General features: G+C 36.6%; 5 protein-coding genes and 7 pseudogenes across 6 annotated transcripts; 7 read left to right on the top strand and 5 right to left on the bottom strand.

The window, feature by feature from the left end:
* Positions 1-15,620: 15,620 nt before the first annotated feature.
* Positions 15,621-33,742, bottom strand: LOC146929530 (uncharacterized; annotated as a pseudogene).
* Positions 33,743-34,848: 1,106 nt separating this feature from the next.
* On the bottom strand, positions 34,849-40,495 carry LOC146929531 (uncharacterized; annotated as a pseudogene).
* A 2,900-nt stretch (positions 40,496-43,395) lies between these two features.
* On the bottom strand, positions 43,396-45,904 carry LOC146929532 (replication protein A 70 kDa DNA-binding subunit C-like; annotated as a pseudogene).
* A 2,073-nt stretch (positions 45,905-47,977) lies between these two features.
* LOC146929533 (protein THYLAKOID FORMATION1, chloroplastic-like) lies at positions 47,978-52,954 on the top strand. The gene is made up of 5 exons (XM_085701414.1): positions 47,978-48,312; positions 50,150-50,417; positions 51,121-51,337; positions 52,069-52,184; positions 52,694-52,954. Exons 1-5 carry the CDS (start codon positions 48,108-48,110, stop codon positions 52,755-52,757), a joined length of 870 nt encoding a protein of 289 aa, XP_085557540.1. The 5' UTR covers positions 47,978-48,107; the 3' UTR covers positions 52,758-52,954.
* A 201-nt stretch (positions 52,955-53,155) lies between these two features.
* On the bottom strand, positions 53,156-55,016 carry LOC146929534 (uncharacterized). The gene has a single exon (XM_085701412.1). It carries the CDS (start codon positions 54,539-54,541, stop codon positions 53,498-53,500), a length of 1,044 nt encoding a protein of 347 aa, XP_085557538.1. The 5' UTR covers positions 54,542-55,016; the 3' UTR covers positions 53,156-53,497.
* Positions 55,017-56,409: 1,393 nt separating this feature from the next.
* On the bottom strand, positions 56,410-62,791 carry LOC146929535 (diacylglycerol kinase 5-like). Its single transcript, XM_085701415.1, has 13 exons — positions 62,739-62,791; positions 62,235-62,441; positions 61,441-61,563; positions 61,191-61,319; positions 60,766-60,851; positions 60,446-60,569; positions 60,102-60,150; positions 59,536-59,618; positions 59,302-59,369; positions 58,592-58,666; positions 57,736-57,823; positions 57,323-57,439; positions 56,410-56,937 (listed from the first exon to the last, which is right to left on the bottom strand). Exons 2-13 carry the CDS (start codon positions 62,427-62,429, stop codon positions 56,620-56,622), a joined length of 1,455 nt encoding a protein of 484 aa, XP_085557541.1. The 5' UTR covers positions 62,430-62,441; positions 62,739-62,791; the 3' UTR covers positions 56,410-56,619.
* Positions 62,792-68,417: 5,626 nt separating this feature from the next.
* Positions 68,418-69,277, top strand: LOC146929536 (kunitz type trypsin inhibitor 104 pseudogene; annotated as a pseudogene).
* Positions 69,278-70,049: 772 nt separating this feature from the next.
* LOC146929537 (kunitz type trypsin inhibitor 104 pseudogene) lies at positions 70,050-70,652 on the top strand (annotated as a pseudogene).
* A 5,216-nt stretch (positions 70,653-75,868) lies between these two features.
* Positions 75,869-77,353, top strand: LOC146929538 (uncharacterized). Its single transcript, XM_085707348.1, has one exon. The coding sequence runs from the start codon at positions 75,869-75,871 to the stop codon at positions 77,351-77,353; it is 1,485 nt and encodes a 494-aa protein (XP_085563474.1).
* A 7,611-nt stretch (positions 77,354-84,964) lies between these two features.
* On the top strand, positions 84,965-86,449 carry LOC146929539 (uncharacterized). Its single transcript, XM_085707349.1, has one exon. It carries the CDS (start codon positions 84,965-84,967, stop codon positions 86,447-86,449), a length of 1,485 nt encoding a protein of 494 aa, XP_085563475.1.
* Positions 86,450-99,219: 12,770 nt separating this feature from the next.
* LOC146929540 (kunitz type trypsin inhibitor 104 pseudogene) lies at positions 99,220-100,024 on the top strand (annotated as a pseudogene). The gene has a single exon (XR_015008275.1). The product of XR_015008275.1 is annotated as a kunitz type trypsin inhibitor 104 pseudogene (transcript).
* A 23,013-nt stretch (positions 100,025-123,037) lies between these two features.
* On the top strand, positions 123,038-123,658 carry LOC146929541 (kunitz type trypsin inhibitor 104 pseudogene; annotated as a pseudogene).
* The last annotated feature ends 20,521 nt before the right edge of the window (positions 123,659-144,179 follow it).

The raw sequence follows: 144,179 nt of genomic DNA on the forward strand, positions 1-144,179 counted from the left end.
TACAAACTTAACATCAACCTTCTGCGCCTCCCTAATACTCTTCAGGAAATCATTATCAATTTTCAGCATTCCCAGCTTAACACTCCGAGACGACATGTCACAAACTAAGCTCAAATCTCTAAACTGTTCAAACAATTCAAACTCTTTAACCATCATAGCGGACATATGCAAAGTCTTCCTACTTAAGGCATCTGCAACAACATTAGATTTACCCGGATGATAATTCAAGCCAAAGTCATAATCTTTCAACAATTCTAGCCACCTTCGTTGTCTCATATTCAATTCTTTCTGATCAAACAGATACTTCAAGCTCTTGTGATCACTAAACACCTCAAATCTCGAACCATACAAGTAATGTCTCCAAATCTTAAGCATAAATACAACTGCAGCTAATTCAAGACCATGAGTAGGGTAATTTCGTTCATGGATTCTCAACTGTCTTGATGCATAAGCAACCACTTTACCATCTTGCATAAGCACACCGCCTAAGCTCAACTTGGACGCATCACAATACACCACAAAAGGTTCATCAGGTTTCGGCAAAATCAAAACTGGAGCCGTCGTCAATCGCTTCTTCAATTCATTAAAACTGTTCTCACAATGTATATCCCACACAAAGGTTTTACCTTTACACGTCAACTGCGTTAACGGAAGTGCTAACTTAGAAAATCCTTCTATGAATCTTCGGTAGTAACCTACTAGTCCCAAAAAGCTTCTAATCTCTGTAACTGACTTAGGAGTCTCCCATTGTGATACTGCTTCAACTTTAGATGGATCGACTGCAATACCACTACCAGAAATAACATGGCCGAGAAAACTTACCTCGTTCAACCAGAATTCACACTTAGACAATTTAGCATACAACTTCTTCTCTTTCAGCACTTGCAAGACAATCTTCAAAGGTTCCGCATGTTCTTCTTCCGTCTTAGAGTAAATCAGAATATCATCGATGAACACAACCACGAAGCGATCCAAAAATGCCTGAAAAATGCGATTCATATACTCCATAAACACGCCAGGCGCATTACTCACACCAAAAGGCATCACCTTATATTCGTAATGTCCATATCGCGTCCTAAAGGCCGTCTTCTGCATATCTTCATCTCTTACTTTAATCTGGTGATAACCCGACCTCAAGTCAATCTTGCTGAACACACGTGCACCCACTAACTGATCCATCAAGTCATCAATTCTAGGAAGTGGATATCTATTCTTTATAGTTACTTTGTTCAACTGTCGATAGTCAATACATAACCTCATACTACCATCTTTCTTCTTAACCAACAATACCGGCGCTCCCCAAGGTGAAACACTCGGTCTTATAAACTTCTTGTCAAGTAAATCTTCCAACTGTTTCTTCAGCTCAGCCAACTCAGAAGCGGACATATGGTAAGGTGTCATAGACACAGGCTTCGTTCCCGGAATAAGATCAATAGAAAATTCAACCTCTCTCTCCGGTGGCAGACACTTCCTGATGTGCCGGTAAGATCAAACAACAATCTCTTCAGGAAAACTTCGGGAAATCCTCACACAATTTGCAACTTATCACTCACTGCTTGATTCTCAATAGATAGTGACTCCATCAACGAAAACATCAAAATTCCATCACGTGCTAACTGCTTCAGCTGCTTAGTAGACAAAAACTCTGCTCCACTGTCTTCTTCGGCTGAAGAAGAGTACACTGACTTACTAAAACAATTAATACGAACATGATTGTACTCCAACCAGTTCATACCAGGTATTGGTTCTCTACATAACAATCAACAATAAGTACAACTTAAATACAGTACAAAACTGTAAAACGACACAACGCGACTCAACTACTTGGCCGGACGGACCGACCTGCTCTGATACCAATTGTAACACCCCGTTTTTCCCAACTTAAAAATTTCATCATAAATCAGAGTAATTTAATCACAAACGGAATGTCACATACTTAAATCATAAAATGGATAATAATAATTATCTTTCAAATTCAACTTCAAAATCTAAAATCATGCAGCGGAAAATAGTTCAGCATACTAAGATCTTGGCACGCAGGCCTCATCAAAATCTCATGAGTCTTAGTTCAATATTTATTTCAAAAGGTTCATAAAAGACACGTAAGGAATAGAAGTAAAATCAAGCCCCCACCCCGTTACGTATCAGAGCACCTAGACACGAGTGAGGAGTCCACTCACGAACACTTCTAGTCTTTATTACCTGCAAGTTACCCATACGAAGGGCAACATTTTCAAGCAGAAGGGGTGAGATTTCACAGTCAATAAATTAAGCATATAATTCATTAAAATGCATTTAGCAACATAAAACATTATTAACATATCAAACATTTATCACTTAGCATATTATCACTTCATAATCAAATACCATCATCATATATCATCATCATTAAACATCATGTTCAACTTAACACTTGACTCGACAACACGACTCAACTTGACCATGCAACTCTTATCAACTTAACAACTTAATCCATCGTGAAACCTCTTGATATGCAAATGCATGTGGTACCATTCAACAACGTAAATGAGCGTAATTAGGCTCTTCAACATATGAGCATAAAGCTGCCGGGCTTAAAGCCCCCAACGTAGTTTGAGCACAAAGGCTGTCGGGCCTAAAGCCCCTAACTTTAATGAGCACAAAGGCTGTCGGGCCTAAAGCCCCCAACTTTAATGAGTATGCAATGGACTCAATCTCTCCTACAACTTAGACCACAACGTGAACATCTCTTATGACTCCATAAATATGGACAACTTCTTACAACCTACAACTTAGACCAACATATAGAACCTCATGACATTAATAACCAACATTTAGGACAACATCTTGGATAGACTCATACAGCTTAATTCAGTAAGTGACATCAACATGGCAGCACAGAAACAACATCACAATATAACAGTATCAATGATAATCAACAACATCTTAAACGTCTTATATAATCCACATAATTCTCATATAACAATATCACATCATGGCAAAAGAAACTACTACTATAACCCTTAATTACAATCCCTCTCATTAAGGTTATTGATTTGGGGTCTTACTATACATCTTAGGACCCCTTTAGAGACATAAAAAATAGGTCAAAAATAGTCTAAGTCAACACTTCATCATGGCACGTTGAGGTACCATCGTGGCACGTTTGGACAGCCTAAAAATAGTTTCGTTTCTGGAAAAATCGTGGCACGTTGGGCTTCCATCGTGGCACGTTCATAGTTCGACAGACAACATCAGATTTTCTACCTTTCATGTTTTCATGCGTAAAACTTAACCCGTTAATCCGTTTTCGATGCCGTTTTCGCCTACGCGCTCCTGACACTAAGCTCTATCATATTCTACAGAAAAAATTCAGGTTTAAAACACTCAAAAAAAATCGTTTTCCGAAACCTCAATTAGTCATTTATTTGCAAAAATGCTTAACATCAATATTTCACACGACAATCCCGAATTCATCTACCCAATTCCAAAATACTGATTAGAACATTGGTATAGGATTAATCTATGAACTGTAAAACATCTATACATAGTTTTAACAAAATTTTATACTATCAATAATCTATAACAACCTCAAAACCCTAATTTCTCAATTCTCACAAAAACTCAACATAATCATGTTTAATTCATTCTTCAGAATCATACCCTTAATTATATTGAAAGTTAGTCTCACGCTTACCTGGTAATTGCAGAAATCGCAGCCCTCTCTCTCTTGTTCTCCTCTTCTGACTTTTTCTCCCTTTTTCTCCAAAAACGTACGTACTGTTTTTCTAACTTATGTCTGTCTATTTATCTCTTCATATTACTCTTCTCACTACTAAATTTTACTCATCTCACAACACAGCCACATTTTTAATATTTTTATTTTATTTCTCATATCTTATTTTATTTAATAATAAAATAAGTCATACCAACATAACAACTTCACAACAACATATACCCCACATAATTTATTTATAAATCATATAAACTACTCAACTTCATGAATCATAAAATTCACACATATCAATCATGAAAATCACTTAAATCATAAATCATATAAATATATATAAATATATTTCTAAATAATCAAATAATTAAGACGGGCGTTACAACTCTCCCCAACTTATAGAATTTTCGTCCTCGAAAATTTACCTCAAGCAAACAACTCTGGATAAGACTCCATCATCTTACTCTCTAGCTCCCACGTCAAGCTTTCACCAGTTACTCCACTCCAAACAACTCTCACTAGAGGTATCTCCTTGCCTCTCAACGTTTTCACCTTGCGATCATCAATCCTCAAAGGTAAGGTCTCCACCGTAAGGTTGTCTCTAACTTGCACATCATCTCTCTGAATCACATGGGACGGGTCTGGAACATACTTCCTCAGCTGCGACACAAGAAACACATCATGCAAATTTGATAAATGCGGTGGTAAAACCACTCGGTACGCCACTGTCCCGACTCTTTCCGATATCTGATACGGACCAATAAACTTCGGAGTCAACTTCTTTGACTTCAATGCACGACCAACACCGGTCGTTGGGGCAACCCTCAAGAACACATGGTCTCCCCTTGAAACTCAAGGTCTTTCCTACGCTTATCATGGTAACTCTTTTGTCGACTCTATGACGCTTTCATCTTTTCTTGAATCATTTTCACCTTCTCAGTAGTCTGTTGAACAATTTCTGGTCCTAAAACCACACTTTCACCTGTCTCAAACCAACACAACGGAGTCCTACACCTCCGACCATACAAAGCCTCGAAAGGTGTCATCCCAATACATGAATGATAGTTGTTATTATAAGTGAACTCTATCAACGGGAGATGACTATCCCAAGTTCCACCTTGCTCAAGTACACATACTCTCAACAAATCTTCGAGTGACTGAATCGTTCTTTCCGACTGACCATCTGTTTGGGGATGATAAGCTGAACTCAATCTCAACTTAGAGCCTATAGCCTCTTGTAAACTCTTCCAAAATCTAGAAGTAAATCTTGGATCTCTATCTGACACAATGCTTGAAGGAACACCATGTAACTTCACAATATCTCGAATATAAATTTCTGCCAACTGAGCTACAGGAAAACTAATATTGATCGGAATGAAGTGTGCCGACTTTGTCAATCTATCAACAATCACCCAAATGGCGTCATTCCCTCTAGGTGTATTCGGCAAACTCGTCACAAAATCCATGAATATACTATCCCATTTCCATTCTGGTACATCTAACGGTGTCATCAATCCAGCAGGTTTCTGATGTTCTACCTTTGACTTCTGACAAATCAAACAAGAGCACACAAATTGTGCTACATCACGTTTCAATCCAGACCACCAAAACAACTTCTTTAAGTCCTGATACATCTTTGTAGCTCCTGGATGAATACTTAAACTACTCCTATGACTCTCTTCAAGAATCATCTTCTTTATCTCATCATTATCTGGAATACATATCCTACCTCGAAACCTCAACACACCTTAATCATCTACCTTAAAGTCACTATCTCCAGTTTGATCACTAGCAACCAACAAGTCTACAAACTTAACATCAACCTTCTGCGCCTCCCTAATACTCTTCAGGAAATCATTATCAATTTTCAGCATTCCCAGCTTAACACTCCGAGACGACATGTCACAAACTAAGCTCAAATCTCTAAACTGTTCAAACAATTCAAACTCTTTAACCATCATAGCGGACATATTCAAAGTCTTCCTACTTAAGGCATCTGCAACAACATTAGATTTACCCGGATGATAATTCAAGCCAAAGTCATAATCTTTCAACAATTCTAGCCACCTTCGTTGTCTCATATTCAATTCTTTCTGATCAAACAGATACTTCAAGCTCTTGTGATCACTAAACACCTCAAATCTCGAACCATACAAGTAATGTCTCCAAATCTTAAGCATAAATACAACTGCAGCTAATTCAAGACCATGAGTAGGGTAATTTCGTTCATGGATTCTCAACTGTCTTGATGCATAAGCAACCACTTTACCATCTTGCATAAGCACACCGCCTAAGCTCAACTTGGACGCATCACAATACACCACAAAAGGTTCATCAGGTTTCGGCAAAATCAAAACTGGAGCCGTCGTCAATCGCTTCTTCAATTCATTAAAACTGTTCTCACAATGTATATCCCACACAAAGGTTTTACCTTTACACGTCAACTGCGTTAACGGAAGTGCTAACTTAGAAAATCCTTCTATGAATCTTCGGTAGTAACCTACTAGTCCCAAAAAGCTTCTAATCTCTGTAACTGACTTAGGAGTCTCCCATTGTGATACTGCTTCAACTTTAGATGGATCGACTGCAATACCACTACCAGAAATAACATGGCCGAGAAAACTTACCTCGTTCAACCAGAATTCACACTTAGACAATTTAGCATACAACTTCTTCTCTTTCAGCACTTGCAAGACAATCTTCAAAGGTTCCGCATGTTCTTCTTCCGTCTTAGAGTAAATCAGAATATCATCGATGAACACAACCACGAAGCGATCCAAAAATGCCTGAAAAATGCGATTCATATACTCCATAAACACGCCAGGCGCATTACTCACACCAAAAGGCATCACCTTATATTCGTAATGTCCATATCGCGTCCTAAAGGCCGTCTTCTGCATATCTTCATCTCTTACTTTAATCTGGTGATAACCCGACCTCAAGTCAATCTTGCTGATCACACGTGCACCCACTAACTGATCCATCAAGTCATCAATTCTAGGAAGTGGATATCTATTCTTTATAGTTACTTTGTTCAACTGTCGATAGTCAATACATAACCTCATACTACCATCTTTCTTCTTAACCAACAATATCGGCGCTCCCCAAGGTGAAACACTCGGTCTTATAAACTTCTTGTCAAGTAAATCTTCCAACTGTTTCTTCAGCTCAGCCAACTCAGAAGCGGACATATGGTAAGGTGTCATAGACACAGGCTTCGTTCCCGGAATAAGATCAATAGAAAATTCAACCTCTCTCTCCGGTGGCAGACACTTCCTGATGTGCCGGTAAGATCAAACAACAATCTCTTCAGGAAAACTTCGGGAAATCCTCACACAATTTGCAACTTATCACTCACTGCTTGATTCTCAATAGATAGTGACTCCATCAACGAAAACATCAAAATTCCATCACGTGCTAACTACTTCAGCTGCTTAGTAGACAAAAACTCTGCTCCACTGTCTTCTTCGGCTGAAGAAGAGTACACTGACTTACTAAAACAATTAATACGAACATGATTGTACTCCAACCAGTTCATACCAGGTATTGGTTCTCTACATAACAATCAACAATAAGTACAACTTAAATACAGTACAAAACTGTAAAACGACACAACGCGACTCAACTACTTGGCCGGACGGACCGACCTGCTCTGATACCAATTGTAACACCCCGTTTTTCCCAACTTAAAAATTTCATCATAAATCAGAGTAATTTAATCACAAACGGAATGTCACATACTTAAATCATAAAATGGATAATAATAATTATCTTTCAAATTCAACTTCAAAATCTAAAATCATGCAGCGGAAAATAGTTCAGCATACTAAGATCTTGGCACGCAGGCCTCATCAAAATCTCATGAGTCTTAGTTCAATATTTATTTCAAAAGGTTCATAAAAGACACGTAAGGAATAGAAGTAAAATCAAGCCCCCACCCCGTTACGTATCAGAGCACCTAGACACGAGTGAGGAGTCCACTCACGAACACTTCTAGTCTTTATTACCTGCAAGTTACCCATACGAAGGGCAACATTTTCAAGCAGAAGGGGTGAGATTTCACAGTCAATAAATTAAGCATATAATTCATTAAAATGCATTTAGCAACATAAAACATTATTAACATATCAAACATTTATCACTTAGCATATTATCACTTCATAATCAAATACCATCATCATATATCATCATCATTAAACATCATGTTCAACTTAACACTTGACTCGACAACACGACTCAACTTGACCATGCAACTCTTATCAACTTAACAACTTAATCCATCGTGAAACCTCTTGATATGCAAATGCACGTGGTACCATTCAACAACGTAAATAAGCGTAATTAGGCTCTTCAACATATGAGCATAAAGCTGTCGGGCTTAAAGCCCCCAACGTAGTTTGAGCACAAAGGCTGTCGGGCCTAAAGCCCCTAACTTTAATGAGCACAAAGGCTGTCGGGCCTAAAGCCCCCAACTTTAATGAGTATGCAATGGACTCAATCTCTCCTACAACTTAGACCACAACGTGAACATCTCTTATGACTCCATAAATATGGACAACTTCTTACAACCTACAACTTAGACCAACATATAGAACCTCATGACATTAATAACCAACATTTAGGACAACATCTTGGATAGACTCATACAGCTTAATTCAGTAAGTGACATCAACATGGCAGCACAGAAACAACATCACAATATAACAGTATCAATGATAATCAACAACATCTTAAACGTCTTATATAATCCACATAATACTCATATAACAATATCACATCATGGCAAAAGAAACTACTACTATAACCCTTAATTACAATCCCTCTCATTAAGGTTATTGATTTGGGGTCTTACTATACATCTTAGGACCCCTTTAGAGACATAAAAAATAGGTCAAAAATAGTCTAAGTCAACACTTCATCATGGCACGTTGAGGTACCATCGTGGCACGTTTGGACAGCCTAAAAATAGTTTCGTTTCTGGAAAAATCGTGGCACGTTGGGCTTCCATCGTGGCACGTTCATAGTTCGACAGACAACATCAGATTTTCTACCTTTCATGTTTTCATGCGTAAAACTTAACCCGTTAATCCGTTTTCGATGCCGTTTTCGCCTACGCGCTCCTGACACTAAGCTCTATCATATTCTACAGAAAAAATTCAGGTTTAAAACACTCAAAAAAAATCGTTTTCCGAAACCTCAATTAGTCATTTATTTGCAAAAATGCTTAACATCAATATTTCACACGACAATCCCGAATTCATCTACCCAATTCCAAAATACTGATTAGAACATTGGTATAGGATTAATCTATGAACTGTAAAACATCTATACATAGTTTTAACAAAATTTTATACTATCAATAATCTATAACAACCTCAAAACCCTAATTTCTCAATTCTCACAAAAACTCAACATAATCATGTTTAATTCATTCTTCAGAATCATACCCTTAATTATATTGAAAGTTAGTCTCACGCTTACCTGGTAATTGCAGAAATCGCAGCCCTCTCTCTCTTGTTCTCCTCTTCTGACTTTTTCTCCCTTTTTCTCCAAAAACGTACGTACTGTTTTTCTAACTTATGTCTGTCTATTTATCTCTTCATATTACTCTTCTCACTACTAAATTTTACTCATCTCACAACACAGCCACATTTTTAATATTTTTATTTTATTTCTCATATCTTATTTTATTTAATAATAAAATAAGTCATACCAACATAACAACTTCACAACAACATATACCCCACATAATTTATTTATAAATCATATAAACTACTCAACTTCATGAATCATAAAATTCACACATATCAATCATGAAAATCACTTAAATCATAAATCATATAAATATATATAAATATATTTCTAAATAATCAAATAATTAAGACGGGCGTTACAACTCTCCCCAACTTATAGAATTTTCGTCCTCGAAAATTTACCTCAAGCAAACAACTCTGGATAAGACTCCATCATCTTACTCTCTAGCTCCCACGTCAAGCTTTCACCAGTTACTCCACTCCAAACAACTCTCACTAGAGGTATCTCCTTGCCTCTCAACGTTTTCACCTTGCGATCATCAATCCTCAAAGGTAAGGTCTCCACCGTAAGGTTGTCTCTAACTTGCACATCATCTCTCTGAATCACATGGGACAGGTCTGGAACATACTTCCTCAGCTGCGACACAGGAAACACATCATGCAAATTTGATAAATGCGGTGGTAAACCCACTCGGTACGCCACCGTCCCGACTCTTTCCGATATCTGATACGGACCAATAAACTTCGGAGTCAACTTCTTTGACTTCAATGCACGACCAACACCGGTCGTTGGGGCAACCCTCAAGAACACATGGTCTCCCCTTGAAACTCAAGGTCTTTCCTACGCTTATCATGGTAACTCTTTTGTCGACTCTATGACGCTTTCATCTTTTTTTGAATCATTTTCACCTTCTCAGTAGTCTGTTGAACAATTTCTGGTCCTAAAACCACACTTTCACCTGTCTCAAACCAACACAACGAAGTCCTACACCTCCGACCATACAAAGCCTCAAAAGGTGCCATCCCAATACATGAATGATAGCTGTTATTATAAGTGAACTCTATCAACGGGAGATGACTATCCCAAGTTCCACCTTGCTCAAGTACACATACTCTCAACAAATCTTCGAGTGACTGAATCGTTCTTTTCGACTGACCATCTGTTTGGGGATGATAAGCCAAACTCAATCTCAACTTAGAGCCTAAAGCCTCTTGTAAACTCTTCCAAAATCTAGAAGTAAATCTTGGATCTCTATCTGACACAATGCTTGAAGGAACACCATGTAACTTCACAATATCTCGAATATAAATTTCTGCCAACTGAGCTACAGGAAAACTAATATTGATCGGAATGAAGTGTGCCGACTTTGTCAATCTATCAACAATCACCCAAATGGCGTCATTCCCTCTAGGTGTATTCGGCAAACTCGTCACAAAATCCATGAATATACTATCCCATTTCCATTCTGGTACATCTAACGGTGTCATCAATCCAGCAGGTTTCTGATGTTCTACCTTTGACTTCTGACAAATCAAACAAGAGCACACAAATTGTGCTACATCACGTTTCAATCCAGACCACCAAAACAACTTCTTTAAGTCCTGATACATCTTTGTAGCTCCTGGATGAATACTTAAACTACTCCTATGACTCTCTTCAAGAATCATCTTCTTTATCTCATCATTATCTGGAATACATATCCTACCTCGAAACCTCAACACACCTTAATCATCTACCTTAAAGTCACTATCTCCAGTTTGATCACTAGCAACCAACAAGTCTACAAACTTAACATCAACCTTCTGCGCCTCCCTAATACTCTTCAGGAAATCATTATCAATTTTCAGCATTCCCAGCTTAACACTCCGAGACGACATGTCACAAACTAAGCTCAAATCTCTAAACTGTTCAAACAATTCAAACTCTTTAACCATCATAGCGGACATATTCAAAGTCTTCCTACTTAAGGCATCTGCAACAACATTAGATTTACCCGGATGATAATTCAAGCCAAAGTCATAATCTTTCAACAATTCTAGCCACCTTCGTTGTCTCATATTCAATTCTTTCTGATCAAACAGATACTTCAAGCTCTTGTGATCACTAAACACCTCAAATCTCGAACCATACAAGTAATGTCTCCAAATCTTAAGCATAAATACAACTGCAGCTAATTCAAGACCATGAGTAGGGTAATTTCGTTCATGGATTCTCAACTGTCTTGATGCATAAGCAACCACTTTACCATCTTGCATAAGCACACCGCCTAAGCTCAACTTGGACGCATCACAATACACCACAAAAGGTTCATCAGGTTTCGGCAAAATCAAAACTGGAGCCGTCGTCAATCGCTTCTTCAATTCATTAAAACTGTTCTCACAATGTATATCCCACACAAAGGTTTTACCTTTACACGTCAACTGCGTTAACGGAAGTGCTAACTTAGAAAATCCTTCTATGAATCTTCGGTAGTAACCTACTAGTCCCAAAAAGCTTCTAATCTCTGTAACTGACTTAGGAGTCTCCCATTGTGATACTGCTTCAACTTTAGATGGATCGACTGCAATACCACTACCAGAAATAACATGGCCGAGAAAACTTACCTCGTTCAACCAGAATTCACACTTAGACAATTTAGCATACAACTTCTTCTCTTTCAGCACTTGCAAGACAATCTTCAAAGGTTCCGCATGTTCTTCTTCCGTCTTAGAGTAAATCAGAATATCATCGATGAACACAACCACGAAGCGATCCAAAAATGCCTGAAAAATGCGATTCATATACTCCATAAACACGCCAGGCGCATTACTCACACCAAAAGGCATCACCTTATATTCGTAATGTCCATATCGCGTCCTAAAGGCCGTCTTCTGCATATCTTCATCTCTTACTTTAATCTGGTGATAACCCGACCTCAAGTCAATCTTGCTGAACACACGTGCACCCACTAACTGATCCATCAAGTCATCAATTCTAGGAAGTGGATATCTATTCTTTATAGTTACTTTGTTCAACTGTCGATAGTCAATACATAACCTCATACTACCATCTTTCTTCTTAACCAACAATACCGGCGCTCCCCAAGGTGAAACACTCGGTCTTATAAACTTCTTGTCAAGTAAATCTTCCAACTGTTTCTTCAGCTCAGCCAACTCAGAAGCGGACATATGGTAAGGTGTCATAGACACAGGCTTCGTTCCCGGAATAAGATCAATAGAAAATTCAACCTCTCTCCGGTGGCAGACACTTCCTGATGTGCCGGTAAGATCAAACAACAATCTCTTCAGGAAAACTTCGGGAAATCCTCACACAATTTGCAACTTATCACTCACTGCTTGATTCTCAATAGATAGTGACTCCATCAACGAAAACATCAAAATTCCATCACGTGCTAACTGCTTCAGCTGCTTAGTAGACAAAAACTCTGCTCCACTGTCTTCTTCGGCTGAAGAAGAGTACACTGACTTACTAAAACAATTAATACGAACATGATTGTACTCCAACCAGTTCATACCAGGTATTGGTTCTCTACATAACAATCAACAATAAGTACAACTTAAATACAGTACAAAACTGTAAAACGACACAACGCGACTCAACTACTTGGCCGGACGGACCGACCTGCTCTGATACCAATTGTAACACCCCGTTTTTCCCAACTTAAAAATTTCATCATAAATCAGAGTAATTTAATCACAAACGGAATGTCACATACTTAAATCATAAAATGGATAATAATAATTATCTTTCAAATTCAACTTCAAAATCTAAAATCATGCAGCGGAAAATAGTTCAGCATACTAAGATCTTGGCACGCAGGCCTCATCAAAATCTCATGAGTCTTAGTTCAATATTTATTTCAAAAGGTTCATAAAAGACACGTAAGGAATAGAAGTAAAATCAAGCCCCCACCCCGTTACGTATCAGAGCACCTAGACACGAGTGAGGAGTCCACTCACGAACACTTCTAGTCTTTATTACCTGCAAGTTACCCATACGAAGGGCAACATTTTCAAGCAGAAGGGGTGAGATTTCACAGTCAATAAATTAAGCATATAATTCATTAAAATGCATTTAGCAACATAAAACATTATTAACATATCAAACATTTATCACTTAGCATATTATCACTTCATAATCAAATACCATCATCATATATCATCATCATTAAACATCATGTTCAACTTAACACTTGACTCGACAACACGACTCAACTTGACCATGCAACTCTTATCAACTTAACAACTTAACAACTTAATCCATCGTGAAACCTCTTGATATGCAAATGCATGTGGTACCATTCAACAACGTAAATGAGCGTAATTAGGCTCTTCAACATATGAGCATAAAGTTGTCGGGCTTAAAGCCCCCAACGTAGTTTGAGCACAAAGGCTTTCGGGCCTAAAGCCCCCAACTTTAATGAGCACAAAGGCTGTCGGGCCTAAAGCCCCCAACTTTAATGAGTATGCAATGGACTCAATCTCTCCTACAACTTAGACCACAACGTGAACATCTCTTATGACTCCATAAATATGGACAACTTCTTACAACTTACAACTTAGACCAACATATAGAACCTCATGACATTAATAACCAACATTTAGGACAACATCTTGGATAGACTCATACAGCTTAATTCAGTAAGTGACATCAACATGGCAGCACAGAAACAACATCACAATATAACAGTATCAATGATAATCAACAACATCTTAAACGTCTTATATAATCCACATAATACTCATATAACAATATCACATCATGGCAGAAGAAACTACTACTATAACCCTTAATTACAATCCCTCTCATTAAGGTTATTGATTTGGGGTCTTACTATACATCTTAGGACCCCTTTAGAGGCATAAAAATAGGTCAAAAATAGTCTAAGTCAACACTTCATCGTGGCACGTTTGGACAGCCTAAAAATAGTTTCGTTTCTGGTAAAATCGTGGCACGTTGGGCTTCCATCGTGGCACGTTCATAGTTCGACAGACAACATCAGATTGTCTACCTTTCATGTTTTCATGCGTAAAACTTAAACCGTTAATCCATTTTCGATGCCGTTTTCGCCTACGCGCTCCTGACACTAAGCTCTATCATATTCTACAGAAAAAAATTCAGGTTTAAAACACTCAAAAAAAATCGTTTTCCAAAACCTCAATTAGTCACTTATTTGCAAAAACACTTAACATCAATATTTCACACGACAATCCCGAATTCATCTACCCAATTCCAAAATACTGATTAGAACATTGGTATAGGATTAATCTATGAACTGTAAAACATCTATACATAGTTTTAACAAAATTTTATACTATCAATAATCTATAACAACCTCAAAACCCTAATTTCTCAATTCTCACAAAAACTCAACCTAATCATGTTTAATTCATTCTTCAGAATCATACCCTTAATTATATTGAAAGTTAGTCTCACCCTTACCTTGTAATTGCAAAAATCGCAGCCCTCTCTCTCTTGTTCTCCTCTTCTGACTTTTTCTCCCTTTTTCTCCAAAAACGTACGTACTGTTTTTCTAACTTATGTCTGTCTATTTATCTCTTCATATTACTCTTCTCACTACTAAATTTTACTCATCTCACAACACAGCCACATTTTTAATATTTTTATTTTATTTCTCATATCTTATTTTATTTAATAATAAAATAAGTCATATCAACATAACAACTTCACAACAACATATACCCCACATAATTTATTTATAAATCATATAAACTACTCAACTTCATGAATCATAAAATTCACACATATCAATCATGAAAATCACTTAAATCATAAATCATATAAATCATATAAATATATATAAATATATTTCTAAATAATCAAATAATTAAGACGGGCGTTACAGTTCGTATCTCTTCAATGTTAACAATAACAAAAGGTAACCATATAATAATAAGTAGAATTATGTAAATAAGCAAAGACTTAGACATCCCAAATATATAACTAAAATTTGAAAGAATTACGTCAAAAAAAACGAAGATGGGGTACAAATAGAAAAAATCTTGTACCCTCTTCACTGTTACCGTTACTATTGCTGACATAGTTATCGTTGAATTTACTATTCACGATCATTGGAATTGTTTGAACCATTAATCAAACTCCGTACAATTATTGTACAAAACTTTAAAAAAATTTAAAATTATAATTGGAAGTTGGAAAATAAATAATTACAAATACAATTTACCACGGGATTAAATATTAACAATGGAATACTTCCTTGTTATTACACATAAACATTAATTAACATCAAACACGTACTACTTATTATACATAGACATTGAGAGCATAAATTACATAACAATACACTATTATACAAACACGAAGTTATTCATATGCGTCAACAACGGACACATCCAAATCAAATTCTCTGGAAAACCTCCTTATAAACAACGTTCAGCATTGATAACGAAGGTTCTTCATTATCATCAACCATCAGTATCTTTAAACCTTGTCTACGCGTAACCCTGGAGACAGCAACATACAACTGGCCATGGGAGAACACAGTGTTGGAACAAAATGTGTTTAACAATGAACCTTAAAGAGTTTTGATGATAACAAGGTATTAAAAATTGTAAATTGGACTAGCTAATATTTGTTCAAGTGTACAGGACCACAGTTAAAAAGTTACATCATTAATTGATTCTGAATGAGCAAATAAAGAGCAAAAGAAAATGAAGCTTAGATGATTCTGAAGGCAAAGCGCTCCTGAAGTCAAGCTGCTCCTGAAGAAATAGCGCTCCTGAAGTAAAGCTGCTCCTGAAGAATAGTGCTTCTGAAGACAAGAGGTCCAGAAGCCACATCATCAGAAGCTGAAGAAGCTGCACCATCAGAAGCTGCAGAAGCTGCTTCATCAGAAGCTGCATCATCAGAAGTCATTTCACCAGAAGCTGAAGATCAACTGGATTTGCAAAAGATTCAAAGATTGAAGAATCTACATTGCAAAAGCTGTCTATTGGATTCGAAAACATAGCAGAAAATTAGTGGAACATTGCAACGGTCATTTCAAAGGCGTTTGAAGGCATGTGCTTACAATTTGGACGAAAGCGTTGACATTGTACTTTGTACGAATTGTACAACCACGTTCTCCACTACTCTGTTTTGTGTCCACGCTTCAAGACAAGAAAACAGCTCCAGAATACGGTCTCGCCTGCATATATGTTCCTTTGAATAAGGAATGGATTTCAAATTGGTTCTTCATAGGACAACAACCAAATCAGGAAAAATATCATTGGTGAAAGATCAAGCTTCAACTAACGACTCTTTGGTGTGCTGGCAATTTCACAACGTCTCTTTCACACCTCTATATAAAGGAGTGAAGACCTAGAGTTTTGGTAATGCAAGAACGCTGAACGAAAGACTCACAAGATTTTCACAAGTACCAAACCTCTGCTGAAATTGTTCTGCATTCACTTAGAATTTCTGTGTCTCAAAGTCATATCTTAGAAATTCTTAAGTCCATTGAGTCTGTATCTGATTTGTATTGTGAGCACCTCTGATTGTATATCAAGTGTTCAACCTTAAACAATTTTCTGTGTAATTTTGTTTAGTTAGGAAGTCTCTTGCAGTTGTGCTTGAGCAGGAAGTCTCTTGATTGTGTTCTTGAGCAAAGGAAGTCTCTTGCTTGTGTGCTTGAGCACAGGAAGTCTCTTGATTGTGTTCTTGAGCAAAGGAAGTCTCTTGCTTGTGTGCTTGAGCATTGGAAGTCTCTTGCTTGTGTGCTTGAGCATTTGTAATCAGATATTACTCATAGTGAAATCTCCTTGGAAGTGCAAGGGGGACTGGACTACTTCCGGATTGTGGAAGGAACCAGTATAATTGCTTTGTGTCGTTCTTCTTCTCTCTCTCTGTTTTATTCCGCTGCATTTAGATTCTGATTATCACTTCAGAAGCTGTCTCGCTTAGCTTCTGATCAGTGTGTTCAGTTTTTAGGAGAAACGAAGAATTTTTCTAAAACACAATTCAACCCCCCTTCTTGTGTTTTTCTCACCTTCAATTGGTATCTAGAGCCTTGGTCTGTTGTGTAACACTTAACCGTGCAACAGTCAAAGATCTGAGAAAAACATGTCTACTCCTCCTCCTACTGGTCCTAGTGATACTAGCTATAAACATGTCTCACATGATTATAGTGATAGTAAGAAAACCAGTGTTGGAAAAGTTCCAAAGTTCAATGGAGATGCTGAAGAGTTCTCTTGGTGGAAGACCAACTTTTACAGTTACATCATGAGCCTAGATGAAGAATTATGGGATATTCTGGAAGATGGTGTTGGTGATTTAGTCCTTGATGAAGAAGGAGCTGCTGTGGATAGAAAGAAACATACTCCAGAACTGAGGAAACTTTACAAGAAGCATCATATTATCAGAGGAGCCCTTGTCACTGCCATACCCAAAGCAGAATACATGAAGATGAGTGACAAATCCACTGCTAAAGCTATGTTTGCTTCTCTCTGTTCAAATTATGAAGGGAGCAAGAAGGTCAAAGAAGCAAAGGCTCTCCTGCTTGTACATCAGTATGAGTTATTCAAGATGAAGGATGATGAAACTATTGAGGAAATGTACTCAAGGTTTCAAACCTTAGTTTCTGGGCTACAGATTCTAAAGAAGAGCTATGTTGCTTCTGATCATGTAAGCAAGATACTCAGAAGCTTACCTGCCAGATGGAGACCAAAAGTGACTGCCATTGAGGAAGCTAAAGATTTAAACACTTTAAGTGTCGAAGATCTTGTTAGTTCTCTCAAAGTTCATGAGTTAAGTCTTAATGAACATGAGTCTACTAAGAAGAGTAAATCAATAGCTCTTCCATCCAAAGGCAAGTCATCAAAAGCTCTCAAAGTGGTTGAATCTGAAGAGGAAGAACAGTCAAGTTCAGATTCTGAACCAGATGCTGCTGAAATGGCCATGCTCTCAAACAGACTTCAATATCTGGCCAAGAAGAACAGAAAGTTTCTCTCCAGAAGGGGTAACTCCAGAAGCTCAAAGAAAGAAGATCAGAAGGGATGCTTCAACTGTAAGAAGCCTGGACACTTCATTGCTGAATGCCCTGATCTTCAAAGAGAAAAGTCAAAGGACAAGTCAAAAAGGTCTACATTCAAACCAAGCAAACTCAAGAAGCAGATTAAGCAGAGTTTAATGGCAACCTGGGATGATTTGGCTAGTGAATCTGGATCTGATAAAGAGGAAGCTGATGAAGATGCAAAGGTAGCTGTTGGGTTGGTAGCAACAGCAACTTCAGAAGCTGGATCAGATTCAGACTCAGAAGATGAAAACGAGGTATATTCCAAAATTCCCAGAAATGAACTTGTTGAGTCACTTAAAGAACTTCTTACACATTTTGAAGTAAGAACCAATGAGTTGAAGGATTTAAAAGAAAAATATGCTGATTTGGTACAACATCAAAAATCAACTCTATTGGATCTGAAAGCTTCTGAACAAGGACTTAGGGGCTTTGACTTCATGTGTAAAACATATGAAGATCAGCTCAGGTTCTTATGTCAGAAGCTACAAGAAAAGTGTAATGAAAAACCTTTAAGTAACCATGAAATTGCTCTTGAAGATTTTATTATATCTGGCATTGACAGAAGCAGAGTGGCTTCTATGATTTATAGCATTTACAAGAACAATGGCAGAGGAATTGGTTTTCCAGAAGTGAAACTTGAGAAAACCAATCTAAAATCTTGTTGTGAATGCATCAAGGAAGGTCTGAAAACATTCTTTGTACCAGAAGGGGCTGAGTTGGAAACTGTTGTTCAATCAGAACCTGAAGCTTCTAGTCCTAAGGCTAAGATTACTTCAACGCCAAAGAACTCTAAGTCAAAGGCTATGATCAAATCTGATTCCAAGACTTCAAAGGTCAGGATCCTGAAAAGATCAGAACCTATTCCTCAGAGTCTGGTGAAACCAAAATCTGGGGTTCTGAAGTCTAAGTTTCAAAAGAAGATAGTTACTGCTTCTGAAGTACCAAAACCTAAGGTGATGGTTAATCAGAAGCAACCCAACTCACAGCACAAGGTACAAGAAGTGAAGAGTAAAGCCTTAAGTACTAACCTTCCAGGACCCATAGAACAATGGGTACCTAAATCTAAAAATGTCAATGATGCAGGTATGTCTAAGAGCAGTGCCAAAGCAAAGATCATGGTACCTAGACAGCGGTTGCTCAAGACACATGACAGGAGACAAGTCCATGTTCCTCAGCCTAACAATGAAAGAGGGAGGAAATGTGAAATTTGGAGGCAACCAGTCAGGCAAGATCATAGGTACAGGAACTATTGGTAATTCCTCTACCTCAATTAATAATGTATGGTTGGTAGATGGTCTTGAACATAACCTTTTGAGCATTAGTCAATTTTGTGATAATGGTTATGATGTGCTTTTTGAAAAACCCAACTGTACAGTAATCAACAAGAAAGACAAATCCATTGTGTTCAAGGGAAAGAGAGTTGACAATGTCTATAAAATCAATTTTTCTGAACTGGCTGATCAGAAGGTGGTTTGCCTACTATCAGTGAATGATAAGAAATGGATGTGGCACAGAAGGTTGGGACATGCTAACTTGAGGTTAATCTCTAAGCTTAGTAAGTTACAACTTGTGAAAGGGCTACCAGACATTGACTATCATTCAGATGCACTCTGTGGTGCATGTAAGAGAGGGAAAATTGTGAAATCATCTTTTAAAACCAAAGACATTGTTTCAACCTCAAGACCTTTAGAATTACTCCATATTGATTTATTTGGACCAGTGAGTACTGCATCCCTATATGGAAGTAGATATGGATTAGTCATTGTTGATGATTACAGCAGATGGACTTGGGTGAAATTCATAAAGAGTAAAGATGTTGCGTGTGATGTATTCAGTAGCTTCTGCACTCAAATTCAATCTGAAAAAGAATCAAAAATTTTGAAAGTCAGAAGTGATCATGGTGGAGAATTTGAAAATGAGCCATTTGAAGCTTTTTGTGAAAAACATGGAATTTTCCATGAGTTCTCTTCTCCTAGAACACCACAACAAAATGGGGTTGTAGAGAGAAAGAATAGAACTTTACAAGAAATGGCCAGAACCATGATTCATGAAAACAATTTACCAAAACATTTTTGGGCTGAAGCAGTGAATACAGCATGCTATGTTCAAAATAGGATCTATATTAGACCTATTTTGGAGAAAACAGCATATGAACTCTTTAAAGGAAGAAAACCCAATATCTCTTACTTTCATCAATTTGGATGTACATGTTACATTCTGAACAACAAGCTCTACCTAAAGAAATTTGATGCCAAGGCCCAAAGGGGAATCTTTTTAGGTTACTCTGAAAGGTCAAAGGCATACAGAGTGTATAATTCAGAAACACTTTGTGTTGAAGAATCTATGCACGTTAAATTTGATGACAAGGAGCTTGAAGATAAAACTTCAAAGCAAGGTGAAAGTTCTGCAGAGATACAGGTTCCTGAAGCTACTCCAGAACCTGATCAGATAGCTGAATCTGAAGATAGTCCAGAAGCTGAACCCACATCAGAAGCACAAGATGAAGCTGCTTCTGATGAAGCACAAGATGGCTCACATCAAGCAGATCCTCCCAGAAACACATTCAAACACAAGTCTTCACATCCTGAGGAGCTAATCATTGGAAACAAAGATAGTCCAAGAAGAACAAGATCACATTTCAGACAAGAGGAGTCAATGATTGGACTAATCTCAATGATTGAACCTACAACAGTTGATGAAGCACTTTCAGATGATGGATGGATCCTCGCTATGCAAGAAGAGTTGAATCAATTTCAAAGAAATGATGTGTGGGATCTGGTACCCAAACCTCAGCACAAGAACATTATTGGAACAAAATGGGTATTCAGAAACAAGCTGAATGAGCAAGGTGAAGTAACAAGAAACAAAGCCAGGCTTGTTGCACAAGGGTATAGTCAACAAGAAGGCATTGATTACACTGAAACGTTTGCTCCAGTTGCAAGATTGGAAGCAATCAGGTTACTTCTTTCCTATGCAGTTAATCATGGCATAATATTATATCAAATGGATGTCAAGAGTGCATTTCTAAATGGTGTCATAGAAGAAGAAGTGTATGTCAAGCAACCTCCTGGATTTGAGGATATTAAATATCCTGACCATGTTTTTAAACTGAAGAAATCACTATATGGCTTGAAACAAGCTCCCAGAGCTTGGTATGATAGACTAAGTAATTTCTTAATCAAAAATGATTTTAAAAAAGGACAGGTTGATACTACACTCTTCAGAAGGACCCTTGAGAAAGATATTCTTGTTGTGCAAATATATGTTGATGATATAATATTTGGTTCTACTAATGCATCTCTTTGCAAGGAATTTTCTGAGTTAATGCAGGATGAATTTGAAATGAGCATGATGGGAGAGCTGAAGTTCTTCCTGGGCATTCAAATCAATCAATGCAAAGATGGAGTCTATGTTCATCAATCAAAGTACACAAAGGAGCTTCTGAAGAAGTTCAAACTTGAAGATTGTAAAGTGATGAACACTCCAATGCACCCTACGTGCACCTTAAGCAAAGAAGATGAAGGAGCTAAAGTAGATCAGAAGCTGTATAGAGGTATGATTGGTTCTTTGTTATACCTCACTGCATCTAGGCCAGATATTTTATTCAGTGTATGCTTGTGTGCAAGATTCCAATCAGATCCTAGAGAATCTCATATGACTGCTGTCAAGAGAATCTTCAGGTATTTGAAAGGAACAACTAATCTTGGACTCCTTTATATGAAATCCTTAGATTATAAGCTAATTGGATTCTGTGATGCTGATTATGCTGGTGATAGGATTGAAAGAAAGTCAACCAGTGGCAATTGTCAATTTCTGGGTGATAATCTTATATCCTGGGCTAGCAAAAGACAAACAACTATTGTTATGTCTACAGCAGAAGCAGAATACATTTCAGCTGCAAGTTGTTGTACACAACTACTCTGGATGAAACATCAGTTGGAAGATTATCAGATAACTGCTAACAGTATTCCCATTTATTGTGATAATACTGCTGCTATTTGTTTGTCTAAAAATCCAATTTTGCATTCAAGAGCGAAGCACATTGAAATCAAACACCATTTTATCAGAGATTATGTTCAAAAAGGAATTTTAGATATACAATTCATTGATACTGAAAATCAATGGGCTGATATATTTACTAAGCCTTTAACTGTTGAAAGATTTGATTTTATAAAGAAAAATTTGAACATGCACTTTGTATCTGATTAAATGCTTGCTTGCTCCTGAATAGGATTTTAGGTTCTGAAGTTAGTTCAGAAGCGGTAGTCCATCAGAAGCTCTTTATTGAGGTTCTGAGGAAAACTCGCTTCTGATGATGACGTCAGCATCTGAAGTCCAGAAGCTGGATTTGTTGCTTCTGAATAGTTGAATTAGTGGAAACGTTGGAAGTTACCTTTTAAAAAGTAACTTCTGGCCCATTTAACTTGGTAGTTACTCTGTGAACTTCTTACGTGGCCTGTATGTGTTGGTGTATAACTAAAAGGGCAATGATGATTTAATAGCTTTGAAAGTACTTTTCACGCGCCCCCAATTTTGTCATTAATGTTATGTTTGTTTGTCTCTTTTGAATTGCAATCGTTTTACTTTTAACACTTTGACAATTCACACACTACTCACTCACAACAAACACATTTGCTCTCAAACCTCTTGCGAAGTAAGCGCATTCTCTCAAACTTAGAACCCTAAAATCTTCATCTTCTTCAAATTTTCGTCAATCATCAAATGGCATCATCAAGCTCAATAGTTTCAGAATCTACATCAAACAAGCAAAGCGTATCAGAATCTGGGTCCATCTACAAAGAGAAGACTATGGATATTCCATGAAAATCCTTAATCGTCCAAGTAGAATCACCAGTGGACTTCACTTCACTCAAGAAGTACGAAGTGGACATGGAAGGCTACGTAGAAACTCAGAAACTGTCTGGCTACTTCAACATGCTAAATGGGCCAACATATGTGAACTTGGTCAAAGATTTCTGGTTAAGGGCTGAAATTGTCAATAGAAAGCCTGTGAAGGCAGCAGATAAACCAGCTGGGTCGAAGAAAGGAAAGAAGGAGATTGTGTTGAATCCCACTTCCTTCAGTAGCCTTGAGATAAGGTCTGAAGTGATGGTATTCCCGTAATCATCACAGAGGAGATAGTTGCTAAAGCTTGTAGAATGGATGCAGAAGGAAGGTTTCAAGAAATTGTTAAGAAGGATGATGTCCTGCTGCAAAACTACTACAACACTCTTCTGGGTGGTAACAAAGATGCTAAGCCTTCTGAAATGGAGATTCACAATAGAATGTTGGTGAAATTCAGCAACGATTGCTTCTTTCAAAGAGCAGGTGGGTCTGATCAACCCAACAACCAACAGAAGCTAGCAATCTATTTCATGACCAATCTGGAAAAGATAAACTTTCCAAGATATGTATTGGATCATCTCTGCTGGGCTATTAATGAAAGCACAGTCAAAGGAAGGAAACAAGTGCCCTATGGAAGATTGCTCTCTGAGATCTTTTATCAAGGGAAAGTGCTGGATTTGTTGAGAAGAACAAGGGATGCTTCTGATAAATGCTTCGAAGTTTCTACTGCAGAGAAGACTATCAGTAGCAAGACTTTGCATTCAATGCACTTTTTCAAGACAGCTCCTAAAGATGAGAAATGGTTGGAGTTGACCACAGAAGAATCTGAGATTATCAGGGACTTTCCTTCCATAGTTAAGGAAAGTAATCCTGAACACTTAGCTAGATTAGTAGCTGAGTACGTCTTGGAGGAAGATGCGAAGTCTCAGGAGGAAGCTGCTCTTGCTAAAGGGAAAGGCAAGAAGGCCAAAGCAGTTGCTGTGTCAGAAGCTGCTGTTTCTGATGCTGCTCCTACTAAAGGAAAGAGGGCCAGAACTAGTACTGAGTCAGAAGCTGCTATAGCTAAACCTGTTTCTATCAAGGACAAAGGAAAGATGCAGAAGGTTGGTGCTGCCTCTATTCCTCAGAAAAGAAGAAAAGGTAAGGCAGATTTGGTAATCACCCAAGAGCAGCTGGAGGAAGCTCTTGAAGAAATGGAGAAAGAAGAGGCTGATCCCAAGCTGAAGAAGAAGAAGGCTCCCCTTCAACTTGTGAGTCCTATGGTTGAGATGACTCCAATAAGGAAAAGGATGGCAGATGAACGTGCTTCTGATCTTATTTCAGACAAAAAGGATCTAAAAGCACAATACACTCATCAAAGAGATGAAAAGCTCAAGGCCTTGGGTATGGAAGATTGTGATAGGTACTTCAAAGAGAAATTGGCTGAAGTAAGAGCCATTGCTGGTAAATCTTCTGAAGACAATGAGGATGAAGAAATGATGATATTTATGGAGAATGCTCCAGAAGAGGGAACTTCAGAAGTAGTTCCTCAAGCTGCTAGTCCACAGAAGATCTCTTCTGAAGCTGGTCCTGTAGTTCAGGAAATCCAGATTCCAGTCACCTCTATCCCCATTTCACCTTCTTCACCATCAGTACCTGAACCAATAGAAGACACTTCTGTCTTAGACAATCTTGCTCTCCACTACTCAGGTGAGTTACCCATAGACAAATCTACTTCAGAAAAGGCCTCTAAAGCAACTCCAGAAGCAGCTGCTTCTGAAAATGTTGTTTCAGAAAACCCCCATCAACAAACACCTGAACCACATAAACCCACAACACCCCCACAATCACCAACAGCTACCATTGACCCCCAACTCAACACTCAAACATCAACTTCACCACAACAACCACCAACTGAAATTGAACACTCCCTAGAACCAACTCCCATGGATGTTGACAACTCTCTAGTCAATGTTCAAGCCTCAACCTCTACCACACACATTGCTTCTGACCAGCCTTCATCTTCAAACACACAAACACACTTTACCATTCCAGTTCCTAACCCTGTTCAAGATTTGGAAATCAGTGATTCTGATCTTGAAATCCTTGAACAACCACCCTCAAACATCCTGGAATCTGGATATATTAATTCTGAGCTTCTCACAATCCTGAGTCAGATGCATAATCTTGTGGATCAACGAAGGACAATTGATCTCACAAGTGCATATGAAGACTCCTAGGCATCTCTTCAGAACCGGGCAACTGAGCTAATTGAAAGCATAAGGGCTAAGTGCATCAGAAGCAAGGAAGCTTCTGTCAGGAAGTTAATGGAGCATCTGAATCAGAGTCTCAGAGTAAGAAGTTCTACACTGCTCCTGGCAAACCAGCCTTTCTTCTCAGAAACGGCCTACTTGACCAGAGAAGCAAGGTTGTGTAAGCTTCTGAAGAAACAGATGGCACAACAGCAGCAAGAAGCTAGAGAAAGGGAACAGGCTCTTCTCCAGAGGCAACAACAGCTTGAAGAACTGTTGCAGAAGAAGATTGAAGAAATGGAGAAGATGAAGAAACAACAACAAACCAACCCTTAGTTGCACACATTTGTGTTTTTTTTGTTGTTGTTTGTTTTAAATTCTTAGTCCTTGTTTCTGAAACCATCTTGTTTTATTTCTCTATGCTTCTGAATGCTTACTGCTTCTGACTGCTTACTGCTTCTGATAATTGGATATTCATGTTCATATATTTTGATCTGATTTATTTAATTAATTTCTTGTATACTCTCTTTTGTTTGAGTTTTTCTCAAATCTTTTTGTCTTTTATGCTTATTTGTTTATTTCATTTTTTTTGATAATGACAAAAGGGGGAGTATATGAGACAAGTATTTAAAGGCTCTGAGCCCCATTAATGGCATTTGAAATTTTTGAAAAACTTCTATCATTGTGACCTTCAATTGGTATAAGCTATGAACGAACTAAGAAGTATCAAAATTCAAGTAAAATTAATTGAACCATTCTTCTTTTCTATAAGCTAATTCTTTCATTGATTCATTTTTTTTTTTAAAAAGCTCTGATATTTTTATTATGCGAAAAATGAATTTAATTAACCTGGATAGAACTTAGGGGGAGCTTACAAACCTCACCTTAAAGACTATCAGACTCAGGGGGAGTTTGAGCTTACAAACCTCAGACTCTGAGCTTACAAACCTCAGAACCCCAAAGTCAACTTGTTAATTAGATTAACAACAATTGATCAATTTTAAATACTTTTGTTTGTCATCATCAAAAAGGGGGAGATTGTTGGAACAAAATGTGTTTAACAATGAACCTTAAAGAGTTTTGATGATAACAAGGTATTAAAAATTGTAAATTGGACTAGCTAATATTTGTTCAAGTGTACAGGACCACAGTTAAAAAGTTACATCATTAATTGGTTCTGAATGAGCAAATAAAGAGCAAAAGAAAATGAAGCTTAGATGATTCTGAAGGCAAAGCGCTCCTGAAGTCAAGCTGCTCCTGAAGAAATAGCGCTCCTGAAGTAAAGCTGCTCCTGAAGAATAGTGCTTCTGAAGACAAGAGGTCCAGAAGCCACATCATCAGAAGCTGAAGAAGCTGCACCATCAGAAGCTGCAGAAGCTGCTTCATCAGAAGCTGCATCATCAGAAGTCATTTCACCAGAAGCTGAATATCAACTGGATTTGCAAAAGATTCAAAGATTGAAGAATCTACATTGCAAAAGCTGTCTATTGGATTCGAAAACATAGCAGAAAATTAGTGGAACATTGCAACGGTCATTTCAAAGGCGTTTGAAGGCATGTGCTTACAATTTGGACGAAAGCGTTGACATTGTACTTTGTACGAATTGTACAACCACGTTCTCCACTACTCTGTTTTGTGTCCACGCTTCAAGACAAGAAAACAGCTCCAGAATACGGTCTCGCCTGCATATATGTTCCTTTGGATAAGGAATGGATTTCAAATTGGTTCTTCATAGGACAACAACCAAATCAGGCAAAAGATCATTGGTGAAAGATCAAGCTTCAACTAACGACTCTTTGGTGTGCTGGCAATTTCACAACGTCTCTTTCACACCTCTATATAAAGGAGTGAAGACCTAGAGTTTTGGTAATGCAAGAACGCTGAACGAAAGACTCACAAGATTTTCACAAGTACCAAACCTCTGCTGAAATTGTTCTGCATTCACTTAGAATTTCTGTGTCTCAAAGTCATATCTTAGAAATTCTTAAGTCCATTGAGTCTGTATCTGATTTGTATTGTGAGCACCTCTGATTGTATATCAAGTGTTCAACCTTAAACAATTTTCTGTGTAATTTTGTTTAGTTAGGAAGTCTCTTGCAGTTGTGCTTGAGCAGGAAGTCTCTTGATTGTGTTCTTGAGCAAAGGAAGTCTCTTGCTTGTGTGCTTGAGCACAGGAAGTCTCTTGATTGTGTTCTTGAGCAAAGGAAGTCTCTTGCTTGTGTGCTTGAGCATTGGAAGTCTCTTGCTTGTGTGCTTGAGCATTTGTAATCAGATATTACTCATAGTGAAATCTCCTTGGAAGTGCAAGGGGGACTGGACTACTTCCGGATTGTGGAAGGAACCAGTATAATTGCTTTGTGTCGTTCTTCTTCTCTCTCTCTGTTTTATTCCGCTGCATTTAGATTCTGATTATCACTTCAGAAGCTGTCTCGCTTAGCTTCTGATCAGTGTGTTCAGTTTTTAGGAGAAACGAAGAATTTTTCTAAAACACAATTCAACCCCCCTTCTTGTGTTTTTCTCACCTTCACACAGGCCTAGGCAAATAAAGCCCAACATTCGACAAAGTCTGCCCTTGACTTTTGTTGATTGTCATTGCAAAACACACAACCATTGGAAATTGCCTCCTTTGAAAAGTTATAGCTACATTCGCATCAGACGGTATCAAATTCATACGTGGAATGAACACGCGTTCACCACGATGATGACCATTAAGTATCTCAGCATTTAAAACATTCTTACCCAGCCCAATAATAGTCAATCGTGTACCATTGCAAAGACCTGATGCAACATCTATATTCCTAAGTAACATCACAAGCACCCCTACTTTGATACATAACCTATGATTAGGGATTCCGGAACATTTAATCCCATTTAAGAACTCAGTCGTTATCCACCGACGATCAATACCAACATCTTCATCAACCTTACAAATGGTGTCGCAATTGAGATGCTCCTTGCCTTCACCAGGAATCAAAGACATAACATAATCATTGACCTTTTCAACCAAATCCGAAGTGGGTGCCAATATTGCTCGATCTTGAAAGAAATCAGCATTATGTAAATTACACAACAATGACGAATAGGTAACAGAAACAATATCGGACACATGATTCCCAGTATGTTCAATGCAAAGATCATATGGAATATCAATCACAACCTCACCATCGTTGTCGATACCCAGCTTTCCATCACCAATAGTAAGAATCCACTCAGCAAATTTTCAAAGCGATTCGTCCTCTGACGCAACATTTGAATACTGTAGTCTCATATTGATAGTTAGCTTCAACACTTTGCAAAAACGCCACAATGGAGAAGAGTTGATAGTTGCATGTACAATATCAGCTCGACTTCCTCTGGGAACAACAGGCAAAATCTGCTGAAAATCACCACCAAAAACAATTGTTTTGCCACCAATGGGAAGATCTTCTGACCCACAAATAACACTACTCATAACATCTCGCAATGTCCTGTCGAATGCCTCGAAAGCCCATCTATTTACCATAGGAGCTTCATCCCAAATGATCAACGTTGTCATAGTCAACAATGAAGCTTTCTTGCTATTTTTTTCAATACGACAACATGATTCTTCAGAAATATCCAATGGAATAGCAAACTGTGAATGAGCAGTTCTACCGCCAGGAAGAAGTATCGATTCTATTCCACTTGAAGCAACATTCAAGACAATCTTACCTTCGGATCGAAAACGAAATGACAATGATTTTCACAGGTAAGTCTTGCCAGTTCCCCCGTAACCATCAACGAAGAACATTTGACCGATATTATCATCAACAGCACGAACAATCTACTCATAGGCTGCCAATTGCTCAACATTCAAGGAAGAAAAACACAGGTTGTGTTGCACTAACATGTCATCACAATCATACGACAATTCATTAACCAACAACAAATTATCAAATTTATCGTATGTGGACGAAGTTATCCTTGGCATGCATTCATAGTCTGCCAACGACTTTCCGTTAGGATGAAGAAATTCATCAATTTCCTTCAAACAAAGCTCCTTCAACTCGTCAGGGGTAATCACCATATCTGCAAAAATAAAATCACAATGTAAAACCGAACATGAAAAACATAGCTAATGCAAATTGTTGAAAATTAACGTGTATGTTGGAAAGGACGATTTACCAACCAGGTAAATTCATCGAACGACGTCTTTCATATAAAACTCCATTGGAAAAAGTCTCCCAAGTAGCTTCCCAAACCTTCAGAGGATCGCTCATAGCAGTAGACAAAAGCAAATTTGCGAAAATCTTACGAAGTGTTCGCCCAGAAGCTAAAAAGGCAACCTCGTGGATAGCATCAATAAATTCACGATCATCCGCTAACAAACCCAAAGCACCGCATGCTTCACGATATGTGTCAAAAACGTGCCCCTCAACTGTTCTAATATCCTCATAGCTTGTACAACCAACTTGGACATTAAGCAGCAGTCGCATGTAATCAACTCTCGGGTACTTTGGGGGATAAAGGTCAATCTCCCCACTGATTGACCCTGCTGATGCGGTTGCCACCTGCGAACTTTGGCATCATATGTGAACATACTTGGAAATTGGACGTAGGTTAAGGACCGACCCATTGTATACTCCCGGTTGGCATCCATCCATGCAAGAAACATAGTACTCTTGCTTCTATGTTGGTTTAAAACAGCACCCAAATCAAAATAATCATTGAAGACCACATGCTGATCACCAGGCATATGAAAAGTCAAACGTTGTACAGATGGCCAACGACTATGGATAGGAAAGGCAAAAATCCTCCAGATCGACTCCGACGGAGACAAACATCTACAATCGTAGTACTGTTGAATACACTCATCATCTCCTTGTTGTAATGCCACAGTTACCCAGTCAACTCCCTTTGTGATGTATTTAAACAAATACTTGATGCAGTTCGACTTGTTGCAATACTCAATGTTGATATGTGATTGATATTTCATTATTAGCTTAGGATTGTATGGCACAACGCTGTGATTATCAAGCACAACATCGTTCTTGACAACAGTAACACCCATGTCACGGCGTCTATAGACGGGATAACCAGCATCCTCAAAAGATGTACGACCAACAAACTTCTTAGGATAAAACTTTGAACACCGACGATCACTCATGCAGGGGGAATGAGGTCTAGCAAAACCACATGGTCCATGGATCATGAAAGTTGTCACAGCTGCATATAATTTGGGGAACCTATTTGGATCAGGCAACTCCGCACAAATAACATAATTTATAGACTCGGCAGACTCGAGCTTATCATGTGGATCTAGCCATAGAAGGATATGAGCATGTGGCAACCCTCTCTTCTAGAACTCAATAGTATACAGACCTGTATGATATTCAAAGAATTTCATAAATAATAACGCATGTTGGGCAAAATTTCAAACGAATTTCTTAAATAAAATTAGGTACTAAAAAATAACTCACTTCTGATGACTCTTCCAAAAAATTTACCCTCTTTAAAATCGTTCATCATTTCCTCCAACTTGAGCTGGAAAACTCTGCAACTAATATCAGACCTGTAAGGTGCTTGATTACCACTTCGAGTAAGATGACGTCGTATCTCAATCCACTTTGGATTGCATGTAAATGTAAGAAAAAGATCAGGATAGCCATATCTCTTGCATATAGCCATAGCATCCTGGCAATTATTAAACATGTACCTCTTACCCCCAGTGAAAGATGCAGGTAAGACAACTCGAGACCCTAACGAAGAAGCTTCAATATCACCACGACTAACAGCCTCTTCAATACCAGCTAAAAACCCAGATCGAATACTGCCCTGATTACTCCGAAGCCAAGACAACCGCTGACTCTCAAGCATGGAATATGCATCAACAATAAACTGCTGGAAAAGACGCTTACCATAAAATAAAACAGAATTCTCTACAGCCCTTTCCTGCAACCTGAAAGCAATGAATTCGCGAAGAGATACACGTCGACGCTTATTTACTAAGGTCGAAGCCGTGAGCGAATTCAACCCAATATTTTCTTGATATTGATCTTCACCAAATGGAAATAACAATGGGTACTGCAACAGAATATACTTCGCATGAGTCTCATGTATCCTCTGAAGATTCCCATCCCTTTCACGGACAACCATGTCCCGACCATCCTCTGAGTTATCAAAATCACCAACTATCAGTACAACAACTTCACCAATTTCAGGTACATTGTAGGTTCGTGGATCATAATTTCTATTACGAAACAAACGCAACTGAACAGGAACATTATGATACACTTCTCGAAAATCACGAACCATTCTAAAACACTTGACCAAAGTATTGGTGTCGTCCATTACACGTAATATATCATTTATCAAGGACGTATCAAGTAATTGCTCGTTAGTAATGGAACTGCAATTGAAATATAAAAATATATTACAACACATAACTACAGTATAAACTAAATATAACAGAAATATGACAAACTAAAATAGTACTTGAAATGTGATAAACGATTAGAAACTTCATTCTGGGTATCATATATATACAGCTGTGCAAACTTAGGTCGGCTACCATCATCAGGAACCAAGCTACCGATCCGATGATAATTCTGACCTGATATAACAAACTGGGGTGGACCACGACCATCGTTCCCACCAAACTCAATTTTCCCACCAAGTGATGTAAAAGCAAACATATTAGGCTTAAATACGATTTTCTTCCCTGTAATTTGGGCGTGTTTTGATTTTCGTCCCTGTAAAAAAAAAGTTTGAATTACGTCCCTGTAAAAAAAAATTTGTTTTAAAATCGTCCCTGACCCCACTTTTTTGCTGATGTGGCATGTTTCCAGGCCACGTGGCAGTTGCTGACTGTGCAACTTTGGCCACGTGGCAGCCACGCAATTTTTTTTATTAAAAAAAATAAAAAAAAATTGAAAATTATTTTTTTAATATTAAAAAAAATAAAAAAATTCCGAAAAATAAAATAAAATTCGAAAATATTCGAAAATTAAATTTTTTTGTAATTCGAAAATTATATATTAAATTTTTTTTCGAAAATACTTAAAATTATATAAATTTTTTCATATTTTAATTTTCAAACAATTATGTCTAGATTTAAAAAAAAAGTAATTTCCAATTTTTTTCTTCATATTTTCAAAAAAATTAAAAATTATATAATTGAAAAAAATTTGGAATTTGTTTTACGATTTTTTTATTTGTTTCAATTTTTTTAATTTAAAAAAACTATTTTCAGAATTTTTAAAAAATAAATCAATTTTTTAAATTTTTAATGATGTGGCCTGTCACGTCAGCGCCATGTGGCCAAAGTTGCACAGTCAGCAACTGCCACGTGGCCAAAACCTTGCCACATCATCAAAAAAAATGGGGCCAGGGACCTTTTTCAAATAATTATTTTTTACAGGGACGTAATTCAATTTTTTTTTTTTACAGGGACGAAAATCAAAACTCGCCTATATTACAGGGACGAAAATCGTATTTAAGCCAACATATTATTGTATGATCTAATATTTGATAAGAAATGACTGCTTCTTCGATCTAGCCCCGTAAAAAGATTACGAATTAAAGGAGGTGGTTCAAGCATATAGGGTATAGTAATTTTTCCTTTCATACAACACATTGAAATCTTGGGGAAGTGAGATGCTAGATATTTTTCTGCCCTCTCACCATACCATACCAACGCACCACAATCGAGGCAAATTGTATCAGGGTCTCCAATATCGGCATACTCTATAATATAAAATGTACATGAAGAAATTAAAAAGAAGTTACTACGCTACTAATACAACGAATAAAGAGCTGCAAAAAGGAAGGAGGCAATTCAAGTATCCAAAAAAAAAATCAGTACACACTATAATAAAATACCTTGATTTTCACCACCTGTGAACAAATTCAAGTTACTGGCCTGATAATCAACATGTTCACAATTGATTCCATGCATGGATCCACCAACACCTTGTTTAGCAAATTATAATTAAAAACAATGAGACCCAAAAATGATGTAAAAATAAAAAAGAACCCAACTAAAAAAAAAGAAAAGTCACCAAATTCACAAAAAAAATTAGCATCCCCACCTGACGTATGAGAAAACAACGATAATGGACCTTGTGAATCATCCGGAAGACCAAATCTCCCACGCCTATACACTGTCAATATGGTCCAAAACAAAAGCACAACTTCATACGAATGTAACATATAACCTAACTCTAAGACTAAATCTAATCTAATCTAATTACAAAACAACTACAACAAATAAACAGAGATACAAATGTAAAAATTATACTAACAGCCATTTCTGGTGACAACAGCTGGATACAATGACCGCCTTCCATCCCTTTTCAGCCTTAAAACCTCCTTCCTTCTAGCTCTTCTGACTCTGGCAGCGTCTGAGGAATTAAATGGATCACTACTCTCCATTGATACACACAAGGTTCCTATGAATGGAAAACTTGAACTACACAAAGAATAAAACTATACCAACTTATATACTGGTAAAGAACATAAGAAAGTTGCTGTCAAACAATACAATAATAAAAATAATGACTGAATTATTCTAGTCTGTTCACAAATAATGTATACCATGGGGCCCTCGACATTATTTTTGGCTATCTTACAAAATGCATGTAAGCCATCCACATGAAACGACTAAAATACAATTATGAAAAAGCTTACATCCAAAATTATTGCAAGGATATACTCATGTGCAAACAAACGCAGATTTCCTATTAACGTACGTGAAGCCAAAAAAATTATACTCTATACACGTAAAAACAAACAACATTACTCAACCTACGTACATATGCTTTATAAAGTACAAAATTTGCATATCTTTGGCACTCATTCGTTAACCTATAGCCACAAGTTTGGCACTATCATACACACATCACATGACAAAAAATATCTTTTTAAGAGAATCAATTTTACGTGGAAAATATAGAATACTTAATTTAAAGATACAACACACTATCAAGCTGATGAGAACTAAGTGAAAGCCACAAAAACCACTCATACATCAGCAACTAAAAGGCAATCCCTTAATAGACCAAATGGCACAGTATAATATTAAGACTAATCAGGCATCAAATTCATGGTATGTCCATTGGATAAAGCAAAAAAAATAATTGAGCCATTGTAAATGCACATGGAAATTAGAACAACAAAAATAGTAAATCACAATTCTTAATCACCAAAAGATCAGATCTTCAAACAACAAACTTACATCATCTTAGATGAAAATAACAATTACATAAACACCAATATCACACACACATACCTACACAACATGATATGGAGTCATTCAACACCATACCATATGAATACCCAAAATACATTAAAACAATCATCACTACCCTCTAATATTAAACATCTAGTGCAACCCCATATGGTCACAAATTATACAAAAGTACAGGGTCTTTAACACAGCAAAACAGAGGTCAACGACAAACGCACATAGGCGCATCAAAATACATACTGCAGACCGGTCATTATACATTGCTAATCACACTGAACAACTATATCATGCACTAAACACCGGGAGCATCACCGGATAGCTTATCAAACACGCTGAGCAGTTTACGCCTAGCCATGAGTCTAACGGACTTCCTGCTTGCAGCCACAACATTAGATGAACTAGGGGACTTGCATATCTTCTTCAATCCGCGTCTCCTATACACAATCCTCTCAAGAGGGCACACACGTCTCACAGCAGGTGGTGCGCGCAATGCAAGCACTGGAGCTGGACCTTTCTCCTCGAATGATGGCTGGAACATGGACTACACCACAATAGCATGTAAAACCAGTTAATCAACGATAAGAGTTCGAAACAACAACACAAAAAGATCACACAAACCTTGTTAGGAGTATAATCCCTTCCTTCATCGTAGTATGATCTGATAAGTCCGCTATCATTAGATACACGAAAAACATCAAAGCCATAGCCAGGAAGGAACCTTGTAGCTGGATTTTTTTTAACTATGAACATGCACCTTCTCCCACTCAACTTTTCTAGTTGACCACGTGTCAGAGGCATCTTCCGAACCTGAAACAAAAACAAAAGTCTCTTCAATTAAAACATTAAAAACCATTGCGTTTGTGATGCAATACACCAACTAACACTAACCATAAAAGAGAACTTCAAAGAAGATACTCCAAGAAGAATATGGTCCAGTATATGAAACATTGCAGCACCACTTTCATCCTCGACAGATATTTCAAACCTAAACCTAACAAATTAAAAACCACACATGCAGTTAAATTAAATTAATAAGTGCATGATGCAAATTAAATAACCATCTGAACAATACTCCAAACTCCATACTTTGGTGTGACGTTGAAGGAAGTACGGTGACATACATCACAAAGGTAAAATCAAAACTCATTCCCCATGAAACTGTTGCATTCACAAACTGGATAAAACCATTGATCCACTCTAACAAATCCACAAATACGCCCACATACAACAAAGTAACCAATTTAGGTGTGGCCAACAACTCTTTGATAGTTTTCTTAGGGTACATCTTGCAAAAAGACAGAGACACATCCTCACTCATTCTCATATTTGGTTAGAGTTTCATAATAGGGGATTTTGGATCAGCAGTTAGCAATCTATATTAAAAAATAAACGATCAAATAGTTAGCGACAATCACGCTATACCTGAACACCAGAAAATAAACACATGGCATAAAATATAAAACTACCTATCCTGAAACTGGGTTACTTCTCGTATGGTTGGATTAAAATCAAGTTTTGTAATATCCTTCTCGCCACACACAACAGGAGTTCCTTACATACATGACAAATTCAATAACTTAATAGAAGTGAAAAACATATAAATTCTATATAACACAAAAATACGTATGAGAAAAAAAATACCATTTTCACCAATAACTCTGGCAAATTGCATCACAACAATAGGTAACCTAAGGTAGACCTTCTTAAGCATATCATGGAATTGTCCAATGTACTTACCAGTCAGTGCACACTCGAACTTAGACCTATACAACATTAATTTAAAAAAAGAATTATCATATGATGCATTCAAAAAAACAATGTAATTTCATTCAAAAAAATTCTTACCTTTCATCAGTTAGCTCAAACTTTAAAACACTACTGAGACAATTAGTTGAGTCAGGAAATACTCATGATGCATGGCAGTCAATAATCCTATGACATCTAAAAAAACAAACGTTGCAGCTCATAGATTAGTAACTCTAAACTTCATTATAAATCTCAAAACACCAAATATAAAAAATCATTTCTGCTCACTAACCAACTGCATGCTTGTAGCCACGAGTCTTCTTCAACAGATCAGGTGAAGAAATCAGCGATAAGCGGCATTCCGGGATAGCATAACATCTAGTTGCAAGCAGCTCAGTATCAGGATGAAAAACGATGCGGTATGGGCCAGAAGTTGACATGAAATCCTCCAAGTTTGGCAACACACTGAACGTGGTAATGACATAGACACAGTTTTCCACCAACATTGGCCTAAAATGTTCAACACAATATGCAGGCACAGTAGCATGCATACGACACCTCTACACAACACACATGGTTTAACTCATGAGATACAAAAATACAGCAATTAACGCTATGGAATAGGCACACTGCATAGAACAAAACACTGTAAGTATATTTTATACCTCAACATCCATCAACAATAACTCAGTTGAGTTTACCCTACCAGGAATGAGTGTACTCTCCACATCCCATGCACGCAACACTCTCACAATTATGGACCAATTAGTTCTATTGGGCTCAAGTGCAACCAAACGTGATTAGGCAAAGATCATATTCAACAATTTGTTTTTTTAGAGTTTTTAGATAAGGTAAATGGACGAATAAATAACTACTTGGCTAAATCCTCTATGGAAACTATACTTAGAACGTGCCTTTGTAAATAAGAACCTCAAGTACGACTCTTATAAGTGAACATATGTTTTTTATATATAGAAGGCCAACCTTTTGTGTTCCACCACTTTCCATACAAAAAACAAAAACCACTACAAAATAAACAATGAAATAAAGAGATAGAAGAAGTGGACATCGATGGTCCCACGTGGCACCCACAAACCCTGAATAATAGCAGAGCAATGAGTGTAAGAGTGGGGTTCAAAGTTGAAATTTTAACTCACTGTGAAAAAGGCTACTGTAAAAATAACGTGCAAGATAGTGTAGTTAATCCACAAAAGTTTGTGCACCAAACCACTGTAACAACAGTGCATGTTGTACATATCCATCCCAAATTTGGAAAATGAATATGCATAAAAAACAATAGCATTTGGGGAAACGCCATTCCATGAATTACATCGCTCCATGAAAATAACGCCACACCCAAAAAAACCAATGTCATGCTTAATTCTTTTAGACGCATAAATTCTCCAATTTTTTTAAAACAATTTAAATTCATCATCAGTTTTTTCAACCAGTCATCAATATTCCTTTTCTTCTAATAATATAATGACTATATTTAATTTATTAATATTAATATTCATCCAAACATACCAGCAAGTTGGATCCAATCAAATTGTATTCACATTCCTAATGAAATTCATGGCGTGTATAAGTCTTAATATCAATGCTAGAAGTGACAATAGTGAACACAACCAATTAGCAAGAGCAATCATGATAAATTCAGAAGAAAAAAAACCAATCAGATGTCACCTCACACCACTTACTTTGGAAAGATGTAGAAACTATTGTAAAGGATGACCTAAGAAAGATGACATCAAATATAATATTAAATGAAGAAACCCACTTGGGTTGGCCTGGTGGTATTGGCTTGGGTCTTGGGAGTGTGCTCCTCCGCAAGGTCTCAGGTTCGATTCTCTCCGGTGCCAATTTGGGTGGGCTATTTAGCTTCTTCAAAAAAAAAAAATTAAATGAAGAGATGTCACCAATGGCACCAAAAACCAATGACACAAAAGACATTGTCATACATACCAATATATATGTCCATCGTCGATATCTTCAATTATCTATTAGAGAAAAATTACGGAATATAAATATTTTACAAACATTCATTGAGATGAATCAAATAACATATTATACAATAAATTGATTTCATATAATTTTTTTTTTACGTGTGATCAACTGACATACCAAGTTAAACTCGCATATAACACACACATATCCAATGCAACAAAAAAATTTAAACTGAAGGAATAACGTAGTAAGGAAGGAGGCTGGAGTGATATTTGCTTCTAAATTAATGTGCCAGAACTTGGTTAAAAAAATAAATTTCTATAAAGAAGCAATAATGAAGCTGGGAGTAGACTCATAAGGTAAGGAAGATAGATACTAATTTCCCTCTAACCTACATCAACAGTAAATATAGACTCATTAGTCATTCAAACATATATTTTAATTGCTAAAAGAAGTTATTATATAATAATATATTGTACGTCTCTTTCTTGTAATAATACACCTATATGACATGTAGTGGGTACAAAAGACTGTACATACTTTCATTAAACTGTTCATGAATAATAAAGAACATGACATTTATGGATCAAATGATGTGTATATTTTTTTTAATATATTAAATAGTTATTTAGTTGGGTTTTTTTTTAAAGATAATTGGGTTATAATTACAGGTTACATATCATTTACATGATAACCATATTGTTAATACATAAATTAAGGATATAACTTTCCTACAGACGAAAGAAAAAATTGCAATAAAAAAAACTGAATAAATAAGGGCCTATTTTTGTGTCTCATTGATCATACCTAACACCAATAAAACATTCACAAATAATGTACCATTAATGGGAGAAATTTTCTAATAACACAAGACCACTGAGGCCACATTTTATTCCAAACTATATCCACAACAAACACATTAGCTATTACATATTTAGTAACATACATGGATACAACCACGCCAACACACCAAAACGGCCACACTCAACTGACATGCCATGAGGTTAGGCAATAATATCACACATTCATTCCCAAGCTACAAAAGACGAATAAAAAAAGGAAATTAACGACAAATTGGCCAGTGAATAGATCATTATTTGCCCAAATAAGGAAGAAACCCCTCTGATCTTTCAATCAATGGAGACCTTGGACACTTTGGAGGAACTCTGACCATAGCACACCACATCATCATCATGGACAGCAGAAATCTTCCTCTTATTTCCATTGCTTGCCACAAAATTTATCTCATTTGTCCAGGGGATCATAGGCGACACTGGTTCAGCCTTCTCAAGGTCATGGCCATCACAAACAAATAACTCATTAGGAATACCATAGTGAAGGTTGACTTTTCCACATGAAGTTTCCTGAAGAAAAAAAAACACAACCAATAATAAAATACAGGACGTCACAATAAGAATCTCAATTAACAATCCTTACATTAAAAACGCACAACACTATACATGCCAATTTTATATATATATATATATATATATATATATATATATATATATATATATATATATATATATATATGGGACACATTGAACTCCAAAATCCTAAACAAATAAACATCCTCAAATCAATTATGTATTGCCAAAAATTTAATCACGCAAAAACATAAACAAATATCAAATCCAACTTACATGACATATTAAATCACGCTGGTAATGATTGATAAAATACTCAACTAAGAAAGGATCAGTGCAAACGTCCAACACTTCATAAACAAACGACAATGGAACATCAGGGTCAATCTTTTTTTTTGTAGCTTGAAAATAAGGCGATCACCAAAATAATTCTCCATTTCATCCGGAAAGATTGATGAGCCTTCGTTCTACATCAAATATTTCAAGCAAAAAATGTTAGCCAATATTGCTAATACGTATGCAAAAAACAACTAATGCAACATATGTCCAACAACCATTGAATCAAGCAAGCTATATGTCTGAAAAGCCAGCTTTCTAACAATGTCATCGAAAAGCACAAAAATACCACTTCAACACCAACTTCACCAGCCTTGATTTGAAGCCTAAACCTACATCGTATCCATTATACAAAACATAAAAATAAATACAGGGAGAAACAACAAAATTTTATGTACACAAAGAAAAGCATTGTGTCACTTTTGGCAATTATTTTACACTAAACCTGGGTTCTAACACAGTCGCTTCATCAGGATACCACATATCAACCCCCTCAACCACATCAAAAAAACACGCAACTACAACACCAACACCCTCATCCATTGAGGATACAAAATCCTGGAAGTTTTTTAATTTGTGCTCTCCAATAAAACTTTTCAAATTACTTGCCATAGCAGTTCGCATGTTTACATGGCGCTCTTTAGAAAACACCATTTGAATGTTCCAGCTAGAAAACTAAAGTTTAATCTTTGAATACAATGGCAAGCACAAGTCACATATATATAGCTTAGAGAACACATAGGGTCACATAATGCATGATAGATCACGTACATGCACCAATAAAAATTCAAATAGTTCAATAATTAAACATGGAGGGAAAATGAACAATATACTATTTGGAAAGTAGAACAATAATTCCAAGACAAAAACTGCAAAAAACAACAAACATTTGGACCACACCAGTACAGTGAAAGTACAATTCTATAGTTCAATGCAAACCCAAAAAAGAAAAAATTAAAGAGAAATTGGACCATTCGAAACCTTGATATCTCAAAAGAGAGATACACATCAATTATCAATTATTATCACACCAATATACAAATAAAATTTAAAACACCGTCTGAGTAACTTGTTTTATTTTTTAGAATGACACTTGGCTCTTGAAACAAATAGGCTTAAATGCTCATTTGGTCCCTTAACTTGATTTCAAGTATCGGTTTGGTCCCATAAGTAATAAAATGTCTATTTAGGTCCCTTAACTTTATTTAAATTATCAGTTTGGTCCCTTCTGTTAATTTCATGCAAACAAACGTTAAAATTTGGTCTCTTAACTTATTTAAGTAGTATGAGTTTGATCTCTTAACTTATTTAATTAGTATTAGTTTGATCCCTAAATTTAACTCAGATACAAATTAATAAATGTGGTACTATTAAATAATTCTTGTATGTTAATCAATTATTAATTGAATAAATTTTTCCTGTTGTCTGCCTTTTTTGATGGCGATGAATCCACCAAATGGAGATTGTCATTAATTATAGTAACATGTGTAAGGACAAAATAGATGTGCCTTTGTTCTGATTTTCATAAAAAATGACTGAAGACAAAACTAACAAATCATGCATATGGAATTGATATAAGGAGGTGATGACGCGTCAAAAAATCCAGGAGAAAATGCAACATAAACACAATATAACCAAATTAAATAGTTAAGATACAATACACAAAATTACAAAGCCACATGACAATTATACAAACTAAAAGTTCAGCTACCAGCACACAAAGTTACAACCCACAACAGTTGTCCATCGATGTAAACTGCAAAAATAAAGAAAAATTAAATGACGACATGTTGTGGAGACTGGTTCCCCAGAAAGCATGATGACAAGGACACACACATCAAGCTCTGATTATAACTAAAACATGGAATCCTCAGAAGGCAGTCCAAGTAGATGCTGAAAAACAAAAACACACAGCAAACGTTAGGACACAACGCAAACAAATATTCAAAAGCAAGAACTTAAGAACAATCCACCATAGCAGACTAAACCAGGTATAACCCATTAACAACACAAACAAATATCAAACCATAAATTCAACATAAACTTGAACAACTCGTCAAGTAAAAGTAGAATTTCGTAAGATCTGACTTCAAACTAACACATCCAAGCAACATCATTGCTAAAAATGTTTCATCAAAATTTATTCAACAATCAAAGTAACAAAAATGAAGATAATGCAAAAAGCAAACAAAGTGCAAAAGCAAACATAAAATGCTATAGTGAAATTAACGAAAACGATAACTTACACGATGAAGGAATAGTTGAATCAGAGTAGAAAACGTCAAAACACACCAATAGCTTTAAGATCGCGACCAGTACACCGATAGAAGTGTTTAATTTGATGAACAAAACCCTAAAACAACATACAAATGAAAAAACACATTCACCACTACCCATTAGATCTTGACCCGAGCAACCCATCCATGTCTGTACGGGCCCAAACCCATTATACAACCCAAAGATAATCCAAACAAAAAAGAACATTAAGTACATCTAAATTAAAAATACACCCAATACTAAATTATTAAAGGTTAATAGAAAACACTACAAAAATAATAAAAACGACCGCATCAAGAACAATTTCTAGGACTAATTCTTAATTAATGTCCCTACCAAAACAACATGTTATAGCACATGCCAACCCTAATAAGGGCAAAACGCCAAATATATATATCCCTAGGTAAATAAACCCGATTTCTTCAATATTGATTACAATTATGAAAAATAAGATAATGACAAGTATAGTGATGCAAATGAGAAGAGACTTGGTCATTGTGAAAACGTGATTGTAAGGGATGGAGTGGAAGCATAGAGGAGAGAAATGAGCATATTTATAGAAAGATTATACTAAAATTCAATACTGTTACGCATACTGTTATCATTATTATTGACGTTACCGTTTAATACACTATACATGACCGTTGATCATTGAAAAACTCACCCTAAGAATACCCTACATGGAGACCTAGCTAATTTCCAAAACTATAGCCATCTGATGCATGCCAAAATATCTAAGGCATAAAGCTGATATCTATAAAACCAATGGTCGGCATAATTTACGAAAAGCATGTATATTTTAATTTTAATATATTACCATGGATCTTACAAAGGAAATAAGCAGATAGTGGACATTTAGATACATTGCCAACTAACACAACACAAAGTTGAATTAACATAAACCAAAAGAAAACCACATCAGTGACACATAAATAACAACAAACTCGTTTGATGGAGCATGGATATATTTGTTTTCATATTTTACATTTATACAACATCGAATAGTATCAATGTTAACATCCATATGCAACCACCATTATCAAGCAACATACATCCAATAATTATACAATACACAACATTGGTTCACCACATGCATGAAACAATTTATTGTTATAGTACAGGCCTCATAGACACTACCAACAAAGAATAACACACACAGAATAAGATCACTTTGAACGCTTCCTACTCTTAGCACATCTGTGACTCTCATTGCCAGATTCTTCATCAAACATCTTGCCCAGATTACGCTTTGGAATAGCCAACTCATCCTTATCAGCAAGTGTATCGTCATCATCACTGGCAGGAGTACCAATAAAATCAGACAATAAATGACCAGCTCCAACATTGTTTGAATCCTGCGTAGAATCCCCCAAAGTAACAACATCATCAGCTCCAACAATGTTCGTATCCTAGGTATCATCCCCCAAAGTGAGAACACAAGCAGAAGATACATGAGAGGAAGTACCATGCTCAAAAGCAGTCCCATCAACCAAATCACAACCAGCATCCAAAGTTGTCTGAGGGGATTCTTCAATAATCAATTTTCCCTTTGCAATAGACTGTTATGAAAAAATCACAAATGTCTCAACACATATGGATACACACACATTAGCAAGTTACATTAATATTCAACAACACAAAAAAACAGTAACCTTTGTGGGTGTATAATCAAATCCATCCAAAGCAAATTTGGCAATAATGGTATGGTCACCACAAACCCTTTTCACCCTATAGGAACCATTAAAAAACCCAGTAGCCATAGTAGGTTTCTCCACCTTGAAAAGAAAACGTTTACCTTTTAAGCATGACAATCTCAGGAGGATAAGAACCAGCACTATCAGCCTACAAATCACACATACAAAACCATTAAGCCCCAGCACATATCATTCCAATTATATAAACCAAGTTCATTTTCCAAATAAAATACTTCCCACAAACCTTGGAATTGGAGACCAACACAGAACACTGTTTTTCAATGAGATGATGGGCATCATTGTCAAACAAAACAAACACAGAATCACCAGTGCCATCATCAACCCTTAATTTTATCCTATACCTAAACAAAAAATAAAAATAAACACTTACATTTGACAACATTTATAAATTATACCGTGGTAAATAACAAAATACATTTCATTACCTAGGAACCATATGTATAACATGCTTGTCACACCCTTTGCAATAGTATGCACCAGAATCAACAACAACACTCCTATGACACTCGCAAGCAGGATACCACCACTCTTCTCCCTCCACAAAGCCACTCACAAGAGCACTCACAACAAACAAACCATCTTCATCAGAATCAAACAACTGTGCTATAGTTTTTTCGGATACATACAGAGGAAATCCTCCTCAAGAGAAGGCTTTGACTGACCACCAAGCACACCAACAGATGGAGGAGATTGGATACCATAGCTAATCAGTCTACAATCAAAATACAACAATTACACATACAAATATGTGTATCAAAATCTAAAATGCAACACCAAAAAAAACAACACAAATCATGCTTCATACCTGTCCCTGAAAGCAACAACCTCAGGGACATCAGGATTAACTAAAAGCCTTGTAGTATTCTTAACATTCTGCAAGGTAACCTTCTCTGCATTAAATAACAATCCACATAAACTACACATTGCAAACGAAGAACAATATCAACAAATTAAACCCACACATAAAACACACCTCTAAAAATTTTCACTTTAGCAAATTGCACGACAACAACGGGTAATCCATCAACCCCTTTAGACATGAGTCTATTCCACGATGCAGCATAATCACCAAACAAAGCGCATTCAATCTTGCCACTGGGGACATAGAGACCTCAGACAATATATACAAAAAATAAGATACAAAAACTCCATGTCAAACATCAATATATAATCACCTATGGTCAGTTATCTCAAAGACAACCATCCTAGTGATATTACCATCCCTCACATACTCTCTCTCTTCAGACACAGCAGTAACCAATCCTATAACATCTACATCACAAACACCAGTTTCAAAACCAAGGGAAAAAAACAAAAACAATGAATATGACTGCATCACAAATTCAAGACATGAAAATGTTAAGGAATGTAATGTAAATTTTGAAAACAAATATGCATACCAACTAAGAAATCATACTCCACCGTACGAATGGAAACATCCACAATGGATGTGAAAGATAACCCATACATTGGAATCAATGAGCTTGTGCATGGTTGTAATTTGGTAGTCATCTGAAAAACTATCTTGTATGGATGCATAGCTGCACGATATGACCCAGAACTGGGGGCAACAGAGAAGAATGATATCTTGTACACCTCACCTTCCTTCAACCTCCGGCCAAACACATAAATGAGCTGTTTTCTAACAGTTGCCTGAACCTTACAACCCTGGACAATCAAACACCACAAAACTGTTAGGTAAAAAAACCATTAAATAAAATATTACATAGAAGGGTCATTGACGAATACCATTTCATCTAAGAGAACCATCTCAAGTGAATTAGCTTGATCAGGCTTCAAGAAGGTTGGAACCTCCCAAAGACGAACCACTCTAACCTTGATCCTCCATGCCAGTCGACCAGGAACAATCTCAGACACTGAATCAAGTGACTTATCCATGCTAACTTCCAAGCTTGTCAAGTTATCAAAGGAATGAAGATGAGTTTGGGAATGCAATCAAACCAAACACACAAACCAATTATATAGAGTGTCGGAAGCAAACACCACAACAACAAAACAAAATTACAATCAGCACTAAAATACAAACCCACAACAGTAAAAAAAAAATCTAACCCCACCACCAACGAATAATGGAATTGTACGGAAGAATTACCGGGAAATCCGTCCAAGCAGAAACCCTTTATCTGAAAAATCCAAATTAAATTCCTGCACAATCCGTATCAACACCAGGATCTAGCAATAAACCCATGCAAAAAGTCTTCCAACAACAGCTTTGAAATAATCCATCAGATAACGACAGAGAAGATGAAAAATAACAAGCCCTTTATCTGAAAAATCCAAATTAAATTCCTGCACAATCCGTATGAACAACATGATCTAGCAATAAACCCATGCAACAAGTCTTCCAACAACAGCTTTTAAATAATTCCTCAGATAACGCCGGAGAAGATGAAAAATAACGACCCACCACAAAGTTGGATCTTACGAATTTAAACCCTCCTACAGTTTGGGTACTCACAGAACAGTGAAGCTCGCTATGTTAAGATTATAGATATGATGTCTGCATGGTTACAGAGGTGGCCTTGAGGGTGAGCTGGAGGGACAATAATCGAGAGCACCATTTTTTTTAGAAGCATCAAAATTATTATTTTTAATTAGTAGGTAGTATTATTTAGATATATTTATTTTTAATATGTTTTGATTAATTCTATTGAAAATATAATTTTAAAGAATCTTAATTATGAATGAATCTTGTGCAGCATAAGATGTAAGAAGAAAAATATTTAAATAATTAAAAAGGCACAATTTCATCTTTTCGTCTAGGGCACTAAATATTTTAAGACCGGCCTGCATGATTAATCTTGGTCATTATAGCAATATTAATGTGTGAGCTGCATCAACACATTAAAGGCAGCCATTGTCATAGCCAAATTTTTTGTTTCAGCCATTACATGTGTTTCCTGCATCGTGTGTTTTTTTTTTTCCACATTTATATTTTAAAATTCGGATGTGCAAACTTCATGAAAAAGGTATTTAGCCACCGTCACCGATTCACTGTGGCTAATTTTTCCCCTTTCTAAAGTGATTTATGGAGAAAAACATTTTTGTCTTTAATCTTCGATGAGTATAATATGAGTGTAATCATGCAACTCAGCTCCACCTTGCTTGTTTAGGTGAAATAGCCAACAAATACCTTGCACGGCTCCTTCATGTCTTGATATATGATTTATTGCGGGTTTTAGAAATAAAACAAAACATAAAAAAAAAGTGATGTGTGGATTCATTTAAGTACTAAAAAATAGATGTTTCTATTATAGATAATAGATGCTTTAAGATTCGAATTCATAATTTTTAACTTTTTAATTCTTTTAATCTTTTAATTCATTTTTTGTAGTAGAAACAAAATTAATACGTTTCATTAATAATTATAGAGTACAAATCATGTGGTACAATACAATTGATATGGAGATTGGGAACTAGGATGAGATAAGGATGCCCTAACTATGCAATGTGCAATCCTATTTACTTGTCTTCGAATAAACGACATTACAAAGTTAAAATAACATTGTGGAAACCGAATGAAATAGCCGTGTTGGGATTTGTAAGAGCTTATTAATAATATATATAACTTTAGTTATATTTTTGGTCAAAATAAAAAGTTTAGTTATGTAGGAGTTTTTTTTTTTATTTTTACAAAAGTTACTTAAGAGAGTTAAAAGATGAACACTCTCTATTTCGTTCTATATGTATTGAACTTTTAAGGGAATGTTGAAGAGTGCTCATAAGACATTCATTTGGATGCAATTTTTTTTGGTCAAATGAGTGTTTGGGGTTTGAACCCCAGTCCTGCATATAACATGCAATATCCCTATCAACTGAGATAAGCTCACGAGAATGTTTTAGATGCAATTTTATTCAATTATATTATTATTATCATTAGCATGGGCACACATGTAACACTGCCATTGGCTGGGTAGAAAAATTGACAAAAATTTCAACATGACACGAAATGGATAAGCTTTTGATTTTGATTTTCCATGTAATCCACATAAACCTCACTTTCCTAATGACAACACTCATACACACTCAGTCACATAAGCAACTCTCCCTCTGAATTTTCATTCATTTTTTCTCCCTAAATAAATCTCATTCTATTCTATGCCGGAAAATTTCTGATTCCGGCCACCACCGTCTAAATTCCGATGGCCGCCGTAACTTCTTCTTTCTCATTCTCAACACTCACTCAATCTTCTCAGAGGAAATTAACAACACTTTCTTCCACTCGCTTCTTTGGTTCCGATTCAGATGCGGGTCAGTTTCGTCTGAGCATATCGTTACGCTATGCTGGAGTTCGAACTTCGAATTCAGGTTTCAAAATGGTTGTTCGGTGTTCCTCTTCTGTGTCAGGTTTGAAATAAAAAATGAATTTTTATTTTTTATTTTTATGATTTATGCATTTCTTTTCATTTTTTTGAGAATTTGAGGATTGGTTTTTTATTCATATTTTGTCTTTAGAATTTGATGTTTTAATTTGAAGTATATGGTTGTGAAATTTTCGTTTCAATTTAGAGTGGAATGGGTTGGATTATATAGAATTTATTTTATGAGGATCACGTGTTTGATGCTTGGTTTGACTTAAAATTAAGAACTGGCACATTGACGCGGAACATTCTCAATTGAACTTTGTTGTTGGACTTCTTGCAACCTGCAAAACACTTTGATTATGTTTGGTTATGAAGTGACAAAAATTGTTTTCGATTGAATTCATTCTGTAAAATTGGTAAAAGTGATTTATGTTTGGATACATTCTTGTAAAAGTGAGTTGAACTATAAATTTGTATGTAAAAATCAATTCTAGAATCAAAAGCTACAAGTCATAGCTTCAACAAGTAGAATCAATTCAGGAGGCAAAATCATTTCCACTCGAAAGCAACCAAACATGTCAGAATCAATTTTTGCCCCTCTACAAGTGGAACCAAACATACACATAATACATAAGATTATTTTATTTGTTTGATTGTGCATGAGTTTTTCCAATGATCTTTGAATCCAAGTTGCTCCCTTTTATGCTTGAGCTTTGCGGTAGATATTAGTGTTATTAATCTCGGATAACGGAGGGTAGCAACCGACAGCAAGAACACTTAGTGAGATAACAGATAGTAGCCCTTTATTTTATAATTTTTACTGTATACATAAAATCTGAATTAGCATGCTCTATATTATAAACACTGATGCTCCAAAATACAAGACAGCACCAATATGGACTGCACATAAGTAATAGTTAATGTGGCTAAATAAGGAGACAACACAGACATAAAGCCAACACTCTTGAAAATAGAACACACACATCTCAGGAGAAAATACATTTCGTTTTCTCTGAAATTTTATCTCTGCATTTACTTTACTTGATATTTTTAGATTGGCGCCCAAAATGCATAAAAGGGACTTGCTATTTGTGGAGTGGAACTCCTTTTGTTTGCCACATTTTAAGATGTTCCAATAAAATACACTGGCCTATATAGGGCAAGGAAAATAACTTTCTTCAGCAGAAAAGCTTATAAAAGCGGCTTTTTAATGTACACAAATTATTGCAATTGATAGCATTGAAGTTGTTCTTGAACTATCTTTTATGTGCTAGCTCAACAGTAAGAGTTTGGCCTTGTAACCTCAAGGTACCGAGTTCAAACAACCTCGGGGACGGTTGTAAAATGGCCTTTGTCACTTTAATTAATTAATAAAAAAATTCCCCCTTGCCCAACTTTTTGTTTAAAAATGTTGTGCTTGAACTACTTTAAAAATTAGATGTATAACCTTATTCTACAGTTTCACTGTTATCAGTGTATGCAATTGCTTTTAGTCTTGCGTAGAATGTAAGCAACATATTTTCTGACCTCAAAATTCTGTGGATTGATACCAACTTTTGTTGTGTCCCTGAGAAATTTTCCTGTAAATATCAATCTGAAATCTTTGATTCTCTTTCATACATGACAGTGTGTGGTTTAAATATAATCAGCAGGTGATGCGGTTTTAAAAATAAAACGTTCTTAGAAATATGTGTGTGTGTGTATGCTTCTATGTGTAAGTGATCATTTCCTTTTATCAAGATAATACTATGTTGTGAATAGTTCTGAATTCGGTTCCTAAATTGCAAATTCATACTTCCAAAAGGGAAAAGAAATAAAAAATAGAAAATAAACCTTGTTATCAATACTTAGTCATGGATGTCTACATACTTGATCTGCAGACCCTCCAACTGTTTCTGAGACAAAGTTAAATTTTCTCAAGGCATATAAGCGACCAATACCTAGTATCTACAACTCTGTGCTACAGGAGCTCATTGTCCAGCAACATTTGATGAGATACAAGAAGTCATACCGTTATGATCCTGTATTTGCTCTTGGCTTTGTCACTGTATATGACCAACTCATGGAAGGGTATCCTAGTGATGAGGATAGAGATGCCATCTTCCAAGCATACATTAACGCATTGAAGGAAGATCCAGCCCAATACAGGTTAGAACGAGTGTTTGTATGTCTGTGTGTGGTTTTTGTTTTTAAGTGGTTCCTACACCATATGTTCAACTCAATGATTGAAATATAATGGCTGTAAGTCTAGACTGTGTTAAATCATATCACCAAGAATCTAATGCCGGATTTGGGGGACAATTGCGAGCTTTCCAAACATGATTTTGGAACCCCAAATCCCGTTCAAGCAGAGCTACAAATTGTATTATCTGTCTGCTACATGATTTCGTCATTTGTGAATCACTTTTGGTTTGCTATACTATATAGTTACTTGTACTAGTTGCTCAAAATATTTTTTAGAGTTAGAGGAAGATGGTAGAATTAAATCACTTCCTCCTGCTTAAATTATTAGTTCTTGTTGATTCTTCTATAGTTTTTGATAATGTTGTAATTGGAAGTATAGTACTAACAGATCATGAAAGCATCATTAATGTCCTCGATGATTATTGTTAAATGAAAAACATAATCTAATTTTTTGTACGTATGTCGACAAAATAGTGGAGCGAATTAATTTTCCAGATACAAATTTGCATCTCATGAAACATCAATTAAGTTAAAAGACTCATGTAGCATTAGTGCAAGTATCAATGTCTTTGGATTTTTATGTTATATCCTAGATTTGATTTTGAATAAATGTCACTTACGAATTCTTTGGCTTACATCAAAAGATCTTTAACATTGACCTGTGCAGAGTAGATGCACAGAAGTTAGAAGAATGGGCTCGTGCTCAAAATGCAACTTCCCTGATTGAGTTTTCATCTAGAGAAGGAGAAGTTGAGGGGACTTTAAAGGATATTGCAGAAAGAGCGGGTGGAAATGGGGATTTCAGTTATAGTCGTTTCTTTGCAGTAGGCCTTTTTCGTCTTCTTGAGTTAGCAAATGCAATGGAACCAACAATTTTGGAAAAGGTTACCCAATTCATTTAAGTTGTCATGATATATTGATCCCAACTTAGTCCAATACTTATTTTGTTTTTACAATTCGAAGTTTAATCTATCAAGTCAAGTTGTGTTCACCAGTTCTAGAAAACTAATCATTCACGACATTCCAATTCCTATTGCCAACTTATTTCGTTAGCTGAAGTGATCAAATTGCTTTGATATCTTGATCTTTCTTCTCCATGTTCAGGCTTCATTAGAGGGGTTGCTCCCATAATTTCCTTTATTTACATAGAAAAATTGATTTCACTATTTTACTTCTGCTGAAACTATTGCATTACTTGGTAACTTTGAAGGAGAATGCTGCATTCATCGGTAATAAACATTTAGGATGGACAAAAATTGCTGGTAAAGGTTCTCCATGTTCAGGCTTCATTAGAGGGGTTGCTCCCATAATTTCCTTTATTTACATAGAAAATTGATTTCACTATTTTACTTCTGCTGAAACTATTGCATTACTTGGTAACTTTGAAGGAGAATGCTGCATTCATTGGTAATAAACATTTAGGATGGACAAAAATTGCTGGTAAAGGTTAAAACTACTAATATTGAGTATCATCAGATGATATGACTATCATCAGACTATGGCATTGCATAAGATTCTCTGAATGTCAAGATTGTGAAAGTGTCTATTCTACCACTAATAATTTTTGTGTGTGGCTGGGATTATTTATCAATTAACATCTGTGTCAATTCAACAGCTTTGTTCGGCTTTGAATATCAACAAAAAAAGTGTTGATCGAGATTTGGACGTGTATCGCAATCTGCTTTCTAAGTTGGTACAAGCTAAAGAGCTGCTCAAGGAATACATTGACAGGTAAACATAAACCTTGCAATGCTATTAAGTTGTTCTCACTTCTCGGGTTTTCACCTATGATATATATTTGAATGTAAAATTTGTTGAATTTATTTTTTCCATATGCTACATTTAGTCTTCAGTGTCAAATCTACAAAGTCATTAGCCCTTGAAGTTCAAGATTGAATCTATATTCTAATCGTCCTTTTCATAAAATTGAGATCACAAACTTTCAAGTAACATACTAGTAAGAATGTTTGATTTGACTTCTAATTGAAAATTAAGCTGGTTACCTATTTACTAAGTTTTTCAGTTCAGGGTTTAGGAAAAGCATTATTTTCTAAATAACCTTTTTCAGAAAATATAATAGTACAAACGCGCTAGTGATATACTGAGAACTTGGCATTAGTTTAAGTTTAACTGCTTCAAAATCATTTGATACCTTAACCTAAATTTTCGACATGTTATGATTATAACTTGCTTGGTTTTGCGGCTGGATTTTGATTCTTTCGAATGATCTCTTACTTCAGGGAGAAGAAGAAAATAGAAGAAAGGGCTGAACCACAAAAGGCTAATGAGGCCATTTCAAAATGATTGGGACAAGAGAAGTTTTCTAACATGATCACCAGATAAAAATTTGGTTTCCTCGACTCACCTTTTGTTCGTTCTGGGAAACTGATATCAGAATGGGGCACTTTCATGATATTGGTTTTGCATAATGTATTTATTGTATCTTTTGTTGTATCAAGTTATACTCAATTAATTCACACGTTCAGTACAATTTTACATAATTCATTTGTTCGGTCGCGTACCTGAATAATGAATTGGATTTTCTACAGCCGGTTACGCCATACAACCCGCTGTCGAGGATCAGGTTCTATTCTGATAGCTGAAATTATGCACTTGTCTCATAAAGATTTCTCAACAGAAGTTTATCACAACATCTTTTCACCACAGCTTCTCAACGTGCAAAGGGTTTATTTGAACAGGAATGTTTGCAAAAGTGCAAATTTGCACGAGTAGAAGACAAGTAATCATTTTAGTTTTATAAGATAAACAACAAATAAAGCATGACAAAACTAAAACAATATTTTAGGCAAACAAAAAGAAATCATGAAAGAGATAATGCTCTAAAAATTCCCAACAATAGAGAAAAATAGAAATCTGGAAATTTAAAAACTTGAAATCAAATAAAACGCTAAAACAACTTGAAATCTAGCTGTGTCTTTGAATAACCAAGCAAAAAGCTTTAAAACTACAAAGCATTAAAATGGCACTGACATTAATGTTAAGTGTTAATGCTAAATATCTTTAAAATTTATCTTTCCATTGGATCAAATCATCCAAATTTCATTGCCCTCTTCACTTTGAGATGGAAAAGAAATATCTTTCGAGGCAAGCTGACCAACACCATCATCTGGTTGATTTACCCAATCATGTGGTTGGCTAAGTTGCATTGTTGATGAACTAGGAAGAAAATTACCAAGATAACTTGCATTGCCCTCTTCATTTTGAGATGAAAAAGAAAGATCTTTCCATGCAAACTGATCAGGTTGACTAGCCTGATTCAAAACACCACCATCTAGTTGATTTAACCAATCGTCAAAATCAGGCTGACTAAGTTGCTTTGTAGATGAACTAGGAGGCAAATCACCAAGATTAGTGAAATCAATCATCTCACTAATATCATGAGGTTGGTTTGTTGATGAATTATGAGGCAAATCAACATGATTGGTCAAATCCACCATCTCATTGATGTGTTGTTGCATTTGAGGGATGCTATTGCTATGCATGGCGTTAACTTGGCTTGAATGTGAGGAAACAACACTCTCTTGAACCATATTTTGCATGAGAGCATTGTTTTGCAAGAAACTAGTTTCACTATGTTGCATATTTTTCAACATGCTGATTTTGTGATCACAAGCTTGGATCTTATCATTTACAGTAGCAATGAAGTCTCTGAGTTGATTTTCTTCCATATTAAGGAAATCTGAATGCCAAGTTGGATACTTCTTCTTAAGGGTATCTTTCCTCACTTTGGTTATCTTAGCTTCAACCTTTTTTTTCTTAATTTCAAAGTATTTGTGGACATCAAATATTTCAGGAGTTTCCTCAATCTTCTTATGCTCATATTCTTGAAGCATGGAGTTTACAATTGTAGGGTCTTCTGGCCATGTCATTGGTCCCACATTATTACCATCATCATCATACACAATCAAACAAGCTCTTGCTCCAGTCTTGCTAACAAATTTAGAAAGTTTCCTTGCTAATCCATTTTTTCTTTCTTTGAAAGCTATTTTGCGAGATTTCTCATTTTGAATGTATTTCATTGGTATTTTTTTACGACCCATTCTACAAATTTCAAACAAAAAATACATCAGTTAATAGAACTAGTCAAAAAATTTAAACATGTCCTCATGTTATATAATTAAATCCACATAACAATTTTTACAATATTGTTAATATAAATAACAATAATAATGCCCCTTGCCAAAATATTTAATGACCGAACTTTCCTAACTAAAGATCATATGAACATAACAACACAACATATTTACAAAAATTAACAATAAAACAAAAGTTATTTCTCTAACTAAGCTAGCACCTGTGAATCCTATAAAAAGAAGACAATACTAAAAGAATTATAACTAATTAATACTTGTAGTTTTTATAAAAAGAAGACTATGCAAAAAGTATTATAAACCAATTAATACTTGTAATTTTTGTAAAGTTAAAATATAAGAAAACCGTAAGAAAAATTGTTGAAATTTGAGTTTCGATATCAATTTGAAATTCCACATTAAGAAAAGTAAAAGAAAAAATAAAGGACCATAACGAAAATAAAAAAATAAAAAAAAAGTCTTAGAAGAATTATCAGATTTAATAGCATTGGTGTTCATCAACTACTGCAAAAGTTTGATGTTTAAACCTTGTGGCTTTGTCCAAAATATGAGCAGTATCAATCAGGGGAATTTTCCTGTAAATATCAATATGAAATTCTTCGATACTCTTTTGATTAAGAAAAATAAAAGAACAAAAATAAAGGACTATGAAGAAAAGTAAAAAGAATTAGAAGAATTATAATAGATAAAAAAAGAGAAAAACACATTAAAACAAAATCAAGAAAAAACATGTGGAGAGAAGAGAAAAACAAACACCATCAAAGAAACAAACACAAGAACACATTAAAACAAAATCAAAGAAAAAAACAATTGTATAGATATAAGTTATAAGAGCAATGTGTTTTACGTTAACTTTGGTCGATTTATCAATACTCAAATTATGTGAGTGATTTTGTGTTGTAATATTTAACAACAAAAGGAGTGATGTTAGAGCTTAACAAAGGGATTTATTTATAGATAAGGGTTATAGCCTTGGATATAAATTGTTAACAAATAAAAATTATAGATCCTTTATTTTCGTTTCAATAAATAAATCTTGTTAATAAATAAATAAAGGACCATAACTAATTTTTGTATAAATAAATCTTGTCTATCCTTTTGAAAGATTTATTTTTATTTTATTCTTTTGATAAAAAAAAATTTAGTTTTATTTTACTATTAGGAAAATTATATCTATATAAAAAACAAATCGAGATATTGATATTTGGATTTAAAATTTGTAAAAATAATAATATATGTAATGTAATTCTCTCTCTCTCTCTCTCTCTCTCTCTCTCTCTCTCTCTCTCTCTCTCTATATATATATATATATATATATATATATATATATTATATAGAATAAAAGAATAAATTAGCATTTTGAAAATTGAAATTGTAAAAGTCATATTTATTATTTATTTTTTGGTGAAAAACGCCCAAAACAAGTCAAATAATTGTCTTCTAAAATACTCCATCCGTTTCAAAATGAGTGTCGTTTTAGGTGTTTACACACATATTAAGAAATGCAATGATTAAAAGAAAGAGAATGATTATTTTACCAAATTATCCTTATTAACTATTGGTTAGTTTTAAAAGTAATACTTTGGAAGTAGTGTGCAGAGTATTAATTGGAGAGTACAATTGAAAAGAAAAAGTTATTATTGCATTGAAAACTGAAAGTGACATTCATTTTGAAACAATTTTTTTATCTAAAGCGATACTCATTTTGAAACGGAGGGAGTAATAAATAACAATTTACTCTCAAAACCTTCCTTCAAAAAAAAAAAAAAATTTACTCTCTAAACCTAAAATTTATTATACTTAAATTTATCTATTAAAAAAATGGACACACAAGCTCGAGAGGCTGCCAAACCTGAATCATAGTACCAGGGTCGTTAGAGTTACTTGAAATCTAAGCAAGGATAGTTGAGGGGGAAATATTGGGGTATCCTATACAAATTTTACAGTCATAACAACACTGCAAGAATTGAGCAAATTGGTTGTAATGATGATAGAATCAAAGCAACTACAAATATTAGGGATTCTAAATGTATAACTCTTAACGAATTATCGAACTAACTAAGTTGAGAAATATCAACATCATCTGGGATTCTAAATGTATCCGCTGCACCAAACTTCCGATATTCCTCTGCTCCAGTGTCCTCTTCATCACTGTCATCTTCTTCATTGTCATGGTGTGGTGATGAAGGATCATAGACGCTTTTAGACTTGCATATATGAGTGGCAAGCATGTTAACCTGACCAAGGTGAGAAATCTCTACCACGACGGTATCATCATCAGCTGGAAGAGGTTGTTTCCAAGGTTCTCCATCAATCCTCATGAATGTATGATCTGCTCCACCTTTGCAAAACTCAAACCGGATTCTATGTGCCTAATGAAACAGGGGAGAAGGATAAATGCTACACCATAGTTTTATTTTCATGTCATAAATCAAAAGAAGGAAAAGACAAAAGAGTAACGGACTACAGAATTGACAAAAAAACAAGGGCTGCTACACAGCTCAGGAGAAACATGCAATTCATCATATAAATCGAGATTCATGCGGCAATTCATGTCCAAAATAGATAGTGATTTGCATAGATTGGACCAATTTTGTTTGAATCGAGATAAGACTAACATGTATCGCATAACAACGATAACTATGGCACATATTCTTTTGACTTTGTCTTTTAAAAGGGAAATAGGCTGCAGTCTCATAATAAAAATTACACGAGCAACTGTGAACCCTATGTTTCATTGCATCATATCATGCATACCTGAGCAAGACGAGTTCCATGTCCTTTTGGAGCAAGCAAAACAAGACCATGCCATGCATTTCTAAAACCAACGATTTCAAGAAGGCCATCATCCACATATGGCGGTGTCAAATCTCTCTGTATAATTAAAAATAAAAATAACCTCAAAACTAATAATAACAGGAAAATTAAAAATAACTAGCCTAACAGTATTAGACATTTACTAGTGATTTAGTACTTAACTAATCTCATTCTCAAACTAACAGGAAAAATGTTTTACAAAATAAGTATATATTTAGAATTAGCATATGAATTTTCTGACAATCCTGGTCTGTATGGTAATTGTTGGGATAGATACATTTCCATTACAGATCAGGTTCAAATGCCAGTGCCAGAAAGGAGAGGAAACAAAAGAATTAGGATTTGACTATTACATCACGTTGCTTCTTCCTGCTGGGTGTACCCCATGGATTAAATCCACCAGAAAAGCTTGGCAAGTTAAGACATACAATTGACCTGATGCTGTACATAAAATACAATGGAAAGAGTCATCATACATGTTATCAACAAGTAAACTGAGGAAAAGGCAATAGGCAGCAGACAAAAGAGCAGGAGAACTAACAACGTAAGTTGAGTTTCGGTGCAAAAATATTTGATCTTTGTCTATGAAGCATGGACTCCGACACGGACACCTGACACGACACTGACACGGACACGTCGACACCGCTAGTGTAAAAAATATAGGACACCTACACCGCTACATATATGTTAATTTATTTAAAGACGGTCTAAAATTAAAATTAAAATACATGTATATCTAACTTGATCAATTTATTGCATCAGAAAAAGTTATATTACAAGATAGGTATTTGACCTTTATTTATTCATATACCATCAAAAACGTTAAAAACGACATAATCAACTCTAATGTCTATAACCCCTAATTGATCAACATTTCTCAAAATATATGTAACTCTTGTATCTATGGTGTGGGAAGCAAGAGAGAAAAAAAAATTGTTTTAAATATTTTGTCTGAGTTGTCCGACACGGCTCGTATGAGTGTTATATAGGTGTCGGACACTGATCGTAGGAGTGTCGAAGTAAAGAAAAAAACAATTATTTAGGACACCGGTTCGACACGTGTCGTACGAGTGTCATAGGAGTGTCCGTGGCTCCGTGCTTCATAGATCTTTGTCAAGTTAGCAATGCTGGGTTTTTTTTTTCTTTCCACTAACCTGTATATTTTTTAATGTTTTAATAAAGATATAGATAGTATATGAAATGGTTTACCTGGGAGGTATGTTTAGGTCTTGCCATTGACCAGGTTTTTGCATGATCTTTACTTTTGTAAGTTGTGCCATGTTCCTGCATTAAAGAATCAAATTATATTTACCTATGTATGCAAATGACAATGCAATATACAAGAAAATCATTAAGTTTCATTTTCTGTTGTTATCATCTCACTAGCTACAACTGTATTACCAAATAAACTTGGTCTTTTAGGTAAATACAGAGAATGCTCTAGATATATTGACAACAATATTTTTAATGCTTCCTTGTTCCAATCATTAACCACCGAGTCTCTGACCAGCATTTACCAGAACCCGTACCAAGTATCAAATTGAAAAATAAGCCCAATTTAAGAACATGAAACTTTTGGTTTTGACATAATCCAATGTTGATATTCTATTCCCTAAGGATTCATCACCAACTATAGATTTTTGATGGCGAAGCCGCATTGGCCAGTGCCCATAATAATGCAAGCAATTTTAGAGGAGCTAACAAGTTCCCAGATGGGCATGTGCAGAAAATCAATGTAACTTCTTAAAATCAAATTAACGTGTCTATACGGGGTGGGGATAAGTCTAGGAAAGGAAACAGTTACAGGGGTAAATATTTATGCATTTACATAAAATTTAAGGCGGAAAAAAACAATGTAAAATTTGAGAGAAAAATATGCAAGTCTTTGTGCTTTCAATGACAGATCTTAGTGAACTGACCTGGAAGAAGGATGCTTTAAACCGGCAAAAAACCAACCTTGCGTGCATCCAAGCTTAGCATACGTACTCTAAAATGTCAATTGAAATTAGGAACACAATATCAGGTCTAAAAAGTTGATGAATGAGAATACATTTTCTTTTCAAACAATTATCTAGATTTTCTATTTAAGAGTCAGAGTCAAACAAGGCTATCAACCATATGCACACATAATTACTGAAGAAACAACTGCATACCTGATTCACCAATTGGTTTTTGAATTTTTCAGGATTCATCTTTCGTTCAGAATGAAATGCATAAGATACTTGAGCATCCATTCCTATCATAAGCAATAACTGATATTTTATTTTTAAAAATTAGGTGGACTGAAAAACGAAATTCCCCCAATATAATCTAAGGTCTAAACTATTCTAAGAAAAGATAAAAATAATCAAGCAAAATAAGGGAAACAGTAATGAAGTCGATAATCATAAATTTCAAAATTTAATTTAATAGGAGACTTATATATTATGATCATAGATTGTTTTCCTCATTACTTACATCTAAATTTTTCAGCTTATATTAAAAAGAGAAAGTTTTAATGATAAGTGTTATTTATACTGGATCATACATGGTCAACATTTCATATTACCTAACATGTAAGAAATCAAAAGATTGGAACCAGACCAAATTTAAATGATATAACAAAGCGCCGACAAAATGAATTAATTCTTCCATAATGAAAAACACATTTATATGGTCCCACAATTCACAACATAAAGTTCAGGTTCAGAAGAAGTGAGGACTAACTATTCTTACTTACCCATGCTGAAGTAATTCCAAAATCCGCCGCGAAAGGTGTGGCAACCTTCCTGAGAAACAGTTAGAAACAAAGAGAAAGTAAGTTGAATAGGAAAGAAGACAACATTCTAAAAACAAAAATTAAAATAAAACAAACCTAGGAAAATAAGTACTGTCCCCCCAGTTTTAATATCCACAAACTCAAATATAAAAAATAAATAAGGAAAGTGATTAAAATCTACAAAACATTTTGTTTTACTAGTTTACAGTGTCCCCCTAGCAATTAAGCTTCTATTCTTGATAGTGAAAAACAGATATTGACAAATCTAGTTAATTTTCAATATAGTTACTGATATGATTTCTTACCCTATTAAGTTCATCCGCTTCAGATACACGATGGAAGGCATGCAAAGAATGTGGCAACTCAAGTGGCGCAATTGGATCACAGGAACCTTCTTTTGGAGCTCTCATCCTCATAAGAATATGCCAGCTGAAGCATTAAGAACCAAAAACAAATATCAAACATTTGTAGAAGAAATATATGTAGTAGCCCAATAACCATAGGTCCGTAGCTCAAGTGGCAGTTTGCATCAAGTCAGGTAGTTATCAAAATTAAGACATGTAGGTAGAAGAACAAGAAAACTATCCTAGTTATACGATTAAAGAATAGGCTCAGAACTCATTACTTGTCTATTTTCATTTCCTTTGCCTTCATGACCTGATCTAAAAATGCCACAACTGAGCGTTGATCTGTCCCTGGGTTCTTCTTCCCCTGTAAAGAAGCAAAACGTGTTTCAACATTTATCATCAAAATCAGAGTTACATCCGAAAACTTCAGGAACAAATTTAAACGCATTTTAGAATCACAAATCTTTATATATACAGGGAAAGTGGTTGGAAATTTGAAACCTAGTAAATGGTAAACATACAAGAATTTCAGCAATAAACAAACCATAATAATATGCTCCCTCTCATAAAACAAGAAGGGGCACCGGGCCCAATAAAAGCTCATTATGTGAAAACTATAAATCTTAAATCTCATTATCAAGACAGTAGCAGAAAAAGCGTAATATCTTAAATCTAGTTTCCAAATAAAACTGCAGTTTCCTACCCAACCAAATGCAAAAGGTAGATTGTTCCCTGTGCCCAAGGGAACAGTAGCTATTGCCGGAGGATGAGATAATTTGAGATCACAAACAACTCCAAGTAGCCAGCCTGCTGTTCCGTCGCCCCCTGCAACCTAAAGCATTTATTTCAAACTATCAGAAACTCAGATCAAAAAAAGACCTTACCAACTAAATTTGCTTTGTTTGCTTGCAAAAATGGCACAATACCCATCAAAATTTTGTATCACAACTCACAATTAACTTCAACCTCTCCATGATCTTCATAGCAAATTCATCACCCCGTTTCTTGAGGCTTTCCAAATTAGCATAGACTGTTCTCAGGGCCTTATCAGGAGCAGTTTCCCCCAAATCAAAGACCTGAAATTTACATTTCCACCACTCAGCCCACTTACGAAATTTGCATAAATGAATCTCCATTTTAATCTTTGAAATTGTAAGCATAGACAATTTGATTCTAAAAGCAACAAAATTTCAAAATAATTCATGAAATTAAAAATTATCGATCATTGACTTCTTTATGGGATCAGTTTAGTCACTGCAATTGTCTTGAAGTACTAGTGCAATCGAGAACTTTTTCTTTCATGAACCAAATTTACCAAACTCATACAATTTCATGGATTCAATCCGCGATTATCAGCAAACTCATAAAAATGAAGATTGCGGAAATGAAAACACTGAGTACATTATGGGTCTGTCTAGATCGACTTACTTATTTTTATCTACTTACACCAGCAATCATTAGACTACTCGAAGATGTTCATAAACTGTTTTCAGCTTATTTGTGTAAGCTCTCCATGACAACTTATATTAAAACAGTTTGACTATTTGCGAGAGGTTCATAAGTTGTTTTCAGCTTATTTGCATAAGTTCATCAGCATAGTTTATGAAAACAGCTAATATTAAAACTTAAAACCGATTGACTTTACTTTATCTTTCGTTATAAAAATAACTTATACATAAGCACTTATATGATAAACGCTAAATAAATTTGTTATATCGAAACCGGGACTATATACATAAAAAAATACCTGTTTTTCATTAAGAAGTGTACGATATGTTTGTAAGAGGTCCCCTCCAAGCTGACCACCACTCTTGGAGTTAACAAAAACCAAGACAGGACACTTAGGCACAAGCAGACCACATTCCTCAATTTTCTCAACCTTGGACTCTGGGTCAAGAATGTAATCCGGAATCTTAAAGTTGTTCAAGAACTCATCAGCCATTATTGCATGCAGCTGCACAAACTCAAAAACAGAGATCACCAATTTTAATTCTTCAACAAATTTGTTTTAAATATTGCAGTAGTCTTTGTAACACCGACACTTCTGATTGAATGCGTGTTTGTGTCTGACGCGACAAGCAATGTGATTACATTAAATTATGTCATTTTTTAAAATTATTATCGGTGTCGACGTGTCCGAGTACATGCTCATAAAAATATAAGAGAATTTGTAAAATGGAGAAATATAGAAATGTTATGAAACTAAACTATGGTTAATTAATGATGGCGATGGATGAGTATGTGTGTGTACCTGAAGATGGAATGAGATTGAAGTAGAGAAAGTTGACTTTAATTTGGATCTGTAATTGAAATTGATTTGTTGATTAATTAATCAATGGAAAGGGTAAAGTTCAGTTCATGTGGAAGGAATTACGAGGTATCTTCTGTAGCATTGGGATTCGGGATCTGAGTGGGGACAGGACTGGGGAGGAGGGATGGGACCCAAAACGACATAGTAGTTGTAGTTTAGTTTCTTATTAAAAATAAAAAAATCATTTTAGGTGCACCAATGATATCCTCCAAAATAAAAAAACAAAGGTTTGAATTTATTTATAGAGAAATGTTAACTTGTGTTCTTAGGATATAAGTTAAAAAATTAAATTTAGAAGCTTTTTCCATTGAAATTGTGTATTTCATGTCTAAAAGGTTTCAAAAGTTGTTTATTTAATGAGCAATGATATATCTCTAGAAAAATAACATCAAGAATTCTTCAAAAATAGAGAACAATCAATCACAATGCACTATTTGCCACAATTCAAGGAGGTGTGGCTGAAAAATAGGAAGTGGACAAATAAATCATGTAATTAAAACTTGCCAGTTGTATCTTAAAAAATTCTTGATGCTATTTTTCTAGAGAAATAACATTTTTCTTATTTAATGTAGGGTTAATATTGCTTTTGGTCCTTATAATATTAGCGAATTCCGGTTTTAGTCCCTATAGAAGATTTTTTTTAGATATTGTCCTTGTAATTTCATATTCCTCCACTTTTGGTCCCTTATTTAACCACGTCAGCAGAATCTGCATAAATTACGTCCATGTAATTTCAGATTCCTCCCACTTTTAGTCTCCGTAATTTTATATTCTTCCACTTTTGGTCCCTCATTTCATGTGCCATGTATGTAGATTCTTTTGACGTGGTGAAATGAGAGATCAAAAGTGGAAGAATTTGAAATTACTGGGACAAAATCTAATTTTTTTTACGAGGAATAAAACCGGAATTTGTTAATATTACAAGGCAAAAGGGTATTAACCTAAAATATAAAACATAATTTTTTAAAGGAAATGCTAACCTACTACTAGTTAAGAAAGCAAATATAATAATATTGTACACAAATTTGTACACAGAAACACCCCCCCCCCCCCCCACCCCCCCCAACCGACCAACGCCTTAGATTTGCATACGAAATAGAAAAAATATATATATATATATTATAATATAGGCTTTGTATAAGTACAAAAAAAAAAAAAGGTATGGGCTGGGCTGATGTAGCAATAGCTACACCCAGCCTCACTCAGATCCGCCCATGGTTGTGTTGATCTGAGCATAAACTCAACTTTACGGTTGTGCTACCGAAGTTCCAGTGCACGTGGAGGTCCATGCAAGGGTTGTTTTGTGTTGATTCAGTTCTTAGGAATATGATATTGCTTTTCCATTGTAATTTGCCTTTTGATAAACTTTTAACGAGTGTACTAAAAATACATCGAATTAAGAAAATTTATAAAATTCATCTCCACATATATTGTTTCAATTCCTACTCGGCAAAAGTTTCAATTCCTACTCGGTAAAAGAATTAATATTAAGGATGTGTTAAAAAGGGGTTGCACCGGGCAATTGGTTTGATATTAACACGTAAACTAAAAACAGATTAATTATAAAAGTTGGTCATGAATTTATAGGAAATATGCATGATCAGATCTTTCGAATCCTTTGTCCTCGTTGTTCAGTAAATTACACTTATCTTCTACAATTATTTTCATAGTTTTACGACAAATTAACAAAATGGTTATGATCAATCCCTTTGAATCAGAACTCTCTTCTAAAGCTACAACACCCTAATTTCGTAGGTGAGTCCGTAACCATTGAAGGTTTTATACGAACGTTAATTTCAATGTCATAACCTAACCATCATCTATTCCTATATTGATCCGTTAGATTAACCAGAATTATTAGATCCAATTCAATAGCTAGTGTCCGTAGTCAATTGATGTTTGAAATCATTTTATATATGATAAATATATAAAAAATAACATTAAGGACAAATAATTTTGAATAAAACAAGAATTATAATTGCATTAGAATAGAGTTTCACAATTACATGTTTCAAACAACTTAAGACAGATTCATCTAAAGCCTAATCAATGAAACTTAGCTGCTCATGGCTAATGCATAAATAACTAGATTAAAAGAAAACAACATTACATGAATTTGGGACCGACAATGAGTTGGATGACAAGTAGCCACCACGAAATGTGTCTTCAATCTCCCAAAAATTCGAACCATTGTTTTAGAAACATGTTTGGCTTTTATAGATTGGGTTTTGCCACACACAAATCGTTTCACGATTCCTTATTGATTTCTTCATTCATCACAATTTAATACAAAAATCTTGCAACGATTTTTCGAATCGTGTCACGATTATCCTGAAATTTTCAACTTCCTTCTTTAACGCTTCTCTGATCTTGGCACGAAATCCTTGGATCGTGCCACAAATTTTTGTGAATTGAAATGCTCAAAATTGCCTCCAAATTGTGTTACAATTTGCTACTTCCTTCTTCCACATTTTCTGTCTTTTCTAGCTTCAAAACAACTTAAAAACACTGGAACTATATAAAAAATGCATAAAAACTACTCCCTCCATTTTAAAATGAGTGTCGCTTTAGGCTTTGACACACAGATTAAGAAATGGAATGAAATAATCATTGGATATAATGCTTTTACTAAACTGTCCTTACTTTATTAGAAAAAGACAAACTTAAAGTTGCATTGTAAATTGTGTGAGAGAAAAGTTTGAGAGGGTAAAGTTGGAAGAAAAAATTAAAGTTGTATTGGAAATGTAAAACGACGTTCATTTTGAAACAAATTTTTTTGGCTAAAGTGATACTCATTTTGAAACAGAGGGAGTAATAGAAAAACATCGTATGACAGCATGCCATCACCTTTCACCTATATAACCGTCTTTGAAGGAAGATTACTCATAAAGAGAGATTCTTCATCCTATAAAATTATGAACCCAAATTTAATTTAAGAATTTATGAAAGATGATTTCCACCTATGCACAGGATTAAATAACTACTAGGAATTTGATATTTAGTGACTGAAAAATTTTGGTCACCCTAAGACTGAATTTGAGACCAAAAAAATTAGTTTTCTTAACAAAAATTAGTGCGTAGCTGAAATGCTGGAAAACACACTTTAGTGACCAAATTGGCAACTGAAAACTTCAATTTTAGTTCCCATAACAGCCGATTGAGAATTTGTTACGATATGCTAGATCGAAGATATGATAAAGATGATGATGTATGTGGAGTAGAGACGGAGTCATGATTTTTATAGAGGATATGCTAGATTAATGTGATTTTTAGTTTTTTGTCTATGACAATTTACAACCTTTCCATTTTAAATGTGAAGTGTTTATTGAATTTATGAATTCTACTGTTGGAAGATTTATATAATTATAACTTTTCAGCCAAAGCAAGCCTGCGCATTCCTGAATCTATAATTTCCCTACTCTATACTGTTGCAAGTACTTTATGATCATAATCATATTTCGTGCTCTATTCCTTATAACTTAATAAGGCTTATATATACAATTGAAAAACCTTAACTTAGTCTGAAAAGTTTTGATTCTATTAAATTTCTACTGCAAGTAAAAATCTTAAGAGTTTGTGATTCATTGTTACTAAACAAGTTGCACAATATGAAAATGGCATGAAGAACACTAGCCATTGTTCGCAATTCTCCACGCCTGCCTTCCTCCTCAGCTGCGGCTGCCTTTGCTGCACCTGTCAATCTTCATCTGTCATGCTGAACATACGTATCACACTCATTTCTAGTTTAAGCTCATTATTGTTGTGATGTTTGCTCTTCCTGCTAAGCTGTTGCACATTTGTTTATTTGTGACATATGGCTAAAAGTTTGAGTCTTTCACAATGCTATTGCCGTTAGTTTGTGTAGGTTTTTTGATTGCACACTTTACCTTAATTTTTTAATTATTTCATTTCTATTTTCTAACTCATGTACAATTTTAATCATTTCCTTTCATAAGTATTAGTATTATTTTCTTTAAAACTTTGTGATTGTATCATATATGAAGATGAATTCCAAGACTTTAATTTGAAATTGCATTACATGACTTTCTCTTGTGGGCTTCATTAATGGGATTCTTGATGCTTGTTGGTTGGCATACTTGCAATTAGACTATCAAACAAAGAGGAAAATTCAAGGTGGCTTAGAATTGTATTCTATGTTTATGCAATTTTGCAGAGAAGTATATTTAAAGTTATATTAATGTAGTATAGACAAGATGATTGATTTTGGTTCCTTATGCCGCAACTGGCGTGGTTTTTGGTGAATTAAGACTTGGAAGCAATATATTTGCCGTTCTTAGTTGCATGCAATTGCAAAGGCTGGACAAAGTTCAAAGAATTGAATATGTTTTAACAACCATGCAAGTTTTCCAATAAGAAAACAAATCGTTATTTTGTATCAATATTTTTCCATGACAATTCTTAGCACATATAGTTTCTAAAATTGGTCTCTCAGCATCTATAAATTCAGCCGCTAAATCGTTACAATAGATTAGCCACCAATGGTATGTAACAACCGGATTAAATCGATCTCTAAGTGATTTAGTGACCGATTTTCATACTTTAGTAACCGAAATTTCGATCGATAAAAGCAGTTTTTTCTAGTAGTGCCTGTTGCAGGTGTCGCGTGTGAAAGTTAATTGACAACTCAATTTTCATTCAATGGAAATAGAAAGAATAGGATGAACGTATATGGCCATTCAAAAAAAAAAAGGATGAACGTATATGACGTTGCGAAACATAAAGGACCTAAACAAATAAAAAAAAAAAATGATCAATAAGCATATTTGGTAAAAGATAAATGGGTAAAAAAAAAAGACTTTTTTACATTTACGTTCTTCAATTTAAATTATAGCAATTAGTGGTCTATGTTACCCTTGAAGAATTATGAGTAATTTATCCAAACAATCAATAAAAATTGGCCACATGAGTAAATCTGCAAATGATATACCCACATACTAATTTTGACAAATTTTTAGATACCTTATAAATTAATATGAAAATGTGAGAAGACATTGAATGATTGGATCAATGGTATATATTCAACTTAACACTATAGATTCCATTATGTTCACCACTAATTTTTAGTTGCAAATTTGCTGATGTGATTAATTTTTATTAGTTGTTAGATAAGCTACGTATAATTTTGTAAGTGTAATCTAAAAAAAAGTCCTTAATTAAATTTAGTTAACGATATCATTTTGGACAAAAGGGTGGTAGAGTACGTGCCCAAACAAAAATGGGAATAAAAGTGTTTTGGTCTCTACTTGCACAGTTTTGGTCCTACACGCAGTTCATTTCGACGATTGAAACTATGCAAATTTTCACCATTTTCCTTTTACTCTTTTCCACCCTTACAAAGTTGCCCGATCCAAAGAAGAACACAAATCAAGTCTTTATCCTTGACACGCCACCTATCCTCAATAAGGTTAGTTATTTTTTGTTTTAATGCTCTATTAGATCCTGAAGGTACAACTAACAATTGAAAAAAAGAATCACGTATTAATTAATTGGATTTTTATTCATATACTCATGCATTGCATGCATGGTACGTAATAAGATCAGTCCTATAAATACCTTGCCCAACAACGAACAAGAAAAACACAACCACTAAATCCTCTTATACTTATTCATAGCCTTTGAGTTTGAGCAAACAAGTTTATAATCAATTAACAACCATGTCAACTAGATCCCTCACCATATTCATACTAGCTCATGTGTGGCTTTTGATGGCAACAACATCAATAGCCCAGTTTGTCATCGACACAACTGGCGAACCCGTTGAGGACGATGAGGAATACTTCATCAGGCCTGCTATCGGAGGCAATGGAGGAGGTTCCACTTTGGTCACTGGAAATGGGCCATGCCCTTTGCATGTTGGTCTTGACAACACTGAAGGGACACTTGGAGTGGCTGTGAAGTTCACTCCTTTTGCTCCTCATCATGATGATGACAATGTTAGGCTTAACAGAGACTTGAGAGTTACATTCCTAACATCCACAAGTTGTGGGCAGTCAACAGACTGGAGATTAGGTGAGAAAGATGCTACAAGTGGAAGGAGATTGATTGTCACTGGAAGAGATAATGGTGCAGGGTCGCAACAAGGTAACTTTTTTAGGATTGTGCAGACCCAAACTAGTGGCAACTATAACATTCAATGGTGCCCTACAGAGGTGTGCCCTAGTTGTAAGAATCAATGTGGAACTGTTGGTCTTATTCGTGAGAATGGAAAGATTTTGTTGGCCCTCGATGGTGGTGCCCTTCCAGTCGTGTTCCAGAAAGAATGACTATTAGTGTGTTGGTGAAGTTTGTTTTTTAATGTAATAATGTTTCCTTGTTGCTCACCTTTAAGTATAAACCTAATGTCAATAAATAAACGTGGAGCTATTGTTCATTTCAATTGAACCTAAGAGAGAATGAGATATGTATTCTGTTCGATTGATATTCAAATATATATATATAATAAAGCTCCGAATGTTTATCTTCTTTGTTTACCACACGTTTGTTCATTTGTTCAATTATTTATACTTATTTAAGTTTGTATCTTAGAAATCTTAAATATTTTGTTCATTTGTTCAATTTACAATACCATTGTTAAATCAAGTTTAAGAACAAATTTACTTGTTTACAGTTGTAAACATTTAGAAATTCTCTCGCCTGCGTGCTTGAGCAGATAAGTCTCTTGGTGAAACTTTAAGCAACTAGAAAGTCTCTTGGAGTTGTCCTCGAGCAAGGAAGTCTTTAGGAGTTGCCCTAGAGCAAAGAGAAGTCTCTTGGAAGAGTCTTTGAGCAGAGTACGTGCCGAAACAAAGAATGGGAATAAAAGTGTTTTGGTATCTACTTGCACAGTTTTGGTCCTATACGCAGTTCATTTCGACGATTGAAACTATGAAAATTTTCACCATTTTCCTTTTCCTCTTTACCACCCTTACAAAGTTGCCCGATCCAAAGAAGAACACAAATCAAGTCTTTATCCTTGACACGCCACCTATCCTCAATAAGGTTAGTTATTTTTTGTTTTAATGCTTTATTAGATCCTGAAGGTACAACTAACAATTGAAAAAAAGAATCACGTATTAATTAATTGGATTATTTATTTATATACTCATCAATCATTTTATGCATTGCATGCATGGTACGTAATAAGATCAGTCGTATAAATACCTTGCCCAACAACGAACAAGAAAATCACAAAACCACTACATCCTCTTATACTTATTCATAGCCTTTGAGTTTGAGCAAACAAGTTTATAATCAATTAACAACCATGTCAACTAGATCCCTCATGTGTGGCTTTTGATGGCAACAACATCAATATCCCAGTTTGTCATCGACACAAGTGGTGAACCCGTTGAGGACGATGAGGAATACTTCATCAGGCCTGCTATCGGACACAATGGAGGAGGTTCCACTTTGGTCACTGGAAATGGGCCATGCCCTTTGCATGTTGGTCTTGACAACACTGAAGGGACACTTGGAGTGGCTGTGAAGTTCACTCCTTTTGCTCCTCATCATGATGATGACAATGTTAGGCTTAACAGAGACTTGAGAGTTACATTCCTAACATCCACAAGTTGTGGACAGTCAACAGACTGGAGATTAGGTGAGAAAGATGCTACAAGTGGAAGGAGATTGATTGTCACTGGAAGAGATAATGGTGCAGGATCACAACAAGGTAACTTTTTTAGGATTGTGCAGACCCAAACTAGTGGCAACTATAACATTCAATGGTGCCCTACAGAGGTGTGCCCTAGTTGTAAGAATCAATGTGGAACTGTTGGTCTTATTCGTGAGAATGGAAAGATTTTGTTGGCCCTCGATGGTGGTGCCCTTCCAGTCGTGTTCCAGAAAGAATGACTATTAGTGTGTTGGTGAAGCTTGTTTTTTAATGTAATAATGTTTCCTCGTTGCTCACCTTTAAGTATAAACCTAATGTCAATAAATAAACGGGGAGCAATTGTTCATTTCAATTGAACCTAAGAGAGAGATTGAGACATGTATTTTGTTCGATTGATATTCAAATATATATAATAAAGCTCCGAATGTTTATGTATCTTCTTTGTTTACCACACGTTTGTTCATTTGTTCATTTATTTATATCTTATTTAAGTTTATATCTTAGAAATCTTAAAGATTATGTTCATTTGTTCAATTTACACTACTATTGTTAAATCAAGTGTAAGAACAAATTTACTTGTTTACAGTTGTAAACATTTAGAAATTCTCTCGCCTGCGTGCTTGAGCAAATAAGTCTCTTGGTGAAACTTTGAGCAACTAGAAAGTCTCTTGGAGTTGTCCTCAAGCAAGGAAGTCTTTAGGAGTTGCCCTAGAGCAAAGAGAAGTCTCTTGGAGTTGTCCTAGAGCAAGAAGTCTTTAGGTAGTGTCCTAGAGCAGGAAGTGTCTTACAGTTGTGCTTGAGCATTGAGAAATCTCTTGGAAGAGTCCTTGAGCAATTTGTAATTTAGAGTGATAGTGAAACCCTTGGAAGTGCAAGGGGACTGGACTACTCCTTTGTTGTGCGAGGAACCAATATAAAATTGCTTTGTGTCTGCTTTCTCTATTTGTCTCTTTAGTTTTGTGTTCTGTATTTAATCCGCTGCATTCAGACCATGAGTCAAAATCTACATACCTCAGATTCTGATAAGGTTTTAACACATAGAAAAAGAAACTGCAAAAGCAGATGTTGGGTGACTTCTACTTAATTATTTAGTTTGCAGCTATGCTATCATTTGGCCATTTGGTAATGTGGCTCTGACTAACTGTTGTGATGTTTTCTCTTCTGACTTAGCTGTTGCACCTTTGTTTATTTGTAACATATACTTGAGTCTTTTTCAATCCTAATGCAGTTAGTGTAGGTTTACTGATTGCACACTTGATCTCCATTTTGTAATTATTTCATTTCTATTCTCTAACTTATGTACAAGTTTAATCATTTTTAGGCCCGACCTTGAGGGGGTGCAAATAGCTCAACAGAGCTGGGCCTCCCTCAGCTATGGGCCTCAAAAAAAAATTAATACCTACTGTCATACCCCAATTTTTGACCTAAGGATCGTACATTCATACACCGACACGCGTCATTTGACCCTGACTAAGTCTCTGACTTTTCAGTGAAAAATTCGGCAGAGAGGTATTTTAAAATACCTCATTTTTTAATTCCGAGTCGGACCCTCTTCTCTCCATTATTTTTCATTTTTTATATAGTCGTTATTTCCATCTTTTAAACTTTTTTTTTAATTAATTAATTTTAATTTCATTTTCCTTTAATTATTATTTCTTTTAATTCTTTTATCATTTTCTTTTATTCATTAATTGGAAGATAAACCAAAAATGTACGTACGTAATTATCTTTCTTTATGTCACTTTATTTATTTTTACCATTAAGTGTTAAGTCCCAAAAATAGTCCAAGTTCACAACACAGATGTCACGCGCCTGTCTCATCCCATCTCAATCCTCATCTGCTACAAGTTTACAGGAACAGAAATGCGCATTCCTCCTGATCAAAAGCACAAGTTTCTACTTCCTTTAACAAACCCTGTGATCCTAAACCCAGCATTATAAAACCAGCATCTGCATAACACATTGAGGGGCGCCAATTTGTCACGCATAAATCCAGCAAACAATTCACCAACGTCAAAAAAACCAACGCTCAAATCAAAATCGCCCCAACACCCATCAAACCATTTTTCTAAAGAACCATTCTCAATCATATACCAGGAACCAATTTTCAATCTCAAAAACAAAACCGTTTCAAGCTGTTACAGTAACACAAAACCAATCGGCCTCACCCATACTCATTCACGGCATCAAAATCCCAAATCACAACCCAATTCATCAACAACTATCAACAAATCGACAACACAAACTGTAATCGCAAATCACGAATCCAAAACCGTCATTCACAAAGTCACGCGACACAACAGATTGAAGTTCCAACCATCGACACACACACACACAGAAACCGTACACGATTCCGCCGTCGTCGTCGCATGCAACATAAGCCAATCGATCCAAAACCGTCATCTCAAGCCACAACAATCAAACCCACCACATCCTACCAATCAAGCACACGCACAGCAGCAAGAAAAAGGGGACGAAACCAGTCACAACACGAAGCCGCAAACCGACCGCCGCAAAAGCAGACGTCGACGGAAGCACAACGCAAATCCTTGGTCGAGACACCCAACACACCGGTCCAAGGTCAAGCACAAACCGTCGAAACCAATCCAAACCATAGCAAAAGCGGTAACACTCCTTTTCCTTAATTCATTTGATTCTGTTTATTTGTTTTTTTGTTGGGTTCTTTGTTAAAAAAAAAATTGAGAAAAGAAAGAAAAGAAGAATCAAAAAGAAGTAGAAAAGATAAGAGAAAGAATTGTGAAAAAACATTTGAGAGAAGATAGGAGAGAGAACGAGAACATAGAGGATGGAGTAGAGAGAGAACCGACAGAAAGAAAGGATGATAGAGAGAGAGAAAGAACCTTTGAAAATGAATGTAAATGGGTCTCACAACCCTTATATATTTCCCTCAAACCGGTTCGACCCAACATCCAAACCAGTTCAAGACCCTATTTATACTACTGGGTCGACCCATCTGCAGACCCAAACCCTTTTAGTGAACCGACCCGGTTCGGTTGTCTTTAAGCCCAATCTGTCCTTTTTGATTTTTACACACTGCTTGCACCCCCTGCATTCATCTTTATTGCTGCATCTTGTTTAATTTTCTCATGCATTTTTTCCATTAATTTTATTTCTATTTGTCACATTTCATTTTTTATTAGCATTTTAATCATCTCCACTCATTTTCCAGTACGTAAAATCATTCATGCATTTTTAGTTTAGGTTTATGCATATCTAACTTTTTGCTATTTATTTTTTGTACGCTAGGCTTGAATGTAAGTAGCTCATGCATATTTTTAGTTTAGTTTTAGTATTTCATATTTTAAGTTAATTTGTAGTTTATTGCACTTAATTTAGAATATATATTAGGCCATTGTAAAAAGCATTCATGCATTTTTTAGTCTAGTTTATCATGCATTTTAATTTATTTTTATATCATTGCTTGAAATTAGAATGTATTAATTAGGCATTATGTAATTTATCTACTTCTCTTCATCTTGTATAGAATTTAGAATGTAAATACAGGCTTAATGTAATTTATTTATTTTCTCGCAGACCGTAGCATGTATAATAGGTTTTTATGTAATAGTTTAGGTGCATGTGTGCGTGCGTGTGTGTATGTCTCTTACTTTGTTTCTAGATTAGGTTAAAGGTTTTCGTGGTGATCCAACGTCACCACAAAATACTTACGCTTTTATTTTTTATGCTCCGTTAGTTTAAATTCAAAGAACAAAAACATGCAAATAAACCAAAAATCACAAAAATATTTTTCTTAAATAAACCTTGATCTTAAATCAAGTGACGTCTTTTTATTTTCTTTCTTAATCAAATATCAAATCAATCTTAATCTTACTTTGAGTCATTTTTTCTTTAATATTAAAAAACACAAACAAATACCCATTTGCCACTTTGGCTTTCTTTCATTTTAAAACCTTTTTTTCAAACCAATAAAAAACACACAACCAATCAAACGTCAGTTTTTTAACCCCGAACTACGAGGTTTTGATCCCTCACGGGTACGTAGGCAGAGGACACTCGTCCTTCCAAATCAATAAAATGTAGATAAACTAGGTCTCCTTTTCTTTTATCATTTCAAACTTTTTTTCAAAAAAGCAAGCAAGTTATAGCACACTAAGTAAATAAAACCAAGAGGTTCCCGTAGAGTACTACGGACATAAAGGGTGCTAACACCTTCCCTTTATGTAACTAACCCCCGAACCCTGAATCTTTTCAAAATGGGGTAGTTTGAACTTTTTTTTCCCCTTTTCTTTAAAAATTAAATGTTCGGTCGTGAAATAAATTAGTGAGTCAATAAGCTAATCAAATAGCCTTGATCTCCAAAAATGACGCGACAGAAATGGCGACTTCACTGGGGAAACCTCCTAAGAGGGTTGAGCCTAACTTGGTCTTATTTAATTTTTGTGCTATAACTTGCTTAATAAAAATAAAAATAAAAGATGGAAATACGTGTATATCTGTTCATCCTTCTTCTTTCTTCTTTCTAACGTGAGTGGTGAGATAAGTCCTACACCCGGACTTGAGAGAAATTTAAGATAGGACGGTGGTATAATCATAGTGCCTTGCCAAGAGTGAATTTTGGTTTGTGACACATGTGATAACCCCACTCAACTTAGGGATCTTGGAAGTATACTATGTTGGCATGAGTATTCGTGTTTGGCATGTTATTTTCAAGTGACTGTCGAAAGTTGAGGACCTTTAGTTACCTTTAACCCCTCTTGGCCTTTTAGGACGTGGTGCGGTGGCTAATCATGAGTAATCTTGGTTTAGTTGACACGCGATACCACACTCAGACGAGACTTTCTTACGAATATTATTGGAACGGAAGTATTTCCGTAACCTGATAATGTTCGGAAGTGGTTGATAACTCTGGGAACTTGGTAGAACCCGTGATACAGGTACGTTTGAAAACCATAGTCCTTACCAATGGCGTTGTTACCCTTGACTCCAACATTATGGACTTAACCTAACCACCATGTATTCTATGTACTTTAAGCATAAACATGCATACATGCATAAAAACGTTTTTTTCTCATTAATATCAAAGGGACTTAGATAAATCTTTGTAAACATCAGAGGTATAGACCTTGTAAAGAGGAATACCAAGAAATGCAATTTTAAAAATTTTAAATTAGACCTTAGCTTTGTCGGGGACTTTGTCTTTGGCATTGCTTTTGAGGGAACTGTTTTCAACATTTCAAATTTATCAAATGAAACAATATTCCTTATGATGTTTACAATTACTTTGACAAGTCCTTCGAAAAAATGTGTCTATTTTTTACATAAGCATCATGCATCATTTTGCATTTCATAGTCTCAATTCCGAGTCTCACAAATTTTTCTCTTCCATAAAAGGTCAACCCACCTCGAAAGTGTCATGGCGTCCTCGTCTGAAATCAACTCGCATGTACAACACTCGAGCAATCATAAAGAAAAGATGGATTTTCTCGAGCAAGAAAATCAATTGCTTCGGGAAGAAATTGCAGCCATGCAGACCAAGATGGACGAAATGACTGAATTGATGAAGACACTGACGGTTGCTCAAGCACGTCCTCCTGCTCCTCCTATCAGGACTCAAGCCGAAACTGTTTCTATTGGCCCTGAATGGATGTTTTGTGCCGATACTCCGGAGTACTCTGCTCCACAATGTTCCGTGCCCTGGTTCCCGCCTCTTACTGCTGGTGAAATACTCCGTCCCATTGCTTGTGAAGCTCAGATGCCTACCCATCAATATGTAGCTCATGTTCCTCCACCTCCTATGAGAGCTCCTCCAGTCACTATGACCTATTCAGCACCTGTGATGCATACCATTCCACAAGAAGAAGAGCCCATCTACCATTCAGGGGATGTGGAAGCCTATGATAGAGTGAATGACTTGCAGCAAAAATATGATGAAATTCAGCGAGATGTGAGAGCCCTCCACAGGAAGAAAGTATTTGGGAAGACTGCTTATGATCTTTGTTTGGTGCCAAATGTTCAATTACCCCACAAGTTCAAGGTACCGGACTTCGAGAAGTATAAGGGAAAATCCTGTCCTGAGGAACATCTAACAATGTATGTGAGAAGAATGTCTGCCTATTCCAAGGATGATTCAGTCCTTATCTATTTCTTCCATGAAAGTTTGGCTAGTCCTGCCTCAAAATGGTACATAAATCTAGATAAAACAAATATCCAAACTTTTCAAGATCTGTGTGATGCTTTTGTGGAGCAATACAGTTACAATGTGGATATGGCCCCAGATCGAAGTGATCTACAAGCTATGACTCAGGGAGACAAAGAAACGTTCAAAGAGTATGCCCAGCGGTGGAGGGATACTGCTGCCCAAGTCAGCCCGCGCATAGAAGAGAAGGAGATGACCAAGCTCTTTTTTAAAACTCTCAGTCAGTTCTATTACGTGAATATGGTCGGAAGTACCCCCAGGGACTTTGCTGAGATGGTTGCTACGGGTGTACGACTAGAAGAAGGAGTCCGAGAAGGACGATTGATCAATGAAAGTGTCCCCGCTAGTAGTTCGAAAAAGAAAGAGCAGGAGGTTAGTATGGTGAAAGGGCGGCCTCAGCAAAAATATTCGGCCTATCAACATGTGGCCGCTATTACACCCGTTCCCAATGCCGATCAACAACCGTATCAACATCAACAACCTCAACAACAGGCTCCAAGGACACGATTTGATCCGATTCCCATGAAGTATGCTGAGTTGCTCCCATCTTTGCTCGAAGGGAATTATGTCCAGACCAGGCCGCCTCCTCCGATGCCTAGAAAATTGCCAGCAGGTTTTAGAGCCGATCTCTCATGTGACTTCCATCAAGGGGCACCGGGTCACGATGTTGAGCGTTGTTATGCCTTGAGGAATGCAGTTCAAGATTTAGTCGAAGCCAAGGTCCTATCCTTCACAGACTTGAATCAAAATGTGCAAAGCTAATATGATACTGAACCACGGGACCTCATTCTGAAGTGGTGGTGCATAGTTTTAGTGACGTATGGAGTGATTTGCCGCTTTCAGTGTCGTTGTGTTTGTTCCTTCAGCTATTTCCTTTGTTCAAATAATGTGGTGTTTATTGATTTTCGTTTTTCAAAAAATATCCTTTCGTCCCGCCCGAGATGAAAGTGAACTTGTGTAGGGCTTTTGCTTCATATATTTCCCATCATTAATAAAAAGGTCGCTTTGATCCCGACTTTGTTTTTATTTTGAGCTTTTTTCTGGAAAAAATGGTAATACAAAAAACCAAAAAAAATTATTTTTCCTTTAATCATTTCCACGTATCTGCATAATCATAATGTTTATATCAATAATCAAATCATGCATTAATAAACCCGTTGAACACATTAACCATGTACTCTCTTCCAACCGTGAGTTCCCTTTGTCCGAAGCTGAAGAAGGAGAATGAAGAGATCCCCGGCGAGATCTCTCACATACTGGGGCATCCTAGCCATTGAAGCTGCAAACAAAATATCAAGGAGATTGTCCAGAAGACGACATTCAATTACAAAGACTGGCTCGGCGTGCTACCATTCGCTTTGCTCAAATATCGTACTTCAGTACACGTTTCAACAGGGGCAGCCCCCCTCCTTCCCCAATATGCAACATGGAGGTCGTGCTTTCCGTGAAGGTCGAAGTCCCGTCAATAGGAGTTCTGCTAAAGTCCAAGCTTGATCGAATTTAAACACATGACGACCTTGTGCAAACATATCAAAAGAGGTTTGAAACAAGCTTCTAACAAAAAGGTTCGTCCCATGAATTTCAAGAAGGAGACTTCATGCCTAAAAAGGTAATACTTTTCAATCAGACTCCAGGGGCAAGTGGATGCTTAACTATGAAGGCCCATATACAATGACTTTTGCAACTACGGATGGTGACAAACTCACGCGTCCCATGAATGCTAGTGCAGTCAAGGAATACTCTGTCAAAAAAAAAATAAAAGCTCGATAAGTCGCAAATCATAAAAAGCGGCTTAGGTAAAAATGAGCGTCTCGGTGGATTGAAAACCCGAAAGGGCGGTCCAGGCAAAAATTAGAGACAAAAAAAAAATGATGATTATCCTGATAGATTGAAAACCCGAAAAGGGCGATCTATGCAAAAGTTAAGGATCATGACAAGTAACTGCATCAGTCGGCACAGTCCACTTGGGGCATCCATTCGTCAAAAGAACCTCCGATTTGAAGCATCTGCAGATCAAAGACTCGGAACTGGGGCATTCAAAGTTGTCAGGGAGTGTGACGGTTATTGTGTTCAATGTACCTTCCCATATATTTACCATTTTCCAAATTTTTCAAAGATCCGTGGGGCCACGCCATTGGCAGGCCACCACTCAATTCATCAAATTTGAGCCTGTGCCATTTATTTGGAATTCTCATTTATTCTATTTGCAAAATTTCTTCTATTTTTGATGGCAATACTTGAAGCAAAAATTTTCAAAATACAAAAACCTTCTTTTACATCTTTTGAAAAGTGTGAACAACAAACGCACTCTCTTTGAACTTGTGACTAGTTGAAGCGTACATCAACATCACCCTCGAAAACGGTCACATTCCGAAAGAGAAACATGGCTAAGCACAATGAAGAGGACCTCTGCTTCAAGCAAGATGCTTTCACAGTCAAAAAAAAAAAACAAACAAACAAAAAGAAATACAAAAATAAATGCTCGCTAAGTTGAAAACCTGAAAAGGCGGCTTAGGCAATAGAGAGCGTCCCGGTGGACTGAAAACCCGAAAGGACAGCCCAGGCAAAAATTAGGGGCACAAAAAAAGGAATATATTCCCGGTGGACTGAAAACCCGAAAAGGCGGTCCAGGCAAAAGTTAGGGATTTTCAAAACAAAAAAAAAAAATATACAAAAAAAAAAAACATGACTGTTGAAGCATGCCAGAGGAAAGGCACTCCGCGCTGATTTACAAATGGTGACTTCTTCCAGACTTTTGGTTAAACAATGGGCTTTCTCCCCAAGATTCATCGGTTGCTATTCACCAGTTGCTACCTTGTGCCAGGTTTCACACCGTCAACGGCTCGATTGGTTCACAATAATATCATCTCCAAGGAAGTTTGTCGAGTGTTTGTACTGCGATGTCAATCCGCCTCCCGTCTTACCTGTCGTGTCATGTCTCATCGAGTTCACCGGTCATATACAGTTCGTACAGTCATACAAATTACGTTCAGACATTTATACATTCATACATTAATACTTTCACATATTCATACACAACATATACACAATATCAATTCATACATGGTTGCATCAGTCACCTAGTGTTTGGTCATATCTTTTCGTTTCAGTCTTCAATTGTTTCAAGCTGCCAGTCCTAAACAACGGACCGCTTGAGTTTACTTTTTGTCTTGTTTCAAGCTGCCAGTTCCAAACAACGGACCGCTTGAGTTTACCTTTCATCATGTTTCAAACGATCAGTTCCAACTAATGAACAGTTCGAGGTCACATTTTATTTTCACAAAAGTGACGTCCCCTGCTTTGTCAGAAAACGAGATGTCACTCAATCTTTATCTTCTCAAGTATCTCATTCCCCGCATGGTCGGATTACGGAATATCAAACGTGTCTTTCCCCGGTTTGACGGATTACGGAATATCAAATCATCATTCCCCGTTTTGTCGGATTACGGAATATCAAGTGTTTCATTCCCCGGTTTAACGGATTACGGAATATCAAATCACCATTCCCCGGTTTAACGGATTACGGAATATCAAATCATCATTCCCCGTTTTGTCGGATTACGGAATATCAAGTGTTTCATTCCCCGGTTTAACGGATTACGGAATATCAATTATCATTCCCCGTTTTGTCGGATTACGGAATATCAAGTGTTTCATTCCCCGGTTTAACGGATTACGGAATATCAAATCATCATTCCCCGTTTTTTCGGATCACGGAATATCAAGTGTTTCATTCCCCGGTTTGTCGGATTACGGAAGGACAAAGTCATCATTCCCCGTTTTATCGGATGACGGAATGTCAACAGTGTCATCTCCTGGTATGTCGGATGACGAGACGCCACTCAATTTCTGTTCTCTCAAGTGTCGTTCCCCGTTTTGTCGGATGACAGAATGACAAAAGTATCATCCTTAGTGTGTCTGGCTCAGAGATGTCACCAATCAAATTTAACTTCAAGTGTCAGTTTCTACAAACCATCAGTTTACAAATACATTTCAAAATTCCCAGTGTCTGTTCAAGATTTTGTTTCCTTTCATTTGTCTTCATATCATCAACACGATAGTAGACAATTATTTTCCCCAGTGAAACTACATTCCCGCTAGCGGAGTCGGATCCCATTCTTCAACGAATTTGGGTATCCCGTTTTTGTTTCTCGTCTCAGTCAAGTCATATTTGTCGTCCTGCATTCATACTAGCATTTCACGAGCATTCATAGCATCTTAGGTCCAAAATTGGTGTACTTTGTATTTAAGTCTCTTCGGTCCGATCGAATCAAAGATTCCATCTTCAAATCTCCGGACGAAGAAACTTAAATAGGGGCATCTGTCATACCCCAATTTTTGACCTAAGGATCGTACATTCATACACCGACACGTGTCATTTGACCCTGACTAAGTCTCTGACTTTTCAGTGAAAAATTCGGCAGAGAGGTATTTTAAAATACCTCATTTTTTAATTCCGAGTCGGACCCTCTTCTCTCCATTATTTTTCATTTTTTATATAGTCGTTATTTCCATCTTTTAAACTTTTTTTTAATTAATTAATTTTAATTTCATTTTCCTTTAATTATTATTTCTTTTAATTCTTTTATCATTTTCTTTTATTCATTAATTGGAAGATAAACCAAAAATGTACGTACGTAATTATCTTTCTTTATGTCACTTTATTTATTTTTACCATTAAGTGTTAAGTCCCAAAAATAGTCCAAGTTCACAACACAGATGTCACGCGCCTGTCTCATCCCATCTCAATCCTCATCTGCTACAAGTTTACAGGAACAGAAATGCGCATTCCTCCTGATCAAAAGCACAAGTTTCTACTTCCTTTAACAAACCCTGTGATCCTAAACCCAGCATTATAAAACCAGCATCTGCATAACACATTGAGGGGCGCCAATTTGTCACGCATAAATCCAGCAAACAATTCACCAACGTCAAAAAAACCAACGCTCAAATCAAAATCGCCCCAACACCCATCAAACCATTTTTCTAAAGAACCATTCTCAATCATATACCAGGAACCAATTTTCAATCTCAAAAACAAAACCGTTTCAAGCTGTTACAGTAACACAAAACCAATCGGCCTCACCCATACTCATTCACGGCATCAAAATCCCAAATCACAACCCAATTCATCAACAACTATCAACAAATCGACAACACAAACTGTAATCGCAAATCACGAATCCAAAACCGTCATTCACAAAGTCACGCGACACAACAGATTGAAGTTCCAACCATCGACACACACACACACAGAAACCGTACACGATTCCGCCGTCGTCGTCGCATGCAACATAAGCCAATCGATCCAAAACCGTCATCTCAAGCCACAACAATCAAACCCACCACATCCTACCAATCAAGCACACGCACAGCAGCAAGAAAAAGGGGACGAAACCAGTCACAACACGAAGCCGCAAACCGACCGCCGCAAAAGCAGACGTCGACGGAAGCACAACGCAAATCCTTGGTCGAGACACCCAACACACCGGTCCAAGGTCAAGCACAAACCGTCGAAACCAATCCAAACCATAGCAAAAGCGGTAACACTCCTTTTCCTTAATTCATTTGATTCTGTTTATTTGTTTTTTTGTTGGGTTCTTTGTTAAAAAAAAAATTGAGAAAAGAAAGAAAAGAAGAATCAAAAAGAAGTAGAAAAGATAAGAGAAAGAATTGTGAAAAAACATTTGAGAGAAGATAGGAGAGAGAACGAGAACATAGAGGATGGAGTAGAGAGAGAACCGACAGAAAGAAAGGATGATAGAGAGAGAGAAAGAACCTTTGAAAATGAATGTAAATGGGTCTCACAACCCTTATATATTTCCCTCAAACCGGTTCGACCCAACATCCAAACCAGTTCAAGACCCTATTTATACTACTGGGTCGACCCATCTGCAGACCCAAACCCTTTTAGTGAACCGACCCGGTTCGGTTGTCTTTAAGCCCAATCTGTCCTTTTTGATTTTTACACACTGCTTGCACCCCCTGCATTCATCTTTATTGCTGCATCTTGTTTAATTTTCTCATGCATTTTTTCCATTAATTTTATTTCTATTTGTCACATTTCATTTTTTATTAGCATTTTAATCATCTCCACTCATTTTCCAATACGTAAAATCATTCATGCATTTTTAGTTTAGGTTTATGCATATCTAACTTTTTGCTATTTATTTTTTGTACGCTAGGCTTGAATGTAAGTAGCTCATGCATATTTTTAGTTTAGTTTTAGTATTTCATATTTTAAGTTAATTTGTAGTTTATTGCACTTAATTTAGAATATATATTAGGCCATTGTAAAAAGCATTCATGCATTTTTTAGTCTAGTTTATCATGCATTTTAATTTATTTTTATATCATTGCTTGAAATTAGAATGTATTAATTAGGCATTATGTAATTTATCTACTTCTCTTCATCTTGTATAGAATTTAGAATGTAAATACAGGCTTAATGTAATTTATTTATTTTCTCGCAGACCGTAGCATGTATAATAGGTTTTTATGTAATAGTTTAGGTGCATGTGTGCGTGCGTGTGTGTATGTCTCTTACTTTGTTTCTAGATTAGGTTAAAGGTTTTCGTGGTGATCCAACGTCACCACGAAATACTTACGCTTTTATTTTTTATGCTCCGTTAGTTTAAATTCAAAGAACAAAAACATGCAAATAAACCAAAAATCACAAAAATATTTTTCTTAAATAAACCTTGATCTTAAATCAAGTGACGTCTTTTTATTTTCTTTCTTAATCAAATATCAAATCAATCTTAATCTTACTTTGAGTCATTTTTTCTTTAATATTAAAAAACACAAACAAATACCCATTTGCCACTTTGGCTTTCTTTCATTTTAAAACCTTTTTTTCAAACCAATAAAAAACACACAACCAATCAAACGTCAGTTTTTTAACCCCGAACTACGAGGTTTTGATCCCTCACGGGTACGTAGGCAGAGGACACTCGTCCTTCCAAATCAATAAAATGTAGATAAACTAGGTCTCCTTTTCTTTTATCATTTCAAACTTTTTTTCAAAAAAGCAAGCAAGTTATAGCACACTAAGTAAATAAAACCAAGAGGTTCCCGTAGAGTACTACGGACATAAAGGGTGCTAACACCTTCCCTTTATGTAACTAACCCCCGAACCCTGAATCTTTTCAAAATGGGGTAGTTTGAACTTTTTTTTCCCCTTTTCTTTAAAAATTAAATGTTCGGTCGTGAAATAAATTAGTGAGTCAATAAGCTAATCAAATAGCCTTGATCTCCAAAAATGACGCGACAGAAATGGCGACTTCACTGGGGAAACCCCCTAAGAGGGTTGAGCCTAACTTGGTCTTATTTAATTTTTGTGCTATAACTTGCTTAATAAAAATAAAAATAAAAGATGGAAATACGTGTATATCTGTTCATCCTTCTTCTTTCTTCTTTCTAACGTGAGTGGTGAGATAAGTCCTACACCCGGACTTGAGAGAAATTTAAGATAGGACGGTGGTATAATCATAGTGCCTTGCCAAGAGTGAATTTTGGTTTGTGACACATGTGATAACCCCACTCAACTTAGGGATCTTGGAAGTATACTATGTTGGCATGAGTATTCGTGTTTGGCATGTTATTTTCAAGTGACTGTCGAAAGTTGAGGACCTTTAGTTACCTTTAACCCCTCTTGGCCTTTTAGGACGTGGTGCGGTGGCTAATCATGAGTAATCTTGGTTTAGTTGACACGCGATACCACACTCAGACGAGACTTTCTTACGAATATTATTGGAACGGAAGTATTTCCGTAACCTGATAATGTTCGGAAGTGGTTGATAACTCTGGGAACTTGGTAGAACCCGTGATACAGGTACGTTTGAAAACCATAGTCCTTACCAATGGCGTTGTTACCCTTGACTCCAACATTATGGACTTAACCTAACCACCATGTATTCTATGTACTTTAAGCATAAACATGCATACATGCATAAAAACTTTTTTTTCTCATTAATATCAAAGGGACTTAGATAAATCTTTGTAAACATCAGAGGTATAGACCTTGTAAAGAGGAATACCAAGAAATGCAATTTTAAAAATTTTAAATTAGACCTTAGCTTTGTCGGGGACTTTGTCTTTGGCATTGCTTTTGAGGGAACTGTTTTCAACATTTCAAATTTATCAAATGAAACAATATTCCTTATGATGTTTACAATTACTTTGACAAGTCCTTCGAAAAAATGTGTCTATTTTTTGCATAAGCATCATGCATCATTTTGCATTTCATAGTCTCAATTCCGAGTCTCACAAATTTTTCTCTTCCATAAAAGGTCAACCCACCTCGAAAGTGTCATGGCGTCCTCGTCTGAAATCAACTCGCATGTACAACACTCGAGCAATCATAAAGAAAAGATGGATTTTCTCGAGCAAGAAAATCAATTGCTTCGGGAAGAAATTGCAGCCATGCAGACCAAGATGGACGAAATGACTGAATTGATGAAGACACTGACGGTTGCTCAAGCACGTCCTCCTGCTCCTCCTATCAGGACTCAAGCCGAAACTGTTTCTATTGGCCCTGAATGGATGTTTTGTGCCGATACTCCGGAGTACTCTGCTCCACAACGTTCCGTGCCCTGGTTCCCGCCTCTTACTGCTGGCGAAATACTCCGTCCCATTGCTTGTGAAGCTCAGATGCCTACCCATCAATATGTAGCTCATGTTCCTCCACCTCCTATGAGAGCTCCTCCAGTCACTATGACCTATTCAGCACCTGTGATGCATACCATTCCACAAGAAGAAGAGCCCATCTACCATTCAGGGGATGTGGAAGCCTATGATAGAGTGAATGACTTGCAGCAAAAATATGATGAAATTCAGCGAGATGTGAGAGCCCTCCACAGGAAGAAAGTATTTGGGAAGACTGCTTATGATCTTTGTTTGGTGCCAAATGTTCACATACCCCACAAGTTCAAGGTACCGGACTTCGAGAAGTATAAGGGAAAATCCTGTCCTGAGGAACATCTAACAATGTATGTGAGAAGAATGTCTGCCTATTCCAAGGATGATTCAGTCCTTATCTATTTCTTCCATGAAAGTTTGGCTAGTCCTGCCTCAAAATGGTACATAAATCTAGATAAAACAAATATCCAAACTTTTCAAGATCTGTGTGATGCTTTTGTGGAGCAATACAGTTACAATGTGGATATGGCCCCAGATCGAAGTGATCTACAAGCTATGACTCAGGGAGACAAAGAAACGTTCAAAGAGTATGCCCAGCGGTGGAGGGATACTGCTGCCCAAGTCAGCCCGCGCATAGAAGAGAAGGAGATGACCAAGCTCTTTTTTAAAACTCTCAGTCAGTTCTATTACGTGAATATGGTCGGAAGTACCCCCAGGGACTTTGCTGAGATGGTTGCTACGGGTGTACGACTAGAAGAAGGAGTCCGAGAAGGACGATTGATCAATGAAAGTGTCCCCGCTAGTAGTTCGAAAAAGAAAGAGCAGGAGGTTAGTATGGTGAAAGGGCGGCCTCAGCAAAAATATTCGGCCTATCAACATGTGGCCGCTATTACACCCGTTCCCAATGCCGATCAACAACCGTATCAACATCAACAACCTCAACAACAGGCTCCAAGGACACGATTTGATCCGATTCCCATGAAGTATGCTGAGTTGCTCCCATCTTTGCTCGAAGGGAATTATGTCCAGACCAGGCCGCCTCCTCCGATGCCTAGAAAATTGCCAGCAGGTTTTAGAGCCGATCTCTCATGTGACTTCCATCAAGGGGCACCGGGTCACGATGTTGAGCGTTGTTATGCCTTGAGGAATGCAGTTCAAGATTTAGTCGAAGCCAAGGTCCTATCCTTCACAGACTTGAATCAAAATGTGCAAAGCTAATATGATACTGAACCACGGGACCTCATTCTGAAGTGGTGGTGCATAGTTTTAGTGACGTATGGAGTGATTTGCCGCTTTCAGTGTCGTTGTGTTTGTTCCTTCAGCTATTTCCTTTGTTCAAATAATGTGGTGTTTATTGATTTTCGTTTTTCAAAAAATATCCTTTCGTCCCGCCCGAGATGAAAGTGAACTTGTGTAGGGCTTTTGCTTCATATATTTCCCATCATTAATAAAAAGGTCGCTTTGATCCCGACTTTGTTTTTATTTTGAGCTTTTTTCTGGAAAAAATGGTAATACAAAAAACCAAAAAAAATTATTTTTCCTTTAATCATTTCCACGTATCTGCATAATCATAATGTTTATATCAATAATCAAATCATGCATTAATAAACCCGTTGAACACATTAACCATGTACTCTCTTCCAACCGTGAGTTCCCTTTGTCCGAAGCTGAAGAAGGAGAATGAAGAGATCCCCGGCGAGATCTCTCACATACTGGGGCATCCTAGCCATTGAAGCTGCAAACAAAATATCAAGGAGATTGTCCAGAAGACAACATTCAATTACAAAGACTGGCTCGGCGTGCTACCATTCGCTTTGCTCAAATATCGTACTTCAGTACACGTTTCAACAGGGGCAGCCCCCCTCCTTCCCCAATATGCAACATGGAGGTCGTGCTTTCCGTGAAGGTCGAAGTCCCGTCAATAGGAGTTCTGCTAAAGTCCAAGCTTGATCGAATTTAAACACATGACGACCTTGTGCAAACATATCAAAAGAGGTTTGAAACAAGCTTCTAACAAAAAGGTTCGTCCCATGAATTTCAAGAAGGAGACTTCATGCCTAAAAAGGTAATACTTTTCAATCAGACTCCAGGGGCAAGTGGATGCTTAACTATGAAGGCCCATATACAATGACTTTTGCAACTACGGATGGTGACAAACTCACGCGTCCCATGAATGCTAGTGCAGTCAAGGAATACTCTGTCAAAAAAAAAATAAAAGCTCGATAAGTCGCAAATCATAAAAAGCGGCTTAGGTAAAAATGAGCGTCTCGGTGGATTGAAAACCCGAAAGGGCGGTCCAGGCAAAAATTAGAGACAAAAAAAAATGATGATTATCCTGATAGATTGAAAACCCGAAAAGGGCGATCTATGCAAAAGTTAAGGATCATGACAAGTAACTGCATCAGTCGGCACAGTCCACTTGGGGCATCCAGTCGTCAAAAGAACCTCCGATTTGAAGCATCTGCAGATCAAAGACTCGGAACTGGGGCATTCAAAGTTGTCAGGGAGTGTGACGGTTATTGTGTTCAATGTACCTTCCCATATATTTACCATTTTCCAAATTTTTCAAAGATCCGTGGGGCCACGCCATTGGCAGGCCACCACTCAATTCATCAAATTTGAGCCTGTGCCATTTATTTGGAATTCTCATTTATTCTATTTGCAAAATTTCTTCTATTTTTGATGGCAATACTTGAAGCAAAAATTTTCAAAATACAAAAACCTTTTTTTACATCTTTTGAAAAGTGTGAACAACAAACGCACTCTCTTTGAACTTGTGACTAGTTGAAGCGTACATCAACATCACCCTCGAAAACGGTCACATTCCGAAAGAGAAACATGGCTAAGCACAATGAAGAGGACCTCTGCTTCAAGCAAGATGCTTTCACAGTCAAAAAAAAAAAAACAAACAAACAAAAAGAAATACAAAAATAAATGCTCGCTAAGTTGAAAACCTGAAAAGGCGGCTTAGGCAATAGAGAGCGTCCCGGTGGACTGAAAACCCGAAAGGACAGCCCAGGCAAAAATTAGGGGCACAAAAAAAGGAATATATTCCCGGTGGACTGAAAACCCGAAAGGGCGGTCCAGGCAAAAGTTAGGGATTTTCAAAACAAAAAAAAATATACAAAAAAAAAAAACATGACTGTTGAAGCATGCCAGAGGAAAGGCACTCCGCGCTGATTTACAAATGGTGACTTCTTCCAGACTTTTGGTTAAACAATGGGCTTTCTCCCCAAGATTCATCGGTTGCTATTCACCAGTTGCTACCTTGTGCCAGGTTTCACACCGTCAACGGCTCGATTGGTTCACAATAATATCATCTCCAAGGAAGTTTGTCGAGTGTTTGTACTGCGATGTCAATCCGCCTCCCGTCTTACCTGTCGTGTCATGTCTCATCGAGTTCACCGGTCATATACAGTTCGTACAGTCATACAAATTACGTTCAGACATTTATACATTCATACATTAATACTTTCACATATTCATACACAACATATACACAATATCAATTCATACATGGTTGCATCAGTCACCTAGTGTTTGGTCATATCTTTTCGTTTCAGTCTTCAATTGTTTCAAGCTGCCAGTCCTAAACAACGGACCGCTTGAGTTTACTTTTTGTCTTGTTTCAAGCTGCCAGTTCCAAACAACGGACCGCTTGAGTTTACCTTTCATCATGTTTCAAACGATCAGTTCCAACTAATGAACAGTTCGAGGTCACATTTTATTTTCACAAAAGTGACGTCCCCTGCTTTGTCAGAAAACGAGATGTCACTCAATCTTTATCTTCTCAAGTATCTCATTCCCCGCATGGTCGGATTACGGAATATCAAACGTGTCTTTCCCCGGTTTGACGGATTACGGAATATCAAATCATCATTCCCCGTTTTGTCGGATTACGGAATATCAAGTGTTTCATTCCCCGATTTAACGGATTACGGAATATCAAATCACCATTCCCCGGTTTAACGGATTACGGAATATCAAATCATCATTCCCCGTTTTGTCGGATTACGGAATATCAAGTGTTTCATTCCCCGGTTTAACGGATTACGGAATATCAATTATCATTCCCCGTTTTGTCGGATTACGGAATATCAAGTGTTTCATTCCCCGGTTTAACGGATTACGGAATATCAAATCATCATTCCCCGTTTTTTCGGATCACGGAATATCAAGTGTTTCATTCCCCGGTTTGTCGGATTACGGAAGGTCAAAGTCATCATTCCCCGTTTTATCGGATGACGGAATGTCAACAGTGTCATCTCCTGGTATGTCGGATGACGAGACGCCACTCAATTTCTGTTCTCTCAAGTGTCGTTCCCCGTTTTGTCGGATGACAGAATGACAAAAGTATCATCCTTAGTGTGTCTGGCTCAGAGATGTCACCAATCAAATTTAACTTCAAGTGTCAGTTTCTACAAACCATCAGTTTACAAATACATTTCAAAATTCCCAGTGTCTGTTCAAGATTTTGTTTCCTTTCATTTGTCTTCATATCATCAACACGATAGTAGACAATTATTTTCCCCAGTGAAACTACATTCCCGCTAGCGGAGTCGGATCCCATTCTTCAACGAATTTGGGTATCCCGTTTTTGTTTCTCGTCTCAGTCAAGTCATATTTGTCGTCCTGCATTCATACTAGCATTTCACGAGCATTCATAGCATCTTAGGTCCAAAATTGGTGTACTTTGTATTTAAGTCTCTTCGGTCCGATCGAATCAAAGATTCCATCTTCAAATCTCCGGACGAAGAAACTTAAATAGGGGCATCTGTCATACCCCAATTTTTGACCTAAGGATCGTACATTCATACACCGACACGCGTCATTTGACCCTGACTAAGTCTCTGACTTTTCAGTGAAAAATTCGGCAGAGAGGTATTTTAAAATACCTCATTTTTTAATTCCGAGTCGGACCCTCTTCTCTCCATTATTTTTCATTTTTTATATAGTCGTTATTTCCATCTTTTAAACTTTTTTTTTAATTAATTAATTTTAATTTCATTTTCCTTTAATTATTATTTCTTTTAATTCTTTTATCATTTTCTTTTATTCATTAATTGGAAGATAAACCAAAAATGTACGTACGTAATTATCTTTCTTTATGTCACTTTATTTATTTTTACCATTAAGTGTTAAGTCCCAAAAATAGTCCAAGTTCACAACACAGATGTCACGCGCCTGTCTCATCCCATCTCAATCCTCATCTGCTACAAGTTTACAGGAACAGAAATGCGCATTCCTCCTGATCAAAAGCACAAGTTTCTACTTCCTTTAACAAACCCTGTGATCCTAAACCCAGCATTATAAAACCAGCATCTGCATAACACATTGAGGGGCGCCAATTTGTCACGCATAAATCCAGCAAACAATTCACCAACGTCAAAAAAACCAACGCTCAAATCAAAATCGCCCCAACACCCATCAAACCATTTTTCTAAAGAACCATTCTCAATCATATACCAGGAACCAATTTTCAATCTCAAAAACAAAACCGTTTCAAGCTGTTACAGTAACACAAAACCAATCGGCCTCACCCATACTCATTCACGGCATCAAAATCCCAAATCACAACCCAATTCATCAACAACTATCAACAAATCGACAACACAAACTGTAATCGCAAATCACGAATCCAAAACCGTCATTCACAAAGTCACGCGACACAACAGATTGAAGTTCCAACCATCGACACACACACACACAGAAACCGTACACGATTCCACCGTCGCCGTCGCATGCAACATAAGCCAATCGATCCAAAACCGTCATCTCATGCCACAACAATCAAACCCACCACATCCTACCAATCAAGCACACGCACAACAGCAAGAAAAAGGGGACGAAACCAGTCACAACACGAAGCCGCAAACCGACCGCCGCAAAAGCAGACGTCGACGGAAGCACAACGCAAATCCTTGGTCGAGACACCCAACACACCGGTCCAAGGTCAAGCACAAACCGTCGAAACCAATCCAAACCATAGCAAAAGCGGTAACACTCCTTTTCCTTAATTCATTTGATTCTGTTTATTTGTTTTTTTGTTGGGTTCTTTGTTAAAAAAAAAATTGAGAAAAGAAAGAAAAGAAGAATCAAAAAGAAGTAGAAAAGATAAGAGAAAGAATTGTGAAAAAACATTTGAGAGAAGATAGGAGAGAGAACGAGAACATAGAGGATGGAGTAGAGAGAGAACCGACAGAAAGAAAGGATGATAGAGAGAGAGAAAGAACCTTTGAAAATGAATGTAAATGGGTCTCACAACCCTTATATATTTCCCTCAAACCGGTTCGACCCAACATCCAAACCAGTTCAAGACCCTATTTATACTACTGGGTCGACCCATCTGCAGACCCAAACCCTTTTAGTGAACCGACCCGGTTCGGTTGTCTTTAAGCCCAATCTGTCCTTTTTGATTTTTACACACTGCTTGCACCCCCTGCATTCATCTTTATTGCTGCATCTTGTTTAATTTTCTCATGCATTTTTTCCATTAATTTTATTTCTATTTGTCACATTTCATTTTTTATTAGCATTTTAATCATCTCCACTCATTTTCCAATACGTAAAATCATTCATGCATTTTTAGTTTAGGTTTATGCATATCTAACTTTTTGCTATTTATTTTTTGTACGCTAGGCTTGAATGTAAGTAGCTCATGCATATTTTTAGTTTAGTTTTAGTATTTCATATTTTAAGTTAATTTGTAGTTTATTGCACTTAATTTAGAATATATATTAGGCCATTGTAAAAAGCATTCATGCATTTTTTAGTCTAGTTTATCATGCATTTTAATTTATTTTTATATCATTGCTTGAAATTAGAATGTATTAATTAGGCATTATGTAATTTATCTACTTCTCTTCATCTTGTATAGAATTTAGAATGTAAATACAGGCTTAATGTAATTTATTTATTTTCTCGCAGACCGTAGCATGTATAATAGGTTTTTATGTAATAGTTTAGGTGCATGTGTGCGTGCGTGTGTGTATGTCTCTTACTTTGTTTCTAGATTAGGTTAAAGGTTTTCGTGGTGATCCAACGTCACCACGAAATACTTACGCTTTTATTTTTTATGCTCCGTTAGTTTAAATTCAAAGAACAAAAACATGCAAATAAACCAAAAATCACAAAAATATTTTTCTTAAATAAACCTTGATCTTAAATCAAGTGACGTCTTTTTATTTTCTTTCTTAATCAAATATCAAATCAATCTTAATCTTACTTTGAGTCATTTTTTCTTTAATATTAAAAAACACAAACAAATACCCATTTGCCACTTTGGCTTTCTTTCATTTTAAAACCTTTTTTTCAAACCAATAAAAAACACACAACCAATCAAACGTCAGTTTTTTAACCCCGAACTACGAGGTTTTGATCCCTCACGGGTACGTAGGCAGAGGACACTCGTCCTTCCAAATCAATAAAATGTAGATAAACTAGGTCTCCTTTTCTTTTATCATTTCAAACTTTTTTTCAAAAAAGCAAGCAAGTTATAGCACACTAAGTAAATAAAACCAAGAGGTTCCCGTAGAGTACTACGGACATAAAGGGTGCTAACACCTTCCCTTTATGTAACTAACCCCCGAACCCTGAATCTTTTCAAAATGGGGTAGTTTGAACTTTTTTTTCCCCTTTTCTTTAAAAATTAAATGTTCGGTCGTGAAATAAATTAGTGAGTCAATAAGCTAATCAAATAGCCTTGATCTCCAAAAATGACGCGACACCTACTAGTACTACTGCCCTCCAATTTTTTTTTTAATACCCCCCGCCATTTTCTGTCCCCTTGTTTTAGCCTTTTAGGCCTATTAGAATTAGGTCCTCTTGCTTTTGGTGTTAGGTGGGGGTTCCTCATGTATACGGTAGTCATTTTCACCTTTGGGTGTACCGCATATATACGACACCTTATATTTATCTTTTAAAAAATATAAATAGAACATTGCTCTTTTAAAAAAAAAAACATTTTGATTTTATCACTAGCCTCTTTTCATTCCTAGAGCCGAGCCTCCGAATTCTTAGGGACGGCCCTGATCATTTTGTTTGGTAAGAATTATATTATTTTCTTTAAAGCATGATTGTATCATATATAAAGATGAGTCAAAGACTAATTTGATATTGCATTACATGGCTTTCTCTTGTGGGCTTCATTAATACTCCATCCGTTTCAAAATGAGTGTCGTTTTAGGTGTTTACACACATATTAAGAAATGCAATGATTAAAAGAAAGAGAATGGTTATTTTACCAAATTATCCTTATTAACTATTGGTTAGTTTTAAAAGTAATACTTTGGAAGTAGTGTGCAGGGTATTAATTGGAGGGTACAATTGAAAAGAAAAAGTTATTATTGCATTGGAAACTGAAAGTGACATTCATTTTGAAACAATTTTTTTTGGCTAAAGCGACACTCACTTTGAAACGGAGGGAGTAGGATTCTTGATGCTTGTTGGTATACTTGCAATTATACTATCAAACAAAGAGGAAAATCCGAGGTGGCTTAGCATTGTATTAAATGTTCATGCAATTTTGTAGACAAGTATATTTGAAGTTATATTCATGCAGTATAGCCAAGAGGATTAATTTTAGCATCTTATGCTGCAACTGGCCTTATTTTTAGTGGATTTAGACTTGGAAGCAACTAATTTGCTATTCTTAGTTGCAATCAATTGTAAGGGCTGGACAAAGTTCAAAGAATATTTTTTAAGAAGAAAACCAATCCTTACTTTGTATCAATATTTTTCAGGACATTTCTTAAGTTTGTTGTATTTTTTTTTAATGGCAAAATATATTATATATATAAGGGGATTAGATCCCAAGAATTACATCAAAAAGAAAAAATAAAAACACCAAAAAACCCCCAAAGAAAAACCACCAGCACCCTCAAACATGCCGAAACCCCTAACAACAGCTCCTCAAAGAACCAACACCACAAACAGAGATCAATTAAGCACCCGATAATGATTTTGCTCCAAACGTTCAGCTTCGACCACCACTCAAGTTCCGGTCTATCGGAGAAGACATCCCAAAAGCCTAAAAGGACCCGAGTCACAAAACTAGCTCCTGACCTCAAATCAAAAGTGATCGGCCCACTAGACTCCCGACACAAATCATTAAGACACCCCTCAACTCACGAACTACCAGAGCAGACACCTTAACCTGTCCAAAAACTCGGCCCACCAATAACCAGATGCCAAATTCTAAAGACAGAGAAAGGTGGAACAATAGCGCAAAGCGAACCAGCTCGAACACAAACAAATAAAAAACAAGCCACAAAATCAACCTGCAACACCACTCCCTGAACAACACATATGAGCACCGTTACAGCGCCACCCACCAGCAACCCAGCGAAAACAAAACACCTACACCGGAGGGAGACAAGACAACCCAACCCTCCAAAATGAGCAATTGAACCTGAATAGATTGACGCACAACCCAACCCTCGGCAAGACAGCCACAAACCACCATGATCCTTACGACGACGAACGATCCGGGAGTCGCGAAGAAGGAGGATTAATCATGAAGGACCTGCAATCGCTGGCAACAGAGCAGCCGTGAAGGCTTAAGGTGCGACAGACGACTACTCCTTCAACACGAAGCATCTGCGCACTGGCTTTTTCGAGCAACAACAACCAGGCAACCAAATCCTGAACAGGAGGCCGCCTGCGGCAGGGCTTCGATGACACAAAACGACAATATAGACAAAACACAACCCCGACAACCCACGAAAACCGGCTCTGAGAAGAAAGTGAACCACCAAAAGGCTGAGGGAGATCTAAATAGCCTCGACCCTAGTCCCTTGATAGAACACAACACCTAAAACACAAACACAATCAAAACAGAAAAAATAGCTAGGCACAGAGAAGATCCGGAGCTCCTAAACATGACAACCGGCAGACACGAACTAAAATCAAAAACACAACACCTAAAACCACCCTAGGCTAAGAACAACAACAAAAACAATAATAACAAGAGATAAAAATAACACAAAACAAACAACAAAAAACAGATCAGCCTCCAAGAACAAAACATGACGGAAGCTCACTCATTCACCACCGGTGTGGATAAAAAGCAGATCAAATCTAAGAAATTGGGTCTGAATCCAAGCAATCAGAACCACATACCACCAAATCGGAAGAATCTGAGGCCAACCCAATCATTACGTCCCAAAAACGACAGCGAACCAGAGGAACGACGACGGAAAAGAGTTGAACGAGTGGATCTTCTGCCACCAGAAGGAAATAGAGAAACTGCGACGGAAAGGAGTGGCGGTGCGGAGGAAGGAGACCCTCGTCGCACGACCAACTGTTGAAGCTACATTTAGACGGATGGTTTGGATTTGGGGTGAGAGGAAGTGATGTTCAGTATTGGCTTAGAGATAAGGTGAAGGAAGCTGTAGATCTGGACTTCTACGACGAAGGCTCTGCGCTTCGCTTCTCACGATGGTGCGTGTTCTCTGTTTGCACCACAATGAGAGTGATTATAATAATTAAACCAGTCTCAAATTAGTGTTTAAACTAGTCCCTAAAATTTGTCTTTAGGTCGGCTGCTATAAATTAAACCGTTAATTTGATTAAACTGATTTCTAAGTGATTTAGCAATCAATTTTTCTACTTTAGTGATCGAAATTTTGATATCTAAAACTATTTTTCTGGTACTAATGCGAAACATAAAGGGTCAAAACAATTCTTCAAAAAATAAAGGGTCAAAACAAATAAAAAAAGATAAATGACCAAAAGGACTATTAGGTAAAAAGATATTGGGAAAATATGATATTTTAACCTTTTTACTTCATGTTTAAGTTCTTTAATCTAAATTATATTACTTAATTAATGGTCTAAGATACCTTTAAAGAATTATGGGCAATTTATCAAACAAGCGATAAAAATTGGCCACATGACTAAATATACAAATGATATCCAACAACCTTTTTCATAAGTCTTTTTGGCGTGTGGAATGAACTATGTGAGCTCTCTATTTATAGAAAAAATTCACAACTAATATGTGAGAAACTTTGGCAATGAGTAATTCAAATATTGTTACAAGACCTCTTTTATCTCTCTACAAAACAACAGCCGCCGACCCCTCCCTCCCTCTTTAATTCAAAGCTATTTTGTCACGATGTAGTGTGTTTGTGCGGTGGTGCGACGAGCGGTGAGGCCCTCCTCATCACCCTTCCGCCAAATATTCGGTGGCGGCATCTCCTGTAGGTTTGGTTGTGTTTCTAGTCGGTTAAGTCTTACCTTCTGAAGGTCCAAGCTTTAACTCACCTCCCAACCTTCTCTGGTCGTCCTTGTGTCATCATTGATCTAGGGTTTATAAAGGGACGTGTTGTGGTGATGCATCCAGGTTTCTGGATGGGATGGTGATGTTACTTTCCAGATCCGCCCCTCCGCAGGTTTGGAGTTGTTGATATATGTCCAGGTTGCTTCCCATGCTGTATGCGGACAATGTGGTTAATTTGTTTTGTTTCCGGACTCATCGCAGCTTTGCAGGGTTTCTCCGCTATTGTGCGTGCTTATGGGTTTGTTTGGCTTAAAAAAGCATTGATGTCTGCTGTGATTGTTGTAAAGGGGTTGTTGGAATGTAAATTTGACCATGTTGGCGGTGGATTCGTTCACCGTATTGAAAAGTGAAGACTCCACTTTGATGTTTCGAGTGGTGGGTTCGAGTGTTACCGTGTTGGCGGTGTGGTACTCAAATTCGTTGATTGACCATCCCTTGATCTGGATTTAAATTGGTGTTAAGTTGCTTTTTGTTGAATTTGGCTAGAAATGGTCGTGAAGCTTACAGTCGCAGCATAGTGGGGGCGTGAGGTTCTCTATCCGTGTTAGCGGTCGAATCTCTCACCTTCACGAAGTTTGGTACTATATAACTTAGGGGAGGGAGGTTTCAAAATCCTCATCATTCTATCTATTTGATGTTGGACTGTTTGGCTCGAAAGAGATGTTATGCTTGTTGTTGTTGCAAGGAGTTGTTGGTTCTTAGATTCATTCCATGTTGACGGTTGGTCCATACACCGCACTTTAGACATCCACTAGTGTCATTTTATTCTTTCTTATCACCTGATTGGGTTGATATACACTTTGTGTGGATTCACTGGGTTAGGTTTAGGTCCCCCTAGTTTTTTTGTATCCCTTTTTTACCTTTTTATTAATAATATATATGAGCACTGACAAGGACTGGAATCTACAAGACATCAATGTCTTCTATATATATTCCTTTTTTATGTCATTGTGCTCTTGACTTATAAAAAAGAGTAATTCAATATTACTTTGGGAACTATAATTCCCATATTAAATCTAGTTCAAAATATCTCAAATTGAGTACAAAAATATATCATATTTTCAATACCAAAATATATTTCCGATCAATTACCAAAATATATTAGATTGCATACCAAAATATTTCAGATTATGGACCAAAATATCTCAGATTGCGTTCCAAAATATTTTAGGAAAACTTGGGGACTAAGAAAACACTTTCTAACTATGATTAATACATCTGTTTCTATCCTGCACTATAATTGTTTCTCTTTGGAATTTAGTTCGGGAGTGGATTGGAATCTATACAGCTGATCCGTATCACATACATGACCACTTTGTTCAGTTTGTTCACTCCTCAGGTGGGTTGCGAGTGTGCCGATCTTTTATGCAGCTTATTTGGCTATCTTGCGCTTCGGTTACGTATAAGAGAAATAATAGATTATTTAAGCATAAGGAAAACTTCATACACCAATTGTTGGAAAAAGTTAAGTTACATTAATTTTGATGGATGAAGACTACTCATGTTAATTTTAGTTTAAGCTTTCATATTTGGTGGTCGAAAACAATTGTTTGTTTGGGTATTGACTAATCTAGTTTCGTAAGCTTTGATTGAGACTTGTTTATGGTGTAAACTTTTGAGGTCGCTTTTGACACGCCTTGTGCTAAAGTTGATTCTCCTTAATATATTTTATTTTTACTTGTTGAAAAAAAAACAATGATTAAACTAATTATTTAATTTAACATTTTCAAATAATGAAATATATAATTATATATTTTCTACTAGTACTTTTTTCAATTAACACTACACTACGAATGTGTGATCCATCTGATATAGGACTTCCACTTTTTTCAATTAACACTACACTAGTTCTACTTAATATTGTGTTTAGTCTTCTAACTGTCAATTTTCACACATGTTCCAAGATAACCTAACTTAAAATGGAGACCGAGAGTGTGGATGAAAAACTTTTGAAAGTTAAAAGTCAAAGGAAAATTCTAAAAGGGCTAAAACGAAAAGATATAATATTTATAGGGACGGAAAATATATTTAACCCAATTTTTTTAGGGTAAACTAGAAAATTAATTATTACTACTCTGATTTTTTTTAAAAGAAAAATTTCACTTTTTGAATTCATTAAATAAATCGTGTATCTAATTTATATTGAAAAAATTTCTTAAAAAAAATTTATATTAAAAACTATACATTATTCATTAAATCAACCTAAAAATTGATATTTCTCTTTATAGTAGAGATGTACCGGCCGAAATTGGAAGTGGATAAAAGTGTTTTGGTTTCTAGCTACTTCTACAAGTTTTGGTCTTATACGCATCATTTCGACGATTGAAACGAGAAAATATTTCACCATTTTCATATTTCTTTTTTCCATCCTTACAAAATTCCCCGATCCAAAGGAAGAACACAAGTTAAGTCTTTTTCCTTGACACGCCACCTATCCTCAATAAGGTTGATTAATTTTTGTCTTAATGCTGTATTAGATCCTGAAGATACAACTAACAATTGAAAAAAAGAATCATGTATTAATTAATTGGTTTTTTATTCATATACTCGTCAATCATTTTATGCATTGCATGCATGCATGGTAACAAGATCAGTCCTATAAATACCTTGCCCAACAACGAACAAGAAAAACACAACCACTAAATCCTCTTATACTTATTCATAGCCTTTGAGTTTGAGCAAACAAGTTTATAATCAATTAACAACCATGTCAACCAGATCCCTCGCCATATTCATACTAGCTCATGTGTGGCTTTTGATGGCAAAAACATCAATATCCCAGTTTGTCATCGACACAAGTGGTGAACCCGTTGAGGATGATGAGGAATACTTCATCAGGCCTGCTATCGGAGGCAATGGAGGAGGTTCCACTTTGGTCACCGGAAACGGGCCATGCCCTTTGCATGTTGGTCTTGACAACACTGAAGGGACACTTGGAGTGGCTGTGAAGTTCACTCCTTTTGCTCCTCATCACGATGATGACAATGTTAGGCTTAACAGAGACTTGAGAGTTACATTCCTAACATCCACAAGTTGTGGACAGTCAACAGACTGGAGATTAGGTGAGAAAGATGCTACAAGTGGAAGGAGATTGATTGTCACTGGAAGAGATAATGGTGCAGGATCGCAACAAGGTAACTTTTTTAGGATTGTGCAGACCCAAACCAGTGGCAACTATAACATTCAATGGTGCCCTACAGAGGTGTGCCCTAGTTGTAAGAATCAATGTGGAACTGTTGGTCTTATTCGTGAGAATGGAAAGATTTTGTTGGCCCTCGATGGTGGTGCCCTTCCAGTCGTGTTCCAGAAAGAATGACTATTAGTGTGTTGGTGAAGCTTGTTTTTTAATGTAATAATGTTTCCTCGTTGCTCACCTTTAAGTATAAACCTAATGTCAATAAATAAACGGGGAGCAATTGTTCATTTCAATTGAACCTAAGAGAGAGATTGAGACATGTATTTTGTTCGATTGATTTTCAAATATATATAATAAAGCTCCGAATGTTTATGTATCTTCTTTGTTTACCACACGTTTGTTCATTTGTTCATTTATTTATATCTTATTTAAGTTTATATCTTAGAAATCTTAAAGATTATGTTCATTTGTTCAATTTACACTACTATTGTTAAATCAAGTGTAAGAACAAATTTACTTGTTTACAGTTGTAAACATTTAGTAATTCTCTCGTCTGCGTGCTTGAGCAAATAAGTCTCTTGGTGAAACTTTGAGCAACTAGAAAGTCTCTTGGAGTTGTCCTCAAGCAAGGAAGTCTTTAGGAGTTGCCCTAGAGCAAAGAGAAGTCTCTTGGAGTTGTCCTAGAGCAAGAAGTCTTTAGGTAGTGTCCTAGAGCAGGAAGTGTCTTACAGTTGTGCTTGAGCATTGAGAAATCTCTTGGAAGAGTCCTTGAGCAATTTGTAATTTAGAGTGATAGTGAAACCCTTGGAAGTGCAAGGGGACTGGACTACTCCTTTGTTGTGCGAGGAACCAATATAAAATTGCTTTGTGTCTGCTTTCTCTATTTGTCTCTTTAGTTTTGTGTTCTGTATTTAATCCGCTGCATTCAGACCATGAGTCAAAATCTACATACCTCAGATTCTGATAAGGTTTTAACACATAGAAAAAGAAACTGCAAAAGCAGATGTTGGGTGACTTCTACTTAATTATTTAGTTTGCAGCTATGCTATCATTTGGCCATTTGGTAATGTGGCTCTGACTAACTGTTGTGATGTTTTCTCTTCTGACTTAGCTGTTGCACCTTTGTTTATTTGTAACATATACTTGAGTCTTTTTCAATCCTAATGCAGTTAGTGTAGGTTTACTGATTGCACACTTGATCTCCATTTTGTAATTATTTCATTTCTATTCTCTAACTTATGTACAAGTTTAATCATTTTTAGGCCCGACCTTGAGGGGGTGCAAATAGCTCAACAGAGCTGGGCCTCCCTCAGCCATGGGCCTCAAAAAAAAATTAATACCTACTAGTACTACTGCCCTCCAATTTTTTTTTTTAATACCCCCCGCCATTTTCTGTCCCCTTGTTTTAGCCTTTTAGGCCTATTAGAATTAGGTCCTCTTGCTTTTGGTGTTAGGTGGGGGTTCCTCATGTATACGGTAGTCATTTTCACCTTTGGGTGTACCGCATATATACGACACCTTATATTTATCTTTTAAAAAATATAAATAGAACATTGCTCTTTTAAAAAAAAATACGTTTTGATTTTATCACTAGCCTCTTTTCATTCCCAGAGCCGAGCCTCCGAATTCTTAGGGACGGCCCTGATCATTTTGTTTGGTAAGAATTATATTATTTTCTTTAAAGCATGATTGTATCATATATAAAGATGAGTCAAAGACTAATTTGATATTGCATTACATGGCTTTCTCTTGCGGGGCTTCATTAATACTCCATCCGTTTCAAAATGAGTGTCGTTTTAGGTGTTTACACACATATTAAGAAATGCAATGATTAAAAGAAAGAGAATGGTTATTTTACCAAATTATCCTTATTAACTATTGGTTAGTTTTAAAAGTAATACTTTGGAAGTAGTGTGCAGGGTATTAATTGGAGGGTACAATTGAAAAGAAAAAGTTATTATTGCATTGGAAACTGAAAGTGACATTCATTTTGAAACAATTTTTTTTGGCTAAAGCGACACTCATTTTGAAACGGAGGGAGTAGGATTCTTGATGCTTGTTGGTATACTTGCAATTATACTATCAAACAAAGAGGAAAATCTGAGGTGGCTTAGCATTGTATTAAATGTTCATGCAATTTTGTAGACAAGTATATTTGAAGTTATATTCATGCAGTATAGCCAAGAGGATTAATTTTAGCATCTTATGCTGCAACTGGCCTTATTTTTAGTGGATTTAGACTTGGAAGCAACTAATTTGCTATTCTTAGTTGCAATCAATTGTAAGGGCTGGACAAAGTTCAAAGAATATTTTTTAAGAAGAAAACCAATCCTTACTTTGTATCAATATTTTTCAGGACATTTCTTAAGTTTGTTGTATTTTTTTTAATGGCAAAATATATTATATATATATAAGGGGATTAGATCCCAAGAATTACATCAAAAAGAAAAAATAAAAACACCAAAAAAACCCCAAAGAAAAACCACCAGCACCCTCAAACATGCCGAAACCCCTAACAACAGCTCCTCAAAGAACCAACACCACAGAGATCAATTAAGCACCCGATAATGATTTTGCTCTAAACATTCAGCTTCGACCACCACTCAAGTTCCGGTCTATCGAAGAAGACATCCCAAAAGCCTAAAAGGACCCGAGTCACAAAACTAGCTCCTGACCTCAAATCAAAAGTGATCGGCCCACTAGACTCTTGACACAAATCATTAAGACACCCCTCAACTCACGAACTACCAGAGCAGACACCTTAACCTGTCCAAAAACTCGGCCCACCAATAACCAGATGCTAAATTCTAAAGACAGAGAAAGGTGGAACAATAGCGCAAAGCGAACCAGCTCGAACACAAACAAATAAAAAACAAGCCACAAAATCAACCTGCAACACCACTCCCTGAACAACACATATGAGCACCGTTACAGCGCCACCCACCAGCAACCCAGCGAAAACAAAACACCTACACCGGAGGGAGACAAGACAACCCAACCCTCCAAAACGAGCAATTGAACCTGAATAGATTGACGCACAACCCAACCCTCGGAAAGACAGCTACAAACCACCATGATCCTTACGACGACGAACGATCCAGGAGTCGCGAAGAAGGAGGATTAATCATGAAGGACCTGCAATCGCCGGCAACAGAGCAGCCGTGAAGGCTTAAGGTGCGACAGACGACTACTCCTTCAACACGAAGCATCTGCGCACTGGCTTTTTCGAGCAACAACAACCAGGCAACCAAATCCTGAACAGGAGGCCGCCTGCGGCAGGGCTTCGATGACACAAAACGACAATATAGACAAAACACAACCCCGACAACCCACGAAAACCGGCTCTGAGAAGAAAGTGAACCACCAAAAGGCTGAGGGAGATCTAAATAGCCTCGACCCTAGTCCCTTGATAGAACACAACACCTAAAACACAAACACAATCAAAACAGAAAAAATAGCTAGGCACACAGAAGATCCGGAGCTCCTAAACATGACAACCGGCGGACACGAACTAAAATCAAAAACACAACACCTAAAACCACCCTAGGCTAAGAACAACAACAAAAACAATAATAACAAGAAATAAAAATAACACAAAACAAACAACAAAAAACAGAGCAGCCTCCAAGAACAAAACATGACGGAAGCTCACTCATTCACCACCGGTGTGGATAAAAAGCAGATCAAATCTAAGAAATTGGGTTTGAATCCAAGCAATCAGAACCACATACCACCAAATCGGAAGAATCTGAGGCCAACCCAATCATTACGTCCCAAAAACGACAGCGAACCAGAGGAACGACGACGGAAAAGAGTTGAACGAGTGGATCTGCTGCCACCAGAAGGAAATAGAGAAACTGCGACGGAAAGGAGAGGCGGTGCGGAGGAAGGAGACCCTCGTCGCACGACCAACTGTTGAAGCTACATTTAGACGGATGGTTTGGATTTGGGGTGAGAGGAAGTGATGTTCAGTACTGGCTTAGAGATAAGGTGAAGGAAGCTGTAGATCTGGACTTCTACGACGAAGGCTCTGCGCTTCGCTTCTCACGATGGTGCGTGTTCTCTGTTTGCACCACAATGAGAGTGATTATAATAATTAAACCAGTCTCAAATTAGTGTTTAAACTAGTCCCTAAAATTTGTCTTTAGGTCGGCTGCTATAAATTAAACCGTTAATTTGATTAAACTGATTTCTAAGTGATTTAGCAATCAATTTTTCTACTTTAGTGATCGAAATTTTGATATCTAAAACTATTTTTCTGGTACTAATGCGAAACATAAAGGGTCAAAACAATTCTTCAAAAAATAAAGGGTCAAAACAAATAAAAAAAGATAAATGACCAAAAGGACTATTAGGTAAAAAGATATTGGGAAAATATGATATTTTAACCTTTTTACTTCATGTTTAAGTTCTTTAACCTAAATTATATTACTTAATTAATGGTCTAAGATACCTTTAAAGAATTATGGGCAATTTATCAAACAAGCGATAAAAATTGGCCACATGACTAAATATACAAATGATATCCAACAACCATTTTCATAAGTCTTTTTCGGCGTGTGGAATGAACTATGTGAGCTCTCTATTTATAGAAAAAATTCACAACTAATATGTGAGAAACTTTGGCAATGAGTAATTCAAATATTGTTACAAGACCTCTTTTATCTCTCTACAAAACAACAGCCGCCGCCCCCTCCCTCCCACTTTAATTCAAAGCTATTCTGTCACGATGTAGTGTGTTTGTGCGGTGGTGCGACGAGCGGTGAGGCCCTCCTCATCACCCTTCCGCCAAATATTCGGTGGCGGCATCTCCTGTAGGTTTGGTTGTGTTTCTACTCGGTTAAGTCTTACCTTCTGAAGGTCCAAGCTTTAACTCACCTCCCAACCTTCTATGGTCGTCCTTGTGTCATCATTGATCTAGGGTTTATAAAGGGACGTGTTGTGGTGATGCATCCAGGTTTCTGGATGGGATGGTGATGTTACTTTCCAGATCCGCCCCTCCGCAGGTTTGGAGTTGTTGATATATGTCCAGGTTGCTTCCCATGCCGTATGCGGACCGTGTGGTTAATTTGTTTTGTTTCCGGACTCATCGCAGCTTTGCAGGGTTTCTCCGCTATTGTGCGTGCTTATGGGTTTGTTTGGCTTAAAAAAGCATTGATGTCTGCTGTGATTGTTGTAAAGGGGTTGTTGGAATGTAAATTTGACCATGTTGGCGGTGGATTCGTTCACCGTATTGAAAAGTGAAGACTCCACTTTGATGTTTCGAGTGGTGGGTTCGAGTGTTACCGTGTTGGCGGTGTGGTACTCAAATTCATTGATTGACCATCCCTTGATCTGGATTTAAATTGGTGTTAAGTTGCTTTTTGTTGAATTTGGCTAGAAATGGTCGTGAAGCTTACAGTCGCAGCATAGTGGGGGCGTGAGGTTCTCTATCCGTGTTAGCGGTCGAATCTCTCACCTTCACGAAGTTTGGTACTATATAACTTAGGGGAGGGAGGTTTCAAAATCCTCATCATTCTATCTATTTGATGTTGGACTGTTTGGCTCGAAAGAGATGTTATGCTTGTTGTTGTTGCAAGGAGTTGTTGGTTCTTAGATTCGTTCCATGTTGACGGTTGGTCCATACACCGCACTTTAGACATCCACTAGTGTCATTTTATTCTTTCTTATCACCTGATTGGGTTGATATACACATTGTGTGGATTCACTGGGTTAGGTTTAGGTCCCCCTAATTTTTTTGTATCCCTTTTTTACCTTTTTATTAATAATATATATGAGCACTGACAAGGACTGGAATCTACAAGACATCAATGTCTTCTATATATATTCCTTTTTTATGTCATTGTGCTCTTGACTTATAAAAAAGAGTAATTCAATATTACTTTGGGAATTATAATTCCCATATTAAATCTAGTTCAAAATATCTCAAATTGAGTACAAAAATATATCATATTTTCAATACCAAAATATATTTCCGATCAATTACCAAAATATATTAGATTGCATACCAAAATATTTCAGATTATGGACCAAAATATCTCAGATTGCGTTCCAAAATATTTTAGGAAAACTTGGGGACTAAGAAAACACTTTCTAACTATGATTAATACATCTGTTTCTATCCTGCACTATAATTGTTTCTCTTTGGAATTTAGTTCGGGAGTGGATTGGAATCTATACAGCTGATCCGTATCACATACATGACCACTTTGTTCAGTTTGTTCACTCCTCAGGTGGGTTGCGAGTGTGCCGATCTTTTATGCAGCTTATTTGGCTATCTTGCGCTTCGGTTACGTATAAGAGAAATAATAGATTATTTAAGCATAAGGAAAACTTCATACACCAATTGTTGGAAAAAGTTAAGTTACATTAATTTTGATGGATGAAGACTACTCATGTTAATTTTAGTTTAAGCTTTCATATTTGGTGGTCGAAAACAATTTTTTGTTTGGGTATTTGTTTTATCTTGGTTTTTCGGGTGTCAAACATTGATTACGTTTGAACCTTTTTAACCGGTGATATCTCATTTTTTCTTGGGAAGGGAAAAAATAAGCAAAACCCTTGAGAATCGAGGTCCGGGAGTTGTTTTCGCTACGGGAAGGTGTTAGGCACCCATAACGACTATAGTATCCTATAGGAACCGTCTTTAATTTCTACGCGCGCGCTTTATTTTTAAATGCTATTTTGAAAGTATTTATTTAAACCTAAGAGTTTCTAAGTGAAGAATTGGAGGGAGAAGAATGTGTTTGAATTTTTATTTTATTTGAATTGAAGGAATTTTGATTCCTTGCCTACGTACCCGTTTAAGGGATCAAATCCACCGTAGTTCTCTTCCAAAAATGTTTTTGTTTTTGTTGGTTGATTTTAAGTTTGAAAATTGGAATTTTGAAGAATGAGGGAGAGAGGCCTCAAGGGCATAAGATTGTGAAATTGTGAGGTTGGAATTAGTTATTTGCAAAAACAAGTCAAAGTTGGAATTAGTTTCATTGATGCTTTTATTAAGAAAATAAAGAGAAAAATTCACTTGGAATGTGTTCCAAGAGTTTATTTGGAAAAAAATTTGAGTGAGATGGTTCAAGTTTTTTGTTTGGAAAATTGGAATTTTCTCTAAGTGTAAAACCTAGGCATACATCTAAACATGCAATTACCTAACCATACATCTAAACATGCATATCCTAGCCATACATCTAAAGTGAGGTGTGTGCATGTGTCGGTGTACATCATTAGAGTCCATTGTCCTTTACATATGCCCTAGTTTACATTCTATGGTCTTGCAAGATTTTAAAAGCATAAAAGAAAATTACAAAATCCCTAAATCTTTACATACTAAGTTTTCGTAAGAAATATAAATTGCAAGAAAATTAAGCTAGAATATGAGATGAGGTGAGCTTATGGAATGCATGAAACATGAAACAAGAAAGGTTAGTAGCACAAGTGAAATAGGAACAACATACTAAAGGCATAGTAAAGTAAATGGAACTTGAAAGTGAAGTAACAAGCAAAATTAACCAAAAGTGATAAAAAAAACTTGACATTTTAACACAATTCTAAAGCAAGGTTAAAGGCCTAAATCCCCATGATATTAGAGAAGTTTTGAGTGACTTAGTTCAAAAAACCAACATGAGAACCTAGGGATTTAACTATGCTAAAGTTTACAAAATTTTCAAGTTCTTTATGCACTTTTATTTCACATTATTTACCAAACATAAGGTCCACAAAAATCTAACTCAAAACAGCAAGCATACACCACATTAGGAGGCAAATTTATTCCACAAAATTATATGTCTAAAACCACAATTATGTACCAACATCCAAGCTTAAAATCACATAACAATTTCACAAGAATGTTAACAAAAAGTAAGCAAAAAACAAGAATATATCCTACATATTTTTGGAAATGAATTTTACCATGTAATTGCCTTCCAAAAGATAGGTCTCAAATGCTAAAATTACTCACACAAAAACTCACACAAACTTCTAGAAGTTTTTAACAAAAATTTTAACAAGAATTGAAACCTTGAATTAACAAGAGCACAAAATATTTCTCATACATTTTTAATCAAAGTTCAACATGCAAACAACATCAAGATTCATCAAAAGACACAAGGAAATTAATAGAAATTTATTTGGAATTTTTTGCAAAATTTTTGAACGCATAGGGGTGCAAACAGCAAGAAATTATCACAAACACACAGACAGGGGGGGTGCAGGGAGCAAATCTGTAGAGAAATGAAACAGAAATGAATGAGGAGTACTGGGCCCTGGTTTGCTGCGAAAATGGGCCTATATAAATGCATTTTTGCTGCAGAAACCTCATTCCTTCTTGTTCTCCCTCTCTCTAAAAATTTTGCTCTCACCTCTCTCTAAAATGTTCATCTTCAACCTCATGAATGTCACCGGAAAGTTCAACAAGCTCGCCGGAAACTTCATAGAGTTCGCCGGAATCTTCAAAAGTTCGCCGGAAAATTCATAACTCCGGCGACACTTCCGGATTCCGACGAGCTCCGATTCGAATTTTTTTTACACTTTTAAAACCGGATCGTTATTCTCTTTTTGAATATGAACTCGGAAACATTCAAAACACAATCAATCCACCTAAATCATAAAGCTACAGCCGCGCAAATTGGAAGAAAAGAGAATGGAATAAAAAGTTTGGATCAAGAACAATACCGTGATGCTTGACGAAGCTTTGAATGGCTCCGGATTCTTCTTATGTATTCGGATTTGGTGCTGTTTTTCTTCTCCCTTTGCTTCGATTGTATTCTTTTCCTTCGTCCGATTCCGGTTCGTCGTTGTTGAATTCGGTCACAATGGAATTAATTGAAGATTGTTGTTCATGGATGTGATTTTTGTGGAATTGAAGGTTTGTGTTGATGAATATTTTGGATGAATCCTTGAATTTGGTAATGGATTTGTGGAGGTTTGAGGTTAATTGTGGTGGTTGTAGTTTGTTAGAGGTGAAGGTTGTGGTGGTTATGGAGTTAGTGGTGAATTTTAATGGTGGATAATGTTGATGATGATGGTGGAGGAAGAAGATTGTGGTGGTTAGAGAGAGATTGAAGATGAAGTTGTGGTGGTAGAAGTTAGTTAGGGTGGTTAGAGGTGGTGGAAAAAGTTTGTTATGGTGGTGATGGAGGTGGAGAAAGTTAGTTAGAGGTGAAGGTGAAGGTTGTTGAAGATGAGAAAAAATGGGAAAAAGAAAATAAGAGAAAAAAAAAAAGAAACTTTTGTGAATTTTTGTGGAATTTGTGAAAATAATTAGTGAAAAAAAAATGATTAGTTCATTGACCTTGACCATGACTCATCTATTTATAGGTGATGTGGGAATGCTTGGACCAATGATGTGATGCCATGTGGCACTTGACTTGTAACAAACCTTGACTTTGACTTTAACAAACTTAAAAAGGGATTAAAATGCAAATAACAAAAGTACAAGGACCAAAATGAAAATTAAAACTAAAATTGAATTGAAAAAGTAAATTGAAAATTAACGTAGAGCGAGACGATTAAAAGCAACAAAGCAGATTAAAATGAATCAGAAATTTTATGTGAAATGACCAAAATGCCCCTAGGGACTAAAATGACTTGAAACGACTCAAATGCAATTTTAAAATGATTTTTAACAAGGAATTAAAGCAAGAGTTTATATAAGCGAATTAAAAGACTCAGAGACAACTTTTAGAATTTACACAGAGTTTTAACACATGAAAAGACTAAAATGCCCCTAGGGGCTAAACTGACTCAAAATGACTTCAAATGCAATTTTTGAAATGGATTTTGACATAGAATTGAAATAAGGACTTATTCAAACCAGTTGAAAAGACTCAAACAATTTTTCAGAGATTGAAAGAAATTTTATCATAGGAAATGACTAAAATACCCTTTTATGTGAATTTTGCAAGTAATGTTGAAATAAAATGCAGAGGAAGATGTAATTGATCAGGGATAGTTCAAATGACTTGAAATGCAAGAAAAGAAGAATTGAACAAGTATTTTTAGGTCCAAAATTAGGGTATAACAGCTGCCCCTATTTAAGTTTCTTTGTCCGGAGAGTCAAGAGACGAAGTCTTTGATTTGACGGGACGAAGATACTTAAATATTAACATTTGCACTGTTTTTGGACATAAAAATACGCTTCTCAGATTTTCAAAATATGAATGCCATGCAACATTTTGATTATGAATGCAAGACAAGCAACTGGAGTCTAACAGAGCATGTCATATCACTGGGGATTTAGGTAGACATTGACAGGGTAGACAAACCAGGGGACAAAAGATAGGTACAAGCTGTTCTTTGGATCGAACCTGCCACTTGACCGAGAGATACAAACAAGAGATGGGTACAAGCTGTTCTTTGGATCGAACCTGCCACTTGACCGAGAGATACAAACAAGAGATGGGTACGAGCTGTTCTTTGGATCGAACCTGCCACTTGACCAAGGAAATACAAACAAAAGATAGGCACAAGCTGTTCTTTGGATCGAACCTGCCACTTGACCAAGAAATACAAACAAGAGATGGATACAAGCTGTTCTTTGGATCGAACTTGCCACTTGACCAAGAGATACAAACAAGAGATAGGTACAAGCTGTTCTTTGGATCGAACTTGCCACTTGACCAAGAAATACAAACAAGAGATGGATACAAGCTGTTCTTTGGATCGAACTTGCCACTTGATTGAAAACATAGCCATATAGGCAGATACAAGCTGTTCTTTGGATCGAACTTGCCACTTGATCGGAGATATAGACAAAGGGTAGATACAAGCTGTTCTTTGGATCGAACTTGCCACTTGATCAATACCACAACATGTAAGTAGGTGCAAACTGTTCTGTGGATCGAACTTGCCGTTTGACCGATAACAAAACATAAGCAAGGGTACAAGCTGTTCTTTGGATCGAACTTGCCGTTTGACCGGAAATATAGGCATATAAACAGGTACAAGCTGTTCTTTGGATCGAACTTGCCACTTGACCGATAAAAAGATACAAATTGGAAGTTGGATTTAGAAAGATTCAAATTGAGAGTAAGTTGACATTGATTTGATTTGAAAATAGACATGACCATTTTTGTTGGCCCAAAAGCAAATTGAGAGTGAATTGACATTGATTTGAATTGAATTGAAAGTTGACATTGAAAGGGGGATTGGAAATTGAGATTGATAGACATAGACATAGACATTGGATTGGAGAGTTGAAATTGATTTGAGTTGAATTGGAAATTGGAATTGAATTGAAATTGAGATTTGAGAGTTGAGATCGCATCGAATTTGACAGTTGAAATTGAATTGAATTTGACGGTTGAAATTGAATTAAATTTGACAGTTGAGATTGAAATTGAGTTTGACAGTTGAGATTGAAATTGAGATTGAAATTGAGTTTGACAGTTGAAATTTGGATTGAAATTGGAAATTGAAATTGGGTTGAATTGAAAGGGGAGATTAAATTGAAATTGGAAATGCAATATGTATGTATGGTATAACAAGATTATTGAATGTATGAGCACATAAAATGCATGATTATGCATGTATGAATGCTTGAAATGCATGATTGGTTTGTAATTTGTCAAGAAAGTTTCACAGAGATAGACAAAACATTGGAAGATTGGGCACGTAGTGGCTCGTGCTACAACATATTCACAGGGGAGAACCTCTTTGGAGAGACCGTCGTTGAGAGACGTATCAAAACCATGGCTGAGGGCAATATAAACTTGTAGAGGAGGGATCCTTGGAAGATTCTTGGATACAGGTCGCCGCTGTTAGGCGTGTCAGTGCTGGGTAAACATTGGATGTTCGCATCTGTGGTCAATGCTTTTCATATCATTTTCATTCTTTCATTCTTTCATTTTTCAACCCCATTTTTGCCTGAACCGCCCTTTCGGGTTTTCGATTCACCGGGGAATAAAATCCTTTTCATTGCCCCATTTTTGCCTGAATTGCCTTCATAGGTTGTCAATCAGCGGGGTGCTCATTTTTGCCTAAGCCGCCCTTTCGGGTTTTCAACTTAGCGAGCTTTTTATTTTCATTTTTTTCAAATCTTTCATTCTGTTTTTTCATTCTTGCCATTGACCACAGATCATCCTGGGGAGTAACCTGCTTGTAACATGGATTGAAATAGACATTGACATTCATTTATTCACGCATGTTTCATTAAAATGTACCCTATTGCTCAGGTTTGCTTTCAAAATAGACAGAAAAAGATTTTTCAGTTTTCAAAAATGTTTGTTTCAGACATTGACATTATCAAAATAGAAAGGAAATGTTTTGTATATAGCATTGAAAGTAGAAGGAAAGATAGAGTTTCAAACAATAGCACAGGCTCAAATTGATGTAGAAGAGTGAGAATCAGCCAAAGGCATAACTCCACGGATTTACAAAGCTTGGAAAATGGTAATTTTATTGGTTGGTGATACATTGAACACGATGACCGCTACATTTCATAGAAATTTTGAATTCACAAGTACAGAAGCTTCTGATGAAGATGATCATTGACAGTTGCAGATGCCCCAAGGGGTGAGGGTGATTTGCCAGATATAGTTACTTGTCTTTTATTGTCAACCTCATTTTTGCATGAACCGCCCTTTCGGGTTTTCGGCTCATCGAGGCGCTCATTTTTGCCTGAGTTGCGTACAATCTCAGCGAGCTTTTTCATATTCATTTTTTTTTGTCCCTAACTTTTGCCTGGATCGCCCTTTCGGGTTTTCGACCCACCGGGAAGCGCATTTTTGCCTAGGCCGCCCTTTCGGGTTTTCGACCTACCACGCTGTTCTTTTCTTTTTAGACAAAGTATTTCTTGACTATATCGGCATTAACAGGATTTGGAAGCTCAACACCATCCATGTGTGTAAGGATCAAAGCACCACCAGAGAAAGCCTTCTTGACAACATAAGGACCTTCGTAGTTAGGTGTCCACTTGCCCCTTGGGTCGGGTTGCTGGCTTATCCTTCTTTTCAATACAAGTTCGCCTTCCTTGAATTCTCGAGGTCGGACTTTCTTGTCAAATGCATTCTTCATTCGCACTTGATACAACTGTCCATGAGTCATAGCATCCATACGTTTCTCTTCAATCAGATTCAATTGATCGTACCGACTTTGACACCATTCAACCTCAGTTAATTTTGCTTCCATGATCACTCGAAGAGATGGAATCTCCACTTCCAAAGGGAGAACTGCTTCCATGCCATACACAAGAGAGAAAGGAGTTGCCCCGGTTGAACTGCGCACTGTAGTACGGTAACCATGCAAGGCAAACGGTAACATCTCATGCCAGTCTTTATAAGTAGTGACCATCTTCTGAACAATCTTCTTGATGTTCTTGTTAGCGGCCTCAACTGCACCATTCATCTGAGGTCTATAAGGAGAAGAGTTGTGATGTTCAATTTTGAATTCTTCACATAAAGCTTGCACCATGTTATTGTTCAGATTGGAACCATTGTCAGTGATGATCTTGTTAGGAACACCATATCGACAGATGATGTTATTCTTGATAAACTTGACAACCACTTGCTTGGTCACATTTGCATAGGAGGCAGCCTCAACCCACTTGGTGAAGTAGTCAATTGCCACTAGAATGAAACGATGTCCGTTGGAAGCTTTTGGTTCAATTCTTCCGATCATATCAATGCCCCACATAGAGAAAGGCCATGGGGAAGAGATAACATTGAGGGCATGTGGAGGCACATGAATCTTGTCAGCATAAATTTGACATTTGTAACATCTCTTGGCATGTCTGTTGCAGTCACGCTCCATGGTTATCCAGTAATAGCCGGCTCTTAACAGTTTTCTTGACATAGTGTGGCCCGAAGCATGGGTCCCAAAAGTACCATCATGTACATCATGCATCAACTTCTCAGCTTCTTGTTTGTTAACACATCTCAGCAAGACCATGTCATAGTTCCTCTTGTATAGGATTTCTCCGTCCAGAAGGAATCTGCTAGCCCATCTTCTCAAAGTCTTTTTATCCCTGTTGGAAGCACCAGTTGGATATTCATGATTCCGCAAGAATTGTTTGATGTTGTAATACCAAGGCTTTTTATCCTTCACATCTTCATCAGCCTGATCCGGCATATTTTCAATAGTAAACACATGTGCGGGTCTATCGAGACGCTGCACTTTGATTACGGGCACATCATTCCAGTGATTGACACGAAACATGGAAGACAAAGCAGCAAGAGCGTCATCCATCTGATTCTCATCCCGAGGGATATGGTGCAGCTCAACCTTGGTAAAGTATGTCAACAGACGTCTGGCATAGTCACGATAAGGGATCAACTTCTCATGATGAGTCTCCCATTCACCCTTTATCTGATTAATAACAAGTGCGGAATCTCCATAGATGTCAAGGTGCTTAATTCTCAGATCAAGGGCTTCTTCAATGCCCAAGATGCATGCTTCATATTCAGCTATATTGTTCGTGCATTCAAAAGTTATTCGAGCGGTGAAAGGAATGTGGTGCCCCTGTGGAGTTACAATGATGGCCCCAATTCCTTTACCATAAGCATTAACAGCACCATCAAATACCAACCCCCACTTGCTATTGGGGTCCGGCCCTTCATTGATCAGTGGTTCCTCACAGTCTTTTGCTTTCAGATACATAATCTCTTCATCCGGGAAATCAAACTTAATCGGCTGGTAATCATCAAGAGGTTGACAAGCAAGATGCTCAGCAAGGATGCTTCCCTTGATTGCTTTCTGAGCTTTGTACATAATATCATATTCAGACAACAACATTTGCCAACGTGCAATCTTTCCAGTAACAGCAGGCTTCTCAAAGATGTACTTGATTGGATCCATTCGGGATATCAACCAAGTTGTATGATTCACCATATAATGACGCAGGCGTTTGGCAGCCCAAGCTAAAGCACAACAAGTCTTTTCGAGCATTGTATACCGAGTCTCACAGTCAGTGAACTTCTTGCTCAGATAGTAGATAGCATGTTCTTTCTTTCCAGTCTCGTCTTGCTGACCGAGAACACAACCCACAGAATCATCTAACACTGACAGATACATAATCAAAGGCCTTCCTTCCACTGGCGGGACAAGGATAGGTGGTTCCAACATGTATTCTTTAATGCTATCAAAAGCTTCCTGGCATTCATCATTCCATACAACAGGTTGATTCTTTCTGAGCAATTTGAAAATTGGTCCACAGGTAGTAGTCATGTGAGATATAAATCTTGAAATATAATTCAGACGTCCGAGGAAACCTCTGACTTGCTTTTTAGTTTGAGGGGCCGGCATCTCTCTGATGGCTCGGACTTTGTCAGGATCAACTTCAATGCCTCTCTGGCTGACAATGAAGCCTAGCAATTTTCCAGATCTTACACCGAATGTACACTTGTTAGGATTCAAACGCAGCTTGTACTTTCTCAATCTTTCAAACATCTTTTTCAAATACACAACATGCTGCTCCTCATCACTTGACTTCACAATCATATCATCAACATATACTTCAATCTCCTTGTGAATCATATCATGAAACAGAGTGGTCATACCCCTTTGATAGGTAGCACCAGCATTTATTAAGCCGAACGGCATCACCTTATAACAGAACGTTCCCCATGGAGTGATGAAGGACGTCTTTTCTCTATCTTCAGGTGACATCCGTATCTGGTTATAGCCAGAGAAACCATCCATAAAAGAGAACACTTTAGACTGAGCCGTACTGTCAACAAGCACATCAATATGAGGCAATGGGAAGTTATCCTTTGGACTGGCTTTGTTCAGATCTCTGTAATCAACACACATTCGCACTTTTCCATCTTTCTTCGGTACTGGTACAATGTTGGCAATCCATTCAGGATATTCAGCCGTCATGAGGAAACCCGCATCGATTTGCTTCTGCACCTCAGCCTTGATTTTAAGAGCCATGTCTGGACGAGACCTTCTCAATTTCTGTTTGACAGGAGGACATTCAGGTCTTGTCGGTATCCGATGTTCCACAATCTTGGGATCTAGACCCGGCATATCTTCATAAGACCATGCAAAGACATCTGGATAATCATGGAGGAGCTGAGTAATCTTCTTTTTCACTTCTGGCTCGAGTGCAGCACCGACCTTGATCTCTTGCTTGTTCTCTTCAGTACCCAGGTTGATAAGCTCAATCTCTTCCTGGTGAGGCTGAATGGCTCTTCTTTCTTGTTCAAGCAGTCGAGTGATCTCATACGGTATCTCTTCATTATCCTCCTCATCTTCAGCTTCATATACAGGGAATTCAAAATTTGGAGGAACCATAGGGTCACTGTGTTCAACGGGTTTATTGTGGTTCAATCTGCATAATATGATTGGGATGATTTTTAGAAAAAATGTTTTTCATGCAGATTTTTGAAATTTATAAGAAAATACAGATGTTTTGGTTTTTTCTGGCATTACCATTATTTCCAAGAAAAAGGCACTAAAAAGTAAAAAAACAAAGAGTCGCGGAAAAGACGACAACTTTTATTGATAACGGCAATGCCGAAACAAACATGCCCTTGCAATGATATCACTTTCGCCTTGGGCAGAGCGAAATGATTGTTATTTTGAAAACAAAGAAAAACATGAGCAACAAGACACATTACATGGAAGCATGCATGACTAAAGGAACATCAATGGCCTCCCAATTTCTCACAGTGCCTCCTGGTACAACAAATGTAGGCACATAACTACTTTCAGCAGTATCTTCAGCAATAGCATTGATAAACCCAGCACTGTAGAAAGTTCCAGTTGAAACGCTTGAGGTCGGGGAGAATCCAAGGCCCTCTTTACGCTTGTTTTCCAAGATCTGTATCACTTTGCCCCAGCCAGCAGCTTGCCCTTCTCGAACAGCCTTCTGGGCGTCTTTCAATGAGGCCATAGCAGTACTAGCTCTCCGGGGTTCTGCTCTTTCAATAGTCAAGCCTTGAAATGACGTCCCTTCAGCGGACCCTGCTTCAACACAAGAGAAAGATGACACTTGGCTAACCAGATATGCTTCTTCACCATGTACAGTGACAAGCTTACCGTTCCTCACAAACTTGAGTTTCTGATGCAGAGTAGAAGTTACTGCCCCATCGTCGTGAATCCATGGTCTCCCGAGGAGACAACTGTAAGAAGCATTGATGTCCATGACCTGGAAAGTGATCTGGAATGTCTCAGGGCCAATGGTAATTGGTAGGTCTACCTCCCCAAGAACATCTTTGCGAGATCCGTCAAAAGCCTTAACCAAATAGCTGCTTCCCCTCAGAGAAATTCCATGATGACCCAACTGTCTCAGTGTAGACTCAGGCATTACATTCAAGGATGATCCAGTGTCCACCAACACATTGGATATCATGTCAGACTTGCAGTGTACCGAGATATGCAAAGCTAAGTTGTGGTGTTTCCCTGCTTCGGTGAGTTCATCGTCACCAAACCCTAAGTTATTGCAAGCAGTAATGTTACCCACTATTCCATCAAACTGATCCACAGAGACTTCATGATCAACATAGGCCTGTTCCAGTACTTTCATTAACACTTTCCTGTGAGCTTCTGAACTCAAAAGCAGAGACAAGATGGATATCTTTGATGGAGCTTGCAGCAGCTGGTCAACAATTTTATAATCGCTCTTCTTGATGAGCCTCAAAATCTCGTCCAGATTAGACTCTTCAATGGGCTGGCCCGAGGGGCTGGCATTCTCTTCCTCAAGGTTAGCCATGTTTCTTCTCTTGTACAATCTTGTCTGATGAACTCTATCTGGTTGGTGAATCTTGCGAGCACGAGCCACTTTTCAGACTGCGGCAGAAGAACCAGGAGACAATGAGCACGGGAAGCCATTTGTGACCGATGAATGATGCATGATATGCAAATGTAAAAAGACTCTTTTTTTTTGTCAGAAGACTTGTCAAAGTGGTTGTGAACATCACGGAGAAACACGGTTTTTATTTGAAGATCTTAAGCAAAAACTAGAAGTTTAGTTGAGATGGTATCACTTGATGTTCACATCCGTGATGTTCAAAAGATGACTCGTCTAAGTCCTCCGATAAATGCATGGAAAAAAGTTTATGCATGTAAGCATGTATGCATGAATGCATGATTATGTTCAAGTTCGGAGAAAACATGGTGGGTTGAAGTTCAAAGTCAAGGAGTCACGGGTGGACATGGTGTCCGGTGAAACTAGGGCTTTAGGAAATAGTAACTGGTTCTAAAAAGGTTCCCAAGTTGCAACCTCTCCGACGTATATCACGGTGTCACGAGACAACACTCGCTCCATGATTATCCGTAGGAAGGTCTAACTTGAGTGTAGTATCGCGTGACGACTAAAACTCGAGACAACACTCGGTTTAGCCTCCGCACTACATCCTAGAAAAATGGCCATGGATGGGTTTGGTTATCTACGGTTCATAGCATCATAGAACAATTAGAAGTAAAGTGCCTGAACGCGACAACACGCGCCGACAACATCACCCCCAAAATGCCTCAACTATGTGGGATTGATCGCATAATCCAAAACACGAGGCAACCCCCGGAATGAATTGTCGATTATATCCCTCCTAAATCCTAAGTTCACTCAGCCCGGGTGTAGGACTTTTGATATTCTCACCCCACACGTTTGCAAGAAATTAAGCATTTATTCACATAAGAAAACAAAAAGAAGCAAGTAAAAGAAGCAAGTAAAAACGAAAGCGCAAGCGTGGAACTAAAGACTAGGCGTAACTCTCGAATCTCCCCAGTGAAGTCGCCAGCTGTTTTATCTTGGTTTTTCGGGTGTCAAACATTGATTACGTTTGAACCTTTTTAACCGGTGATATCTCATTTTTTCTTGGGAAGGGAAAAAATAAGCAAAACCCTTGAGAATCGAGGTCCGGGAGTTGTTTTCGCTACGGGAAGGTGTTAGGCACCCATAACGACTATAGTATCCTATAGGAACCGTCTTTAATTTCTACGCGCGCGCTTTATTTTTAAATGCTATTTTGAAAGTATTTATTTAAACCTAAGAGTTTCTAAGTGAAGAATAGGAGGGAGAAGAATGTGTTTGAATTTTTATTTTATTTGAATTGAAGGAATTTTGATTCCTTGCCTACGTACCCGTTTAAGGGATCAAATCCACCGTAGTTCTCTTCCAAAAATGTTTTTGTTTTTGTTGGTTGATTTTAAGTTTGAAAATTGGAATTTTGAAGAATGAGGGAGAGAGGCCTCAAGGGCATAAGATTGTGAAATTGTGAGGTTAGAATTAGTTATTTGCAAAAACAAGTCAAAGTTGGAATTAGTTTCATTGATGCTTTTATTAAGAAAATAAAGAGAAAAATTCACTTGGAATGTGTTCCAAGAGTTTATTTGGAAAAAAATTTGAGTGAGATGGTTCAAGTTTTTTGTTTGGAAAATTGGAATTTTCTCTAAGTGTAAAACCTAGGCATACATCTAAACATGCAATTACCTAACCATACATCTAAACATGCATATCCTAGCCATACATCTAAAGTGAGGTGTGTGCATGTGTCGGTGTACATCATTAGAGTCCATTGTCCTTTACATATGCCCTAGTTTACATTCTATGGTCTTGCAAGATTTTAAAAGCATAAAAGAAAATTACAAAATCCCTAAATCTTTACATACTAAGTTTTCGTAAGAAATATAAATTGCAAGAAAATTAAGCTAGAATATGAGATGAGGTGAGCTTATGGAATGCATGAAACATGAAACAAGAAAGGTTAGTAGCACAAGTGAAATAGGAACAACATACTAAAGGCATAGTAAAGTAAATGGAACTTGAAAGTGAAGTAACAAGCAAAATTAACCAAAAGTGATAAAAAAAACTTGACATTTTAACACAATTCTAAAGCAAGGTTAAAGGCCTAAATCCCCATGATATTAGAGAAGTTTTGAGTGACTTAGTTCAAAAAACCAACATGAGAACCTAGGGATTTAACTATGCTAAAGTTTACAAAATTTTCAAGTTCTTTATGCACTTTTATTTCACATTATTTACCAAACACAAGGTCCACAAAAATCTAACTCAAAACAGCAAGCATACACCACATTAGGAGGCAAATTTATTCCACAAAATTATATGTCTAAAACCACAATTATGTACCAACATCCAAGCTTAAAATCACATAACAATTTCACAAGAATGTTAACAAAAAGTAAGCAAAAAACAAGAATATATCCTACATATTTTTGGAAATGAATTTTACCATGTAATTGCCTTCCAAAAGATAGGTCTCAAATGCTAAAATTACTCACACAAAAACTCACACAAACTTCTAGAAGTTTTTAACAAAAATTTTAACAAGAATTGAAACCTTGAATTAACAAGAGCACAAAATATTTCTCATACATTTTTAATCAAAGTTCAACATGCAAACAGCATCAAGATTCATCAAAAGACACAAGGAAATTAATAGAAATTTATTTGGAATTTTTTGCAAAATTTTTGAACGCATAGGGGTGCAAACAGCAAGAAATTATCACAAACACACAGACAGGGGGGGTGCAGGGAGCAAATCTGTAGAGAAATGAAACAGAAATTAATGAGGAGTACTGGGCCCTGGTTTGCTGCGAAAATGGGCCTATATAAATGCATTTTTGCTGCAGAAACCTCATTCCTTCTTGTTCTCCCTCTCTCTAAAATTTTTGCTCTCACCTCTCTCTAAAATGTTCATCTTCAACCTCATGAATGTCACCGGAAAGTTCAACAAGCTCGCCGGAAACTTCATAGAGTTCGCCGGAATCTTCAAAAGTTCGCCGGAAAATTCATAACTCCGGCGACACTTCCGGATTCCGGCGAGCTCCGATTCGAATTTTTTTTACACTTTTAAAACCGGATCGTTATTCTCTTTTTGAATATGAACTCGGAAACATTCAAAACACAATCAATCCACCTAAATCATAAAGCTACAGCCGCGCAAATTGGAAGAAAAGAGAATGGAATAAAAAGTTTGGATCAAGAACAATACCGTGATGCTTGACGAAGCTTTGAATGGCTCTGGATTCTTCTTATGTATTCGGATTTGGTGCTGTATTTCTTCTCCCTTTGCTTCGATTGTATTCTTTTCCTTCGTCCGATTCCGGTTCGTCGTTGTTGAATTCGGTCACAATGGAATTAATTGAAGATTATTGTTCATGGAGGTGATTTTTGTGGAATTGAAGGTTTGTGTTGATGAATATTTTGGATGAATCCTTGAATTTGGTAATGGATTTGTGGAGGTTTGAGGTTAATTGTGGTGGTTGTAGTTTGTTAGAGATGAAGGTTGTGGTGGTTATGGAGTTAGTGGTGAATTTTAATGGTGGATATTGTTGATGATGATGGTGGAGGAAGAAGATTGTGGTGGTTAGAGAGAGATTGAAGATGAAGTTGTGGTGGTAGAAGTTAGTTAGGGTGGTTAGAGGTGGTGGAAAAAGTTTGTTATGGTGGTGATGGAGGTGGAGAAAGTTAGTTAGAGGTGAAGGTGAAGGTTGTTGAAGATGAGAAAAAATGGGAAAAAGAAAATAAGAGAAAAAAAAAGAAACTTTTGTGAATTTTTGTGGAATTTGTGAAAATAATTAGTGAAAAAAAAATGATTAGTTCATTGACCTTGACCATGACTCATCTATTTATAGGTGATGTGGGAATGCTTGGACCAATGATGTGATGCCATGTGGCACTTGACTTGTAACAAACCTTGACTTTGACTTTAACAAACTTAAAAAGGGATTAAAATGCAAATAACAAAAGTACAAGGACCAAAATGAAAATTAAAACTAAAATTGAATTGAAAAAGTAAATTGAAAATTAACGTAGAGCGAGACGATTAAAAGCAACAAAGCAGATTAAAATGAATCAGAAATTTTATGTGAAATGACCAAAATGCCCCTAGGGACTAAAATGACTTGAAACGACTCAAATGCAATTTTAAAATGATTTTTAACAAGGAATTAAAGCAAGAGTTTATATAAGCGAATTAAAAGACTCAGAGACAACTTTTAGAATTTACACAGAGTTTTAACACATGAAAAGACTAAAATGCCCCTAGGGGCTAAACTGACTCAAAATGACTTCAAATGCAATTTTTGAAATGGATTTTGACATAGAATTGAAATAAGGACTTATTCAAACCAGTTGAAAAGACTCAAACAATTTTTCAGAGATTGAAAGAAATTTTATCATAGGAAATGACTAAAATACCCTTTTATGTGAATTTTGCAAGTAATGTTGAAATAAAATGCAGAGGAAGATGTAATTGATCAGGGGTAGTTCAAATGACTTGAAATGCAAGAAAAGAAGAATTGAACAAGTATTTTTAGGTCCAAAATTAGGGTATAACAGTATTGACTAATCTAGTTTCGTAAGCTTTGATTGAGACTTGTTTATGGTGTAAACTTTTGAGGTCGCTTTTGACACGCCTTGTGCTAAAGTTGATTCTCCTTAATATATTTTATTTTTACTTGTTGAAAAAAAAACAATGATTAAACTAATTATTTAATTTAACATTTTCAAATAATGAAATATATAATTATATATTTTCTACTAGTACTTTTATCAATTAACACTACACTACGAATGTGTGATCCATCTGATATAGGACTTCCACTTTTTTCAATTAACACTACACTAGTTCTACTTAATATTGTGTTTAGTCTTCTAACTGTCAATTTTCACACATGTTCCAAGATAACCTAACTTAAAATGGAGACCGAGAGTGTGGATGAAAAACTTTTGAAAGTTAAAAGTCAAAGGAAAATTCTAAAAGGGCTAAAACGAAAAGATATAATATTTATAGGGACGGAAAATATATTTAACCCAATTTTTTTAGGGTAAACTAGAAAATTAATTATTACTACTCTGATTTTTTTTAAAAGAAAAATTTCACTTTTTGAATTCATTAAATAAATCGTGTATCTAATTTATATTGAAAAAATTTCTTCAAAAAAAATTTATATTAAAAACTATACATTATTCATTAAATCAACCTAAAAATTGATATTTCTCTTTATAGTAGAGATGTACCGGCCGAAATTGGAAGTGGATAAAAGTGTTTTGGTTTCTAGCTACTTCTACAAGTTTTGGTCTTATACGCATCATTTCGACGATTGAAACGAGAAAATATTTCACCATTTTCATATTTCTTTTTTCCATCCTTACAAAATTCCCCGATCCAAAGGAAGAACACAAGTTAAGTCTTTTTCCTTGACACGCCACCTATCCTCAATAAGGTTGATTAATTTTTGTCTTAATGCTGTATTAGATCCTGAAGATACAACTAACAATTGAAAAAAAGAATCATGTATTAATTAATTGGTTTTTTATTCATATACTCGTCAATCATTTTATGCATTGCATGCATGCATGGTAACAAGATCAGTCCTATAAATACCTTGCCCAACAACGAACAAGAAAAACACAACCACTAAATCCTCTTATACTTATTCATAGCCTTTGAGTTTGAGCAAACAAGTTTATAATCAATTAACAACCATGTCAACTAGATCCCTCGCCATATTCATACTAGCTCATGTGTGGCTTTTGATGGCAAAAACATCAATATCCCAGTTTGTCATCGACACAAGTGGTGAACCCGTTGAGGATGATGAGGAATACTTCATCAGGCCTGCTATCGGAGGCAATGGAGGAGGTTCCACTTTGGTCACCGGAAACGGGCCATGCCCTTTGCATGTTGGTCTTGACAACACTGAAGGGACACTTGGAGTGGCTGTGAAGTTCACTCCTTTTGCTCCTCATCACGATGATGACAATGTTAGGCTTAACAGAGACTTGAGAGTTACATTCCTAACATCCACAAGTTGTGGGCAGTCAACAGACTGGAGATTAGGTGAGAAAGATGCTACAAGTGGAAGGAGATTGATTGTCACTGGAAGAGATAATGGTGCAGGATCGCAACAAGGTAACTTTTTTAGGATTGTGCAGACCCAAACTAGTGGCAACTATAACATTCAATGGTGCCCTACAGAGGTGTGCCCTAGTTGTAAGAATCAATGTGGAACTGTTGGTCTTATTCGTGAGAATGGAAAGATTTTGTTGGCCCTCGATGGTGGTGCCCTTCCAGTCGTGTTCCAGAAAGAATGACTATTAGTGTGTTGGTGAAGCTTGTTTTTTAATGTAATAATGTTTCCTTGTTGCTCACCTTTAAGTATAAACCTAATGTCAATAAATAAACGTGGAGCTATTGTTCATTTCAATTGAACCTAAGAGAGAATGAGATATGTATTCTGTTCGATTGCTATTCAAATATATATATAATAAAGCTCCGAATGTTTATGTATCTTCTTTATTTACCACACGTTTGTTCACTTGTTCAATTATTTATATCTTATTTAAGTTTGTATCTTAGAAATCTTAAAGATTCTGTTCATTTGTTCAGTTTACAATACCATTGTTAAATCAAGTGTAAGAACAAATTTACTTATTTACAGTTGTAAACATTTAGAAATTCTCTCGCCTGCGTGCTTGAGCAGATAAGTCTCTTGGTGAAACTTTGAGCAACTGGAAAGTCTCTTGGAGTTGTCCTCGAGCAAGGAAGTCTTTAGGAGTTGCCCTAGAGCAAAGAGAAGTCTCTTGGAGTTGTCCTAGAGCAAGAAGTCTCTAGGTAGTGTCCTAGAGCAGGAAGTGTCTTGCAATTGTGCTTGATCATTGACAAGTCTCTTGGAAGAGTCTTTGAGCAATTTGTAATCCAGAGTGATTATAGTGAAACCCCTTGGAAGTGCAAGGGGACTGGACTACTCCTTTGTTGTGGGAGGAACCAATATAAAATTGCTTTGTGTCTGCTTTCTCTCTGTCTCTTTATCTTTGTGTTCTATATTTAATCTGCTGCATTCAGACCATGAGTCAAAATCTAAATACCTCAGATTCTGATAAGGTTTTAACACATAGAAAAAGAAACTGCAAAAGCAGATGTTGGGTGACTGATAAGTCAATAATTTAGTGTTTATTAGAGTCTATTTTATTTAGATTTCATGTGTTTTTAATTACATTCTAGAACTATTTTACTTCAATTTGTTGTTATTTAATTTCAGGAACAAATATGGTGAAAGATTGAGTCTTGGAGCAAAAGAAATGGTTTTGGAGCATGGTTAAGAAATGGAAGGATCTAGAGCATGATTTGGATCTGATTAAAGCCAAAAATATGAAGATTCTATGCAATAATATTAGGCACAGCCGTTCCTGACAATGCCCAAACCGTGCCTGCAAAGTTGTGAAAAGTTTAACTTCAGCGCCAGTGTTGATTTTGCCAAATCCGAAGGAATCGTTTATCGTGTATTGTGATGCATCTAAGATGGGTTTGAGTGATGTGTTAATGCAGAATCGCCAGGTTTTGGCTTATGCGTCGAGGCAACTGAAAGTGCATGAGAAGAATTATCTGACTCGTGCCTTGGAATTGGCAGCAGTTGTGTTTGTGCTGAAGATTTGGAGGCATTATCTGTTTGGTTTTAAGTTTGAAGTGTTCAACGACCACAAGAGTTTGAAGTACTTGTTCGATCAGATGGAGTTGAAAATAAGGCAGATGAGGTGGTTGGAATTCCTTAAGGATTATGATTTTCAGTGAAGTTATCATTCTGGAAAGGCAAATGTGGTGGCTGATGCTTTGAGTAGGAAGTCTTTGCATATGTATGCTTTGATGGTTAAAGAGTTGGAGTTGATTGAGAAGATTGTCAGATTGCATGGTATTCCTTCTAGTATTATGTCAGATCAGGATCCCTGGTTTACTTCTAAGTTTGGGGAAAGTTTGCAAGTTGCTTTGGGAACTAAGTTAAGGTTGAGTTCTGCTTATCATCCCCATACTGATAGACAGACAGAGAGAACTATTCAGAGTTTGGAGGATTTGTTGAGAGCTTGTGTTTTGGAACAAGGTGTCAGTTGGGTCGAATGTTTACCGTTGATTGAGTTTACTTATAACTACAATTTTCATTCTAGTATCAAGATGGCATCGTTTGAAGATTTGTATGCACGTAGGTGTAGGACGCCGTTGTGTTGGTATGCGTCATGAGAAAGTGCTTTGTTAGGACCGAAAATTGTGCAAGAGACTACGTGGAAGGTTAAGATGATTCAAGAGAAGATGAAAGCATCTCAGAGTAGGCAGAAGAGTTATCACGATAAGAGGAGGAAGGGTATTGATTTTTAGGTTGGTGATCATGTGTTCTTGAGAGTGAATCATGTAACCGGTGTTGGATGTGCTTTGAAGTGTCGGAAGATGACACCGCGTTTTGTTGGACCATTTGAGATTGTTGAGAAGGTTGGAGCTGTAGAGTATCAAATTGCATTACCGCCGTTGTTGTCGAATCTTCATGATGTGTTCCATGTGTCTCAGTTGCGGAAGTATGTGTATGATGCGTCTCACGTGATTCAAGTGGATGATTTGGAAGTAAGGGATAATTTGACCGTTGAGACATGGCCAGTTATGATTGAAGATCAGAAAGTGAAGCGTTTGAGAAGAAAAGAGATCATTTTGGTGAAAGTGATTTGGGTTGGACCGACTGTTGAGAGTGCTACCTGAGAATCAGAGAGTAGGATGAGGGTTTCGTATTCAGAGTTGTTTTCTTTAGGTAATTTTCGAGTGCGAAAATTCTTTTTAGTGGGGGAGAGTTGTAACAGCCCGTTTTTCGCTAGAATTATTTTAATTATTTATTATGTATGTTTATATGTGCTTGTATGTGTTTATTTGTCTCTATGTGTATTTTATTCGTGATTAGTTGTTTTTGGTTTAAGAGGAGTATTTTAGTCATTTTAGACCCAGGGGTATTTGACACAAACAACATCTACTCAACCCCTGACTCCCTCTCCAACTTCCTCACCAAGTCGACCTCCCTCCCCCACTTGGCCTCCCTCTCCTTGTCTGCAACCAAGTACTCCTCCATCCACGTCTGCATCACAATTGCCTACTACATTCAACCCATATACAACTCAAACACCACATATCCCTCCCATTTACCAACCTACATTGAGTTCAGAAACTAAACCTATCACATGTAGCCTGTAACACCCCGTTTTCCCAACATGTAAAATAATAAATAATAATCAGAGTATTCGACTTAAAACAGGATGTCACATTTCTTTAAAATATCCTCAAATATAAAGAGAGTTAAAATCTACTCTTTATTTCAAACACCTGCTGTCTATAAATTCAAATATGTCACACCGGAAAAATTCTTAATATTTAAACAAGTACTTGGCACTAAAGGCCTCAACATCATAAACAACTTATTAAACAATCCATTTCAAATGGTCCATCAACATAAATCATAAAGACACGTAACAAAAAGGAAACAATGCAAGATCCCCATCCCATTACGTATCAGAGCAACCCTAAGACGACGCGTGAGGGAGTCAACTCACATCAACAGCTATTCCTGGTTATCTGCACGTTACCCACGTAGAGGCAACATTCAAACAGAAGGGGTGAAATTCACATTCAATAATAATAAGCATATAATTCATCAATAGAATTTAACAACATAAATAGCAACAAAATTTAACATTATAAGCAACAATTATACGACATTAATGCTTCACATAATTACTCATTATCAACTCCTTAGTTATAATAACAACTTGACAACACGACAACAACATCGACTACTCAACATCAACGACAACTTAACATCAACGACAACCTAGCTTCAACGACAAATGCAACGACAACTTCCTCAACTTGACAACTTAATTATGCATGTGGTACCGATCAGGGCATCAAGCCCTCAACTTATAGAGCATAGGCTCTCAACGTGGTGAATGACTAAGCATTCCAGGGCATAAACCCTCAACTTTAAATGTGAATGACTAAGCATTCCAGGGCATAAGCGTTCAACTTTAATGATGATGCATGTACTCAACGACAATGCAACGACGACCAACAACTTCAACGACATCGACAACAACTTACAACTTTAATGACAAGGACGACAACAGTGGCAACGGCAACAGCAATGACTTCGCATCATAATCTCATAATTCATCAATCATAAACAGCATCATATAACATCGTATTTAAACATCAACAATTCATCATGCATCTTTGTAAAAACATAATAAATTATCCACAACATATTTTCATGTCAAACCAAGACTACTAGAAAGATATCACAATTATCAACAACTTTCATGTTTATACCAAAGACCAATTCAAAAGAGAAACGTATGAAACAGACGCAAAAACATGAAACAGAGAATGTTGTCACTGTGCAATTTCGCTAAGACCAAATTGGAGTATTTTCATCATAAATTAAAAACCAAAAATCATTTTCACATCAAACCAAAGCCACTGGAAAACTAACAAAATTATCTAAAACTTTCATGTTTACACCAAAGGCCAATTCAAAACAGAAACATGTGTAAAAAATGCAAAAACATGAAACAGAGAATGTTGTCACTGTGACCTACGTGCAGTAATTTGACCATAACTCAAGTTCTATAAATCATTTTGAAGTCAAACCAACGGCATTAAAAAGGTAACATCCATACCTACAACTTTTGTGTTTACACCTAAGATCAATTCTGCACCGATCAATACTAGTTTTCATTTCAAAATTCGGGGCAGAGATGAAAAAAATCAGAAAAAGCAACTTATATTCTTCAAACTTCACATTCATTCAAAATCATCACAATCAACAACAACAACTCAACATAATTCATACCCAATTCATAATATGACATTAACAACAACAATCATCAACAATCACAACTCATAATCACGAATCCAACCACAAATCAACAACAACATAACATAAATCATTATTTGAGCATAATTCATCAAGTATCCAAATACATATATCAAGAGTATGCAATATCATCATCAACAATTCATTTATCAACAAATAAACATACCCAAACATATCACTACCACTAGAGCACGAATTTTGTAACACCCCGTTCTCCCAACAACGTAATATTAATTATAATAATCAGAGTAAATCATACAACGGAGTGTCACACTGCTTTTCAAAATTTCATAAATAGAAAATAACTATTTATTTAAACCAACATTTAAAATATCTTAAAAACTGCAGCGGAATAATTCTTTTAGAAAATATAATTCAACATCAATGTAATTCTTGGCACAAAGGCCTCAAGATAATAAACATTAATATCAACAATGATAAACTCCAACGACAAGATCTTTTCAAAACATGATGCATAAAAGAAATGAAGAAAACATTCGCGACGATCCCCATCCTAATATGTATCAGAGCCCTAAACACTTGAGCCAACTAACCTACAAGCCATCAATACCTGCAAGTTACCCATACAAAGGGCAACATTTTCAAGCAGAAGGGTGTTGGAACAAAATGTGTTTAACAATGAACCTTAAAGAGTTTTGATGATAACAAGGTATTAAAAATTGTAAATTGGACTAGCTAATATTTGTTCAAGTGTACAGGACCATAATTATAAAGTTACATCATCATTGGTTCTGAATGAGCAAATAAAGAGCAAAGGAAACAACAAAAATTTGAAGCTTGGACGCTCCTGAAGGCAACTTGTTACTGAAGAGAAAAAGCGCTCCTGAAGTTAAGTCGCTTCTGAAGTAAGGATAGTGCTCCTGAAGTAAGAATAGTGCTCCTGAAGACAAGAAGTCCAGAAGTCATATCATCAGAAGCTGCATCATCAGAAGCTGCCTCATCAGAAGTTATTTCACCAGAAGCTGAATCTCAACTGGATTTGCAAAAGATTCAAGAATTGAAGAATTATCAATGCAAAAGCTGTCTATTGGATTCGAAAACACAAACAAAGGATTAGTGGAATTTTGCAACGGTTATTTCAAAGGTGTTTGAAGGCTTGTGCTTACAATTTGGACGAAAGCGTTGACATTGTACTATTGTACGAACTGTACAACCACCTTCTCCACTACTCTGTTTTGTGTCCACGCTACAAGACAAGAAAACAGCTCCAGAATACGGCTTCGCCTGCATAGATGTTCCTTTGGATAAGGAATGGATTTCAAATTGGTTCTTCATAGGACAACAACCAAATCAGGCAAAATATCATTGGTGAAAGATCAAGCTTCAACAACGACTCTTTGGTGTGCTGGCAATTTCACAACGTCTCTTTCACACCTCTATATAAAGGAGTGAAGACCTAGAGATTTGGTAATGCAAGAACGCTGAACGAAAGACTCATAACATTTTTACAAGTGCCAAACCTCTGCTGAAATTGTTCTGCATTCACTTAGAATTTCTGTGTCTCAAAGTCATATCTTAGAAATTCTTAAGTCCATTGAGTCTGTATCTGATTTGTATTGTGAGCACCTCTGATTGTATATCAAGTGTTCAACCTTAAACAATTTTCTGTGTAATATTGTTTAGTTAGGAAGTCTCTTGCAGTTGTGCTTGAGCAGGAAGTCTCTTGATTGTGTTCTTGAGCAAAGGAAGTCTCTAGCTTGTGTGCTTGAGCAAAGGAAGTCTCTTGCTTGTGTGCTTGAGCATTTGTAATCAGATATTACTCATAGTGAAATCTCCTTGGAAGTGCAAGGGGGACTGGACTACTTCCGGATTGTGGAAGGAACCAGTATAATTGCTTTGTGTCGTTCTTCTTCTCTCTCTCTGTTTTATTCCGTTGTATTTAGATTCTGATTATCACTTCAGAAGCTGTCTCACTTAGCTTCTGATCAGTGTGTTCAGTTTTTAGGAGAAACGAAGAATTTTTCAAAACACAATTCAACCCCCTTCTTGTGTTTTTCTCACCTTCAATTGGTATCTAGAGCCTTGGTTTGTTGTGTAACACTTAACCGTGCAACAGTCAAAGATCTGAGAAAAACATGTCTACTCCTCCTCCTACTGGTCCTGGTGATACTAGCTATAAAAATGTCTCACATGATTATAGTGATAGTAAGAAAACCAGTGTTGGAAAAGTTCCAAAGTTCAATGGAGATGCTGAAGAGTTCTCTTGGTGGAAGACCAACTTTTACAGTTACATCATGAGCCTAGATGAAGAATTATGGGATATTCTGGAAGATGGTGTTGGTGATTTAGTCCTTGATGAAGAAGGAGCTGCTGTGGATAGAAAGAAACATACTCCAGAACTGAGGAAACTCTACAAGAAGCATCATATTATCAGAGGAGCTCTTGTCACTGCCATACCCAAAGCAGAGTATATGAAGATGAGTGACAAATCCACTGCTAAAGCTATGTTTGCTTCTCTCTGTTCAAATTATGAAGGGAGCAAGAAGGTCAAAGAAGCAAAGGCTCTCCTGCTCGTACATCAGTATGAGTTATTCAAGATGAAGGATGATGAAACTATTGAGGAGATGTACTCAAGGTTTCAAACCTTAGTTTCTGGGCTACAGATTCTAAAGAAGAGCTATGTTGCTTCTGATCATGTAAGCAAGATACTCAGAAGCTTACCTGCCAGATGGAGACCAAAGGTGATTGCCATTGAGGAAGCTAAAGATTTAAACACTTTAAGTGTCGAAGATCTTGTTAGTTCTCTCAAGTTAAGTCTTAATGAACATGAGTCTACTAAGAAGAGTAAATCAATAGCTCTTCCATCCAAAGGCAAGTCATCAAAAGCTCTCAAAGTAGTTGAATCTGAAGAGGAAGAACAGTCAAGTTCAGATTCTGAACCAGATGCTGCTGAAATGGCCATGCTCTCAAACAGACTTCAATATCTGGCCAAGAAGAACAGAAAGTTTCTCTCCAGAAGGGGTAACTCCAGAAGCTCAAAGAAAGAAGATCAGAAGGGATGCTTCAACTGTAAGAAGCCTGGACACTTCATTGCTGAATGCCCTGATCTTCAAAGAGAAAAGTCAAAGGACAAGTCAAAGAGGTCTACATTCAAACCAAGCAAACTCAAGAAGCAGATTAAGCAGAGTTTAATGGCAACCTGGGATGATTTGGGTAGTGAATCTGGATCTGATAAAGAGGAAGCTGATGAAGATGCAAAGGTAGCTGTTGGGTTGGTAACAACAGCAACTTCAGAAGCTGGATCAGATTCAGACTCAGAAGATGAAAACGAGGTATATTCCAAAATTCCCAGAGATGAACTTGTTGAGTCACTTAAAGAACTTCTTACACATTTTGAAGTAAGAACCAATGAGTTGAAGGATTTAAAAGAAAAATATGCTGATTTGGTACAACAACAAAAATCAACTCTATTGGATCTGAAAGCTTCTGAACAAGGACTTAGGGGCTTTGACTTCATGTGTAAAACATATGAAGATCAGCTCAGGTTCTTATGTCAGAAGCTACAAGAAAAGTGTAATGAAAAACCTTTAAGTAACCATGAAATTGCTCTTGAAGATTTTATTATATCTGGCATTGACAGAAGCAGAGTAGCTTCTATGATTTATAGCATTTACAAGAACAATGGCAGAGGAATTGGTTTTCCAGAAGTGAAACTTGAGAAAACCAATCTAAAATCTTGTTGTGAATGCATCAAGGAAGGTCTGAAAACATTCTTTGTACCAGAAGGGGCTGAGTTGGAAACTGTTGTTCAATCAGAACCTGAAGCTTCTAGTCCTAAGGCTAAGATTACTTCAAAGCCAAAGAACTCTAAGTCAAAGGCTATGATCAAATCTGATTCCAAGACTTCAAAGGTCAGGATCCTGAAAAAATCAGAACCTATTCCTCAGAGTCTGGTGAAACCAAAATCTGGGGTTCTGAAGTCTAAGTTTCAGAAGAAGACAGTTACTGCTTCTGAAGTACCAAAACCTAAGGTGATGGTTAATCAGAAGCAACCCAACTCACAGCACAAGGTACAAGAAGTGAAGAGTAAAGCCTTAAGTACTAACCTTCCAGGACCCATAGAACAATGGGTACCTAAATCTAAAAATGTCAATGATGCAGGTATGTCTAAGAGCAGTGCCAAAGCAAAGATCATGGTGCCTAGACAGCGGTTGCTCAAGACACATGACAGGAGACAAGTCCATGTTCCTCAGCCTAACAATGAAAGAGGGAGGAAATGTGAAATTTGGAGGCAACCAGTCAGGCAAGATCATAGGTATAGGAACTATTGGTAATTCCTCTACCTCAATTAATAATGTATGGTTGGTAGATGGTCTTGAACATAACCTTTTGAGCATTAGTCAATTTTGTGATAATGGTTATGATGTGCTTTTTGAAAAACCCAACTGTACAGTAATCAACAAGGAAGACAAATCCATTGTGTTCAAGGGAAAGAGAGTTGACAATGTCTATAAAATCAATTTTTCTGAACTGGCTGATCAGAAGGTGGTTTGCCTACTATCAGTGAATGATAAGAAATGGATGTGGCACAGAAGGTTGGGACATGCTAACTGGAGGTTAATCTCTAAGCTTAGTAAGTTACAACTTGTGAAAGGGCTACCAGACATTGACTATCATTCAGATGCACTCTGTGGTGCATGTCAGAGAGGGAAAATTGTGAAATCATCTTTTAAAACCAAAAACATTGTTTCAACCTCAAGACCTTTAGAATTACTCCATATTAATTTATTTGGACCAGTGAGTACTGCATCCTTATATGGAAGTAAATATGGATTAGTCATTGTTGATGATTACAGCAGATGGACTTGGGTGAAATTCATAAAGAGTAAAGATGTTGCGTGTGATGTATTCAGTAGCTTCTGCACTCAAATTCAATCTGAAAAAGAATCAAAAATTTTGAAAGTCAGAAGTGATCATGGTGGAGAATTTGAAAATGAGCCATTTGAAGCTTTTTGTGAAAAACATGGAATTTTCCATGAATTCTCTTCTCCTAGAACACCACAACAAAATGGGGTTGTAGAGAGAAAGAATAGAACTTTACAAGAAATGGCCAGAACCATGATTCATGAAAACAATTTACCAAAACATTTTTGGGCAGAAGCAGTGAATACAACATGCTATGTTCAAAACAGGATCTATATCAGACCTATTTTGGAGAAAACAGCATATGAACTCTTTAAAGGAAGAAAACCCAATATCTCTTACTTTCATCAATTTGGATGTACATGTTACATTCTGAACAACAAGCTCTACCTAAAGAAATTTGATGCCAAGGCCCAAAGAGGAATCTTTTTAGGTTACTCTGAAAGGTCAAAGGCATACAGAGTGTATAATTCAGAAACACTCTGTGTTGAAGAATCTATGCACGTTAAATTTGATGACAAGGAGCTTGAAGATAAAACTTCAAAGCAAGGTGAAAGTTTTGCAGAGATACAGGTTCCTGAAGCTACTCCAGAACCTGATCAGATAGCTGAGTCTGAAGATAGTCCAGAAGCTGAACCCACATCAGAAGCGCAAGATGAAACTGCTTCTTATGAAGCACAAGATGGCTCACATCAAGAAGATCCTCCCAGAAACACATTCAAACACAAGTCTTCACATCCTGAGGAGCTAATCATTGGAAACAAAGATAGTCCAAGAAGAACAAGATCACATTTCAGACAAGAAGAGTCAATGATTGGACTAATCTCAATGATTGAACCTACAACAGTTGATGAAGCACTTTCAGATGATGGATGGATCCTAGCTATGCAAGAAGAGTTGAATCAATTTCAAAGAAATGATGTGTGGGATCTTGTACCCAAACCTCAGCACAAGAACATTATTGGAACAAAATGGGTATTCAGAAACAAGCTGAATGAGCAAGGTGAAGTAACAAGAAACAAAGCCAGGCTTGTTGCACAAGGGTATAGTCAACAAGAAGGCATTGATTACACTGAAACGTTTGCTCCAGTTGCAAGATTGGAAGCAATCAGGTTACTTCTTTCCTATGCAGTTAATCATGGCATAATATTATATCAAATGGATGTCAAGAGTGCATTTCTAAATGGTGTCATAGAAGAAGAAGTGTATGTCAAGCAACCTCCTGGATTTGAGGATATTAAATATCCTGACCATGTTTTTAAACTGAAGTAATCACTATATGGCTTGAAACAAGCTCCCATAGCTTGGTATGATAGACTAAGTAATTTCTTAATCAAAAATGATTTTAAAAGAGGACAGGTTGATACTACACTCTTCAGAAGGACCCTTGGGAAAGATATTCTTGTTGTGCAAATATATGTTGATGATATAATATTTGGTTCTACTAATGCATCTCTTTGCAAGGAATTTTCTGAGTTAATGCAGGATGAATTTGAAATGAGCATGATGGGAGAGATGAAGTTCTTCCTTGGCATTCAAATCAATCAATGCAAAGATGGAGTCTATGTTCATCAATCAAAGTACACAAAGGAGCTTCTGAAGAAGTTCAAACTTGAAGATTGTAAAGTGATGAACACTCCAATGCACCCTACGTGCACCTTAAGCAAAGAAGATGAAGGAGCTAAAGTAGATCAGAAGCTGTATAGAGGTATGATTGGTTCTTTGTTATACCTCACTGCATCTAGGCCAGATATTTTATTCAGTGTATGCTTGTGTGCAAGATTCCAATCAGATCCTAGAGAATCTCATATGACTGCTGTCAAGAGAATCTTTAGGTATTTGAAAGGAACAACTAATCTTGGACTCCTTTATAGGAAATCCTTAGATTAGAAGCTAATTGGATTCTGTGATGCTGATTATGCTGGTGATAGGATTGAAAGAAAGTCAACCAGTGGCAATTGTCAATTTCTGGGTGATAATCTTATATCCTGGGCTAGCAAAAGACAAACAACTATTGCTATGTCTACAGCAGAAGCAGAATACATTTCAGCTGCAAGTTGTTGTACACAACTACTTTGGATGAAACATCAGTTGGAAGACTATCAGATAACTGCTAACAGTATTCCCATTTATTATGATAATACTGCTGCTATTTGTTTGTCTAAAAATCCAATTTTGCATTCAAGAGCTAAGCACATTGAAATCAAACACCATTTTATCAGAGATTATGTTCAAAAAGGAATTTTAGATATACAATTCATTGATACTGAAAATCAATGGGCTGATATATTTACTAAGCCTTTAACTGTTGAAAGATTTGATTTTATAAAGAAAAATTTGAACATGCACTTTGTATCTGATTAAATGATTGCTTGCTCCTGAATAGGATTTTAGGTTCTGAAGTTAGTTCAGAAGCGGTAGTCCATCAGAAGCTCTTTATTGAGGTTCTGAGGAAAACTCGCTTTTGATGATGACGTCAGCATCTGAAGTCCAGAAGCTGGATTTGTTGCTTCTGAATAGTTGAATTAGTGGAAACGTTGGAAGTTACCTTTTAAAAAGTAACTTCTGGCCCACTAACTTGGTAGTTACTCTGTGAACTTCTTACGTGGCCTGTATGTGTTGGTGTATAACTAAAAGGGCAATGATGATTTAATAGCTTTGAAAGTACTTTTCACGCGCCCCCAATTTTGTCATTAATGTTATGTTTGTTTGTCTCTTTTGAATTGCAATCGTTTTACTTTTAACACTTTGACAATTCACACACTACTCACTCACAACAAACACATTTGCTCTCAAACCTCTTGCGAAGTAAGCGCATTCTCTCAACCTTAGAACCCTAAAATCTTCATCTTCTTCAAATCTTCGTCAATCATCAAATGGCATCATCAAGCTCAAAAGTTTCAGAATCTACATCAAACATGCAAAGCGTACCAGGATCTGGGTCCGTCTACAAAGAGAAGACTATGGATATTCCATGGAAATCCTTAATAGTTCAAGTAGAGTCACCGGTGGATTTTGCTTCACTCAAGAAGTACGAAGTAAACATGGAAGGATTGATAGAAACTCAGAAGCTGTCTGAGTATTTCAAGATGCTAAATGGGCCAACATATGTGAACTTGGTCAAGGACTTTTGGTTAAAAGCTGAAGTGTACAATGAAAAGCCTGCAAAAGTTGTAAGCAAACAAGCTGGGTCAAAGAAAGGGAAATTGGCCATGGATATGAATCCTACATCATTTGATAGCTTAGAAATAAGGTCTGAAGTGTTGGGCATTCCTATAACCATCACCGAGGACGTTATAGCTAAAGCTTGTAGAATGCATGCAGAGGGAAGATTCCAAGAAATAGTCAGGAAGGAAGATGTCCTGCTACAAGGTTACTACAACACTCTTCTGGGTGGGAAGAAAGATGCCAAGCCTTCTGAAATGGAGATTCACAACAGGATGTTGGTGAAATTCAGTAATGATTGCTTCTTTCAAAGAGCAGGAGGGTCTGACCAACCCAACAACCAACAGAAGCTAGCAATTTACTTCATGGCTATTCTGGAAAAGATAAACTTCCCCAGATATGTAATGGATCATCTCTGCTGGGCCATAAACGAAAGCACTATAAGAGGAAGAAAACAAGTACCCTATGGAAGATTGCTGTCTGAAATCTTTTTTCAAGGAAGGGTGCTGGAGCTCTTAAAGAGGACAAGGAATGCTTCTGATAGATGTTTCGATGTCTCTACTGCTGAAAGGACTATCAGTAGCAGGAGCTTATGCTCTATGAAGTTCATCAAGGAAGTCTCTAAAGATGAAAAGTGGTTGGAGATGACCACAAAAGAGACTGAGATTATCAGGGACTTTCCTTCCATTTTTAAGGAAAGCAATCCTGAAATCTTAGCCAAGTCAGTAGCTGAGTACGTCTTGGAAGAAGTTGCAAATTCTCAGGAGGAAGCTGCTCTTACTAAAGGAAAGAGAGCCAGAACTAGTTCAGAATCTGATGCTGCTCCTACTAAAGGAAAAAGGGCCAGAACTAGTACTGTGTCAGAAGCTGCTGTTGCTATAACTGAGAAGCAAAAAGTTGCTAAGTCTGATGCTAAATCTGTTTCTGCCAAGGATAAAGGAAAGATGCAGAAGGTTGGTGCTGCTTCTATTCCTCAGAAAAGAAGAAAAGGTAAGGCAGATTTGGTAATCACCAAAGAGCAGCTGGAGGAATCTCTTGAAGAAATAGAGAAAGAAGAGGCTGAGCCTAAGCTGAAGAAGAAGAAGGCTCCCCTTCAACTTGTGAGTCCTATGGTTGAGATGACTCCAAGAATGAAAAGGATGGCAGATGAACGTGCTTCTGATTTTATATCAGACAAAAAGGAACTAAAAGCACAATACATTCATCAAAGAGATGAAAAGCTCAAGGCTTTGGGTATGGAAGACTGTGATAGGTTCTTCAAAGAGAAATTGGCTGAAGTAAGAGCCATTGCTGGTAAGACTACTTAAAACAGCGAGGAAGAAGAAATGATGATTATTATGGAGGATGCTCCAGGAGATGGAACTTCAGAAGTAGTTCCTCAAGCTGCTGGTCCACAGAAGATCACTTCTGAAGCTGGCCCTGCAGTTCAGGTAATCCAGATTCCAGTCACCCCTATCCCCATTTCACTCTCTTCACCATCAGTACCTGAACCAATAGAAGACACTTCTGTCTTAGACAATCTTATTCTACACTATTCAGGAGACTTACCCAAAGACAAGTTTACCTCAGAAAAGGCCTATGAAACAACTCCAGAAGCAGCTGCTTCTGAAAATGTTGTTTCAGAAAACCCCATCAACAAACCCCTAAACCACATAAACCCACAACACCCCCACAATCACCAATAGCTACCATTGACCCCCAACTCAACACTCAAACATCAACTTCACCACAACAACCACCAACAGAAATTGAACACTCCCCAGAACCAACTCCCATGGATGTTGACAACTCTCAAGTCAATGTCCAAGACCTAACCTTTACCGCACACATTGTTTCTGACCAGCCCTCATCTTCAAACACACAAACACACTTTAGCATTCCAGTTCCTAACCCTGTTCAAGACCTGGAAATCAGTGATTCTGATCTTGAAACCCTTGAACAACCACCCACAAACATCCTGGAATCTGGATATATTAATGCTGAGCTTCTCACAATTCTTAGTCAAATGCATAATCTGGTGGATCAAAGAAGGTCAATTGATCTCACCAACGCATATGAAGACTCCTGGGCATCTCTTCAGAACCGGGCAGCTGAGCTTATTGAAAATGTAAAGGCTAAGTGCATCAGAAGCAAGGAAGCTTCTGTCAGGAAATTAATGGAGCATCTGAAGCAGAATCTCAGAGAAAGAAGTTCTACACTGCTCCTGGCAAACCAGCCTTTCTTCTCAGAAAAGGACTACTTGACCAGAGAAGCAAGGTTGTGTAAGCTTCTGAAGAAACAAATGGCACAGCAGCAGCAAGAGGCTAAGGAAAGGGAACAGGCTCTTCTCCAGAGGCAACAATACCTTGAAGAACTGTTGAAGACAAAAACTGAAGAAATGGAGAAGATGAAGAAACAACAGCAAACCAATCATTAGTTGCACACCTTAGTGTTATCTTTTGTTTGTTGTGTGTTTTAAATTTTTAGTCCTTGCTTCTGAAACCATCTTGTTTTATTTTTCTATGCTTCTGAATGCTTAAATGATTCTGACTGCTTAGCTGCTTCTGATATTTGGATATTCATGTTCATATACTTTGGTCTGATTTATTTAGTTAATTTCTTAGTATACTCTCTCATGTTTGAGTTTTTCTCAAATCTTTTTGTCTTTTATGCTTATTTTTATCTCATTTTTTTTGATAATGACAAAAGGGGGAGTATATGTGACAAGTATTTAAAGGCTCTGAGCCCCATTAACATTAATGGCATTTGAAATTTTTGAAAAACTTCTATCATTTTTTTTCACCTTATTGGTATAAGCTATGAACGAACGAAGAAGTATCAAAATTCAAGTAAAATTAATTGAACCATTCTTCTTATCTATAAGTTAATTCTTTCAATGATTCAATTTTTTTTTAAAGCTCTGATATTTTTATTGTGCGAAAAATGAATTTAATTAACCTGGATAGAACTTAGGGGGAGCTTACAAACCTCACCTTAAAGACTATCAGACTCAGGGGGAGTTTGAGCTTACAAACCTCAGACTCTGAGCTTACAAACCTCAGAACCCCAAAGTCAACTTGTTAATTAGATTAACAACAATTGATCAATTTTAAATACTTTTGTTTGTCATCATCAAAAAGGGGGAGATTGTTGGAACAAAATGTGTTTAACAATGAACCTTAAAGAGTTTTGATGATAACAAGGTATTAAAAATTGTAAATTGGACTAGCTAATATTTGTTCAAGTGTACAGGACCATAATTATAAAGTTACATCATCATTGGTTCTGAATGAGCAAATAAAGAGCAAAGGAAACAACAAAAATTTGAAGCTTGGACGCTCCTGAAGGCAACTTGTTACTGAAGAGAAAAAGCGCTCATGAAGTTAAGTCGCTTCTGAAGTAAGGATAGTGCTCCTGAAGTTAAGACGCTTCTGAAGTAAGAATAGTGCTCCTGAAGACAAGAAGTCCAGAAGTCATATCATCAGAAGCTGCATCATCAGAAGCTGCAGAAGTCATATCATCAGAAGCTGCATCATCAGAAGCTGCCTCATCAGAAGTTATTTCACCAGAAGCTGAATCTAAACTGGATTTGCAAAAGATTCAAGAATTGAAGAATTATCAATGCAAAAGCTGTCTATTGGATTCGAAAACACAAACAAAGGATTAGTGGAATTTTGCAACGGTCATTTCAAAGGTGTTTGAAGGCTTGTGCTTACAATTTGGACGAAAGCGTTGACATTGTACTATTGTACGAACTGTACAACCACCTTCTCCACTACTCTGTTTTGTGTCCACGCTACAAGACAAGAAAACAGCTCCAGAATACGGCTTCGCCTGCATAGATGTTCCTTTGGATAAGGAATGGATTTCAAATTGGTTCTTCATAGGACAACAACCAAATCAGGCAAAATATCATTGGTGAAAGATCAAGCTTCAACAACGACTCTTTGGTGTGCTGGCAATTTCACAACGTCTCTTTCACACCTCTATATAAAGGAGTGAAGACCTAGAGATTTGGTAATGCAAGAACGCTGAACGAAAGACTTATAACATTTTTACAAGTGCCAAACCTCTGCTGAAATTGTTCTGCATTCACTTAGAATTTCTGTGTCTCAAAGTCATATCTTAGAAATTCTTAAGTCCATTGAGTCTGTATCTGATTTGTATTGTGAGCACCTCTGATTGTATATCAAGTGTTCAACCTTAAACAATTTTCTGTGTAATTTTGTTTAGTTAGGAAGTCTCTTGCAGTTGTGCTTGAGCAGGAAGTCTCTTGATTGTGTTCTTGAGCAAAGGAAGTCTCTAGCTTGTGTGCTTGAGCAAAGGAAGTCTCTTGCTTGTGTGCTTGAGCATTTGTAATCAGATATTACTCATAGTGAAATCTCCTTGGAAGTGCAAGGGGGACTGGACTACTTCCGGATTGTGGAAGGAACCAGTATAATTGCTTTGTGTCGTTCTTCTTCTCTCTCTCTGTTTTATTCCGCTGCATTTAGATTCTGATTATCACTTCAGAAGCTGTCTCACTTAGCTTCTGATCAGTGTGTTCAGTTTTTAGGAGAAACGAAGAATTTTTCAAAACACAATTCAACCCCCCTTCTTGTGTTTTTCTCACCTTCAAAGGGGTGAGAAACTCATTCAATAATAATAATATATAATCCATCAAATTAATGAAACAACAACATATTACAGCAGGCATCATTAAAAATGTATATAAACATATACATAAAGCAACAACATAATCATCTTCAACAACCCTGAACAACAACAACAACAACAATTTCGTTATCATTAACGACACCCACAACTCGACAATGACAACATCAACTCGACAATGCAACAACGACAACAACTAATGCATCATGCATGTGGTACCAATCTACGCGCGTTGAATGCTAAGCATTCCAGAGCATAAGCCCCCAACACTTTGGATGGTTAAAGCATCCCAGGGCATAAGCCCCCAACAGGTGAATGATAAACATTCCAGGGCATAAGCCCCCAACAGGTGAATGATAAAACATTACAGGGCATAAGCCCCCAACAATTTATGAGTATGCAAATGGACTTAACTTGTGTATATCAACATACAACCCAACAACAGCTACGACAACAACATCAACGTACTTAATTAATTATGACATACTCTCCAACTTAGTCAAAATCTAACACAACAACTCTTACGACAGAATTCATCAACATAGCACATATACATTAATCAATTACATTCATATCAAACAGAACATTCTTCAAGAGCAAGTCAAGTTTGACCGATATAACATAAGCCAACTACTCATAAAACACTTCAACTAAATCCCTAATACTTAAGTTTGAAGTTGGGAAACCATCCGTAAGTTTTTGGACTAACTAGATATTAGTTATGCTAAGTTTTCTTAAAATTTTCTAAAGACCCACTTGGACTATTTTTATCATAACTTAAAATCTAGAAATTATTTTCGAGTCAAACCAAGGCCATTAGAAAGCTAACCCAATTATCTACAACTTTCATGTTTACGTCAAAAGCCAATTCAAAGCAGAAATGGGTGAAAAAGCACGAAAAATGAGAAAAACCGAAGTCCTGCCAGCACGCGCACGGCCCGTGCCAAATCACGCACGGTCGTGCTCGACTGACAGCACATGTTTTCGTTTTCTCGTTTCCGGTTTCACCATTTCGCGTGTAAAAATCAAACCGTTAAGCGGATTTCAGTGCCGTTTTCACCTATACGCTCTTGACATTTCCCTCTATCATAATCTACAGAAAAATTCAAGTTTCCACCACTCAAAAAAATCGATTTCCCAAGGCTCACATAATCACTTGTCTATAGAACATTCAGACACCGACGTTTCAATCGAAAATCCCAATTTTCAATCCCTGGTTACCCAAAATGCGTTTCAGCAGAAGTTTTCAGGTTCAATTGGGCAATATAGCAATCAAATAACATAGAAACATGCATCAACAACACAATTCATCATATTATAGCCATTAACCTAAAACTTTCTAACCCTAATACCAAAACACCACAATCATCAAAAATCAGAATTATACATATTATTAGTGAAAGGAATCCCACTCTTACCTTAATTCAGCAAATTCTACAGCAAAAATGGTTGGATTCTCTCTTCCTAGCTCTTCTCCTAGCTTTCTCTTCCTTCTCTCAAAACTCAGTTTTTCTTGTTTATACGTGAAAACGTTTTGTCTGACTTTTCTCTCTTTTACCCCCAAAAACATAACCCCCTTCTTTTCTCACTTAATTACTACTTAATTCCCATTAACTAAAATAAATAATAATTCTACCTATTTTTATTTCTCCTATTATTTCCACAAATAATAAAACAATATTCATTTAAATAATACACAACTCCATAAATCATATAATAAAATAGCATCACACCATATATCACATAAAAATTATATAAAATATTCAAACATCGTCTAAAGATACTTAAATAAAAATGAGGCGTTACAAATTTCATCAATTAAATTGCAATTCAAAACCCTAACTTCTTTTCAAACCCTAACTTCTCTAATCATCAAAATAAAACAACAACAAACATGTTAAACCCTATTTCGGAACCATATACTTATGATTAAAGAAGGTTAGTCCCACCCTTACCTTAGATTGATTGATTGCAAGGATTCTACAGACTTCTCTTCTCTGACCCTTCTCTTCTCTAGGTTTCTCCTCTTTCTCTAAGTTTCTCCTCTTTCTCCAAAACAGTTTTGCACATAATATATTTTCTAACTCTAGCTCTCCTTTTTATATAAACCTAAACCTACTTATTTTCTTTTAATTCCGATTCTGCCCCAAAGCCTCATTATTCTAAATAATTATATTTCTCCACTAAATATATTCTTTCACTAAATATATTCTCCCACTAAATATATTCTTCCACTAAATAATAAAATAGGGGCTACTAATAAATATCAATACACAACAAAAATATCACTCATCAAATAAATCAATTAAATTATAAAAAGACTCTAAACTCAATCAAATAAATAAATAATAAAATAGGGCGTTACATAGCCAACATGGTATATATAAACTAAACCAAAAATACTACGGTCTTCAAACAAATATTACCAAATCTCCCCTCCCTCGTAACCTAGTTTCTGCACTCAAAGATCCGAATTGGAAAATGGCTATGGATGATGAATATAATGCTCTTATTCAAAATAAGAAGTGGGATTTAGTGCCCCATCCACTTGATGTTAATGTTATTAGATCTATGTGAATTTTCAGACATAAGGAAAAATTTGACAGTTCTTTTGAGAGGCATAAAGCCCGACTTGTAGGTGTTTGCGGAGAAACTTTCAGCCCGGTTGTTAAACCGACGACTATACGGACAATTCTCAGTCTTGCTCTCTCGAAAGCATGGCCTATACATCAGTTAGATGTCAAAAATGCTTTTCTACCCTATGAACTCAAAGAAACAGTCTACATGTATCAACCATTGGGGTTCAAGGATCCAGATCATCCCGATCATGTCTGTCTTTTGCGCAAATCATTGTATGGCCTCAAGCAAGCCACTAGAGCCTGGTACAAATGATTTTCTTATTATGTTTCATCTACTGGTGTCTCCCAAAGCAAGTCAGACAACTCACTGTTCATCTATCGAAGAGACGCTGCCATAGCTTATCTTCTGTTATATTTTTTGGGCATTTATTTTAGGGGTGATAATATAATCCATGAAATCCAAATCCATCCACTACAAAATTCATCTAATCCATCCATCAAACAAAAAAATTGTTAACGGATCGGTTTGGATCAATCCATTAAAAACTATGGATTGATTGAGTCCATCCACCCTATTTTCAAAATCCAATGGATCACCTTTTTAAAGGAAAAAATCCAATGAATAACTTCAAATAATATTTAATCTTTTTTATTTAAATAAATATATATTTGATAAAATAGGTGGTG

The sequence above is a fragment of the Medicago sativa genome, chromosome 4 (genome assembly GCF_051527215.1).
Source record: "Medicago sativa cultivar Bolivia chromosome 4, Bolivia_mono, whole genome shotgun sequence".
Taxonomy (NCBI): Eukaryota; Viridiplantae; Streptophyta; class Magnoliopsida; order Fabales; family Fabaceae; genus Medicago; species Medicago sativa.

What these genes read in the sequence shown, in the direction of transcription:
- LOC146929533 (XM_085701414.1), top strand. Translation starts at nt 48,108, where the DNA reads ATGGCCGCCGTAACTTCTTCTTTCTCATTCTCAACACTCACTCAATCT. An exon ending in AACCAACAATTTTGGAAAAG is followed by an intron (nt 51,338 to 52,068) that starts GTTACCCAATTC and finishes TCAATTCAACAG; the next exon opens with CTTTGTTCGGCTTTGAATAT. An exon ending in CTCAAGGAATACATTGACAG is followed by an intron (nt 52,185 to 52,693) that starts GTAAACATAAAC and finishes CTCTTACTTCAG; the next exon opens with GGAGAAGAAGAAAATAGAAG.
- LOC146929534 (XM_085701412.1), bottom strand. Translation starts at nt 54,541, where the DNA reads ATGTATTTTTTGTTTGAAATTTGTAGAATGGGTCGTAAAAAAATACCA.
- LOC146929535 (XM_085701415.1), bottom strand. Translation starts at nt 62,429, where the DNA reads ATGGCTGATGAGTTCTTGAACAACTTTAAGATTCCGGATTACATTCTT. An exon ending in AAGCGGATGAACTTAATAGG is followed by an intron (nt 60,151 to 60,445) that starts GTAAGAAATCAT and finishes ACTGTTTCTCAG; the next exon opens with GAAGGTTGCCACACCTTTCG. An exon ending in ATGGAACTCGTCTTGCTCAG is followed by an intron (nt 56,938 to 57,322) that starts GTATGCATGATA and finishes CTGTTTCATTAG; the next exon opens with GCACATAGAATCCGGTTTGA.
- LOC146929538 (XM_085707348.1), top strand. Translation starts at nt 75,869, where the DNA reads ATGGATTTTCTCGAGCAAGAAAATCAATTGCTTCGGGAAGAAATTGCA.
- LOC146929539 (XM_085707349.1), top strand. Translation starts at nt 84,965, where the DNA reads ATGGATTTTCTCGAGCAAGAAAATCAATTGCTTCGGGAAGAAATTGCA.